General features: G+C 40.5%; 1 protein-coding gene across 2 annotated transcripts; it reads left to right on the top strand.

The window, feature by feature from the left end:
- Nucleotides 1–75,600: 75,600 nt before the first annotated feature.
- LOC149323616 (excitatory amino acid transporter 3-like) lies at nt 75,601–134,025 on the top strand. Of its 2 annotated transcripts, XM_089490122.1 has the most exons (12): nt 75,601–75,999; nt 101,437–101,577; nt 115,386–115,478; nt 116,673–116,787; nt 117,997–118,039; nt 119,421–119,528; nt 120,000–120,184; nt 123,442–123,549; nt 124,723–124,845; nt 125,059–125,253; nt 127,136–127,270; nt 131,088–134,025. In XM_089490122.1, exons 1-12 carry the CDS (start codon nt 75,891–75,893, stop codon nt 131,332–131,334), a joined length of 1,602 nt encoding a protein of 533 aa, XP_089346248.1. In that variant the 5' UTR covers nt 75,601–75,890; the 3' UTR covers nt 131,335–134,025. The 2 variants fall into 2 exon arrangements, with proteins under 2 accessions (XP_089346248.1, XP_089346240.1); XM_089490114.1 differs by lacking the exon at nt 127,136–127,270 and having other exon boundaries at nt 75,831–75,999.
- The last annotated feature ends 595 nt before the right edge of the window (nt 134,026–134,620 follow it).

Raw genomic sequence — 134,620 nt, 5'->3', positions numbered from 1 at the left:
CAATATCTCACATTTTCTCTGGGGTTTCCAAACCATTCTGTGGCTGAGGTAATGCTTGTTGCTCTGGGTATGTACAATCATTGTCAGTGAAGTGTATATTGATGGCCTCCTCACCATCCAGCTGTTCTAGAGTTTGGCAATTGTGAGCCTCCACATGCACTTAGATTCCGACAGTCCCTAACCTAAAGCTGTTCTGATGGGAGGTGTAAACAAAGAAGCAAAAATACAAAACCCCATTCAGAGGCCACAGAATATTGATAAGGTTGTGATGATAACAACTACTCAGGAAAATGTTTTATTAAAGACAGTTGCAAAGCTGGCCCCGCCACTAGGTAAACTGCTCTTTCAGTACCCCAGGGTGTTGAGAATAGCAATGCTGTGTGTGAGTGTGTCATGTGCCATGCATTCATGGCTAGCCTGCTGCCCTTAGGTGTGATAGGGATGCTGTCTTGTCAGCAGTTCTGTCTGGTCAGCTTTTGTACATGGAATGGAGACCTGGATTACACACCCTGTCTTTTGCCTAAACTAGCAAAATGTCTTGGGCCACCCCAGCTTAGGGACTCAACAGACCACCCCTTTTCGTGCCAGAGTGGGGTCACAGCGGCTCCAATCCAGTCTTTCCAGGATGTGAAAAGGGGCCACAAAAAGCGGCTGGAAAGGACACCATAACCACGATGCCGTGGCTTGGTGGCACTCCTTTGGCGCTGCGTTGTATGGACAAAGCGCCGGAGGAGCACCATGGTACCATTCACTGTGCAGAGCAGTATCACGGCACCCTGGGGGCAGTGTCGGGGCGTGCATCATATGGACACGATGCCCCAACTCCACCCCTATCCCCCAGCTGGCCTTTCAGGCTGGTCTAAACATCCCCTTAGTGACATTTACTGCTGGGCAAACATGCTTTGAGGCCTAAATACCGTAAAGGCAGCAGACCCCCCCTGTCTTATCTTGCAAACTAAGCAGGGTCAGCTCTGGTTAGTATTTGGATGGCAGACCACCAGTGAATACTAAGTGTTGTGGGCAATATTTCAGAGGAAGGAACTGCAAAATCTCTGAGTATTCCTTCCCTAACAAAACCTTATGAAATTCCTGGGGATTTCATAAGTCAGCAGGTAATTTTAAGGCACATGAACACAAACAAACATGCTTTGAACTGTGCTTTGGTATATGGTCCAGGAGGACCATATACCATTAGCCTTCATTGCTGCAAGGGTCCTCATTATAACGCCTCATCATGTGTTCATTCCATTGCCTTCTTAATTAAAATGACTGCCCCAGCAGATTAGAGATGGGCAACTGTGCCCCTTATATGCTGTTGTGGGGGCCCTCATCCTTGGCTATGCTGCCTTGGGAGGGTCAAGGATACCCACTCCTGGTGTACAGAGAGAGTGCCACCGTCAAAATATCTTTACAGGACAGAGGTTGGGTATGAGCCGCTTGATATCTGAAAGGCAGGTTCACAGGGCACAAGGCAGGCTGGGCAACCATTTAGTGACTGGATGGAAGAGCCCTGGCTTAGAGAAATTCCCAGAATTCCATAGCATGGAGCCATGGCAGTTAAAGCGGTATCAAACCAGATTATAGCTGGAGTATGGCTGCAGCCTTAGGACAGCTGTGCCTGCATGGGTTGAGCAGTCCAAGCCCCAAAAAGAAACTGCAGGTAGGAAAGAGCTATAGCATCCAGCTAACTTGCAAAATCATCACAAGGGAAATCACTTCACACCAGTGAAGATTTTGTCGGTTTAGTTATTACTATGTAGAAAAAAGGAAGCATTTGTTTTTCTGAATCCACCAGATCTGCTACCAAGCCTTTGGGCAATACTTCGACAGTGAATACAGTGGAGCCCACAATGTTTAAATACACACACAAACACAAACACACACTGGTCAATATCTTCAAGGTCCAAAGCACCCTGCAGAAACAATCCAGTTTGAGAGCTCTTTAAAAGCCCTGGCTCAGTGCTAGGGAATCCTGGGGACTGTAGTTGCTGGTGGCACTAGTGCTCCCAGGCTCAGGGTCTCACAGTCTGAAGAATTCCCTAGCCTTGAGCCAGGGCAGTTCAAGCAGTCCCAAACTGGATGGTTTCTGTAGTCTTTGCATGTCTTTTTGTGCACTTACGACCATCGTTCAAACTGGACCTGCAACTTCATTGCCATACACAAAGGATCTGTAATTTGTATTGACATCGTCACAGTGGCATATATATCTCTGTGCCTGGCTGAACACGCCACCAAATGCATCTGAGGAAGTAGAGCGAAGTTTAGGAAAGCTCCTGCTGCCAACTTCTTTCTTTCAGTGAGTCTCAAAGGTGCCACAAGATCTCTCTCTACATACTGCTTCTAGAGACTAACACGGCTAGGTCTTTGAACTGTACAGTATCTTCACTGTATATATTCATATGTAATAGACCAAATGCATCTGAGGAAGTAGAGCTAAGTCTAGGAAAGCTCCTGCTGCCAACTTTTTTTTTGTCTAGTGAATCTCAAAGGTGCCACGAGATCTCTCATTATTATTATTATTATTATTATATCTGATTGTATCTGAGAAAGTAGATCTAAGCCTAGCAAAGCCCCTGCTGCCAACTTAGTGACTCTCGAAGGGGCTGCAAGATCTCTCTCTACAGACTGAGATCTTTGAATCCCAATGCTTCCAAAGGGACCCACAACAAACTCCCAACTCCTAGAATACCACAGCAAAGAGCCACAAAAGGAGTTAAAGCGGTGCCAAACCGGGTTCTTTCCCCAGTGTGGATGCAGCAACCCAAAAGGCAGCTGAAGCGTGGCTTGGACTTACCTGCAGAGGAGGTCAGTGGAAGGGATGTCTTTCCCTGGGAGAAGGCTGAGGAGGCGACCCCAGAGTGGGGCTGGGGTCCCATGTCGTCCTCCCCAGAGAGAGAAGAGAGAGTGCCCCAGAGTCCTGTGCCTCCTCCTCCTCCTCCTCCTCCTCTGCTGGCCTCGGGTCCTTTGCTCTGGAGCTGAGCCCAAAGGGACGCCTCCTTGCTGGCTTGCTGGCTTGCCTTCCTCCCCCAGAGACCCACAGCAGCCTCTCCCCTCCTTCTCCTTCCCGCCTGCAAAGTCCCTACTACACTCAGCAGTGGCTGCAGGAGGAAGGAAGGAAGGAAGGAAGCAGCATCCACTTACCAGGTAACCAGCCAGGGCTTTCCACAACAAAACCTCCAGGTTCACAGAGAGAGACAGAGAGAGAGAGAGAGAGACACCCGCCCTCTGCCCCCCTTTCCCGCCCCTTTCTCTCTCTCTCTCTCTCTCTCTCAGAAAGGGCTGCTGAAGGGGACTCTTTTCCAAACCTCTCTCTTCCTATTAAGGGAGGTTCTCCCTTTGGAGAAGGGATGGGTAGAGGGGACCTTTGTGGTGGTGGTTGTGGTGGTTGTTGGGTGCCTTGGGTTTCCTTGGCAAGGTTTTTGTCAGGATAAGGGGGTGGGTGTGGGGCTTTCCCTTGAGGCTGAGAGAGTGTGACTTGCCCCAGAGGTTTGCATGGCCAAGTTGGGACCAGTCGAGCCTGGTCTCCAAACTGGACCTGCCACTTCTTCCTTGCTGTACGCAAAGGAGTCAAACAAGGAAATAAATAAATAAAGCTTTTCTTTGTATCCCGCTTTTCTGTCGCACGGCAATCAAAGCGGCTTACATGTTAAAACAGCACCAATATATAGGACATGATGCATATACAATACAGTGTCTGACACACACACACACACACGCACACCCTTAAAAAAGAATTAAACATTATCTGTGGCTGGACATCCTCACACACCAAGGGCCCATCTGGAGAATTCAAAGACCTAGCCGTGTCAGTCTGTGGAATCAATACAGAGAGAGATCTTGCAGCACCTTTGAGACTTGAGAAAGAAGTTGGCAGCAGGAGCTTTCCTAAAGTCTACTTCCTCATATGCATTTGGTCATATATAAAATTAAAGATACAATTCAAAGACATAGCAGTGTTAGTCTGTAGACATAGCAGTGTTAGTCTTCTACAGACTAACACTGCTATGTCTTTGAATTGTATCTTTAATTTTATATATGACCAAATGCATCTGAGAGAGATCTTGCTACACCTTTGAGACTCCCTGAAAGAAAGAACTTGGCAGCAGGAGCTTTCCTAGGCTTCTGTCTACTTCCTCAGCATCTGTCTACTTCCACCAAATGCATCCGAGGAAGTAGGCTTATAGGTCTTGGTCTCAAACATCATAGTCCAAAGCTCAAACCATGGCTCTCTAGAGGGGACCTTGCTCAGGGGTTGCCCCCCCACACACACATTTTTAACTTTTACTATTTCCTAGACACCCCTCTCTTGCACCAACTTCGCCCCAAATTTTGTCTCATAGGGATTGTGAGGAATTTATTGAGGTTGTCCCTGTGAGCTGAAAGGCTCCCTCCTCTCTCTGTTCCCTTCACCTGAAGAAGATGGCCGCCTCGGGCTGCATCCACACTGCAGGGATAATGCTGGTTGAGAATGTTTTAACTGGCCTAGCTCAGGGCTACCAAATTAATTCTGGGAAGTTAAGTCAAGATTTATCACTGACGACTCTGCTGTGACTTCTACAGTTGTTTAAGTGCACAAAATTCCACAGTGCAGATCTTTAGTAAAAATTGTGCTTGACATATTGTTTTTCCAGGTACACAGCTACCAAAAAGCACAGGAGCCTTCAGGTTTGGAGGTGGAGAGGGGGTTAACTATCCTATGGGAAATATGTGAACATAGAACATTGCAGAAATTGGTGGTGTGCAGTGTTTCACACGGAAGTGTGAAATCTGAAAACCTGCTTTAAAGAAAGAAAGAAAGTTGTTATCTTAATTTCTCTTAAATTGCAACTGTTGCGGGGTGAAGGAATTTTGAGACAAAAGATGTACACCATGAATTCTGTATCATTAAGGAAAACATACTGAAATGGGTGGGAAGAATATAGTCATTATATCACTTTAGCCACGATGCATCTGACGAAGTGCGCTTGAGTCTGCAAAATGACATCCAAATAAAACATGCTGGTCTTCAAGACGCCAGAAGATTCTTTGTCCATCAAAATCCCCTGTAATTCAACAAAAATTCTTCACGGTACTTTGTGTGCAAACGCTGAACTGTACCACATTCAGTCAAATGGATTAACTGCTTTCGCTCAAAAAATATTGTTATGTGAGAAGATGGCAAAGTGCTGCTGTTGGCAGATGATATTTATTTTCATTGTCCAACCAAAGTGCAGTCTTTATTCATCAATTTGACATTCTGTTAATAAGTTTGTCAGTTCATAATACAAGTCCAGTAATGATTAAGCTATCAGAAATCTGGCACAACACATAATCCTTACCTCAGAAGCAAATACTTTTTTTGATCTACATCTTTCAGAATAAACCATGACTGGACTCATTGTATCATGGCAATGTGTTGCATTTCATGGCACAACCCCCAGATGATCTTTGCCACCATTTTCAAGCCTGGACATTTGCAAAACATAACGTAATACCCCCTTGCAGACAATGTATAAGAATAAAAATTGGTGCCATGTTCAGGATGATATTCTGCATTTGAGGGATGAACCTCAGTTCAGTCCCACTTTAGTTTTCAGACAAAGAAAACAGGATTCAGTACAGGTTTGAGCAGGTGTCTGCAATGTGTGCAGTGGAGGGAGCCATACCTTCGTTCAGAAATGATGGGTAGCAACAGCATTCAAAACATCTCTGGGTACCTGGGAGTCAGTATTTTAATTCTAACTTCCCAAACCCCTTAATGTGGTACCTTTGGTAGGTCTGTCCAATGCCAGAAGCAGAAGTCCCCTAACTACAGTGGAATGAGTATAGGTGAGAGAATGGAGATGTAGCACACAGAAGGGAAAACAAAAGAAAGAAGAAGAGAGTAAGAACAGAATAGATGGATGGCTGCCTGTGAGAGAAGGAGGAAAAAGAAAGAAGGGAGGAGGGTTCAGTGAAGGCCAAAGAGGGTACCAATGATCTGAGAGAGAAGAAACACTACATTGGCTCCACACACACCAGTCTTCCTTCCTTTCCTTTCCTGCCACTCCATCTCCATGCCCTCTTGCATTTTGTAGACAAAAATTGGGGCCACATATGGCCAAGCAGCATCAGAGTGTAGTCAGGATATCAAATGTTATCTATTTGGGAGAGCATACAAGCTAAAAGAAACTGCAGCATTTTTCTTTTTCAAGACTCTACTGGGAAATGCGGAATTGTGTCCCCTCATCTCCTCTCTCCCACCATTGGATTACAGTTTGAGTGCAAACTACTTTAGCATTTTGAACTCAATATGCAACCGTTAAAGTAATCTGAGAACAAAGGAGGAAAGGAGGAGGAGGAGAGAAAAACTGGGACATTTTAAAGGTAGCTGGAAAATAGGATGACAGAGGAGTGACTGGCACTGTCTCTTCCCAATAGGGATAACTGAAGGGTATGCATCCCATCCTGAGCGAGAAACATTTACTTCTGTCAAGGAACAGCCAACTGCACCATAAAAACAAGCTGGCATGATGCAAAGGTACAGAAAGCTCATTTGTATATCTGCACAGATAGCTGGGGTTGCTGGAAGACAAAAAATGGAGAGGGAGAGAACTCCATTCTTCTGCTGGCTAAGGAAAAGGAAGAGAAGGGAGAACTGAAGACAAACATTGCAATAATGCTGGTGCTTATAGTGATAATATTTTTTTAAAAGTGGTATTAGAGCAGGGGTGGGCAAGTGCACACCACAGGCTTCATGTGGCTCCCAGAGGGCCATTTTTGTAGCTCCTAAGAGCTCCCAGGTGTCAATTGTTGTTGTTTTTTAAGTTTTGCTTTTTAATGCCTGAAAATGGTTTCTGGGAGTGTGGAGGGCATTCCCCTCAGCTCTAGAGCCCCACTGGAACCTGAGGTCAAAACAAAAATTTGCAATTTTTTAAAATTTATTTATTTATTTTATTGGGCTCAGCATGCCTGAAAATGTCTTCTAGATGTACAGATGTCCCCTACAGGGCATATTATGACAACAAAGCTGTTACAGGAAGAAGAAATGAATATGAAATGCAAAAGGATGAGAGGTTTTAAAAATAAGCTAACAAGGGGGAAAGAATACAGGTTAAGTATGACAGGAGAAGAAGAGGGTGTATAAGAGCAGGAGCACAAAACAAAGAAGCATGTGACTGGGTGATAGAAAATAAAAAACCTTCTCAGCCTAGTCATGGATTTTATTTTGTTTAAAATAAGGAAGCCACGTCATTATACCTTAAGAGCCAGTGACTGTTCTTAGCTTCAGGAAAGCTGAAAGGGAATTCCCTGCTACAGGAAAACACTGTGACAAATAATTTATTCCCAAAACTGATTGCATATTAATAAATAATTATGTCAGTAATTGCAAACTGGTAATGCCAGGCTCCACTTCCATCTACCACCATGTTATGACTGGTGGGCCTCATTCATTTTTCATCTTTCACAAGAAGTTCCTGGACCTGAAAAACTCAGAATGCTTGTTAACAAGGGTTGTTAACAATCCCTATCAAATGTTGCCTCCAATTCCTGCTCAGTTATATTGGCTCAAAGGACATCTCATACCTTCTTTCAAGAATTTAGGTCCACAGCCTTTCTATATTAGACCAAAGGCCTTTTTGGTCTAGCATCCTGATGCCAATGGGAAGCCCAATGGTGATTGCATGTGATTGTTTCCTATTCCGACTCGGAGCTTTGAGGAGGAAACAGAATAGTGTTTTTTTAAGCATTTATGTGCAATACGTTTATGTACACTGAACAAAGCCAATGTAAGTAGCTCAAGGGTGTATCTGCTCTACACAGTTATTTGGGATTCATACCACTTTAACTGTCACTTTAACTTCTGTAGCTGCTTCCCATGGAATCCTGAGATAGGTACTTTGGGACTGCAAGCCTCTGCTAGAGATGTCTAGAAAGAATTCTACGTACTTCATCTAACTACAAATCCCAGGATTCTGCAGAATGCAGCCATGACAGTTAAGTGGTATAAAACTGGTAAAACTGTATAGCGCAGATACATATGGACTGGACCCTTGGGGTTGTTCCTACAACTTCTGGTGTCAGTTTAAGACAGAATGCTTAGAACTACACAAATGAAAGCATCGTCACCTGCCATTCCGAGGGTGGAGTTCAGCACTTTCAATTGCCTTTTTTAAAGTTTGAAATAAATTCTAGAATGGATTCACTGTCCCACTGAAAACTATTTGCACGTGTTCATATATTTTGCAAATCTTCTTGCAAAATGGAAATTATATATTCAAAGTACATGTTCTCTATATAGTGATGTACTACTATTAATGTATAAATATTGCCAAAAACTCAGCTCATGTTAACAGAGTTAGTGTTGGCATTTTCTGGTACTACAGAAGATTTTAAGTGACAGAAAATGTCTGGTACAAAGCAGAAGGCTAATGATATACCCTTGCTAAATGAATCCAAACTTCAGCTTCATTTCTATCATTTATCACCCCTGATTTGTCAAATCCATAATGTGACAGAAACAATTCTAACAGTAGTGGTAAATTTCAAGGCAAATGAGATTGGTAAGTGATAAAATTTCATCTTCATTCGTATCACTTATTTTACTATTATCTGGGTATAAATGTCAATAATTGTTTCTGACAGTTACTGATATTTTGCAAAAACCACAAGAGCTAGCCATAAATAACTCAGCTTTCATCCTTCATTCATTCATTCATTCATTCATTCATTCATTCACTTATATCCCACCTTTTTCCTTGTACATAATCCAAGATGGCAAGGTTATAAGCAATTAAAAACAGGGTACAGCTAAAAATGATTTGTACAAAAGTTTTTAAAAATTAAACAACAGTTTGGTTAAAAACACAAAGTTAAAACAAGATAGAACATAGCACAAACCCATTAAAAGCTCTATCTGTTCTATTTGGTTTATGAATTATAAACCAAAGGTTACCTAAATAAAACGATCTTTTCTGGCTGGCAGAAGGTCATGGGAGATGGAGATTAACTGAACCTCCCATGGGACTGCATCTGCACTGCAGAAATAATGCAGTTTGGCACTGCTTTAAATGCCATGGTTCGATGCTATGGAATTCAGAGATTTGCAGTTCGCTGTGGCACCAGAGCTCTCTGAGAAGGCAATATATTTCATAAAACTACAAATCCCAGAATTCCAGAGCACTGAACCATGGCAGTTAAAGTGGTGTCAGACTGCATTATTTCTGCAGTGGAGCTGTAGTTCTGGGAGCAGCCACAAAGAAGATCTGTGTCCTCATCAAACATGTGAGATAGAAAAGAGCCAGAACCAAGAAAGAAATATTCACTTTTCAAGTACTTTCGTGCACTTTTAGTACTGAATGTATGCTGTGTTTTAACAGCTCTTTCTTGAAGGATGTACACTACAAAGCATTCTGTACACTACAAAATTATATTATAACAGTTTTTTCCATAATAAATGTCAATATTAACCAGGTTCTGAGACTTACCACACCACCGTTCAGGAGATTAGAAGGCTTCATGTAGGGGGAAAAGCCATTAGTAACTGAAAGTAAAATCAATAGACTCTAGTCGAATCTATTCTTTTATATTCTATGTCAATTGAAAAGAAACCAGGAAATAAAATTTAGTCTTATCAGCAGACTCTTTTAAATTTTAATAGCTCCAGAAAAGGAGGAATAGTGGCATGTGGGAGGAATTAATTGTTCTCCCCAACTCAGATACTCATTTCCAGAAAGGAAATAGGTAGTTGTTTTAATATCCTGACACCAGACAAACATTTTTTGACAACTAGAGTCCTAAGAAATAAACTCCATCTATTATGTTTTATGATATGAAAGGCCTCTAAATGGCTGACTTTGTATCTTAGATATTTGCATTTAAAATGTCTTGAGTTTTTAAAAGTGGACAAAGCATGTTTGGCTCTGTTTTTATCTACAGAGTAGTATGATGGCCATCACCTTCAGGATTCAATGCCTTTATTGTGCCAGTTGACCAACAAAAGAATAACGCATACTTAGAAGGAGTGACACTGGCATTGTAATTGTTCATTTGCCAACAGCACATAAAAAAACAAGTATACATGGCAAACTCCAGGAACTTACAAGCATATATCAAGCACCTGTAATTTGCATAGTGCTTTACAGGCTAGCAATTGCCCCCACAACTGCAACAGCACCATGAAATACTTCATTTTTATCCCAATTTACACAGTTGGGATACTGAGGCTGAGAGACCAAGGCCATACTTGAAGTAGAAACTGAATTCTAGTCTCATACCATATTTACTGGGCCATTTTGGCCTCAAGGAAGAACCTACCTGACAATCACCATTTTAAGTGTTTTTGAAGAAATGAATCAATCAGTCAATCAGGAACCAATATGAATGCATGCTTCAGAAAATACACTGATGCTGTAATTTTTGCATTTGCTTTTACTAAAGCATCAGCAAGATCTTTTGGCTTGGTACCTCAGTACTTGAGAGAGCACCTCTCTCCCTTTTCCTGGATTTCAATGGCTTCCAGAACACATTATAAACCATCCTGGGCACAAAATGCTGTTTAAAAACACTGAAATTCTGGACCATGCCAACAACTATCAGGTCAGAATGGACAGGGAAGCAATTGAAATCCACAAACACTTGGACACCTTTAACAAGAAAGAAGAAACCCTTAAAGTAAATAAAGTTTGGCTACCAGTCCTGAAGAACACCAAAACCAGGACTCAGCAAATGCAAATGAGAAACCACTCAGGGTCAGAGGCTTTTCCAGCAGACAATGATCACCAATTAGCAGATACTAATTTTTATTATTATTATTATTATTATTATTAACCTTTATTTATGAAGCGCTGTAAATTTACACAGCGCTGTACATGCAATCTTTTTAGTTAGACGGTTCCCTGCCCTCGGGCTTACAATCTAAAAAGACATGACACAGAAGGAGAAGAGAGTGGTGGAGGGAAAGGGTAAGAGGTCCAGCAGTTCCTCTCTACCTCCAAGGCCTGGACCAAGGCAGAGAGAGGTGAAGGAATCTTTCAAAGAATCAACCCCAGGTGCTTGAGGGAGGGAGGGCTTGGCTTCATAACGGATGGTTAATCATTTTCCAGGGGAAATACCTACTCTCAAGTAGGATAATGCATATACAGTACATAGCAATACAGGAAATGGTTTGATAAACAGGCACCAAAAGAACATCAAATAGTAAGCGACAATTATGCAATGCCTGGGAAGGCTTCTCTGAACAGGATGGTTTTCAACTCCGTTTTGAAGCTGGTTAAAGAAGTGATGGCTCTTGCTCACGGGGGAAGAAGGTTCCAGGAGTGAGGGGCAGCAAGTGAAAAGGGGCGAATCCAGGATGGGGCAGAGGAAATCCTGGGCTGAGACAGTAGACCTTGACTACCAGAACGGAGGGCCCTGGTGGGAAGGTGAGGAGAAAGAAGGTCTGATAAGTAAGGAGGGGCCAGTCCATGGAGGGCTTTAAATGTCGACAGCAGGAGCTTATACTGAATGCGGAAAGGGAGGGGGAGCCAGTGAAGGGATGCCAACACAGGAGAGATGTGGTCAGAGCGGTGGGTGGAAGTGATAATGCGTGCAGCTGAACGCTGAACAGAGATTAAAGGACGGAGGTGAGAAAGAGGAAGCCCAGCCAGGAGGACGTTACAGTAATCAAATCGTGAGATCACTAGGGCATGGACCAGGATCTTGGCAGAAGAGGCGGAGAGATAAGGTCGGATTTTGGCAATATTGTATAAAAAGAATCTACAAGCCTTGGCTGTGGTCTGGATCTGAGGGATACATGACAGAGAAGAGTCAAAGATAAAACCAAGACTGCTGGCTTGCTGGACTGGTTGAATAGAAATGTTGTCCACAGAGACAGAAAAGGAGTGTTGAAGGGTGGGCTTAGGAGGAAAGACAAGAAGCTCCGTCTTGGACATGTTGAGCTTCAATCGCCGATGGCGCATCCACTGCGAGACAGCTGTGAGGCAAGATGAGACTTGCTGTTCAAGCCTTGGAGAAAGGTCAGGGGCGGAAAGATACAACTGGGTGTCATCGGCATACATATGGTAGGAAAAGCCAAGAGAGCTAATGAGTTTTCCTAAGGACAGTGTGTAGAGAGAAAATAGAAGGGGACCCAGAACAGAGCCCTGGGGAGCTCCAACAGATAAGGGAACAGGAGAAGAAGTCTGGCCCCCTGCAACTAATCCTCTTTTGCATATCTTCCCACACTGAGGCCCTGCCATCAGCAACAGAACAATACACAGATTAACATGGGAATCACTCCTCCTCACCCAGGTTCACACAGTATATGTATATGTGTGCGCGCACACACACACACACACACACACATTCTCTTCCAGGTCAGCATTCTCTGAAGATGCCAGCCACAGATGCTGGCGAAACATCAGGAATAAACTCTTTTAGAACATGGCCACATAGCCCAAAAAAACCACAAAAAACTAAGAATAAATAATGTTTGTGGTGGGGACAACATACATCTCTGGGGAAGGAGAAGGAGGAGCACCTGGGGTTGATTCTTTGAAAGATTCCTTCACCTCTCTCTGACTGACAGTTCTTCCTCACCAGGGAGAAAAGTGGGAAGCTGGCCGTACCCCTATCCACCCCAGTGAAGAAGTATTGAGAGTCCTTCCTAGCTGGGGAGAAGTTTCTCCCTTTACACCCAATCACCTTGGGAGGAACAGCCAAGCAGCCAATTGATCAATGACCAAGAACCTTCTTGCCCAGTGCCAGCCTTTGCTCCAAAGCTGGCATAGGTGAGAGGCTTCTTATGCAAAGGGAACGGAGACTGAAATTGGTCCTTTTGAATTTGCAGTAGAACAGTAGAGCTAATATCAAGAAATATGCATTGGGGGCATTAGGGTTGTCACCCAAGAAGAAAGGAGGCAGTAGCCCCCAAAAAATACTACTGATTTAGATTAAACCACAGACTGGGCACTTGGACAGAATTCAATATATACTTTGTCGTATTCTATATGATAGTTGGCATCTCTAGAGATCAGAATACATGAGTGCATGAGTACTTGCAAGTACATGAAATCTAATGTTGATAATAACTAAACAAGTTGCAGTAATAAAATCTATTTGCAATCCACAGACCCCCAAATAAGGTTTTCTAATAAGGAATGTAGGACCTGATGAAGTTGTAAATGACTTTTCTAGTCAAAAGCCTGGGAAAAGGATTTCCTTCTCACAAAATGAACTGAGCTTAAGCTAAAGTGGGTGAGATCACATTAGTGAATGAGATTATAAGTCAAAAACAGTAAACTTCAATATTTTATACATATTAAATAAACAGACAGTCTCAACAGACCAGCCATTAAGGCTGGCATCAGGGTGGAATGAGGGCATGGTGTCCACAAGACAAATGCCCCAACTTCACCCCCATGCCAGCCTGACACTGCATGCCCCACCACACGGTAGGTGGCATCATGGCACTCCTCTGGAGCTGTGTCCAGATGACACAGCACCAAAGGAGCGCAGAAAAGCTACAGCACAGGTGGCTATGGTGCTCTTTCCATGACGCAGAAAGGAGTCACTTTTTGCAGCTCCTTTTTGCTCCGTGGAAAGGCCAGATCAGGGCTGCGGCATGTAGTTGCCGTGATCTGGCACTAAAAAGGGCGGCCTGTTCAGCTCCAGTGTTATTACTAACATTTTGCTAGCATATTTTGATATTAATAACTGAATAAATATGACAAAGCAGCACAATAATTTGTTATCAAGCTTAGGTACAATTGAATATGAGCTTGACTTTTATTTTGTTTCCATAGCATTACATTTACCAGCTTGATGTTTCACTCCCAGTTCTGGGTTTTTTGCCACACTACTGTTTTGCTCCATCATTTATTAATTTATCAAGTTTACATGGCATCATGGCAAAGATAAAAAGCATTAAGTTAATGAAGTATGTATGGAAGCACTCACAGAAGGTTCCAGTCTTATTTCAGCTACATACATCTTTGATTAGTGCAGGCACAATGTTCCCAATCTGTAATTTTTCTTAAGAGAGAGTGTAAACATTTTCTCACTCACTTATTAAAGATGTAAGGACAAGATGGTAAAATGAGCATCAAAACTAACTGTGATAAGAATTCAATACACATGAAAGCAAGACCCATTTAACTTGATGGGTCGTACTTCTAGGTAGACCTTATATGATTGCAATGTATGTGTACATGTACTAAATTGAACATGTATCTGGATAGTCTAAGTACTGTACTGATGCATTGAAGTTAACATGAGGTAAAAGATCCAAATCTAGATGAAGTAACAGATTCATTCTTAAATCCCATTGATTTCAAAGAGATTTCATTTAGTCACAACTATCACTAGTAGTTTCAAAAGAACATAAATGTGACTACTTTTCTATGGATTCCGGCCATAATGCTACCCAGCACATTGCTTAATACAGGACCCCACCCCCACCCCCCAATGGATGCCAAAATCTGTGGATGCCCTTTGAATACGATGGCATAGTAAAATGGTGTCCCTTATAGGAAATTACAAAATTGATGTTTGCTTTTTGGAGTTTATATATTTAAAAATATTTTCAAGCTGTGGATGCTTGAATCCATGTATAAATAATCCATGAATATGGAGGGATGACTGTATATGGATGTTCCAGTAATGAAGTAGGTAAAATGTCACTGTGAGTATTGCAAAATGTTGTGATTTTATGCAGCAGCTATTGTACTTTATATATCTCTTTAAAACTGTCAACAATGATGGACAATTTATTATATTTCCTTCATATGCTGGCTGGCCCAATAAATTATATTGTCTCTGTTGACCATACTTTCATTGTTACCATATGTTCAGAGAAGTTCCATACAGCCACATCCTGAAGAGATAACCATTACAAAGAATGCAGAATGGATGACATATACAAAAACTCTCCTCTTTTGGCTTTTTTTAGGGGAGGGTACGGTTTAATAAAATAAATAAAGGCACCATGGTACAGCCAACTAGAAAATTTGGGAACTGTAAGCCACATCCGTTTGAGGTTGTATCAGTTTATATGTTAAATGTAAAGATTCAATAATATCAATAATGAGAGTAAATTACTCTTGCAATATGCAATATTGTCATCTCTTTACCAGAGAACCAAATGACATGTTATGGTAAATTAAGATATCACTGCAAAAAGTTACTTTTGGAGCTGCAGCTCCCACAATGCCACATCCAGCATGAGCAGCAACATATATTTGTGTGTAATGTTTAAATTGCAGGTATGGTAGCCCACATTCGAGACCAAAACTGTGGAACTGTGGGGTGAATGAAGATCTAGTCATTTTTACCAAAAATTGTGGTTCTGGGGGAGAAAGAAAGACACTTGAACCTTTGATTTGCCTTAGGAGGAAGACACTTTTCTTGTGTGAGGGAGGGAGGGGAAGGCAGAATAGAGTACATAGAATAGAGTAAAACATGGTACATATCATTTCCAGGGAAGATAGCTGGATGAAGGATTACTTATTTTCTGGTGCTTTTTTAGGATTATCAGGTGAGTGATAACCAAGAATGCTTTCCTCCAAATTCCCCTGCAACAACAGCTGTATCTGTTTCTGGAGAAGATAGAATTGGACATGGTTCTGAAGTATTTAGTTACATCAAGGCTGGTTTTCTACTACATGTAGGGTTACTGTGGACATTGTGGGAAGCTACCTGCACAGAGCTATTAAATTGCCTGTGTCTGCTATGGTTTCAAAAGCCTTGTGCTCTTAGTCTTGGCCCACAGATATTTTGATCCCAGGACTCCTTACTAACAGCCAAGTAGGGTCAGGCTTATGGGAGTTCGAAGGCCAAACATCTGGGAATGAGACATTGGCTTGAGCAGAAAGCTACTGTCTGGGATGTCACTTTTATTGACATTAAAGCACATTTTATCTGAAAGCTGTTACTGTCCATAACTAACTTAGGGCTTTATCACATGGGGGATTTAACCAGTGATTAACTCGTGAAAATCGAGGAATCACAATTAAGATTTTCACATGATGTCACCATTAAAGTGCCATTATTCCAGGAATAAACTGGCAATAAACAGCAACAAATCATTCACGGGGATATTCTGTGAATGATTTGTTGCTGTTTATTGCCTGGTTATTCCTGGGATATAAATGATATTGAAGAGGCACTACAATCATTCTGACTGGGGGTGGGGGGGTGGTGGCAGTGTCATACAGAATTAGGGTTGCCATATCCCGCCGGGGGGCGGGACTTTCCCGGTTTGGGGCGGGTCTGCACAGTCCTGCCCCGGTTTGGCCCCGCCCCCGGGATTCCCCCCCCGCGATGGACGCCAGGCAGGGAAAGGAGCCTCGCCTCAGCGAGGCTCGTTCGCTGCTTGGCCTCCTCCGCTGGGGACGGAGGCGGCCTGACAGGGGAAAAGGGCTTCGCCTCAGCGAGGCCCTTATCCCCTGCCTTGGCGCCTCCTCCGCCGGCCAGGAAGGCGGCCTGACGGAGGAAAAGGGCTTCGCCTCGGCGAGGCCCTTTTCCCCTGCCTTGGCGCCTCCTCCGCCGGCCAGGGAGGCGGCCAGGCAGGGGAAAAGGGCTTCGCCTCGGCGAGGCCCTTTTCCCCTGCCTTGGCGCCTCCTCCGCCGGCCAGGGAGGCGGCCTGACAGGGGAAAAGGGCTTCGCCTCGGCGAGGCCCTTTTCCCCTGCCTTGGCGCCTCCTCCGCCGGCCAGGGAGGCGGCCTGACGGAGGAAAAGGGTCTCACCTCGGCGAAGCCCTTTTCCCCTGCCTTGCCCCCTCCTCTGCCCTCCTCTCCTCCTCCTCTTCTTCCTCTTCTTCCTCCTCTTCTTCCTCCTCCTCTTCTTCTTATTCTCCTCCTCCTCTTCTTTTTCCTCCTCTCCTCTCCTCCTCCCCCCTTCTTCATCTTCTTCCTCCTCCTCTTCTTCTTCCTCTCCTCCTCCTCCTCCTCTTCTTCTTCCTCCTCTCCTCCTCCTCCCCCTTCTTCTTCATCTTCTTCTTCTTACTCTCCTCCTCCTCCTCCTCTTCTTCCTCCTCCTCTTCTTCTCCTCTCCTCCTCCTCCTCCCCTTCTTCTTCATCTTCTCCCTCCTCTTCTTCTCCACCTCTTCTTCTCCACCTCATCCTTCCCCTGTTCCTCCCCTTTTTCTTCCTCTCTACTTCCTCTTCTTCCTCCTCCTCCTTTTCCCCTCTTCCTCCTCCTCTTCTTCCTCCTCTTCCTCCTCCTCTGCTTCTTCCACTCTTCCTCCTCTTCTGGTTTTTGGCCAGAAAGGGAAGCACATTTCTGCCATCTGTCTAGGAATAATGCCAAATGTCCTCCATTTTGATCATGACATGCATTTATATGAAAATTTTTTCAAAAATAATCAATTTTTTGCGTGCCCTCCATTTTAAAAAACGTGTCCTACATTTGATCATTTTGTCCTACATTTGTCCTACATTTGTCCCGATTTGGAGGTCCTGACTTATGGCAACCCTATACAGAATCCCAGAGGACCATGCTGCAACCTTAGGAAAGCCAGATTAGCCCCAGGACATATGATTTCCCATCTCTGCTATACATAAAATATTCAGAGTTAAAAAGGACTTACCCCCCAGATAAAGGAACATAAGGTTGTAGCTGGGTGTTCATTCTGTTAAGAATTATAATTAGTAATTATTGCTGTTGTTGCAGTTTAAACTTGAAATATAACTTGGCTTTTTGTTTGGTATATTACAGTTCTTAGACTTGAAAACAGTATTGCAGCTTTCTAGTCATCAGTGCTCATTTAGGAATCAAGGAACATAATTCTCTATAAATCCACATATACTTTAGATATAAGAAGGGAAACAATTTGCTTTCCTTAAACCAAGATTTCCAGATATTAATACCAATTTCTTGTGTAAGCCTAAGCCTCTGTAGCTTGAGATAGAACACCAGATAAGTACAATACTGAAACTCACTTTTCTTGTTTCTTAGCACCAAACTTTATTGAAATCAACCTAGTGGCATGCATGCTATGTGAGTGTTCCTTATTCTTTTCTCTCTCTTTTGCTATATTTGGTATGTGGGAACAGAGAGTGTGTGGACACAATCATTTCCCACTGTTAATTGTGCATAAATATATCTGTTGTAGTGTGCCTTCAAATGGCTTCCAGCTTATGGCAACACTAAGGCAAATCTTATCACATAGCTTTCTTGTAAAGATTTGTTCAGAGGTGCCTTCCTCTGAGGCTGAAAGTGTGACTGTCCCAGGTTCACCCAATGGGTTTCTGTGGCTGAGTGGGGATTCCAACCCTGGTTTCCAGAGTCAGTCCAACACTCAAACCACAACACCACGCTGGCTATCATAAATATATACAGAAAAATATTTTATCAAGTAAAGTGGAAAATACAGTATCAGAAACAAATGCAAATAAAAACCACTTTTTATTCAAAAGGAGATAAAATTATCCAAAACAATAGTACCCAAAACTTGGTAACGGAGGAGTGTAACAATATTATGCTTTTAAAAGAAAGGTTGAGGCACACCTTGCATTGTTAATTTGAAAGCAACATTCCCTAAACCTCTCATGTTTCATTGAATCCAATTAAAACAGTTTCTATTTGAGGTAATAATTTAGAAGGCTTCTGTGATTCATTGGTGGTCTCCAGACTCATTCTTTGGCTATCACTGTTGTAATAATTGATAATTACAGCACCTACCATGAAACAGAGCATTAATTAATTCAGCTGAAGGTAGATGCAATGAGGCATGCAGGAAGACCTTGCATGGTGGGAGAAAGGCACCTCTGGAGAGTTCCAGAGATAACTAATTTATAAGCTTTAAATCATGCCTGCAGATGCTTTCTGCTGATAGGCCGCTCTCTAGTTATTATTTTGCTTTCTGTTGTTCTGAACAATACAAACATACAGGACAAGAATGTATGTTTATCATCACACTGATTCTCTCCTACTTCTGTTTGTTTTTTCTCTCTTCTAGCTACATGAAGCTTTAGCTAGTTAGGTAGCAGGAAGCTACTAAATTAGGATTAACAAATTTACCCCCCACCCCTTGTAGTTTTTCAGCTTGAACTGGAGAGTCCAGCTTCCCTGGCTGATGAACATTGCTATCTTTTCTTTCAAATGTGCTAAGTCTTCTAGCTGCCTGCAGTGCGAAAGCTATCTGCGTTAACTAATACCTCAGGGTATGCTGGTATAGTTCTTAGCAATAATTATTAGTTGACTGGTGTCAGAGAATAAAATAAATACTTTATATTGCAAAAAAAAAATAGCAAGCTTTTGTGTTACACACCCCACTCGAAACAGTATAATGCCTTTGGCCATTTGTTTAGTTGAAGTACAGTATATCCACTTTTTGTTAAAGCAATAACTAGTTTATGATAGCAAATTTCTTGCCACATTGGGTCATGTTGTTGCATAAGGATTTAATGTGATTAGAAATAATGATCCATGATGGCTGATATTAGAAGCTTCACATGTGCAGGCTAATGATATCTGCAGTCATCCCATAAAGATCTTAACATGCATTGTAGCCGATAAGAGCTACTGTAGCTTAAGACGACCTTCACACCTTATATTTTAAGATGTTTCCATTAAATATTTTATGATGAAATAAGTTGTGTTGTTGTTGTTGTTTTTAAAAAAGGAAACTATAACAGTATATTTAACATGTGTCTTAGATTAATGTAGCTTTTGTTCCTTTGATCAACTTTATTTCCATGCTATACTGTACTAAATCTGGAATATACTGAGTAAGACTAAAGAGGTGAATTTCTACCATCCTCATAATTTATACAATTTTTTGGACATCTTCCAAAAAGTGCTTGGAACAGTGTTTCATGGATGTGGGATGTGTTACATTATTGCAAGCCAAATACAGTGTACTTCCATTAAGCATCAATACATGATTAAAGGAAATTAATGATATTAAATCAATCATAAAATGAAATAATAATGTTTCCTACCCAAGATAGGAAAACTGGGATTAGTGTGTTTGTTGTTGTGTGCCTTCAAATCGCTTCCGACTTATGGTGATCCTAAGGCAAAGCTATCATGGGGCTTTCTAGGTACAGTAAGATGGGGTTGCTATTGCAATCCTGAGACTGAGAGAATGTCACTTGCCCAGTGGGTGTCCAAAGCTGAGCAGAAATTTGAACCCTCGTCTCCAAAGTCCTAGTCCAAAGCTCAAATCACTACAACACATTGACTCCTAATGGGATTAGTGTGCATTGACTGGCAAAAAGAGAAAGCAACCTTCATCTGCATTGTGAGAAAACATGGTATTTTAACCTCTTTGTTTATATTTCTTACTTTGAGTGGTCTCTAAATGAAGTATAATGTAATGGAATACAATAGAGGCCTCACTTTGCTGCTCTGTATTTGGCCTCAAACAATCCTGGCTACTGTAGTTACACTTGCTATGGAAAGGAGGCTTCAAATTTGACAGTTTGGATAGGAGAAGAAGGTACCCTTGTTTGGATTGGTTGAGGAAATCAACAAATATGAGTGGGATGTAGAAGTTCAGAGGTTCTGGCCAGATGATTCCACCCCGCCCTGCCCAAAAAAATCCAGAGAGGACTGGTGAGAGTTTATTTGGTGGGTTGGAAAATAGCTTGTGGCTAAAAGAGAGAATGCCCAGAGGTGGCCAAAGGGAGAGACCACTGAGGGAACCCTTCTGGAAACTCTGGCCTCCCAGAGGTGGTGGCAGAGGGGACCACAACAACTACAAGGTTCCTGTTCTGGGGGGGGGGGGGAGTGGGATCTTAATCAAATAAATGGATAAATACATTTTGGTGAAACCTTAAGTAGGTAGCAGAGTCCAGCACCTGAAATCTGTACACAAAGGTCTGGCCAGAAAGAGCTTCAACTAGAGTTCTCAAATCTGAATCATTCCAGAAAACAGGGACAGAGGAAGACCACAGCACGCCATCTGTTATTGGTTTTGAGGGTTTGGCTGGGCTGAATTCTTAGTAAAATCCAGCCCAAGGGAAAAGCTATTAATTTATTAGCTGGATAATGCTTCTTACTTAGTTACTTTATTTCTTTTTCTTTATAACGAAGCATAATTGACATAAATATGTTTAAGCAATCTCAGTGCGTGATTTCATTAAAAGGTGTCACTTTTATTTTTATTATTTCCAAATAATTCTCATAATAAAAACCTTAGTTTTGTTCATGTTGCCTCTAGTATGTGTGTGTGCCATGCTATAGAAATCAGGCTTGTAAGGTCTGTAAGGCTGAGGTTTTATTCATCTATTAGCAGCAGCTTAAGGTTTTAGAGTTGACAGAGACTTGTTGCAATGTGTTGCAGGTATCCAAGTCTCAATATTTTAAAAAAGAGCATAGGTGAGAAACCTACAGTGTTTCATCTACAAGTGGTGATAGGTATGGAAGTCCACACTGATACCTTGTATGTGTATGGGTAATAGTTGGATAATCTCTCTCAAATGTTTTTGTCACAAAATCTAAGAGACTACATGAAGCAATACCTGGATCTGGGAGGTACCAAAAGTGGTGGTTCCAAATTTTGCAGTACTTTTGAGACTTTCAGTAGGACCTTTCTGAGCAGATCCATCTCTTCCTAGACTGTTACTAGAGGAGCCATCCTTGTCCTCTACCTCAGGCCTTGTCTGCACAGGCAGAAAAACTCCATTCCCACCCTGACAAAAGTAATATCTGTTTGCACAATGTATAGCAACTTATGGGGAAATACTGTGAGTCTCTCCTGTTAACCTGACTTTGCTCTGGAGCTAGCAACGTTGTGGGAAGCCCCAGTGTTTTCCCAAAACCCCAGGATTAGTGTGAGACTTTGTGGTGGTCAAATGGCTGGACTGGAGCCAAATTGGGCCAGCCCATTGTCCTCACATCAGATGTTGCACCATCCCCCTTCCCCATGCTGAACAGCACAGGGAAAGGGAATGAAGCCATGGCCATCACTTTGGAACATGCAGCAGTTCTGTGGACAGGCCACCCACCACACACCTGCTTCATCTGAGTATGGGCTTGACTAATGAGAAAAATTGGTGGAGGGGCCTCCAGTTAAATGGCAGGGAGTCCATGAAGATTTTTTTTTCTCTTTCAGGTTTTGTTGTTGTTGTTTGCGGGGGACGAATTTTAGTCAGTCTGTTCAGCATGCCTCCAAGGGCCCTGGGGAAGATATCTGGCCCCTGGATCCATGACAGTTGCACACCCCTACTTTAAAACATAGAATAGCTCAGAGTGCATTGGGTCAAGCTCAACATTATCCACTCAAAGCATGAACTCTCTCTCTCTCTTCCTTCACACATAGAAGTTGTTTATGAAATATAAATGAATTTTATGTTTATAATTGGGTCCCAGCTTCAAGATTTTCACTATGTACATATATACAAATACAGTTATTCCAAAATAAAAATAAATAAATAAATTCTAAAATCCAAAACACTTCTGGTCCCAAGCATTTTAGATAAGGGAGACAATCTGTGTGTGTGTGTGTGTGCGTGCGCATTTGCATGCACATGTTTGTATCTGTAACCAGTATTGGGTAATTTCATTCAAGACCTTGTGGACACAACAACCTTTCTCCAACCTAATGCCCTTCAATTTTTATGTCCAGCATTATTCAAACGCTCCAGACCCTCCAGATGTTGCTGGACTGTACTTCCCAGAATTTCTCATCACTGGCTCTAATGTTGGGATTGGCAATCCAAAAAAATCTGGAGGGGAAAGTGATTCATCACCTGTAATGTAATGTAATTAAAGAGACTGTGGACCCGAACAGACAGGCCAAAATAAAGTTGTTTCGGGTCACTTTGGAGGTATGCTGTTTAAATGACACACACATCTTAAGAGGCCAGAGGCTGCACCAAAGCCGCGCTCTAGTCCTTAGGAATGGAGCGTGGATTTGATGTGGCTTCCGGCCTCTTAGGAACACATACATCATTTAAACAGCATACCTCCCAAGTGACCCATAACAGCTTTATTCTGGCCTGTCTGTTCAGGCCCTTAGGGAATTGGGTTAGCCTGGAGAGGAGATGGTTAAGAGGTGATATGATACCCCTGTTTAAGTATTTGAAGGGGTGTCACACTGAGGATGGAACAAGCTTGTTTTCTGCTGCTCCAGAGAATTGGACACAAAACAATGGATGCAAGCTACAGGAAGAGAGTTTCCACCTAAATATTACCAAGAACCTCCCGACAGTAAGAGCTGTTAGACAGTGGAAATCACTCCCTCAGAGTGTGGTGGAGTCTCCTTCTTTGGAAGTTTTTTAAACGGAGGCTGGATGGCCGTCTGTCGGAGGTGCTTTGATTGTGAGTTCCTGCATGGCAGGGGGTTGGACTGGATGGCCCTTGTGGTCTCTTCCAACTCTATGATTCTATGATTAAATAAAATAAAATAAATACATGTGAACACAGAATACAAACAAGCATGCTGCTATATTAGGCTCATCCATACTGTCCATGGACCAGTAAGATTGGATCACTGACCTTATAGCTTTTTTAGCACATAGGTACATAATGAAAACATTTTTTCCCTGTTAATCATGCTGAAATTTTCAGACACAAAATGTTTATATGTACTGTAATATAGTAAGTTTTCTGCTACAAAATAAATAGAATCATAGAAAATATGGATCTACTTTACTGAAATATTATTGCAGAATCCTTTGAAGTGCAGATAGACTTTAAAAAGGGGAAATATGTAAGGTAACAGGAACTGCCTGATTCTAACTTCATGACCAAGGTTCAAGACCAAAATGCAGAATAACCTGCAAGACACTAGAATCTGCTTTTCAGTTAACAATTTGTGTTAATGACTTCCTCCCCCATCGACATCAGGGCTTATTTATACCTAGCAAATGACATTTTTATTTGTCATTGTACAAACAAATGTGAGTTTTACAAGAGGAATAAAAACTCATGACAGATAAGAAGGTTTCAATCTACAGGGACTGTTGAATCCATTGTAGTAAAGTTGATTCTACAACAAATAGACTAACATGCATTTTAAAAAAGAAAAATATCTTGTTCTAGGGTTACTGAAATTTTGGAAGAGATATAAAAATAATTTACCTCAAACTTGGTTTCCACTGATCTTGCTGTTATACATTATGTCACCTTCAATTTGATCTAATAGAAATGATATAGATTATTCATTTCAGGATAGCAGATACATTCATTCCAAGATATCATAACCAAATCAAATGAAAAAAATATTTTATTGTATAATGCTTAACTGCATAATTGTTTGCATGTCTATTAAGAAACAAGACATTTTGAGACTTCCCTAAGTTTATGAGCCCTGGTGGCGCAGTAGTTAAATGCCTGTACTGCAGCCATTCACTCAAAACCACAAGGTTGCGAGTTCAAGACCAGCAAAAGGGCCCAAGCTCGACTCAGGCTTGCATCCTTCCGAGGTCGCTAAAATGAGTACCCAGACTGTTGGGGGCAAATTAGCTTACTTGCTAATTAGCTTACTTGCTGTTCACCGCTATGATCTTTGGAATAGCAGTATATAAATAAAACAAATTATTATTATTATTATTATTATTATTATTTATGAGAGTGGTATAGTGGTCTGAGTGCTGGGCTATGACTCTGGAGACCCACTCTGAATAAATATTGCTAAGAAAATTTCATGATAGGCTTGCCTTAGGGTTGCCATAATTCAGAAACAACTTGGAGGCACACAACAACAACAACAACAAACGTATCGAATTTCAGCTTTATAGTACAATCTAATTCTCTGTGACCCACCAATCACAGATTTAAAGATTTAGATAGAGGAATGTGCTGTTCAACTCTTTTATGAGGGATACACTTTTATGCGAATTAAGAAACTGGAAATTGACATCTAATGAAAATATTCTGAAAGGATCAAAATAGGTTAAAGGATATCTCTCTACAGTTTCACATGGTAGCAGCATTACATCCTACTAAAAATCATGCTCACACACATGCATGTGCATGTATACACATACACACACACACATATTTGTGGTCATAAGAAAATAAAGTTAATGTGGAGAAGAAGCGAGATCTAAACAGATGTCTAATAGAATTATTTATGCATATACAAAATACAAAAAAGAACATTCTCAACAATTTACCTCAATTAAAGTTTAAATCTAAAAATTTAAGACACTGTATTAGACTAAGAAAAATTACAAGTCTTATAACATTTCCTGGGAAAGACAGGTAAATAACATCCAGCTAGTAACTGAATATAGAATTACCGCACTAGGAGAAATAACTTATAGGTTTATTAAAAACTGTCACTTGGATCCAGACTTACAGTCAGCCTAGTCAAATCAGTGAGGTTGAGCTAGTCATGACTGATTTGCCCCACTGGTGATCCCAACCATGATGATCAACAAATGCCATGCTTTAGTGCAGGGTGTGAGTAAACTGAGGCTCTGGTTCTGATATCATTCAGTCTTAAACCAGCCTTTCTCAAGCTTTTTTTTCCTTTTCAGGTCTTATTATATCTTTGTTGTGTGCATTCAAGTCATTTCCAATTTATGGTGACCCTATGGTGAACCTATCATAGGGTTTTTGTGCAAAGATTTGTTCAGAGGAGGTTTGCCATCAGCTTCCCCTGAGGCTGAGAGCATGTGACTTGCCCAGGTCACCCAGTGGGTTTTATAGCTGAGCAGGGAATCAAACCCTGGTCTCCAGAGTCACAGTCCAACACTCAAACCACTAAGCCATGCTGGCTCTCCCTTTTTATATCTACAGATCAAGAAAAACTGTATGTCTTTTTTTTTCAGTCACAATCTCTTGCAGAGCTCTTAGCAACGTCTAGTTTACCCTTGGGGTCCAGGGAACTCTGGTTGAGAGAAACTGCCTTTAAGAGGGATATACTTTTGTGTGAATTATGAAGCTGGTTTAGAAAGTCTGTTACATGGTACAGTGGATCCTTGTTATACGCTGGGGTTTGGTTCCAAGATCCCCCGTGTATAACAAAATCCGTGTATGCTCAAGTCCCATTGAGTATAGTGACATAGCAAAATGGTGTCCCTAATAAAAAATGGAACATCAAGGTAAATTTATACTTTTTTGGAACATTTTCAAACCGTGTATGCTTGAATCCGTGTATAAAAAATCCGTGTATAAGAAGGGCCGACTGTATATTCTTTAACAAATTGTCATGGTTGTACTAAGTCACAGTGAGGAAAAATAATAACAGTCATTTTGGAAAAATGTCAGACAAGACAAAAAATATATACAGGACCACAGTTTATTTTTATATGTTTGTGGTAACAATTTAATCCTTTCAAGCTTTTTCTGATACATTCCTAAATGTTGAAAGGGGGAAGGGGAAGAAATGTAATCTCTTGGGTCCGCACTAGCAAGTTTCTAGTGCCCTCTATGGGAGAATCTTGAAAGTTGATTCTTTCACAAGTCAGAAGAATTGTAGGTAGCTTTGGTGTTGATCTAAGGCAACAAGGAATGCCTTTACTTGGGTCAGTTAAAATGACACCAAGCAGTGAGCAAGATTTTGAATTCTCCAAATTTAAGTGAAACCTCATCTAAAGGGTTCAAAGGCTTGCACACTTCTTGGTAGCTTTTTAATTCTTGGCAAAGAGTATAATCCTACTGTGGCTATGGAATAGTATCACAAATCAGATTTATCATCATTTTAGGATGGAGAAGCCCCGTTAATGGACATTTGTATCTTCTGCATCTTCTATCATGCATCTTCACGTGCAAGTTAGCTTTCTGGCTTATGGCAACCCTAAGGCAAACTTATCATGGGTTTTTCTTGGAGATATTTGATTGGAGGAGGTTTTCCCTTGCCTTCCTCTCATTTGACTTGCCAAGAAGACCCAGTGGATTTGAACCCTACTCTCCATCACTTAAACTACTATATCATGGTACCTGTCAGTAAGAGTATAAGCATATTTAAATACCTACAGGTATGTCATATTCAGGATAAAGAAAGCTTGTTTTCTGCTACTCCAGAGACCAGAATACAAACCAATGGATTTAAATTACAAGAATAGAGATGCCAGCTAAACATTAGGGAGGGAAATTATTTGACAGTAGAATAGATTTCTTCAGAGGGTAGTGGTTCTTCCGAGATTTTTAAACAGAGGTTGAGTGGGATTTAGTTTTGTATTACTTCCTGGCAGGAAGTTGAAGTACATGGCCCTTGTAGTCCCTTTCAACTGTGATTCTTCTAAGCTTGAAGTTAGCTGCTTCACAGTACATTCCTATATATATCTACTCAAAGGTGAACTCCACTGATTTAATTAGATTTACTCCCAGCTAAGTAAGCATATATAGAATTGTACCCTGACTGCCTTGGAATAGTGGATATTATTATTATTATTATTATTATTATTATTATTATTAGGGTGTTTTGAATTTCAACTCCCCAAATATCTGGCATCAGCCCATGCTGCCTGGGCCATCTAGGAGTCAACGTTTCCAACATCTGGCAAACCTGAGAATTACTGTGGCCAGTGGTGTCACTAGAGTTGGTGTCACCCCTGCAATTGGCCTCCTCCCATACAGAATCCTTAGTAATGTTTTTTGTACTAATTTACTCATAAATCATAATTTCCATATATTTCTGAATGCAATGGTAATAGTTGTGACATAAAGAATTAGCAAAATTAAAATTTAACTTTTAAATTATATCATATGCACAGAATAAATGTGTTTACATATACGTAGTTCCATGTGGTTAAAATGAAAATCTGGTAAAATGTAAGGTTTTTAAAGAAAATTTAATTTTTTTAAAAAAATAAATAATAAATTTTGAAATTTTATTTTTAAAAAACCTGGGGCCTCTTTTCTCCTCCCACTGAGCCTCACTCCACTTACACCATCTCTTCAGCATTTTAAAGAGATACAGAAGAATGCCACAGCTTGTTTCTGCCAAAATCCATATGTTTGAGGAGCAGTGGTGTCACCCCCTTTTAGGGAGTCATTTGGCATGGTCCACACCCCTAATGACTCCACTTACTGTGACCTTAGATCAGTAATGAGAATAGATTTACCAGGGCCTGTAATCGTAAGAACCAGGAACTCACCAGGTAGTGTTGCCTTCCTGTGTATTTAAATAGGTTTCCTTTCCACCATCCTAAGGTATATGATCAGTGTGCCATTCACCTGGTAGGGGGTGAGATGCAGGAAAGGGAGCAGTTGACTAAATTAGCACCTGCTTCCCCACCTTTCATCTCCCATTCATTGATTTCAGAGATGGTATAACTGGAGGAATATAGACAACCTCAAAAGGAAGGAAGAAGAGGAGGAGGCTGCCACCTGCCTTTTTCCCAGTTTGAGGATCAAAGTGACTAACAAAATAGTTTTTTGTGGGTTTTTCGGGCTATGTGGCCATGTTCTAGAAGAGTTTCTTCCTGACGTTTCGCTAGCATCTGTGGCTGGCATCTTCAGCTGCCAGTCACAAATGCTGGCAAAATGTCAGGACGAAACTCTTCTAGAACATGGCCACATAGCCCGAAAAACCCACAAAAAAACTATGGATGCCGGCCATGAAAGCCTTTGACTTCACATTGACTAACAAAAGTTAAAACAGATGCAGATTTAAAAAATTCATTGTACAAAAGTTAAAAATATAATTAAAGTACCATTAAAATTAATAGCGGTTAAAGCACACCTTAACAACAAATATACTTGTCCTTTCACATTTGCAGCTTTGACTTTTGTGGATTTGATTAATATGCTCTCTCCCTAGAAATCTCTAGGTCTTCCAGAGAAATTCTGCTGGAAGTTGATCATAGAGTTACATAGGAGGACTGAAAGATTCCTAGAGAAAACACTTCTTTAGGCATTTGTAGTTCCTGCAACATGGTTATGGTTGGCAGATGCTGATCACAAGAGTTCTGTTGGAGGATGTAGAAATTCCTAGAGGGGTGTTCTGTCAGGTTAAAAAAGTACTGTTTATTTATTTGCATTTTTTTTTCGTGGGGATCCTGTGCCCTAAACCACAGTGAATGTGTAGAGAGAAGTGTACTGTCCAAACAGTACAACACAGAGCAACCAGCCTTCAAAAGCCTGATGAAACAAAAAAGGTCTTTACCTGACGATTACAGGATAACAAGGAGGTTGTCAGTCTAAGGAAAGGAGTTCCAGGGCCTGGGAGCACCCATGCTCCCACCATTTGGCAGGATAGGTGGCAGGGTGGTGGGACAAAGAGATGGGCCTCTGCAGAATATTTCAAGAAATGGGTGGCTAGTACATTTACTACTACTACTATTATTATTATTATTATTATTATTATTATTATTATTATTGCTACTCTCTAATTCCCTGTCAGTCAGCATACCCAGTGAACATGTCAGCTGGATGATTCTGGGAGGTATAGTGGGAGGAAAGGTAATATTTCCCAGCTGTGCTACTATGTGCAGAAGCACAAAAAGTGACATCAAAGTGACCACTGCTACCACCTCCTTCATTATTATTGTTCCCTTTCTTTTCCACAAGGGAATAATCATAGGATACATCTATGGTCCAAAACACACTGCAAAAATAATCCAGTTTGAGACCACTTTAACTTCCCTGGTTCAATGCTAGGCAATTCTGGGAACTGTAGTTTTGTAAGACATTTAGCCTTCTCTGTCAGAGAGCTTTGGTACCACAATCAACTAGAGTCCCCAAGGTTCCCAAGTACTGAGACAGGGCAATTAAAGCAGTCTCAAATTGGATTGTTTCTGTAGTGTGTTTTGGACTTATATCTACCTTGACATCCTGTTTCCTACTATTATCAGCCAAATAATAATAAATAATAAATTATTTATTTATATTCCGCTTTTTCCTTGCGGAATCAAAGTGAATTACAAAAGAAAGGTATCAAATACAAAAAAATATAGCCTCTCAATTGGAAATCCATATAACAAGATATAAGGGCAACAGCCTACATCACTATTGTTCCCCAGCAATTGATACACTGCCCTGATTCTGGAAGTAGCAGGTAACCAATATGGCATGTCTTATCCTCTGTCATTTTAAAATGAATTTAAGAAATTTTACCTTGCTTTTCAAATAAATTTTCAAAAACAACTAATTTAAAAAAATTAAATTACACTATAAACACACTAGGCTTATACATTAAACCTGTTTCCACTTAACAGTCACTCCAAGTGGGTCACAGCGGGTATCACACTGACACTGCCTAGCTTCAGTTTCTTTTGTCTAGCTGACAGATTATTGTTTAATCATGGTAATATTACCTAATTGTTATTCCTAATTGTTTTTGTTATTATTAAATAGATATTTTATTTAGAAACCACAAAAAAACTATTACATGTCTTCAGCTTCCATTTCATTCACAACATGGAAAACGATGAAAACATTAAATTTATCAGGATTTATGCAATTAAAATAAATGTAGTGTAGTTGATATAATCACGTTAGAAGCATAAATAGCAGATGGCAAATCCTGATGACCTACCAGGCTTTCTTAGTGATGTAATTATTAACAATTTGCAAGTGTTATCCACATGACTGAAGAACGGCATTATACATATATTAATAGTATTATACATTGAAAAGATGAATTTTCTTTTAGTCTAAGTAGAAACAAAAACTGAATATATATTTTGAGATAACACATATGCAATACTTCAGTAAGAAGCATCTATACATGTGAATTGAACCAGACATAATAATGGTAATTGTTTTGTATGCTGGTTTAGAGAATCCTCTATTGTAAAATGTAGTAGAAGATATGCTGCTACTGCTCCCAGTCACTCTCTCCATATATATATGTAGTGTGTGTGCATGTATGCTTGTGTGTGTGTGTGTGTGTGTGTGTGTGTGTACGCACGCACACACACACACACACACACACACACACACACACCAGCAGAACACACTGGAGACATCAATAGACCTCTCCACCACTAAACTGGAGAAAACAGTAGAACTGTGATCAGGATGTGAATGGCAGAACTTTTTGTAAATGGAAGTGTTTGTGCCAATATATTAGTGTTTGATCACTGGAGTATTTAATTCACTAATATTAAAATAAGAAGGATTTTGGAAACATTGATTGATAGATTTTGCTAGATCATTAAATTTACAGTCATTTGAAATAGCTAGAAATGGCTGGCAACTAATTAAAGTAATGAGAACCATTAATCAGTATTTAGTTGGTTTGACATTTAGCAATGAAAATAAATTTCAAACTTGTTAATGAAAATTTTAATGATTATTTCCCCCAAGTTCTGATGAATGGCACTGGGGGGAAGCCCAAACAAATAATGTTATTTCGATCAGTTAAAAAAAAATCCTTGTAGTGTTCTTTATCATGCTTCCATTAGGTATTTATTATTGTGATAATTTCTATTCTTTAAACTGTCACTCAGTACATTATGTATTATTAACATGTTTGATTTTCTTTCTATGCTGGAAATACTGTGTGTTTGCTGTGCCTGGCCCAACACTGTACTGTCACATTGCTATGCTGTTTGGGTCCTGCAAGGGTAGCAATCCCATCTTTGTTTGGGGCCATTGTCCTAGAAAGAAATTGGATTTTCTATAGATTTTACATTTTATGAATTCTAAGTAACATATTATTTCCTAATGCATTACTTCCAAGCTCCAAAAAGACCATATTTATGCCCTATTCTGTACCCATTCAAGCCACAGTCATGCGCTTGGTTTGATTTCCATGGGATTCTTGCCATGTAAAAAAACCTCTCTCACATACACAGCATGTCAATGGGCACCCCACCTAATAATAATAATAATAATAATAATAATAATAATAATAATAATGTATTTATTGACATCCCACCTTTTCCCTTTTGGGGATTGAGGCAGCTAACAACAGAGGTTAATACAATACACAATAATCAACCCCCCAAATTCCCCCAACCCTCACCCTCCCTCCCTGAATAAAATTACCACAATAAAACTATATATAAATATAAATCACAGTAACAAGTTAAAATCAATTAACACATGGCAACAGTGTTGAGATTTAAGCAGAGAATCAGACTTGTTCTAATTTGGACTAAGGTCAGTCTGGGAAGGCCCGCTGGAAAAGATTTGTTTTTAGCACCTTTTTGAAAGCCTCAAGGGAGGTTATTTGGTGAGTCTTTTCCGGCATGTCATTCCAGATTTTTGGAGCAGCAACAGAGAAGATACCACAGCAGAGCATAGGAGACAGCATGAATGTAACACATATCCCGAGAATATAAACCCCACCAAGGATGACCACAGCTTAAGTAGGAAACCATATAGCACTGTGCTGTATATTTCTGATTTTATAACCTCAGTGTTCAAAATGGATTCTAAGTAAGGGAAAACTATGGAAAACAGCATTGTAGAAATCTAACCAGATTGTTAATACATCCTTACATTAATACACACTACTTACCCTAGGGATCCAGATACAAGTACCCAAAACCAAACTCTTCTCTAACAATTGGAGTGCCAGTACAGAGCACTCTTAAGTAAAGAAAAAGCTCAGCTATTTTACAAAATACAGTATAACAATTCCAAGTAGCTTCCATGTCTCTCCTCCAACCCATTTTGCTTAGAGTTTTGAACGTTTTTCATTTTTTAAAAAATTAATTCATTTATGTGACTTGTTATAAAGCCATCCATAAACATAATTTGTTGCCATGAATGTTGCCAACAATATTTTTGAAGCAATTTGTTCCATTGTGAAGTCGAAGGCTTTCATGACTGGCATCCATAGTTTTTTGTGGGTTTTTCAGGCTGTGTGGCTATTTTCTTGAAGAGTTTATTCCTGACATTTCACCAGCATCTATGGCAGGCATCTTCAGAAAAACTCTTCGAGAACAAAGCCACACAGCCCAAAAAGCCCACAAAAACTATAATTTGTTCCATTATTCATTAAATTTTGTTACTATTGAGAGGAATGTTACATTTGATTAAAAAACCAGCATGGAACTTGGAAAATTCTGGTGAAAGCGCTTCTTAAAATGCCCTTTAAATATAACTTAAAAAGTAAATATAGATAGTTATTCGTTACACTGAGCTGACAGGCCCCAACAGCCACCTTGCTATGTTCAAATAATCTCTTCCAAACTGTTATTTTACTTTTGCAATGTAACTTTGTTACACATCGTATTAACCTCTTCCCCCAAAGTGACTCATTACAGGTGATTATATGACTTGCAACTCATTACACCACTTAGAAAATTTCAGATCTAAGTGGTAAATAAATATTTGTAAAAGAGTAAACGAACAATTCCATTACTTTCAAGCTGTATGATTGCCACATGTTAGTGCTGTATCTCATCTGACCTGTATGTCTTGCTGTAGCACTCTTATTGCTGTGAAAAACATTCATCCACTCACTTAGGTAACAGATCTACTAGCAAAGGCCAGGCATACCACACCAGCCATTGCCATGCCAACCAAACACTCATGAGCATTTTTGTCTTATAGGAACAGAACAATCTGTCTCTGACAGGAAACTCCAAAACAAAAGGTAAGTACACACTCTCCATCACTGCTGTGTTTTACCTACACTGGGTCACTGGCCATAGTTGAACATTTGGATGACATCATTCCTTCTTTTTCATGCTCCCAGAACACTGGACATGCATCCAGTTTGAAAAATGATGCGCTTCAACTGATCCCTCCCATTCACTCTCTACTTTCCACAGGTCATTCGCCCACTCTTCATTCCACATCCTGTTCTATGACAGCCAGGAGGAACAAAGTCCAGGCACTGTTCCAGGCACTGCTTCTGCCATGGAAATACTTCTAGCACGACAATCTTCCCAAATGGAGTGTGTGCCACGAGGAACACCACATCACAGTCCTGCTAACCTCCTAAATGTCAGAGGCAAAGCAGCCCTGTGGAGATGACTGGCTGGGATGTGATCTTTTTTCAGATCTTCTCCATCCAGGGTAGTGATCCAAGGAAGCTTTAAGTGTGCTACTTGTGTTTGTTGTTCTTGCCCAGGACCACTGCTAAGAAACTCTCACCCTTACTCTGGCATGATCTGGTTTCAGCTCTCCTCAGCATGGGAGCTTGATGGATTGGGGAGGAGGGCTAGTGGTCTCGCCTCTCTCTGCTCACACAAGCAGCCAGTATCTTAGGTGAGGGCACACACTTTTCAAAATGTGCCAGGAGAAGGGGTGAGCAGGGGGATGACAAAGTACTCCTGTTGGGATGCTACCTGGCAGGGACAATAAGAGAGGGAAGTGCATCAGTCATATGGGTTGTAGGGAGAACAAAAAGAGTTGTTTGGCCCCTGCAGTGCTCCTCTTAATTGTCTCAGTTGTATGAGACGGATGCGAGGACTCTGCTCTTTTAATTGTACTGACACATATACTGCCTTTGGATTTGGGAGTTCCTGCATGTAAAATATGCATGTCTAGGGATTCTCTAGTGTTCCTGGCGTCAGTGATGAGGTTCTGAGGCTGGGGATGTGGGGATTGCTGGCTGGGAACTGTTACAGTCAGAAGGCATGTCTTAGTTTCATAAAATCATAGGGGCCAAGGATGCAAAAGTGTGCCACAAATTCAATACTTGTCAAGGGTCAGGTTATAGCAAGATTCACAGGGAAACATGACAGGGGTGTCAGCACCATGGATAGCTCTAAGTAAGCCAGGAAGTGGAAGCCAGCCATTTGTAAATTGTTCCATCCAGCTCCAGATTATGCCTTAAACAGAAAGGTGACCCACCTAATCCTGATTGGTCCTGCCTCTGTACTGCTGGTTTTGTCTCTTAAAGTGAGCTCACCTATTTTAACAGCTTCAAACTGCAACAGGGGTGGCTGGGACAGATGTTAGCAGAGTCCTCTGAGTGACAGGGTGCTAATGCGCAAGGAAACAAGGGGCTAATCCCTGGGTGTTTCCTGAAGAACTGTGGCCTGGTTTGGTGAGCACTTTGTGAAATCCACCCGAATGATTTGTCTCCCCAGACTGGTAATGCTGCAGATGCCTCCCCTGAGGACAAGAATTCAGGATGTTGGTATCTGATGGCTAATGCTCTGCCTAGGTTGCCATTTCTTTTTTCTCTTCCTCTTGTATGTGTGTTGTGGTAATAAAACAGTAGTTATGAGGAGCATAAGGGGATTCTGGGCCATGGCCTTAGAAACATCTAGGGATCTGCAGTCATTGATATGCATGCAACTGGAATTGATAAGACAAATGTACTGTGTCGATATGTATTTTTGGATAACTTTGTTGGCATTTTGGCCTTCAGTCTTGTGTGTGTGGTGGTGCTGAAGGCATCCTGTTCACCATGCCTTCGTTGGCTCCTTCCGCACATGTAGCAGGTGGCCATGATTGCCAACACAGTCCCTGAATGGTGGGCTATGCCAACTTTTCAAAGGATGGTGAGGCTGGGGGAGTATTCATAAATTGTTTCTATATTTTCTTGTTTATGTTTTCCTATTCCCATTCCAGGCTTTGTATATGATGCAATCAGCGTCTATTCCACTAGGCTAGTAGCAATGTATTCATTGCTCTATTCAACTGTTAAAGCAGGAGTGAGGAAGGTGTGAGTACCTTTTTTGCCCCCTGAAGGTCCGCAAAGGCCCTAGATCCCCCACAATTAAAAAAAAAATGAGCAAGTTTTTGCTCCCACACAGCAAAACAAAAAGGTAAAAAACACCATAAAACATGGTGCTTTTGCTCCAGCCCTTCCCTCCAACTGGCAAATAATAAAAGCCAAAATATATCTGCTGAAAAGCAGTTGAAAATGAAAACAAAAGTGACTTATCATGTCACATTTGCCGGTGTGGCTCCAGGGGGACATGGGGGTGAGAAAAAATAGCATCTCTGTATTAAATGCAGAAAAAATACATTGTATATTTTCTCTGCTGCAGAACTACAGTGCTGAACCACAAATATGGACTGCTGCCACACTGCAGAATTAATGTAATTTGACACTGCTTTAACTGCCATGGCTTCATCCTATGGAATCATGATATTTGTAGTTTGTAGAGCTGTCCAACAGAGAGGGCAAAATATCTCCAAAAAAAGTACAGAACTCAGAATTCCATAGCATTGAGCCATGGCAGTTAAAGCTGTGTCAAACTGCATTAATTCTGCAGTGTAGATGCATCCCTAGTTATACGTTTTGTTTGTTTAATAGGTAAGGGGGGAGAGGGAGAGAGGGAGAGATTTTTTTTTATATTTCCTTGCAACATTAGCATTTATATGAGAATCAGACCATTTATTTATGCATTTTTGAAGTTTTTCATCATATTTTACATTAATAACCACTATATTAATATTGATTATGAAGAAATAGGAAGTTAAGGTTGCTTTCTATGGTCCAGCAATTCTGCACTTGCTGATGAAGTTATTAATGCAAAACTGATGTTCTGATATTGCCTCACTTGACACGGCCACTTAAATGCACAGTGTACTAAAGTGTTTACTCTCAGAAAAGTGATTCCAGCTTTGTCAGGGCAGGGCAACATGTGGCTCTTCAGATGCTGTTGAACTGTAATTCCCAATCCATAATAAATGTGGCAGCTACAGTTGATGGGAACTGTACTCCAATAGCATCTGAAGAGCCACATGCTGCCCTCCACATTATCTTTTACGCAGTGACTCTATATGCACTGGGGGGGTTTCTACTATTAATGAAGCAAAATTATCCACGGAACCCACTGTAAGAGAATGAAACCAGTAAGAACTTCTATTACACTTGCCCTGGACAAAGCTTTAAGATGTGATTGACAACACTGCCTTAATAATAATAATAATTATTATTATTATTATTATTATTATTATTATTATTATTATTATCCTGCCTCACCCTATGGCCTTTTCCTCTGTTCAATACCATACATCTGCAGTTCTCACAAGGAAATTAGACTACACACAGCATCACTCTTAGGTTTCTGACTGTCTTCACTGTATGGTGTTCTAAACTATACCTCTTCAGAGAATGTTATGGTTAACAATGTATTCTGCAAGTTTGCTTGATAAAATGCTCTAGATGGATTAGAAGTAATGTCTTGGGAGCCGATAGCAAAGGAGAATTAGTTATATAAAGTTAGAAAATTAGTGACACATGTACACAATTTCAGAAATGCTAGAAATATCCTACCTCAGGTCTCCACTATTCAACATGACTAAAATATTCAACATGGCTAAAATATTCAACATGACTAAAATATTCTTTATGGGAGAAAAATTCTGAATTTAATGACACTTTGCTACTATTCTTGAATAATAGATTAAAAGTACTGATTACAGAATTAGAGTAACATCACAGTTGATTTTGCAGAGCATAATCCCCAGTTTTATTAATTTACCACAAGATGTCGCCAGTACCAAATAAAAGAAATCAAAAAATGTGTAAGAGCAAATATATTACACAACAGGTTGGTTATTGGAAAATGTGCTAGTCAATGACATTTTCATCTCAGAAAGCACAACCTCAAATTAAATAAAGGGAATGAAGTTCGCTTACTTATTTAATTTTTTATCCCATTTTTCTCCTATGAATAAAGCAAGCAAAAACAAAAGTTTAGAACATATTTTTTAAAAACAACACACAAATAAAAGAAAATACAACGCCTGGCACTTGTATATGATAAAGTTCCACTCTGCTGGAAATGTAACAATGCTCAGTGTTTAAAGGGTTAAACATGTCTTATAGAGCACAGCAGTGAGAAAGTTTCAGTGATCTAAACTCTCATATTTTTTGCACCTATCCTAACATCTCTTAGAATCCCAAACCTACAAAACTGTGATACTTTTTTGGGCCCAACCAAAATGCACTAAATACATGTTGCAAGCTGTATTTATATATTTTGTGCATTTTGGTTGGTCCCCAGAAAGTTATCACTGTTTCGTGGATTTTGGATATTGTTCTACCTTGCGACATGGCCAATACGGCTATCCCTGGATATGTTCTATTAGAATGATATTCTTAGGAATCACTCCATTTCTTTTCTCTGGCTCCTTTTTGCTCTTTTGCCACTCCAAATGTAAAACTAATTTAGGCCTTGTCTGCACAGGCCAAAAAGGTCATTCCCTCTCCCCCATTCTAGCATCGCCCCCCAACCCTGGTTCTGGTGCAGGCAGTCCAGACAATGTCTGGCATATTCCACATCAGAGCCGTGGTTTAGCAGCCTTAATATGCATTTTTTTTAAACTTACCTGTTTCTCTGGAGCTTCCCAGAAGATGCAGAGCCTTCCATTTCCACACTGCGGTGGCTGTCTTCCTGTTGCTGCCCAGTGTGTCTGCCACCTCTGCAGGTCACTCATTCTGTATTTAGAACAAGGTGCCCAGCCTTGTGCTTGCTGCCAGGCACCTTGTTCTGAAGTCAGAAGCGACCAACCATTTGTTGTGGCAAATGCACCAGGCAGCTTGTGGGAGGCCAGTGCAGACATGCTGCTGTGGCATGGAAATGGAGGCAGACCAGGACAATTGTGGGACCAGGATACTCTGGGTTGCCCCAAGAGTATCCTGGCCAGTGCAGAGAAGGCCTGTTTTTGTAGCTAATGGAGCTGAAATTTTATTACCTATCTTTTGTTGACTTTTGTCTCTGGTCCCCACATACGAAAGAACGGAGTGGCCTCTGCCTGCATTGAGTGTCCACCCAAACAACTGAACTACAACAGAAACAACATCTGATATAAAATGTAGACCTGTGACTCTAACATCATTACTTTTCTTCTCCTGTATGGTTTTTAAATATCTTTTGCCTGATTAAGAAGCCAATGGAGCTTTGAAAGCTTGCATGATGCATTTTGTGCATTTTCATTGGCCAAATAAGGTATTATTCTTCTGTGGATTTTGGATTTTGTGGTTTCTGCTGCATGGACTACATGGCTACCCCTGAATATATTTCCTGTCCTAGCTTAGTTTAGCCTAGGACCTTTAGGGAGTTTTCCTATCTATAATGGGGTTTCTAGAATAACAGTTGCATGTATTTCCAAAGGCAATGGTGTTGATGCTCATTAAGCATAGTAGGTAGTCACTGCACATGTACACTCTCTGGCCTGAAACAGACAGGCCAAAAGTGCCACCTTCAGACTGATGTGGGGGTGAGGCATTCAGACAATAGATACCCTTGGATCAGGCTGAAGCTGTGCCATGGCCATATAAGGCGGCCCAAACCTATCCACAAAAGGAGCACAAAAAAGAGCTCCTTGCCAGTAGTCAGTTGCAGACTGTGGCAGCAGCCAGCCTCAGGACTACAGGATCTGATTGTCAAGATCCTGCACCCTTTGGGGCGCGCTCGCAGTTGGGGCAGCCAGAGGCAGCTCCAAGCCACCTGTCTGCTTGAGGTCTCTGTCACACTCAAGTTAAGCCATCTGCAGCTGAGTTCTCACCATATAAGTTAGACCATGTATTATGGTAAATTTAAATTCGGGTGGGGGAGGGAGAAACCCTCACAATACAAAAATGCAGATGTAAATTTGTGTAAATTATCTTGTGGATGTAGGTATGTCTTCCAAAATAGTTCTGAGCATTTTCCAATGAGTCATGTCATCTCATTACACATCAAAAGTACAACAGCCTCAGTTTAGACATTTTACCTATCAGTAGGCTTGGTTTGCTCATTTATTTGTCTTTTTCAGCTGCATACTGAGTATTAACAGCATATTAAACAGAGGTAGGCAACCCCCGGCCCGCGGGCTGGATCCGGCCCGCCAAGGCCTTGGGTCCGGCCCCAGCCTGGTCCTGCCGCCGATTGCCACCAGCGCGGGGCAATCGGCGGCAGGACCTCACGCGTGGAGCCTTTGGCCTCTCACGCAAGGGGCCATGTGGCGGGCCTGTAAGAGGCCCACTGCGGTCACCGGAGCCCTCCAGGAGGGCTCCAGGGGTTGCAGCAGGCCTGTAGGAGGCCTGCTGCGGTCGCCGGAGCCCTCCAGCAGGGCTCCGGCAGCCGCCCTTCACTTCGGCTGAAGGGAAAAGCCGAAGAGAAGGGCCTGGAATGGGTGCCCAAGCCCTTCCCTTCGGCCTCCCCTTCGGCTGAAAGGGCCCCTCCAGCAGGGCTCCAGCAGCCTCCCTTCACTTCAGCTGAAGCGAAAAGCCGAAGAGAAGGGCCTGGAATGGGTGCCCAAGCCCTTCCCTTCGGCCTCCCCTTCGGCTGAAAGGGCCCCTCCAGCAGGGCTCCGGCAGCCGCCCTTCACTTCGGCTGAAGGGAAAAGCCGAAGAGAAGGGCCTGGAATGGGTGCCCAAGCCCTTCCCTTCGGCCTCCCCTTCGGCTGAAAGGGCCCCTCCAGCAGGGCTCCGGCAGCCGCCCTTCACTTCAGCTGAAGCGAAAAGCCGAAGGGAAGGGCCTGGGACGGGCGCCCAAGCCCCCTGGATGGTGGAAGCTCCGCCCCCAGCATGCAGCTCCGCCCCTGGAGGATGGAAGCTCCACCCCTGGCACGCGGCCCCGCCCCCGGAGGGTGGAAGCTCCCCCCCCCGGCTTCAGCCCCCCGGTTGTCTGAGGGACAGCAACTTGGCCCCCGGCTCAAAAAGGTTGCCTACCCCTGATATTAAAGAACATAAAACTTGAGTATAAATAAATGGTAGGCTAAATTAGTATAATGCTTTAATAGAGATATTAACTCATATTAATAGAGCATTGAGAACATTTGAGACAGATGATAGGCTTATTAGCTATGTCAGTGAACATAGGACCCCTACACTTTCCTCAAGATACCAAGATGCCTTTTGGAGAGAAATATTAATGCAGAATGGTGGACAGACCAATAACTCCATGGTGAACTGAAAGTGACAAATAATATACTTGCAACAAGACAAGCATGAAGTCAAGGAAGGGTTTCACTGTTCCTATTGCTAATGTAATAAAAACTGTTATCTAATCTTTTATGGAAAGGGGGCTTAGCATAGAAAGGAGAGGAAGGAATAGGAATTATTTTGTTCTGCTTGGTATTGCGCATGTGATAAAGTGAAAAATATTAATTAGAAAACTACCAAAAATTCTGTTGCTTTTCTACATTGTATTATTTAATCTAAAGTATCAAGAACATGCCCAGAGGTTCCAGAGGCAAACCTTGCATGCCTATATTCGGTTAATGCTATTTTGCTTATGTACAGACTTCTAGTTTGTTTGATTTTCCACGCCCACACTCTTCTTACATCACCTGCAGGCATTTCCCACTTTCTCCTCTTCACCATTACATCATATTTGCCTATGAACAAATTTTAGTAAGAACATTTTATATGTTTCACAAAGACTAAGCTTGTTTCTTTCTCTGCTAGTCTTTGGGTGGGCAGGCATGGATTGGTTCTTGTTTCTATCTGCTTTGCTAATTTGATCACTCTGCTCATGTAGTCCATTACTATCTCTTACATTTCCCAACAGAGAGTGGTGGTGTCCTTCTTGTTGAGGTCTCTCTCTTTGAACAAGTCTATCCTGTTAGAAAGAACACCTCTATTGTTTTTCCCTCCTTGTTGTATATCCCCTCTGACTTTATCCATTGTTTATTCTGGACATGCTGAAGCTTTTTATTTGGAGCATATGGCTAATTTTCTTATTACAGCAGGCCCTCCACATTTGCAGTTTTGACTTTTGAATATCTGATTATTTGCAGATTTGATTACTGGTAATATGTTCTCTCTAGGAATCTCTAGGTCCTCCAATGCAACTCTGCCAGAGGTTGACCATAGAGTTGCACTGGAGAACCTACAGGTTCTTAGAGAAAACATTTCTCTAAGCATTTGCAGGTCCTCCCGCATGATTGTCTAGTCAACCTCCAGCAGGTGTTGGCCATAGGGTTGCACTGGATGACCTGAGGACTCCTAGATACAATCTCTTTGGTAAAAAGAACAGTATATATTTTTATTTGTGTTTTTTCCACATTCGTAGAGCTCCTTCACCCCTAACCACAGTGAATGTGAAGAGACCACTGTACATTGATACTGGGATTTTTAAAATTTATTCTTTATTTTTATTTCAGAGATACAACCCATTTTGAGAATTCCAAATGGGATTGAAAACTGGAATATTAAGGCTACATGCTCAGACTTGCTTCTGAGTAGACATGCACAGGAGTATCAAAGTCATTAAACAAAAGATTAACATTCCCAGTGTCATTATGGCACATTGTTTTGCTTTATGGTTTGGATCCTCTTTTCTGAAAAACAAGCACCTGTCAGTTCTGCCTTTACATAAATAGTAGACAGTTCTAAAAAATAAACACAAAGGCCAGGATTCAGTTGTAATCAGTTGCAGAGAAAGTTGTATATAGCGCAGTCAATCATAAAGCTGTTATGACAGCATTCTTTGTAAGAGATCTTATGTTCTCATTAAAATGTAATGATAAATTCAGAAAGATATTCAGCATGTTTAGCCGGGAAAAGAGAAGACTTGAGAGGTGATATGACAGCTATATTTAACTATCTGAAGGGTTGTCACATAGATGATGTCATGAAGGTCGCAGGTTTACTTACTAATTTTTTTACCTGTTTTATTGTTTGTATTTACAGTGCTGTGCAAATCTACAGCGCTATATAAATAAAACATAATAATAATAATAATAATAATAATAATAATAGAACCTGAAACAATGGATTCAAATTGCAAGAAAATAAATTCTGAGTAAATATTAGAAAGACTTTCCTTGCAGTAAGAGCTGCTTGACAGTGGAATAGCCTACCTTAAAAATATCCAATTAATCCTTCACTGGACATTTGAAAACAAATATTAGATCCCCTCCTCTCAGGTGCATTTTAACAGTGGATTTCTGTATGGCAAGGGGCTGGACTATATGGCCCCTATGGCCTCTTCCAATTCTGTGCTTCACTGTCTAAAACCACAAGCAAGTCATGAGGATCTGTGTTTCTTTTTAAACTTACAAAGGTGGGAGAACACAAAACCTAAAACAAATTAGGTGTTTATATTCTTTTTTTACCACTATGTATATTTGGGCCACTACTTTGCTTCCTCCCAAGTACTGCATTAGTGGCCATTTTAGTCCAGGTGTAGATTATTCAGGTGCTTAATAGCTGTCCATGATTTAAGGTAGTGTCAAACATTATGGGAATGAAATTACATGGTTAAGCAATCATTTACATTTAATACTGTCATGATCAGGTAATATTTCACACGCTTTCTGTACTCATCAGAGGACTGTCACAAGTAAAGAGATTTCTGTTATCATCCATCTCACTCTGTTTACACTAGTCTGTGCCAATATCCATAGCTCTATGAAAGAGTAATGGGAAGCAAAATTTGCAGGCAAACATTATCGGTCCCTATTTGTGTCTACTTGACAGTGGACTCACATTGATAGGAGGCCAGTTGGAAACAACAAATTTGCATCTCTTCTCCTTTCTAGAGATGTTGGCCACAATCCAGAACAGAATTAGGCATATTTAAACCCACTGAGATCAGTGAACATAAACGTGCGTAACTCTCCATTAGCCTGGGGCTGTTAGCTATTCCACTAAATGTGGAATAAAATGTCATTTCATAAAGTACTATCTCAGGTCAGCTGAGAAAAACATCAAGAGAAAAATTACAGACATATCCAATTAACTATCTCTCTCCCTCAGCAGCCCCAGTGTGCAATGCATTTCTTAGAAGCTCTTTTCCCCCCATGTATTAGCCATTGGAGCAGTCTTCAAATTACTTAATTCTAAAGATACATACAATATAACTATTGCAAAATGTTAATGCTGATAGGAAAAACGGCAGCCTGCAGGCAATTATAAATGAACCTTGTTAATATGTTGCAGTGACAGCAAGAAAGGCATTCAACTGTGAAAACTGTTTGCTTTGACACAGGTTATAAAGGTCACACATTTTAGGAAGGAGTGGAAAAGTGGCTCCCGAGCACGCTTTAAAACTTAGTCTCCCAAGTTTCTAATTAACAAAGGTGCCATCATTTTACAAAGAACTTATCACAATTTAGCCAGAGTTTTCAAATGATTCCAACTCTTTCTCCAAGACATTTGGCTTTTGCTACTCCCATGATTTGGCTGACACAATTAAGAAAGCAGATAGGAAGAAAATACAGTTGTCCCTCTGTTTTTTGTGGCAGATCCCTTTCAGAACACACCCCCCATGCAAAAATGGAAACTCGCATATATTCAAGCCCCATAGGCTTGAATGGGGTGTGTGCCATGGGGGCACGCCCCATTAAAAATAACAGAGGTTGCCTCTGTGGATATTCAAGACCACAGGCCTCAAGTCCATGAAAAAGGAGGGGTAACTGTAAATTCATTTGAGATGTGACGCTGGAGAAGCATGCCATGGATTCTGTGGAGACTCAAAAAGATAAACAAATGGATCTTAGAACAGATCAAGTTGGATATAGCCCTGAATGCCAAGATTACCAAACTGCAACTGTTGTACTTTGGTCACATCGTGAGAAGGCACAACTCATTGAAAAAACAACAATGCTAGGAAAGATGGACATACAAAGAGAAGAAGGCTGCATGCTAGATGGATGGACCCCATTAAGGAGGTCATGGGTATGAATTTATAGAAACTAAACAGAGCAGTGGAGGACAGGGAGTCTTGGAGATGTCTCATCCACAAGGTCACCGTGGGTTGAGATTTACAGCTGTCTAAAACAATGAAGTGCAGCTAAGAGATAATATATTTTATTTAAAATAAAAAATAAATAGTTTTGGCTTCCAGAACCATTCCTGGAAATAGCCCAACCTCAAAGTGCCATAAAGGCAAGCCAAGATTCACATTTATGCCTTTCATTTATTGCTTGTTAGTTCAGTTTACTATATCCTGCTTTCCACCAAGCAGAAGTCAAGACAGCTAATAGTAAAACATAAAGTAAAATAAATAAATAAATCCAGTCTCTAACAGGTTTAAGAAAAAACTACTGCAAAGCAAATGAGCTAGGCCAAAATATACATGTCAGACAGAAAGAACATGTTGGGACGTTAAGGGACTATTTGAAGTCTGTTTGTCAGACAGATTGTTAAAAGCCAACCATCTTGCAGCAAATAACAATGTGCAAGCTATATGGCCCACCTCTACCAGGAAGCAGAATGAGGGAAACTACCTTAGGCAGCAGATTTGGGATATTTTAAGAAGTCAGCAAGTGATTAGTTGTTGTTTACGTTATTATAATTGTATTTTTATTGCCAGAATTGGAAAGAATTACTTATTATGGATTTGTTTCTTCACCCATCAAAAGAACTTGGCTGCTTCTAGATACTATGTACCTTGACCTGGGGAGTGTCATTTACTCTTCTACATCAGACAGCATAATGTATTGTGACTGCTGTGGAGTTATGGAAGGAGGAGAGAAAAACAGAAATCAATTAAGGAAGCACAAAGCCAAATGAGAAATAATCATGCTTCATAAAATGCAGGCATAAGGAATAAACACTGATGTGGATATAATTGCTATGTCTGCACTACTTGTTGTTTCCAAAGTTGTCTCTCCAGTGATCCCAGCAATAGCCAGGAGCAGCACGCCCATCTTCTGGCTATGCATCTTTCCTCTACATTTGCTTTATTGAGGGGTAGTCAACAACTATTTGCTATGTTCATTATGACCCAATGACTATTGTTATCTACAAATTTACTATCATCATCAACTAGCTAGCGGGACCATTTACTCATAAGCAGATCTATCCAAAGTCTGAGGAGCAGTCTCTTACAGATACCATGCCTTGATGCTTCAAGCCTCGTTATCTGCTTGCAAGGAATCACCCTGGCATTGCTGTGTGGTGGAAAGTAAGCACTCTATGGTGCCCACTTATAAACAGATTCAAAGACAAAGAAGGGCTTTTTTTAGAGTACTGAACAGAAGAAACAGACATTTTAAAATGTGTTTTAACACAAATATTAATAGTATCCCTCCATTGCTTAAACTACTATTCTGAATGCATAGGGCCATTGATATGAACAAGAAATCAGCATTCTTTTCATCACAAGATCAAAAGAACTGTCATCATCCTACATCTCTAGCCAGTTACATATTAGTGTTGTGGAAGCATAATTGTATTTCATACCAATAGGACTGGACTGAGGAACCTTTGGCTTTCAAAATGCCTTGCTCTACATCTTCTACATTCCCTTTCCATTGTGCTGTGTAGGGGAAGATGAATATTGCAATCAAAAAACATCTGGAAGGGCAAATGTTCCCCAACCCATCTTATAGGGATTGCTTGCTGTATTCAGCTCTCTGGTTTTATACTGATTGCCATTTTTAAAAGCTATTTTATTTAAGAATTAGCTCCTATAAGCAATGGGAATTGCTCTCAAACCCCATGCTTTTCTCTTATTCATGTCATGAAAATGTTTTATAAGCACTAAACATCCTCTTTCTAATTAGGTTGCTTTCATGTCTGAGGTCATTCACTACTGATGCAGAACAACATAATCTGGTCAAGTACTCTTACTTCCTCTAAAAGACAGTAACTCTGACTAACATTACCTGCTTGCTACAGGAAAACTGTTCCTCTGATTAGTGCCACTCAACATCCTATTTTATCTCTTTGCAGTGTTTGGAACAGGAGCTTTTCTGTGATGTATCCTGCCATTCCTTGAACTTTCCACCAGTTCTATAGTTCTCTGATAACAGCCTGGCTTGCTTGGGGCAAAAGTCAGCAGTTGACTTTACTACTCCTTAAATCAGGAGTGGACATAAGGCAGGTCAGGATTTGTTTGTAGATCATTGGTCAAAGACCATTGTCAGTGGAAGAGTACCTGAATTGCATGCAAAAGATCCCAGATTCAGTTGTTGATAACAGGAGAGGTTTATAAGATGATAATCTCATTTGCAGTTTAACCAAAGGTTAACCAAAGGTTCAGCTAAAGCACTCCTGAAAGATTACCATCCAACCTCTGGATGGCCATTTTTCAGGGGTACTGGCTCCTGAATAATTTACTGTTCTGCCTCAGAGAGCATAATAACTTATCACTGTTGTGAAGTTATAGCCACAATAGGAAAGTAGATTTTCTGGGGGTTTTTAGCACATCTTAATTACACTGTCTCCATCACCACAGTGTCATTCAGCTAGCGCCCAAAGGCCTTTTTATTCAGGTGGGCTTTGGGCTATTGACAAAGATAGCTCACAAAATATATATTGTTGCCAGGAAAATCCATTTCCTCACCCCCAGCTTCAGATGCTCAGGAAGAAACAGGGGTGGGGTCAGCGATGATGGCATCATCCCAGCCAATGAAAACTCCCTAGCTCCACTACAACAGTCATTAGATCTGTTGTCAGTAAAGTATGCTGTACCTGAGGTTTGCGTGAATTGTGTCTTCATTCCATGCTGTAGCAATAAGGAAACAGAAGTTGTTTACAGGGCACTGTTGTGCTCATTCAGTTCTGAATTCTGTGCCAGAAGAAGAGGAGTACTACATCTTGCCAGTCATATTTTCAAAGGTCAGCTTGACATGACCCCAGGGGTCTAAAGTCCACTTATTCTTTGAAATTAGCCCCAATCGCAGCAGGATCATACAGTGCCTCCTGTTCATTCTTTACCCTGCTGTGCTCTAATGAAAGGCCACTTATCAACAGTCTCTGTGGCAGCAGGGAACAGCAGCTACCAGGCTGCACATTACCATGTAAGTGGGCTTCCCAGTGGCTTTCAGAACTGGCATTAGTAAAACAGCTGATGCTGTTGCCTGGCTTCTAATTCAGGGAGCAGAGCAGAGAAGGCAGAAGCAAAGGTAATTAGGAGCCTACCTTAACAGTTCCCATTTTGAGCAGAAAGAAATGATCTCTTGCAGCTCAAAAGCAACAACAGTTACAACCTTACCATTAGTATGCAAAGCGATCTTGTAACACCTTTGGGACTACAAGAACCCTCTGCATGCTGATATTCCAGACTAACATGGCTATGTCTCTCAACCTACCATCAGGCAGAGTGAGGCAGTTGCCTCAGACAGCAAATTTGGGGCATATAATAAGGCAGCAAATAATTATTTGTTACTATAGTTAGTAGTTGGATAGGAGACTGCCAATGAATACAGTTCCTTTAGGATATACTTCAAAGGAAGGAACTGGTAAAACAATCTCTGAGTCTTCCTTGCCTAAGAAACCCCTATGATGTTCATGGGGTTGCCATAAGTTTACAGGCAATTTGAAGGCACACGCAAACACATTATTGTAGTTTATTTCCAGGGAAATGGGAAGGGGTTATTTCAGGATTTTCTGCCTCAGGTGTCAAAATAACTTGGTTGGTAAACCATCGCTTTGAGGGAGTGGCAAAATCAGGTAGCCTAATTCTTTGGGATGTCACTGATGTTACAGCAAATGTTTGCTGTAAAAGTGGTGGGAAAGCATCTTTCAACACATGTCAGGATAGCAAGGGTGCCATAGGGAATCAAGGAAAACAGGAAGGGCACTGCCATTCCATTCTAACATGACATTGTGCCTTCATCTTCTTTTTCGTCATAGCCACCTTTAGTCAATTTCCCTTCCTATCCCCAGCATGCATTGATATTTCCTATTACTGCTAATGCAAAATGCATGCAAAAACTGCCTCTGCTATATATTCTTATTAAAAGTGTAACAAGAAGACATGCTTGGCTTCAGTAATTTACATCTGCACACAATAGGAATTGTAGAGCAATAGAAAGCATTCATTAGACAACTTAATCACAGTGCTGATGTTCACCCTGCAAGTTACTAATGGTTGTGTTAAAAATTCTAGCACATACATTTCTAGACTTTTATACTAATGCTGCCTGTTCTTTCTAGTCCATTGGATGGACAATACAGAAATTCATTATATGCAATTAACATTTCTATTGTCTTAATGGCATTGCTTTAATTCATAATAAACCAAGGCAAGATGTGCATAAACTGAACATTTCAGTGATGTAAAAATTTAAATCTTGAAACAAAAGGTTCACTCTCCCCTGACAGTAATATGTCTAATGTGTCCCAATGAAATCAATTGCATAAAATGTGACGTTACTATGTGTTTTTTCCCTTTATATTATTTTACCAATAGGATGAATAATTGTTTAACCCTACAGTTTTGCTTCCCAAATCAAAGAAATTTACAGTAGCTATAAAGCCAAGATACAATATAGAAACAAATTACTTGACATCCTGTCAGTGACATATATGGAGTAAATGAAAGTAACTGAAAGTTCTCCAGTGTATGGACCTTTTTTGGTTATTATGGAAGAAAAAAATATCATGTCTCCCTTATACAATAACCAAAGCCCCAGCAATATTAATCTTCCTGAGTCCCCTACCCTGCTCCATTAGTAGACAATGGCGAATGAGAGGCAGGAGAGAAGTGTCTAGCTATGTCCCTATAATAAGATGCAAAATGGGACCTGTGGGTCATGTGAGATCCTCCAGAGCTCCTGGAAAATGACATCAAAAGGGGGAAAAAGAGGAGTCCAACAATTATCTCCCAATTAGTCTGACATCAATACCAGGAAAAAATTCTAGTGCAGATCATTACACAAAGAGTCAGTGCACATTTAGAAGGGAATACAATAATCACAAAAAGTCAGCATGGGTTTCAGAAAAACAAGTCATGTCAGACTAATCTGAACTCTTTTGATAAAATTACTAGTTTGATAGATGAAGGGAACACTGTGGATATCGCATATCTTGATTTCAGTATGGCCTTTGACAAGTTCCCCCATGACGTTCTTGCAAAGAAGCTAGTAAAATGTGGGTTAGACAATGCAATTGTTAGGTGGATTCGCCGAACCCAAAGAGCACTCAGCAATGGCCCTTCTTCATTCTGGAGAGAGGTGACCAGTAAGGTGCCACAGAGTTCTGTCCTGGCCCCAGTGCTATTCAAACATCATTATCAATGACTTAGATGAAAGAATAGAAGGCATGCTTATCAAATTTGCAAGTGACACCAAATTAGGAGGAATAGCTAATACCCCAGAGGAAAGGATCAAAATTCAAAATGACCTTAATAGATTAAAAAGCTGGGGCAAAATTAACATAATGAATTCCAACAGGGAGAAATGTAAAGTACTACACTTGGGGGGAAAACATGAAATGCACATATATAGGATGGAGTACACCTGGCTTAACGAGACAATTAGCCTTATCACACTAGATGAATCCTGCTCAGAAACAGGATTTTCAGGAGGCGATTTTCAAGAACTGTTCAGAACAGTTCCTGAAAATTGACCTCTGTGGGACAGATGGGGAACAAAACCGGGGCATCAGCGGCATTCTGACTTGCAGTAAAATAGATGATATCCCTGTTCCGTTCTCTTCCCACCCCCTTCCGTTCCACACCGGACCCATTGCCCTTGGCCCATGCAATGAGGTCCAATGATTCTATGATCATTGGTCCAAAACACACTGCAGGAATAATCTAGTTTGAAACCGCTTTAACTATCCTGGCTCAGTGGTAGGGAATCCTGGGAATTGTAATTTATTGTGGCACCAGAGCCATCTGACAAAGAAGGTTAAACATCTCACAGAACTACATTTCCCAGAATTCCCTACCACTGAGCCAGGGCAGTTAAAGCAGTCTCAAACTGGATTATTTCTGCAGTGTGTTTTAGACCATTGTTGTGTATCTGTTAGAGCTACATAGCCAGATACATCTCCAGTGCCCTCTAATTTCCATTGGCCACTAAATAATGGTGGCGGGGAGTTCAGGTGAGTCCTTTAGGAGGAGAGAGGGAAGAAATATTATAGTTGCGCCAGGACAGATCTTTATGATATGTCTTGTGATGCAGGATCTTGACCATTGTCTCACCTGGGGATGTAAGGAATACTTAGAACTTTCCCCAGCCTCAACAAAGATCAAAGCATCCTATTAAGATAAGAACATATTTCAGGACTTGCTTTGCAAAATCAATATTTACACGAGAAATTTGTTTATTGTCTCTAAACATTTTTATACAGAATATAGTGTCTTGTGAATAAAATAGAATGTTTTCTTCACAAAAGGCAGTGTTTTTCCACACCACAACGTTTTTTAAGCAAACAAATTTTTGATTTAAAAAGACTCAAAATGCAAAAAGAAAACAATTGAAAATGTAAAAAAAAAATCTCATAACCTCATCCAGCAGGGGAAAAACTTCTGTGATTATTCACTCTTGCACATGAAAATAAAACACGTGCAGATTTCCATTCCGGCTCTCAGGTATCATGCATGCAGTTCTTCTAGTTTTCCTGTTTATTTTTATCTTTAATAAAACATTTGATAAATTAATCAACACAATGGGCATTTCTATCCATTTGGCTTGCTTTTTTATCTTCTTGCAAGTGCAGAGTGACCACTCAATTCAAACAGAACAAACGGGTTTTGAGCTTCCGCAGATTCCTGTAGACACCATGAGGAAGAGGAGCAACAATAAAAATAGTTGACTCTCCTACTGAGCTTAGTGGAGGGAAGCTTTACCTAGATAAGGAAAGGTTTAGATAAGTATGAACAAAGCAGTTTTAATCTGAAGAGGAAATGTACCATGTCACTGAGTGATGTTGTGGACAGGTGAGCCTTTGAATTGGATTACCTGGATCAGACCCTGTTTTTGATTGTAAGCCAAGCAAAGCAAAGGGAATCCACAGCCAGCAATGAACAGAGGGAGGAAAGGTCCTAAGCAGAATTCAATTATGGTTCTTGATCTGAATCCTTGCCTGATATTCTAGTGCTAGAGTAATAAAAAAGCAACATTTGTAAGCTGTCTTCAAGACCAACAACGAGTTTATAAATTTAGAGAGCTGCCTCGTTTGTTATCTTTCATGAACAAAATGGGCTCCTATCAAAATAAAGGTTTTACTCTCATTTATCTTGATTTATTATTGTAAGAGAAGTAAAACTTTAATTATTATATTCTCCCATATGAGAATGAGGAGTAAAAAACATAATCAGTATTATGCACTTTCTCCATAGGATTGAGAAGAACATTATTAGCACAGAGCAACAGAGAATATATAGTTAGAAGAAGGCTTTGGAGGCAAAATAAGCAATTATATCTACCATATTGAGTTGCAACCAACAATTAAGAATTCATGGTGAAATAGCAAAGAGACATGATGTAGTATTATGTTGAACATCAAAAGAAAGTCTTGAAGTGAGCTGAATATCAGCAGCATAAAAATGATACTGAAGACAGTAAAAACAATAAGACTGCCTAGAGACACCATATGAAGAGAAGAACAGCAAAGGGCCCAGAACAGAATCCTATGGATCCTGGCTGAAAGGGGAAAGAAGATGAAGCACAACCTGCAGCTATTAAATGACCAGCCTAAGACAAAATCAGTAAACGTTGCATCACAAAGTGTAGCAACAGAAGAACATGATCACCTGTGGTCAATGGCTGCAGAAACATCAACAAGAATAAGAACTAAACATAGGCCCTTTGAACTGATGAGAGAAAGATCATCTGTGATCTTGATTTCTGAAGAATGCAAAAAAAGAAATCCAGATAGAAAAGGATGCAGTACAGAGATACAAGAAAGAAAGTCAAAGCAATGTATATAAAGTGCATATTCCAAGACTCTTGAAAGGCAACAACCAAACAGGGAGATAATTAGAAATGGAAGATGTACCACTTAAAAAATGAAGGGTTTTTAAGAACTGGAGAAACAGTGTCATGTTTAAATAAGGAGAGGAGGAAGATCGGTGTGGCTGCAGTTGGACCAGGAGCAAGAGAACAGGTATCATTATCAGGACTAGGATCAAGAGAGTAAGCAGAAGGATCTGAAGATAACAGCAGTTTGGCGAGGCAATCTAACAACAGACAAAAAGTAGAAAAATATGGCAGGGAAGAGTGAACATTGGGCATGAGTTAAATGGGAGGAGGAGAAAGCCCTGGGTTGGATAGAGAGACAGGGAAGGGGGGACATGTAGTTGAGCTGAATGCAGGTGACCTACCTACAGCTGATTACTTGGACATGTCCCATAGATTGGCTGATATGAAAAGCCCAGCCACAGATATTTAACAAACCTGTGGAACATGCAACCCCATTTGAGCATTAGCTGGTTTGGAAACCATTGGACCTTATGTCCCCTCAGCCTTACATTGCCTACCCATTGTTTGCACAAGGAAGATATGAGTTATGAATGTATCTGATCTGAACTGTGATATTTGCATTAAACGTGTGGCCAACCTATTCAATACATAATACAGTTCCAGTGATACGGACATGACAAGTAGAAGAATTTGAAGACATCAACATTTGGGATAGGTAATCTCACAACAGACAGAAAATAGAAAAAGGAGCAAAGATAAACATTTGAAAAGCTAGGAATGAACAAAGTTCAGAAACAGCAAGATCATAATAGTTTCAACTTTAGAATTTAAAAAGTAGCAAAGTCATTGGCGGATAATGAAGGGGGAAGGGGTGGCAGGACAGGCTTTAAAAGTGGATTAAAGGTTACTGCAGGTGTCACACATTAGTATGCATCAATAGTACATAATATTTCTGTTTGAAATAGCACAAGAGAAGGAAGAAAAGATTAATTCCTATGAATGTAGTCTACCCACTTCCTAGTTTTCCTCCACAGGACTTCAGCTGCATGAAGTGCAGGAACTAAGATACCAGATAAAAGACGTAAGCCAGGGCTCAGGTTTGTTGACAATGGAGCAAAATTATCAAGAGCTGAAGACAAAGTTATGTAAAGGAACAGCTAACTCCAAAGAACCTGCAGTTGTTAGAAGAGAGAGAAGGAGAAAAGGCCAATACTTGTGGAGAAAAAACCTCAGTATTAACAGAATGACAATTCTGCAAGAGCAGAGAAGTGAGCATCAAGCAAGCACATTATCAACAAGGACAAAAGAGACAAGCTTATGATAAGACTAAGGAAACTCAGTAAATTAAAATCTACAGACAGAACCATTTTAAGTAAAAAAAAAATGACCAAGGTAATGTGTAGGTGAATCAGAGTAAAGCTTAAGCCTGAAAGATAACACTAAAGGAAGAATATGTAACACAGCAAAATCCAGGGAGTCACCCATAAAGCCATCCATAAGATTAGGATTATCCTCTGAAAGAAAGAGAGTGAACCATGAACCAAAATTGGTAATAAAATTTGAAAGTGGGCCAGGTAGCTGATAAATAACCTGAATACAGAGGTGTAGAGGAGTAAAGAGTTTCACTGCGTGAGCCGGAAAGTAAAGGAACAATGTGCTGGAGGAGAGGAAAAGAGCTAAAACTAGCAGGCACTAGAAATTAAAAAATAATAGAACCACTCCATTCCACCCACACCTTTAGAATGATTTGCAAGAAAAAGAAAGGCCTCCAAAGGAAAGGGCAGCTGAAATAGCAGCACCATGGGCCCAAAGCCAGGTTTCATTAAGAGCAAGAAGCTGAAAAGATCTGGAAAGAAATAAATCCTGAAGAGTAACAGTCTTAGGAGCAACTGAGTGACAGTTCCCTAGGAACAGGAAAAAGGAAATTGACAAGAAGGGAGACAGCAAAATTGGTATTAAATTATAAGAAAGAACAAGAGGCAGCCACAGCATAAAAAAGAAAAGAATATTAAGAAAGAAATAAGGAAAAAATAACCAGAAAGGCATCAAAGAAGTTATAAGGAGGAGGATGAAGACATTCAGATTGGACATTGTTGTTGTTGTTGTTGTTATTGTTATGTACCTTCAAGTCATATCAGACCAAAAGTGACCCTAAGATTTCCCTATTATGGGGTTTTAGTCACATACTTCAAACAGAAAACATGGTTTCACATCAGCAAATTGATCTAAACCACAATTATTGAATTTACAATAACCTATATAAAAATATTTCCTTGTAGACAACAGACAGTCCTTCAGCAGAAAATGTTCTGGAGGGTGCTAAAGCCATTCTTGTTTTGCTTTATACATGTTCTATATGCTTCATCGAACAAGTGTCTTTCCAACATTTTTAACCTCGGGGGATTATCAAACCATCCAGCAGTTATGAGTAAATAATCTTGTTATACTAAATCTTGTTTGCAAAGAATCCCATCTGTATGGCAAGCTCTTTTAATGATCTTCTCTAAGAGGATTTTGCAATTTATCTATTCCTGACTGGATCCTAATTAAGTGCTAAATATTATACGTATTCCCTCTTCACTGATATTTCATTGAAATTGTATACTATTCATCATATATAATTGGATTTTTTTGCTGTAACTGTATACTATTTTGGACTTCAGATTGCCAACTAACTTGATTTAGAACATAGAAATGAAATTTAAACTCAAAGCAGCCTTCTGCTAATCTATTCTCTCATATGGTATGAAGAAACTTTAATCATGGCTATTTCTTGAAGAGACCTACAAGAAACTGGACATGATAAAACAAGTTTTGTTACTTCACAGTGAGCCTATATACTCATTTTTTTTTTCAAATTGTACCTCCAGATTTATTCAGGACAATCTGCTAACAGCCATTCCTAGCCCTGAGTGAAGCCAAACACTTAATCCCAAATACAATTCTATAATCTTATTTTAAAGCTGCCTTTACCCCCACCCCCACCAGATGAACCTTCAAGGAGCAAATAACAAATTGATATATGAATGAAACACGTAAACATTTTCTTCACTCATCCCTTCATGTGAGCAACAGTTAAACTGGTAATTGACTTATTAACTTCAGTATAGTTCAAAGAAAATATCACACTAAAAAGAAAAAAGAAACTTTTTTAATAAACTCATATATGTGTATGTGTATATGTGTGTGTATATATGCAGGTATGTATTTTTATATGTGTGTACGTACGTATAATAATAATGGTAATTCTTAAAATAAGTAAAGATATAGAGTAGTATGAAGTCAAAGGAACAGGAACCAAGAAGAAGAAAGAAGAAACATATAGAAAACAGACATGGAAGGACGACAAAGAAGAAACAGAAGAAACAATAAGATGTTAATAATAATGATATTGTATAATTTTATTGTAATTATTATTTTTATATAAACTGTTCAATAACGATAAATTTAAAAAAAAATAACTTCAGTATAGTTTTCCATTTTGTCTGAACTACCAAGTACAGTTCCCAGCTTCAGAGTAAGATGGAATCCCAAACCACCATTGGTAGTTGATAACATATGGGTGTTAATTGTGTAGCCCACTAGATGTTGTCGAATAACTTTCAGCAATCCTTGCCAGCATAGTGAGGGTTGCTGAGAGTTCCAGTTCAATAATATCTGGGGCTTTTTCAAACTACACAGTTATAGAGTTTTGATTCCACTTTAATTGCCATATCAACATTCTAAGGTATGCTGGAGTTTGCAACTGAAGGAGGTATTCTCAGACAGAGAATTCTAGTGCTTCACCAAAGGTTTCACAGGATGTTGTTGTGGCAGTTAAAGTGGCATCATAGTGATAAAATTGTCTGGCATGGACTACTGTACAGTGCTATGAAGAGTAGCACAGTTCCCACCACTGATTTAAGATCTTGATGTGTTCCAAAGTAGGTAGCCACACTTTCCTGGATGGAAACTACAGTCAATTTTTTGAGATTTCAGTGAGTTTTGAGTAAGAGCAGTGGAGCTACATACAGTAGGTTTGTTCCTATATTGGTTTATTAAATCAAAGGTAAGATGGTGTGAAATGAGTCACTATGTTGCTAGATAATGAATACACCTGTCATGTGGCAAACAAAAGGGAGAGCAGGAGGACAGAACCATTAAAAAGCCAAGAGTACGCTTTAAGTTTAGTTGCATGAAATAGCATTCTATCTTATATGAATGAGCCTATATTTCCCAAGAAGCCATACTATTTGCCATAGAAACCCTGATCCATAACAATGTGCATTTGGGGACAGACATTACTCCTCAGAGGCATTTCTTTAACTGCCTTCAATTTAACTGCCAAACCAGCTGCCTTGTGTACATGCAGTGGAGAAGACTCTCATCAACACCTTTGCCTCAGACAGCAAAATGTCTTAGGCTAATCCTGCCTCAAGCCAAGACTCTCCAAGGTTTATGGCCACAATTTAAAAGATAGTTGAGTGCTCCTACATTGATTTATTCCAGATGATTTAGGATGCACTACTTTATAATATTGACTGGGACTAAGTTCTGTGAAAGTCAATGAGACTTACCTTTGCATAGATATGTATAGGGCTGCCTTCTTTTGGATAATTGGCAGTATCTTTTTAAAGTTTTTCTTCCTGCTTTTTAAGAGGAGGAAATATCAGTTATCCTGACACCTGTTATATTTAAAATTATTCCTTTCCTATGAACTTTTCAGATAGTGCTCTGTTTGAACTATTTTCAGTAAAACAACTACTAGCCAAATTTATTCAGAGCAGATTTGTCCTACTTTATTTGTCCTACTATACATAAAGACCATTGCTTCACCATACTCTTTCCCGCAAAGAACAAAATATTACCTTATATTCACATCAATAAGATGTCGGTATTGAAAATATTCTGGAAAATTATTTGCTCATTTAAGGCTCTTAGAATTACCACACAGGGACGGGATAAGACGGGATCGTTCTCTCATCCTTATCCTGGCTTTGACTGTGATCCTGCAAAAGGCTTTCAGATCGCAGAACTATTGCCCTGTCACTGAAGCAGCATTGCATCAATGTGAATTCCCATTAATGCAAAATGCCAGGCAGTGCCACTTCAATGACTGGACAATGATAGGATCTGTGCAATGTCATGTGAAAGTCTTTCACATGATCACGATCAATCGCGCTTTCTGGGTGGGATAATGTCTGGATAAACACAATGTCGTATGAAAATCTTCTCACGATCACGCTATGAGAATGGGAAAAGGATGGGACAAGGACATTTCATCTCCTATCTGATAATCTCCACTGCATCACAACCCAAATGACATCAGAGTACTGTAAGTCATTTTTAAAAACTTAGGCATTCTTTTGTTTCAGTGTTTTGCCTTGGTCCAGTCCAGATTCATAATAAAGCCAGGATTTGCAATGTTGAAGTACTGAGACTTCTTTAAAATTAGCAGTTATAATGATGTTATCTGCCAGTCCCCTCAGTCTGCCTTGTCCATTTAAGCTTAGCTGGAAATCTCACACTAGCAGTGCTGGGGAGATATTCTTCCAAAAATAATATATTGATGTGAACTGTTTCTATTTCACCGTGAAGTATTTTGGAGTGGCTGAGTTTTGAATGGACCATTAAGAGCCATTAGCTTTGCAAAAGATGAAAACTACAAGAATGTGATAAGAAGATTCTGTTCTTTACATTAAAGATATGTCAGGGGAAAAAATAGTCCCCTAATCAGTTAAACAAAATAAGTCTAGAGAGCATCCCAAATGGCAAGCTTTGAACAATGTGACATATTAATTTCGTCACTTTTTCATCTTACTATTATTCCTCCTTTCTTCCACTGAGGTCAAAGTGACATGCATTTTACATTTTTAGAGACATATTAATTATTTACAATGATGATAATAATAATTACAGTATTTTAAAACTTTTATGTCTTGTATCTTTTAAGTCAGGCTGGACAACTGCAACTTCTTGTACCTTTTAAATCAAGAGTGGGCAACTGTTGCAGCTCCATGGGCCACTTGTATGTCCTGTGAATTTTTGGGCTACTGCACAGTAAAAAAAGGAAAACATCCAAATGGTTAGAAGTCACTTTGCAACCTACATAAAAGGTAAATTGTTGAACCCTAAGGAAATAATCCCATTCATTCTGCTTTTCACCCACTTCTTTCTTCAGAACAACATACAGTTTGAGGGGTTTGTAGTAAGGATGGAAACAAAAGAGGTAGATCCCATCCTTCCAGGCCTCCCTATGTCTTCTAGGAGCAGCAGTTCACCTTCCTTTTTGGCTAGAAAAAGGTTGGTCTGGGAATTCTGGAACAAAAACATAATGGAGGGATGTGTGCATGTGTGTGTGTGCCTTCAAGTCACCTGTTGATTTATGGTGAGCCCATGAACTTCATAAGGTTTTCTTAGGCAAGGAATACTTTTGCTAGTTCCTTCCTTTGAAATATATCCTACAGCACTTGATATTCCTTGGTGGTCTGCCATCCAAGTACTAACCAGGCTGGCCCTACTTAGCTTCCATGATCAGATGAAATCTGGTGCTTCTAAGATATTTAGGCCCTTTCAGTAAATATCCCTAATACTCAAGAAGATCGTGTGTGTGTGTGTTCGTTCACATTGTAGATAATTCAATGGTTTCTCTCTGGTTTGAACCAACCTAGGGAAATGGATAGCAGGGTGAAAGGATTACGCTTCTACTCCTCTGTTGCATTCCCTCACCCTTGAAAAACAAACACACTGCAGTCTCTTTTAAGTGAAGAAAATGCTGACATGAGCCAGGCCTAGTCCAGCCATCTATAAAAGTTGTGTGGAAGTTTCATGAAAAATATCAGGTTACATTCAGGCTTCAACTATACTTAGCGAATCTTCCTCAACCTTCCAACCTCTAGATGTGATTGCGCACCATCATTCCCTGGCAATATGGGCCAACATGGTGAGAATAATGGGGGTTGTAGTCCATCACATTTGGAAGATGCTGAGTCAGCAAACATTGAAGCAGATCCACTGATATATATGGTTAGTCTGCAAACCCTATCATTACCAAGGAACATGGTCAATATGCTCTTAAGATATGATCAAATTCACTATATTTTGCTCTTTTCCAACAGATGCCTCTCACATATCTCTCTTTCTCCTGAAAACAGAAGCATACTATAATAACCTGAACCTTTTCTCTTACAGCCTTGATGCAAAATTAATTTTCAAGAAATAACCGCCCTTAGGATGCTTGTAAACATTTCCTCCAGTGGCAAGTGAAGAGGATACAGCCTAATATTTTGACATCTAGGTAATTTCCCAAAGGGTGGAGGGAGGATTTCAGTTTATTTTTTCTAATCCTACCTGATCCATTTTCTGAAGCTAACTTCACTGTGAAGCAATCCCTGACAATAAACAGAATTACACTGCACAGAGCTTTGAGAAGGCTGTATTACATGGTTCAGAAACTCTACTGCCAAGTTGCATGCTGACATTCTCTACACATGAATCATAACCCTTCACAGGCTCCTTCTATCTTTGTTGTCAAAAGTCCCATTCCACAGGTATTGTCTGAAACTAATTGCATGACCACCAGACCACTCATTCCCCATTCATTTTGGCTTCTGGATTTTGAGAAGCATTTCAGAAATGTGTCCTCCTGGAATTCTTCAGGGGGGGACTGTATGCTGAATTAAAAATATATTTTTGTATACAGAGCTGAAAATATGGCCTTGTACCAAATCAACATGACATCAGTGGACATCTGCATTTTCATTGCAACACACACACACACCTCCCCCCCCCTTTTTTTTTTTTGCAATTTTTTTCCATTCTCCTATTCCTCAGTACTTGCCTACCTAAAGCTAAAAAAATGCATTTTTGGAGTCATTCTTTTCTATACATCTTCCACATTAATGTGTCCAAGATGGTTCACAAGATTAAAAAAAAGCAATACAAAACCTATTCCTTAACTGAAATGCTATGTTCCTTTATGTTTACCCAACCTAGTCCTACTCAGGCAAGTTCACAAGTATGGCTAAGAATGTCTTTCAGTCTGGAATGCATCACTTATGACTTCTGGTACCATGCCATAGAAACCACTGCAGTAGTTAGATTTTAACAAACAAATACATATTCAAGCCACTGCATATTTTATATTCCTGTTACCATGCAAGCAATGTTAAAATTGATACAAGCATCACTATGTGAGAATGGCATCATATTTGTAAGTGCATAAAGGGGAAGTTTCTTTCTTTCTTTCTTTCTTTCTTTCTTTCTTTCTAATATTTATATATCACCTCCCAGCACACCAGGGCTCCTGAGGCAATGTACATTAGATGAAAACATTTAAACGGACAGAAGTTTTTTAAAAATCAAGCCATTAAAATATTCTTTTTTAAAAAAATCTTAAAACAGTTTTAAAATAGTACTTAAACATAATTTTAAAGCAAGCAAGCAAAAGAGCAGTTTCAGACATCACTGACCATGGATCAACACAGTTTTAGCTGCCCTCTATAAATTCAAAACAGATGGACCCAACCTAATGTCTCCTAGCAGGGAGTTCCACAATCAGGGTACTGCTACAGAGAAAGCCTTGTTCTATCTGCACACCAACCTAACTTCACAAGGTATTGGGACATGCAAGACATCCACATCTGCTATGAATCTCATATTTGGGGAAGGATCATATGAGGGGTCTTTCAGATACCCTGGCCCCCAAGCCATTTAAGGTCTTTGTATATCAAAACCACCAACTTCAATTGAGCTTGGAAGCAAATTGGAAGTCAGTGCAGTTTTTGTTAGACCTTTGTTATGTTTTCTAAAATGTATGCCTGCCACCAGTCCAGCTGTTGCATTTTGCACTACCTGCAACTTCTGTACATTTTTCAAGGGTAGCCTGATATCGAACACATTACAGTAGTCTAACCAAAAGATAAGTAAGGCATGAACTACTATGGCCAGATCTGACTTCTCCAAAAAGGTGCAACTGGGAAACTTTAATATTGCTACAAGACTGAGATATATTCTAATAACATCCCAAAGAATGGGAAAGTGTGTTATCTACAGATTTCATGGTTATAATAGAGGCTGGTCTATGATCATAAGGTCTGAGTCCCAAGCCACAGGTTGAGAACAGAAGGTGGCATATTGGGTATCATGTTACACATTTAGAAGGAAATGGTGCTATTTCTCCATATGGAAATTCCAAAGTCAAGAAGAAAAAATATGGATGTGAATCAAACTTCACAAGTGCAGGCATAGAACAGGATGAACCAGTAACACACCTCACTAAGCACTTACCAGAGAAACCACAGTCATTGTGACATAAAATACACCACAAGCAGGTAACAGCAGTCAAAAACATATGAGGAAACATCACAACACAACCAATGCAAGAATTAGAATCTCCTAAGGTTTAATAATATAACATTCTCCTGATTAAATTTGCCAGCTGACCTGTACAATTTCCACTGAAGATATGTAGAAATGGGATGTGATTTTACAAACATGTATAGAAACAGGTATGTCTGTTAACTCCATATTCTGACAGCAAGATTGCTGAGCTAATCTGTTCCTGGTCTTTCCAGACAATGACTTTGGTCTTTCCTATAGCTTTGTCATAAAATACCCTGGTGCTGCATAAATACTGAGGATTTGCTTCAGTCCCATTACATCAGAAGAACAAATGGGCACTGCAAAAGTACTGGGAACCTCTGAACTGATACAACACAAGATTCAGACACAGGGTGTTTCTGCATAGAGAAGACCCTATAAAGAAAGCAGGAATACCTGTGGCCAGATACTCATGCAAATACCTGTGAAATTGACAAACAAATCACTTCATCAGCTCTTATTATTGTTAATCACCATCAAGTCTACTTCAGCTTTTGCTGACTTTATGAATGAGCTATGTCCAAGTAACCCTGTTATCAACAGCCCTGCTCAGGTCTTGTAAACTCAAGGCTGTGGCTTCTTTGATTCAGTCGATCTGTCTGTATTCATCACCAACACATTTAACTGGCCCAACAACTGCCTTGGTGTTTCGTTTTCAACAAGATCTTGATTTGTTTCCAGATCAGCTGCTTCCTAAAATTATTCTTGCGACTCATGTGTACTAGGGTCTGGAATATTCTGGAGTTATTTTGCAATCCAGAATTGTTTCCCATTTTAACTCCTGAGCATTTCCATGCACATGTCTTTGAAATGTGCTCATCACTATACACAGAAATACTCATCCAAATCATCAATTCATGTTTATGGGAAATGCAGTCTTTTATAAAACATTGTGTCATTTGCTGTCATGATAATTTACTGGAAAAGCAGTATGTTTCATTAGAAGCACTCTGTTTCATTCATTAAAATCCTTCAGACTCATGTGAATAAACAGAGTTTTCCAAATGCATCTCTATTACTTGGAAGAACAGCAAAGAGCTCCTTGCCTGCAGGAATCGTTAATTGTACAATTATTCAAACAATTACATGTGGAAGCTAACTATTGATTTATAATGGAAGTACTCAAGACAATAGCTAATTAATGAAATTCATCCTCATGTTATTGATTTCATGTTCATAATTACGGGGCATTAAACAAATTGCATAAGAATTCCACAAAGAAAAGAGAAGTTCGTACCAAGTTGTCACAATTAAGCTTGTACAAACAAAATGCAACTGCACTGCCTTCTAAATAAACAAGGATGGCATAACTCAATTTTATTTACTTTCCAGTTTCCCCAAAGTCAAGCAATCAGTAGAATCAAGATCAAATATTCTACAAATTTCTTGAAGCTTCTGAAGTAGAATATTGGTATGTCTTTTTAGAGCCTCACAAAATATTTATAAGCACATAAAAGAATATCCAGTTGTTCATGTCAGGGCCACTACCGAGTCAGATGTTACTGTAATGATGCTCATAAAACAAAATTGGAAAAGGAACCTTGTTCAAAGTCTGAGAAGGATTTGTAACTGGATCTGTTATATTCATAAGTAGACCTACTTTTCTGTTTCACACTCTGAATATTGTAATGTGACCAACAAATTCTAAGCCCTCTTAATTATTGTCTTTCTTGTAGTTTTTCCCAACAGCCTCCCATTCCTTAATGTACAAACAGTGTGATTGCAGTCTCCCTCCTTCTGTTCTTCGTAAATGATGCACCACTGCTATAATCACCATCACCACCCTAACTTTCCTCCTCTTACATTCACTTGCTTTCCTCTGATGTTGAAACATATGAGTCTGGGGCTATATGGCTATCAAAAGGTTTAGCAGTAGTAATAGTACAGAGTCACAAGCACTTGCACACATCATCTCCTCTGTGATAATGCTTTAGGCACTTATCTAAGATGGTCTAGTGGTAAGGCTGGTTCCACTGATGAAGTAGACTGAATCTGTGAAAGCTTATGCTAGAAATGTATTTCTCTCAGTCTCAAAGGTGTTACAAGATCCCTTTGTCCATTGGTTATACTCATTGAGCCCCATTTAGTTACCTATGGAATGGAATAAATGTAGTAGTCTGTAAATGGTTCATATGCCCAGTTGGTATGACCTTTCAGTCAAGTAACTGAGGCCATGTTACTTTTGCCAACATGAATTTGGTTTCAAGAAATACTAAGCTATGGTGTTTTTACATCTGATCTCTATGCCTGGCTGAATAGGGATCAATCAATGCAATGAAAAAATGAAGCTGACTGCACAATACACAGCCTCCAAACTTGAGTCTAATAGCAAGGCACTTGAAGTCTACTTCACTTATTTTCTGTTCTCAGCCCTCTTCCTAAAAATAGTCTTATTCTCAGAAGTTATCAGCTAGTGTCTTATACATGAAAAAGAACATAATAAATAGCAGGCCCACTTTCTACACTTACTAATAAAACTATCTCAGTATTGTGTATATTATCATTTCTTCCAATCACCATGTTGTTCCTGTAGTTTTCTTTACAGTTTTGTATCCTCTATTGTATGAAAATCTCACACTGTCAAATAGAAACCTGAAAAATGAAAACAAACCATCCCCCCCCCCCCCCAATTATTATACAACTAGACCTTGCAATTGTAGGAAAATGTAAGATCATCAGTCTGTTTGGTACATTTTCTACTACAAAAATGGTGTCTCCATTAGTGTAGTAGGAAATAGGTCTATATACCCTAAACGCATCAGATTCCATCTGATCTTACAAGCTGAGCAGTTTCAGCTCTGGTTAGTATTAGGGTAGGAGACGACCAACAAATATGAGGTGCTGTAGGCTATATTATAGAGGAAGGAACTGGCAAAGCAACCTCTGAGTATTCCTTGCCTAAGAATGTCCTATGACATGCATTGGGTTGCCATAAATCAACAGGTGACTTGAAGGTGTCAATGCGTGCACATGCATGCATGCACACGCACAGAGCAATGTATCCAGGCTACAAAATTATAGCAGTTTAACACAACATTAACAGCCAGGTTATGTCCTACAGAAACCTAAGATTTGTACTTTGGTGAGGTGCCTGTGACCAGAATAAAGCATTAGCACTCTTTGGCAGAGAATTCTGAGTACTCCTGACCAAACTACCAATCCCAGGTTTCCACAGGGCAGAACCATAGCAAAGTATCATCAAACTGCTCTAATTGCATCATCCAGATAAATCTTGACTAGCAATGACTTTCCAGGATTTCAGATGAAGGTTTTTCCCAAGTCCAACCAGGAGATTACAGGATGAACTGGGAGTTTCTACATACAAAATATGTCTCCTGCCAACTTTCTCTGACACTTCCTGCTTTTCCATTTCATTCTTTATTTTATGATGTCTATCTTAATTGAATATCTGCATACCCTTGCTCCTAGTTCACTCTCATAATTGTGATCATGCAAATATTGTGACTTCATATGTCAAGTCTATGCTAATCTTTTCCACCTCCTCACACCCAACCTACTTTTTCAGAACATCTTGTGTGATAAAGAGACCTTGATATCTTGCATATTTTGGTGACCTTTGCTTTCATTTTTCTTTTATTAGACCTTTTATCATTTCTATGATCTATCACAGAGGATTGCTCTAATCTATCCTCAGATGAACTGTCCTATTTTATTATCCTCCCAATGAGAGAGGAGAAAAGAGGTGAAAGAACTGTGGCAGGTTAGTGAACTCATTGGCTTGCTCAAGCTGCTCTTACTGTGCTTTTCTATTGACATGATACTTTCCTCCAAGTGGAGGCAGCTAAGAATGTTTCCAGGTAGCAGCTTAATGTGTGATTCAGCCCAGTCGCATAGAATGGCTCCACATCTGTGCTAGGCACTACCAGACCAAAATATGATGGCTTATAGAGGGGCATAAATTCTATTTTCATCATCTAATCATCTAAGTTTATTGTGAAAGTATATTCTGAAAATGGGACGACAAAATAGAAATAATGGGGTTTGGCTTCTGATGTCCAAAACACACTGCAGAAATAATCCAGTCTGAGACCACTAAGAACCCTGGCTTGGTGCTAGGGAATCCTGGGTACAGTAGTTTATTGTGGAACCAGGGCTCTCAGACAGAAAAGGTTAAATATCTCACAAAACTACAGTTACCATTATTCCCTGGCATTGAGCCAGCAGTTAAAGTGGTCTCAAACTGGGTTATTTCTGCAATGAGTTTTGGGCCTGAGTATACCTTTCAGAATAAACCAATTCAACTAACGTTCTGCTTAGAGTACAGCTGTTCTTCAAATTTTGCTTATCTTTGAAGTTTGCAGTGCCATTCTCAGCTCCCAAACTATATCAAAAAGTATAAGTAAACATTCATATTTTAACAACAGACTTTAGGAGCATGTGCTTTGAGAGAAAATAAGTTCAAATCTGTATGTTTTATGATGAAAATAAGTTAAAATGCATATGTATGTATGATTTTCTTTCTACAGTTTTTTTCAAAGCACAGTCTTTTAAACGAACACCTGCAAAAGTGAAACAAACTGGAAATAAACTGATCTACCCATACAAAAAGACTGTTGACTAGATAACAGCAACTAGAAATGTTAAGGCAGAGGGAACACAAAAAATGAAGGGAAACACTTTCTCCTGCATTTCCCCGCAAAATCAGAAGCGCATCTCTAACAACACTCTTCTCTGCTGTCTATAGAAAGTCTACAAAAGATGATTCTGGAACAATAATATCCAATTACATCTCTCAAATTAAGTTGTTTCCAGCCATTATTCTATTGTTCGAAACTGTGAACAATACTAAGGGTGCTAATAATCTTAAATACTAAGAGTGCAAAGTGCAACTGTGGTCATGGGCCAGCTAAGCCACCATTAGGCCAGTTGAATCGAAACTGAATCCAGGGGCCTATTCCCACTTACCAGAAACTCCGTTTCCTGAACCGATTCCTGAGACTGGTTCTGAAAAAACGTAGTTCCCACTATGTTTGTGCCAGTTTCAGGAATTGGTTCAGGAATCGGCAAGTGGTGCCCGGCCTGTCTCTGGCCTCTCCTGGCCCCAAAATCCCTGGCCCAGCCTCCTTACCAGACTCTTTGGCTGCTAACTGGGTTCCCTGTGCCTTTTTAAAAATTTCTTGTGAGCGGGAAGGCTGGAAGGAGGTCTCAAAGAAGCCGGAGGAAAGCCAGGAAGGAGGTTACAAGGCTTCTCTGCGACCTCTTTCTGGCCTGTCCGGCCATGATAAATTTGTAAAAGGGCACAGGGAACCTGGTCAGTGGCCAAAGAAACCAGTAAGAAGGCTGGGCTGGGGAGTTTGGATCCAGGAGAGGCCGGGCCATGCCAGCTGCCCCCCCCCCCCCCGCCGGGGCCAGGCTGCCAGTAGGAATCAGGGCAGATTCGAATCTGAATCAAATACGCCTGGTTCCCACTTGGGCTTAATCGAGTCATTTCTAAATAAATCAATTCAGCCCAGAAAACATCCCATTTTCCCAGTGTCTTTTTGACCTGGGCAAATGGGCAAAAATGGTCAAAAAGCATAGCCCCCCCCCCCCTTTCTGAATCAATTTCTAAAATCGGATTCAGTGGAAACCATGCCCGTTTATCCCTGATCCTGATCTCAATTTAAATCCTCTCTCTCTCTCTCTCTCTCTGATCTAGTACAATAAAATTCAAAATCCACAGAACAGTGATACCTTTGTTGGTTTTATAGATTCTTTGATTTATGTGCTCAAGCCTTTTGTTTCCTTTCAGCCTCTAAAGGTCACTTCCCCCTTCTTCCCAAAGTTAGTGCTTTGTCTCCCTTTGTCTGGGAAGGGAGCAACCATAAGCCTCCCACCTCATGATGGACACTAGTCAATTTCCACAAATGACAACCAGTCTTAGGGGCTCTTCTACTGAAATTTAAGTAACCCTGTTTTGTCTGTCTCCTTTCCTATCACAATAAATGTAATTTTTTTAACCTTACAAGATCAAGACCTGAGTATCTTCTCCTGTTTCTACCACAAGCTGATATTGTACTGTGCTTGATACAGATACAGTACCAAATGTTTCTAGAAGACCTACCCTCACCCTGGCTTAATTTCATGTTGGCATTGTAGCTATATGTCTCTGGACTGAAGGAGGTTTGGATCTGGCATAATGTAGCTCATCTCCATGCCCTCTCAGCCCTCTCTTTGGCTCTGCTGGCAGACCTTGGCCAGAAGAACAGTTTGACCAAAAGGCAACTCTGTCAGCAGATCTTGTGATTAGATGCCAGGCAAGGATTCTGATGGCAGATAATGATTTCTGCTGGCAGAATAGACTTGTGCCCACTCCTATCCCCCCTCCCCCCAAAAAAGCTGGTGCGTCTTTGAGATGGAATTGCATTATCTCAAAATACTGCTTACGTCAAACCTACAAAGGCATCACTGTTTTACGTTCTTCTTTTTTCAGAGTAAGATCGTGTCAAATCATCCTTCACACTTGGGAAAATGAGAGAAAGATTTCTATCCAAAAAAATGTACAAGTGCATAAACAGCAAAACCCTTGAATTAGATTCATCACCACCTCCACACCTCATCTTAATTCATCCAGTGATGTCAAGAGCTAGCCTCTGTGCCATGTATCATCTGGGGGGAAATGCACAAGGTACAGCTCAATTCAGGCAAACTGTTCTGAACAATATCTTCTGGGAAAGGTAAAAATAATTGTCATTAACCTGGCAAAGTTATAAACAGGAGCTTGGAGAAGAACCACCTCAGCTATTTAGAGACTCCAACTGAATTTCCTACATATAAGAATATAAATATTTCCACTGCATTCTGAGTGAAAAACGAACACATTTCCATTTACCACCTGCCTAACTACTACCACATACTGGAAATATGCCAGAAATTTAAAGATTCCCTTACAGGAGTTCACAGAGAAAATGGCAAAAGCCTGATGAGGTAAAATAGATGAGATCCCCAGGATATGAAGGAATTCCAGTGTAATGAGTTTGGGACAACTTCTCCAAAACCTCAACTTTGGCATTTTAAAAAAAGGCCATCATAAGACAGTGAGGTAAATTTCATATTTACAAAATTAACTAAATCTGTGAGATTACATAATCATAGAATTCAGTTTTCATTATGAAAGATTTTGGACTCTTCCACACTACACAATTATAACACTATGATGCCACTTTAATTGCCATAGTTCCATCCTGTGGAATCCTAGGATTTGCAGTTTAGGGATAGATACTTAAAATTCTCAGCAAGAGATCTGAGGAACTACAAACCACAGGATTCCATAAAATGTTACCATGGCAGTTTAAGTGCAATATTAAGTGGATAAATGTAAATAAACATAATAAAATAAAACAATAAATCTGTTTTGTCATTCTTTACAGTCACAGCTAATCAGGATTAGGGTAGATACTCTATCAGCCTGGTTACTTTAAGTGACAAGGTATAAAAAAGTGTACTTGGGGATCACTTTTTCTGTAGTTTTCTGTAGGTGTCACCTTACGTTCAGTCATTTTACCAAGACCAGCTAGAGCATTGCTTGCATACATCAAAATGTTTTATGTACCTATGTAGTAATTTGTCTTAATGCTAAGAAAACAGAGAACACTTTCAGCAACCTTCAGTGTTGTTCTGTTGTTTTTAAGTTGCAATTGCTTCCTCATAAAAAGTGAGATATATTCCTAGAATTGAAATTACCCTGTAATTTGGAATGACATTCTTAGGGCTTGGCTTTGTGATTCATTGAGCACTTCCACCTTAAATACTGTTCTAAACAATACAGAGGAAGCACAAATCCATCCAGTTTCATGAATGATAAGGTATCATCATGTGTCAAATTGCTTTAGTTCCACCAGATTACCTTGTGCCCAAACCACCATTTCAACTGATTGCATAAATTGCTTGTCTGGCTCTGATTCAAAAATCCATGGGTTTCCAAATGGCATGCACCATATCTTGTGCAAACTGTGTAGTGTAAGGTGATAGGAAGGAAGGAAAGCATCCTTTTGAGTTCAAGATCTTTTACAAGCACAAACTATTCAGCAGAGACAAGGGACAGTAGCAGAAGATTTTTGAATGCCTGTACAGCACTTTCTGAATAGTACCAGTAACTCTCTCAACAAGGCAAAGCCAAACTAAAAGGGAATATAAACAATGCTAGGAAAGCCTTCCTCCACCATATATTTGGTGCAAAACAAACTGGATAAAAGAGTCTTGGACTGCCTTCAACAAACAAGGCGAATGTCAGTATCATTCACTCAGCAGTATCAAGGGCTATAATGCCTTTTGTTCACAGGTCAAGCTGCACAGCACTAACTGGTGATAATCAGATGATAAGCTTATCATTTGGATAACCTTGCTGGCAGAATATTAATCTCCTTCCTGGTTTTGTGATTTTCTTTGATAATTTTGCATATACAACTAATTCCAATACATATTTCCTTCAGAATTTTGCAAGGGTGCCTTTGGAGGGAAATGTTGAGTTGGAAGTAGATTCTGATATAAATGACCAGATCAAAAGGGTTGGTTTTTTTTTACAAAAACAATGAAATAAAACAGTATCTTTGTTTTGCTGACCAAGTATATTCAACAGGAACATGATATAGATAGTTGCAATCGCTTCCAGAATAGAAGCATTTAGCATAACTTTCCATTACTGTGTCCATTCTTTAAATAACTTCAACAGCTTTTTAGAGTGATCCATCAACTTGTGGTCCCTTTACTTCTTTTTCATTTTATTGGGAAATTTTTAATCTATAGTTGTATTTGATTACTCTTACATAAACTGCCAAGTTTAATTTTTATCCAGGATTAGAGCCAACATTTTTCAACTCACAATGCTAAAACCCTCTTTTTAAACTTTAAAAAAAAATTAGTTTGTGATTCAAAAGTTTAACCATCTGGACATTTTGTCTATATTTTCATGATCATTATTTTGTTAATGTCACCTCCTTTTCTCTTTTTCTAATATAACCAATTTTTTTTCAATTTTTGGAAAATTAATATGGATTAAAGTCAGTTATTAATCCAAACTAAAGGAGACACATTGTTCCGTATACAGTCAGCCCTACTTATCCATGGATTTGTTATCCACAGATTCAAGCATCCAAGGCTTGAAAATATTCCATAAAAGTATAAATTCCAAAAAACAAACCTTGATTTTGCCATGTGATATAAGGGACACCATTTTGCTCTGCCATTATATTGAATGGGACTTGAGCATCCACTGATTTATTCATGGGGGATCCTGGAACCAAACCCCAGCGGATAACAAGGTCCCACTGTATTAATATTTATCAGGTTCCCATTGATTAAACCAGTATACTCCAATTGGGACTAACAGCTGCATCCAGACAAAGAAGCCAGACCCATGCTCTGAGTTAAGTGGGATTCCTCCTCTTGAAGCTACATGTAGGACCCCAGGGTTTCCAAACCCACACATGCTCAAACACAGCAGATGTCTGGTAAGCATCTTGCAAAGTTTGCCATCATTTCCAATCCAGGGGGTGAGGAAACTGGTCCCTGCAGATGCTCAAAAGCCCCCCACACACACATTTCCAATCATCCAGCAGCCGCAGGGCATCCCTCCTTTCAATTTAACATGTGCCCATATTGCATTTTACCTTTGATACCTGCCACAGGAAAGGGCCAGACTATCTTGGAACCCTTTCCTGACAATGGCCGTTCATCTGACATGCAGGCCTATATACAAACCTGGTTGAGATCTCACAAAACCTCATGAAATTTGAAGTCCCACAAGACTTCATATGTGATCTGGTGAGAAATTTGCACCATGCTTAATCTCATGCATAGCCATTATGAGACTTAATTCCAGGCCTATCTTGAGCAGCTATGGTGCCAGCCCCTATGAGTTTGAGACAACATACCCCCTCAAACAGAGGTAAGTCTTGGATTTGGGCCATTGTTTCCTCCAAAGCATTTAGGCCTTCAGAGTTCCTTAGGTTATCCCATTTGACTGTAATAGAATTTAGCAGACTACTGATTAATAACCTTCATAGTTAGCCTATATGAAGCCTACAGTATATACTCAACTATAAGCTGACCATGTGTAAATTGAGGGCAGGTTTTGTGGCCAAAATTATGGATTTTGATATGCCCATGGATAAGTCAAGGAAAAAACTTGGGGGCATGTAACAAAGGATCTAATGGATAAAGCAAAGGAAAAACATGCCAAAGAATTTACAGAATTCCAGCAGGCATCATTGTTTATGCTCATGCTAAGGACCTTATCACAAACAAACAAAACAAACAGCTTCATTTATATACCACTTCATACTGAAATGGAGGAAAAATGCCCAAATCCCATAGATAAACGAGTTTTAGATCCTGGGAAAATCCCACAAAAGCGAGATTGTTTTCAGACATGTCAAACTAATTGAGCATGCAGAAAGTGGGCAAAATCGGCCACTTTTTACTTTCAGGAAAATCCTGAAAGTAAAAAGTGGCCGACTTTGCTCACTTTCTGCACGGGTTAATGCTCAATTAGCCCGACGCTGTCTGAAAACAATCCTGCTTTTGTGGGATTTTCCCAGATTTAAATCCCGTTTATCCATGGGATTGGGGCACTTCCCTACCATGCGATATGGTCTTAAGGCTGGGTGGATATACAGTATATAAAGTATATTTTGGAATCAGGAAGAAAATAACATCATCAGTGTAGAGAAACTTTTATTAGAATAAATTAAATGTTTGTAAGAGCCAGCGTGATATAGTTGTTTGAGCAATGGACAATGACTGTAGAGAGCATGGTTCAAATCCCTGCTAAGCCATGAAACCTGCTGGGTGACTTTGGGCAAGTTACACTCTCAGCCTCAGAGGATGGCAATGAAAACCCCCTCTGAAGAAACTTGCCAAGAAACCCCTGTGATAGGGTCACCTTAGGGTTGCCATAAATCTGAAATGACTTGAAGAAACACAGCAACAAAAGATTTAAGAAAGCAGAGATGGTGTCTGTTACTAGTTGCTTGTGTGACACACACATATGGAAAGAGAGAGAAAGAGATTGGGCATGGTGTAGTAGAAGTCTTGGGAAGGGTGGAAGTCAAGCATGACAGTATCAATCTATAGCTGGGGTAAGAATCATGCAGCCTTCCAGATGTTGTTAGACTATGTCTCCCAGCAGCCCTGGCCAGCATCACCAATGGCAAGGAATGCTGGAAATTGCAGTCCATCAATATCAGGAAGACATCATGATTGCTATTCTTGGTCTATTTGTAAAGAAGCAACACTTCAGAAAAGACAAAGGAGAAACACACTAGTGACTGTAATTCTCTGGCCCAGTGGCTCCATCACTTCTGCAAGTATGGATACACAACAGAAGGCCAATCTGAACTATCAGGCCTCACGGAGTATAATACATTATCTGATGCAACAATGATACTCAATCTTTAGTCTTCCAGATATTTGGGACGTCAACTCCCAGAAGCCCCAGCCAACATGACCAATAACTGGAAGATCTGAGAGTTGCAGTTCTAGAACATCTGGAACACAAGGAACATTAGTGCAAAAAAGGAGTCTGTATGGTGTGAAATGGGAGGAGATTGATTTGGGAGGGGGGTGACACCATGAGATACCGCACTGGGTGACACCAACCCTAGGGTTGACTGCAAAGAAGATTGGGAGTTTATCCCGTGAATATCCTGGAAAAATCATGTAATTATGTGTAATGATTTCAAACGGTATTGCACCAAACCCGCCATTAAAGTGGTCACAAAGAAGCATTAATGCACATCTTTTTACTTTCAGAATTTCAGCGACAAGGCATTTCCGATATCACTTTACTTGCACAATTGTTTCCCTCATTCTCACAAACATGGGTGGTCCCCTCAGTGGACTTTATTACATGGAGGAAAACTGGAAGTTTAAACGGGGTTTATCTTGACAAAATTGCGCAATTTGCCAGTTTAGACAGCTTTTAAAAAGCTGTCAAGACAGATCTCTTCCAGCAGGCCTTTCCTGAATAAAAGTGTCTGGCCACAGAATGATTGCCCCTCACATCATGTATTAGCCCACCGCTCTGTCCTCGTTATATTTTTTATATCATGTTATTAATTGATATTTTAATCTCAAATTTTAATTGTATCATGTTTAATCCTGTTTTAAGGGGGGGGGAATTTGGGACATAATGTTGAATGTGAATATTTTAATGTGTTGTGAGCCGCTTTGATTGCCTCGTCACAGAAAAGTGAGATAAAAATAAGTTTTATATTATTATTATTATTATTATTATTATTATTATAAATCAAAGTTGAAATTTTTCAGAAACAGCACAATAAAAGAGCCATTATCCTACAAATAACCAAGAAACACTGTATATATTCATGTGTAAATCTAGAAATTTTAGTCAAAAAATTGACCCCAAAAACCCAAGTCGATTTATCCATGGGTCAATATGAGTATTGTACTCTAACTCTTACCAAAAAAAGGAACCAGCTTTTGATGAAAGGCAAGAGCTTAATCTGTCCTGGAAGCACTGATTCCCTTCTATTCTCTCAAACAAACAGCTTCGTTTCTATACATACCGCTTCATACTGAACTCACAGTGTCTACAGTGGAGCCTCGGGTTACGAAAATAATCCGTTCCGCGGCCGCTTTCGTAACCCGAACGGCTTTCGCAAGCCGAATCCCCATAGCCGCTAATGGGGAAAAGCCGCGATTTGGTGTAAAATCGCGGCGAAAAGCACCAAAAGTTTTTTCGGGACCCGAAAAAACGTTCGTAACCCGGATCAATAATTTCCAATTGGATTTTTTCGGGTCCCGAAAAATTCGTAACCCGGGTATTTCGTATCCCGAGGTTCCACTGTAAGTGGTTTACAAAGTGTAAGCTAACTGCCCCCCAACAAGCTGGCTACTCATTTTAGCGACCTTGGGAGGATACAAGCCTGAGTCAAGCTTGAGCCCCTTTGCTGATCTTATGGTTTTGAGTGGCTGCAGTATAGGCATTTAACCACTGCACCACCAGGGCTCCTCTCATCCATCCAGCCTTTAGGATGAGCACAAACAGTGATGTCTGCTTGAATTTTGTAAGCTGTTTGGCATTGTTTCCCTTTGCTTCATCCTTTACATCCTTTGTTACATGCCCCTCAGTTTTACCCTTGACTTATCCACGGGTCATAACAAAAGCTGTAATTTTGGCCCCCAAAAATCTGTCCTTGACTTATACATGAAGTTGACTTATAGTTGAGCATACACCCATCGCTCCATATTTGTGGATTTGATTATTCATGGATTTGATTAATATGTTCTCTCTAGGAATATCTAGGTCCTCCAGTGCAACTCTATGGTCAACTTCAACTAAAAGTTGCACTGAAAGACCTAGAGATTCATAGGGGAGAGGATACTCTACTAGGCCTTTGTACCTCCTCCAGCGCAGTCCTATGGCCAGTCTCTGTCGGATGTCGACCATAGAGTTGCGCTGGAAGACCTAGAGATTCGTAGAGAGGTGTTCTCTCAGGTAAAAACAGGGTGTTTTTGTTATTTGTGGTTTTTCCACATTCATTGGGGTCTTGTGCCCCTGACCCTAGTGAATAGAGATTAAAAAGATTGTATGTACAGCGCTGTGTAAATTTACAGCGCTTCATAAATAAAGGTTAATAATCATAATAATATGGTAAATGGCAAGAAAGCATTTTAAGGGATTTTCCCGTGAACGATTTGTTGCCGTTTGTTGCGTGGTTATTCACGGGTTGTTGGCACTTTCATCGCTTTTTGACGTGACGTCGTCTTGCGAAAAGCTTTTACCGCAACTGCGTGACATTCGTGGAACACTCCTGGGACGCCGGCCACGCAATTGAAACAATGTGTGAGAAAAAATACACCTTAATGGTGAAGGGCCACTTTTTGCGGGATAATAATGCCTGTTTGTGCTTCCACTTGGTCCCTGTGTGATGACCCCTTCCTCTCTCCCTTCCCCCTGAGGGAAAAAGGGCGGGAGCATTCTCCTCCTCCTCCTCTTCCTCCTCCCTGTCTGGAGAGAGCAGCCCAGCCCTCCTCTGTCTGAGCAGCCTCCCCAAAGAAGCAGGTGCCCAGGAAGGCAGAGGAGGAGGAGGAGGAGGACCCAGGAGCATCCCCTGCTGCAGGCAGAGCCCAGGGGAGGAGGGCACGCAGGAGAAGCAAGGAGGAGGGCAGGGAGCCTGGCAGAGAGAGGGCGATTGCTGCTGCTGCTGGTGGTGCTGCTGCAGCGCAAGGGAGGCCAGCAGCCCCGCGAGGGAAGCAACCCTGCAGCTCGAGCCCAGAGCCGGCTGCTGCTGCCGTTGAAGCCCCTGCCTGCCTGCCTGCCTGCCTGCCTGCCTGCCTGCCCTGCATCCTTCCTCTTCTTCTGGGGAGAGGCCCGGGAGGCAGCCATGGGGAAGGAGCCCCAAGCCAGCCCCAAGAAGCCCGGCTGCTGCGGCTGCGGGAGCTTCCTCCGGAACAACTGGCTGCTGCTCAGCACCATCCTGGCCGTGGTCCTCGGTGAGTCCTCCAGGATCCCTCCGGACCTCTCTCCAGAGGGATCCCCCCCTTCCCCTGCATGCCCTCCCTTCGGAAGCAGGGCCTTCCAGTCCCTGGGATTTGGTCCTTCCCTATAACTGGGAGGGGAGCAGGATAACCAGGCGTCCTCCTTTCCCAGGACGCGTCCTCCATCCCAGCCTTCTCCCCAGGAGACATTCCTCCAGTGCCTCCCTTTGGAGCAGCATCGCCAAGAAGAAGGGGCTTCCATTGCTTTTGCTTTGGTCTTTTCCTTTATGATCAGCCTGAGAAAGGAAAGGCAGGGATGGGGGCGTCCTCCTTTTCCAGGACAGGTCTTACATCCCAGAGCAATTCCCAACTGTCCTCCATTTTGAGCATCACTAAGAAGCAGCAGGGATTTAAAGTGTTTAGAGCTTTTTATTTCCTCATGTCCTCCATTTGTCTCAAATGTCCTCCATTCTGAACCTTACTAAGAAGCAGGGATTTATATTTATGTGAGCGCTTTTAGCTGTTTGTTTGGGCACGTCCTACATTTTTTCTCTCAGATGTCCTCCATCCAGCAGTGCCTGCTCCTCCTTTGCAGTAAGGACCTTTGCTCCCCCCTGGATGAGAGGAAGGGAACCCCTGTCTGATCTCAGAAGCTAAGCAAGGTCAGCCCTGGTTAGTGCTTGGATGAGAGACTGCCACGGAATAGCAGGTGCTGGAGGCTATATGTCAGAGGAAGGGACTGGCAAGGAATTCTGAGGATCCCTCTCCTGAGAAAACCTTATCTTATGCCATTCATAGGGCTGCCCTGAGTAGACAGGCGACTTGAAGGCACACACTGTATCTCTCACACTTGCTTCTCTCTCTGGCCCTTTTGTTTGAACTGGGTGTCTTCTGAGGCAGATTAGAATTTGTCCTCATCTTTCCTTTCACAGTTGATGTGCATCTCTTTGAAGATTTGTGTGTGGGTACATACACAACCACATAGGGATACGTTCCCTCAGGTAGGTTAGCAATGAGGATAATATTGGAAGCATCCTTACTTTCAACATGAAATTTATTTTCTTTAAGTCCTGGAGGACTGGAGTCTTCTTAGGCTGCATCCACAGTGCGGAAGTACTGGAATTCTGGGAATTGTAGTTTGTTGTGGCCCCAGAATTCCATAGCATTGACCGGTTAAAGTTGTGTCAAACCAGATTACCTCTGCACTGTGGATGCAGCCGAAGACTGCTGTTCTGTATTCCTTGACTCCCACTCTCCGCTGGAGTAAGATCCATTGAAGTCAGTGTGGGCTTATTTTTGTCTAGGCATGTACAAGCACTACATTGTGAAGGACTTTTCTCCCAGAGCCCTTCGGCAATATAGCTGCCATGCCAGAATGATAAGCAAACAAATGATAAACTGTTCCAGGAGGTCAAAAGGATGGGCATGATATATGGAATGTGTTGTTGCAGACGGACGATGAAGATTCACCAGCCGTGTTGCAACGATGGAGATAATTGGAAATGAACAAATCGTTCAGCCTAGTGCTTACATTCTCATGGTGATGACCTACTGCCACTGAAGAGCTGGTTGAATGTTTGAGCATCTATGAATGCTCTTACTATTAAGGAAAGTATAGTGTCTAGATCAAAGGAAGTAATAGTGCCACTTCATTCTTCTTTGGTCAGGCCTCACCTGGAATACTGCATTCAGTTCTGGGCACACAATTCAAAAAGGACATGGACAAGCTGGAGAGTGTCCAGAGGAGGGCAACCGAAATGGTGAAGGGTCTGGAAACCATGCCTTATGAGGAAAGACTTAGGGAGCTGGGTATATTTAGCCTGGAGAAGAAAAGGATATAATAGCCATGTTTAAGTATTTGAAGGGGTGTCATATTGAGGAGGGTTTTCTGCTGCTCCAGAGAACAGGAGCTTGTTTTCTGCTGCTCCAGAGAACAGGAGGACCAGGAGCAATGGCGGGTTACAGACCGCCCATTTGGGGCGGTCTGTACCTGCCCCTTTCCCTGGTGTATCGGGGCCTCAGCTGCCAGAACGGCAGCTGCTGAGGCCCTGATCCGCCGCTTTTCAGGCTGCGGGGAAGCTGCAAAACGCCGCTTCCCCGCAGCCTGAAAAGGGGTGTCCTTGGGGCTTGGCCCCTTTCTCCCTTGCTTCGCTGGGCGCAGCCGTCTGAAAGCTGCGCCCAGCGATGCAAAGCGGCGCCGCAAACCAGGAAGGAGCTCCCCGTATAGAGGCAGCGTGGCCACGACGTCCTCATGGTGGCGGCCGTCTGGAACGGCCGCCGTCATTTTTTACGCGCAGAGCGCGTATTAGAGTTAGCGAGGTGCGGAAGCACCGCACCTCCCTAACCCTAGTACGCGCTCTGCGCGTACTTTAATGGCAGTGTATAAACCGCCAAAGAATGCAAACTGCAGGAAAAGAGATTCCACCTAAATGTTAGGAGGAACTTCCTGATAGTAAGAGCTGTTTGACAGTGGAACACACTCCCTCGGAGAGTGGTGGAGTCTCCTTCCTTGGAGGTTTTTAAACAGAGGCTGAATGGCCGTCTTCCAGGGATGCTTTGATTGTGGGTTGGACTGGATGGCCTTGTGGTCTCTTCCAACTCTATGATGCTATAAATTTTATCACACAGGAAAAACTGGGGGGGGGGGTGTTAAACAGAGAAAATCATGTGAAAATAGCGCAATCGTAATTAACATTTTCACACACATCATGATTAAAGAGCCATTATCCTGGGAATAAATGGGCAATAAACAGGCAATAAACAATGATTTTCCCATGAATGATTTGTATTTTCCCATGATTTATTTGTTGCTGTTTATTGCCTGTATATTCCCAGGATAACGGTGCTTTAATCATGACGTCGTTTGAAAATGTTAATTGTGATTGCATGATTTTCGTGTGATTTTTATGCTATTTTCACTGTTTAAACCCCCTGATTTCCCCATGTAATAAAGTCCTATGAAAGGATAGTGCCTGATTCTAAGCATATTTACTTAGCTTCCTTTATAATATGTTTAAGGGGAGCACAGATCACTTTGCATAGTCTCTCTGCAGACTATTAATCTCAGACCAGGGACCAGTCTAATTGGATGTCCAGCCCCTTGATCCTAACCATCTTGGAAGGAAATCTTAACAATTTTAATGTAGTTTGCTTCTAAGATAAAGATGTGTAGGACCATAACTGAGGAGACATTGATGACTGCACATATCCCAATGTTGCACCAGAGCCTGATCTGTAACATTTACTTAGTAATAAGTTTCTCTGAACAGGGCCTGCCCTACCATTTGGCAGCATGAGGCAACCCACCTTGTGCCAGTAGATGCTGTGGAGATGGCAGCAGCAACAGCTCTCTAGTTGTTCCTCCTGAACTACTCCAGCGTCATCATACATGGGGGAAAGGGATAGGGTTTTTTAGAATTTTAACTGTATCTTGTTTTATTTTTGTAATCTGCTTGGATTCCAAGTGATTAAGCGGAATATAAATTATTATTATTATTATTATTATTATTATTATTATTATTCAGCCATTTTCCTTTGTTGAAGGACATAGATATCTGTGCCACTGGTCTTATAACCTCGGCACCAGCCTGCTTCCTTCAGGTGTGAGGGAAGACAATGTACCCGTGTTGTAAAAACCATCAACCAGTTGAGTCCATTCCTCTGTGGAAAGGGAGATGGTGTACCATCCTGTCACTTACCTTATGCATCTGGCAATCCTTTACCTCAGGTCCTGTTCAGGGCTGTTCCTGTTAACTCAGTGGAGTTAAGACAGTAAGAGCCTGAGCAGGTATACTCAGTAGATACCTCTGTGTTCAGTGGAGCTTTCTCCTAAGTACGAACAGAATTGCAGCAAAATTTTGGTTTACCACCATGAAAGTTGACACACACACACCCAAACTCTTTTCTTTCCAATTTTCCCAAGCAACTCTAGCGTGGTTATTTTACATATCATTATTTACTAGAGACTGACACTTCTTACTGAGCATAAGCAGTCTCCTCACTCCAGCATAAATTGCCTGACTATAAAAAATAAAAATAAAATAAAAAGCATCCTTGGTGGTTGTTTCCAGCCAGGATTTCCTAAATAATTCATTCCTATGATCTCATTTACTTGACTGCACTCAGTGACTGTTAGAAGTGTAAATCATGTTTATCCAACCAATATTATTCTCATGCAATATTAATCTCTTCCTAAATGCCAGGAATTCACAAATATATCTTAGTGTTTGAAGGCAAATTAAAAGATGCCACCTGGTTTTTCTCATTTTTTTCACAGCATTAATCATGTCTTTCACTATTCTAAATTTCAATCGTTATAATATAAAAGGACAAATAGCCATGTTGCTATTTTGCGTAAAGAATTACATGTTTAAAATGGGCATGTAAATTCTATCAAGATTAATGGGATTTACAGACATGTGTTGCTTTAAAATAGGGGACTTAATTCATAATCTGCTTCTTTAAAATAAGGTTGCAATCCTATACTGATATCTTTCTGGGACTAACCCCATTAAACTCAGCAGAGCTCAATTTAATAGGACTTACTTTTGAGTAAACCAGTTTACCATTCTCCTGATCCAGGGAATAAGGCCCATTGCACAACACAATTTTTTGTAAGCCTACATACAGTTTCCCCCATATATGGTCCTGACTTACCTAGAAATGTGTAGGATCATGGGAATGGGTCTCAAGTATATTTATTTGTCAGTAAGTCCCAATATGTTGAATGTAGCCTACTCCTTAGTTTTGTAGTCTTATTAAATGTACATCACACATTTATTTAGAAATAGATTGCATCCTGTTCAGTGGGTTATATTCCCATGAAAATATGTACAGGAATTTCACTACAGTAGATATCACACTACAGTATTATCCAAACTGAATGATATTTAATGGCTATAACCATTTTATTTTTTAATACCATGACCAGTGGTGGCTGGAGATGAGGGGTGTTGTAGCTGGGTAGGCCGCAACATTGAGAAAAGCTATTCTGGCATATTTTTTTTAATTCCACTGATTTCTGCTGGAAGTGTGAGCTGAACAGAGGCACCATGCTGCTGTTTCCCCTTCAGAACACAAATGATCAGCTGAAGTTCACCTTTTTTAAAAAAAAATGTGCAATATATAGTCATAAATCCAGTTGTTAATACTAACTAGAGTAGACCCGCTGAATAATTAGATTTACACAAGTGTTGCATTACTATTTGGTGATTAATTCCTCTACTCTAGTTAAAACTGGCAGTAGGGTCTAGGACATAATATGTAATTTAGATCACACAAATTCATTATAGGATAAACTTTCATGGATGGAGTGCTTAAGTGCACTGATAAGTGATATAGAAAAGTATTTGCTATTGCCGTATGTAGAAGACCAGGGGACGCGAACAGCAAGACCGCGAATTGGGATGGACGACTGTACAATATTCTTCTAAAACATATTTGTATATTTATTTTGATAAAATCCTTGATATGAATTATAGCCAATATGAATGATGACAATTGTGTTAGGGGTGGTGGTGGTGGTGATGATGATGATGATGATATTGCAAGACACTCATTAGTTCATGTTAGTCCACACCATCTGGACTAATGGCGGGTTACAGACCGCCATTTGGGACGTCCTTAGGACGTCCCAGTTTAAAAAAGGGGCGTCTCTTCTAGACGCCCCTACTCCTGTTACGGACTCTGTCCGTAACAAATGGCGGCGGCCATTCCACACGGCCGCTGCCATTTTGACGTCTTGGACGCCTAGCGTCCAGATGTGTCGCGGCGGAAGTGATGCCGCGAAAGCGCGCCTTGCGCTTAGCAGTGCCACTTCCAGGGCCCAGGAAGGAGCGCGATTTCCATGTTCCTTCCTCGCAGCGTCCGGGAGTCCCGCAGTTTAGAAGCTGCGGCTCCCAGACGCTGCAAGCTACGGCAGAGCCAGACCGCTGCTTTTCGGCGGTCTATAACCCACCAATGTGATTTGGAACATCATTCCTTAAGCATCACTTGAACTCACAGAACACAGTGTAGAAATTAGCAGAAATCCACAAGATTGCTCTGTAAAACAGTTGAGCAGAATTTGTGATTTGGAGAACTACATTTTCCCCAAGGACATAAACTCTTATGCACTCATTTATTGTGCAGGAGGATTTTTCTGTTCTTTACAGAACAAAGTTTCACACATGACAGAGATGGAAGAAGAGAACTATATGCTTTGATTAATTCCTGAAAGAGCAAATCATCTATATAAAATTGTACATGTAGTGCTGGTGAATATAAGAAGTAGAGCCTAAACTCATAGAAGGGACTTGTAGAAGTCCTTTGGTGTTTTTTCTTCTTTATTTACTGGAGTAAATAAACTGGAGTTCTTTTCTTCCAGAGTCTCTCATTTGTAAGAACAAGATCAGATTCATAAGGGTACTCACACATGCAAAAACGTGTTTTCTGGGAACAGATCTCCTTGAGAATGGCCTGAAATGTGTTTTCTGAATTTTATTTGTGTTTTTATTCCCCCTTACCTTACAACCCCTTTCTCCACTGAACAGGATAGATCTAATTAGGACTTTTTTAAAAAGCAACATGATAAAGCAACATGATAAAGCAACATGATGCCTATTCGCTTCCGAGCTCAATACAAGGTGTTGGTTTTGACCTATAAAGCCCTAAATGGCTTGGGCCCAGGGTACTTGGAGGACCGCCTCTCCCCACATAATCCACCCCGCACACTCAGAACATCTGGGACTAAATTGTTGGAGGTCCCTAGGTCTAATCTTACTCGGACCTCACAGAGGGCCTTTACCACTGCTGCCCCTTTACTTTGGAATAAGCTCCCTGCAGAGCTTCGCTCCGCCGCCTCATTAGATGTTTTTAAAAAACAGCTGAAAACATATCTATTCCGGCTGGCCTTCCCACCTTAAATTGTTTGTCTGTCTTTCCTGCCCCCTTTTTTCTTTCTGACCCTGGATTGATGAACGTTTTGTATTTTTCTTCTGCCCCTGATATATGTATTTTTTATTTTATCGTTTCCTGGTCCTGTCTTTGTAATAATGGTTTTAATTGCTTATTGAATTTTTAACCTGTTTGTAATGTTTTTATAACTTTGTAAGCCGCCCTGATCATTTCTTGGAAGGGCGGGGTAGAAATAAAATTTATTATTTATTTATTATTATTATTATAAATAATAGTGATGTGTGCATTTCTGACTTATGGCCACCCTAAGACAAACCCATCAAGTCAGTTTCCTGGGGCTGAGAATGTGTGACTTGCCCAAGGTCACCCAGTGGGTTTTCATGGCTGAACAGGAATTTCAGCCCTGGTTTCCAGAGTCGTAGTCCAACACTACACCACCCATGCCTAATTTGTTCATATTCTGATTTTCAAAATGGTAGGTATTTTGCACATAGTAGAAACTAACTTCTAATTTTCACTTTTAAAAGATCCATACATTTTAAAATGTGATGTCAAGAAATTCTGGGAAAATTTGCAACTTGTATGTGTACCTACAGTAATGGCTTTGAGTATATGCTTTTTGCTAGATAATATTTCTTAATTTCTGTGTCTTTCAGAAAATATAAGAGAATTAGAATGTATGGACATAAACTAATCTGAATTTAACAAAGACCTTTGGCAGTTCTTCGCCTAATGTATTAAGGTTGAACATTCTGTAACCTACTGTGCTAAAATAGCTTTTACAAATAGTGTTATATTAAGATCAATATATATATAGTGTTATACTTCAGTACTTTGGAACATTGTTAACAAGAATCATTTTGTGCTAGGTGTATTTTTAGTATTTGGAATGATCAAGGTTGTCATATTTCAAAGCAACCAGTTGAATTGTTATGTCATTTAAAGGTCATATCCTCACTTTGTATACAGTTTAGGTTTCGGTAACAGATAACAAAAACTTTTGAATAGCAGTGCTTTCGTAGTGAAAATGTATCTATACATTTTCTTTAAGGACTAAGAAAACATGGAGTCTTCTTGATTATATCAATATAATCTCAAATATTAGGAAAATGCTATTTGGTATTATTGAATAGCAAATTATGCACAGGCTGACAGAGTAGTCTATGCATGTCTATTCAGAAATAAATTTCAGGAATTCATTGAGGCTTATAGGTGTGCATAAGATTGCAACCTGAAACACAACCAATTTTTGCTGGACTGAGATCAGTATTTTCATTAATATTAGCAGTGTTTCATTAATTATATTTGTTCAAGGATACCTAGCTACTTGTTTCCATTATTTTTCATTATAAAAAAGCACTGAAAACTACTGCTTCTGGTGAGATTTAATTTTTTTCTAACGCAGATATGAGCAAGGAGTGGTGTAGTATCATAACCATGTTTCAGCTTCTCCTTCCTGTGTCCTAGCTGAATATTTCACTATTAGTGGCCGAGTTTCACTTTGTTCACATTGGACAAACTCTGATGTTCTGGTCAGTGGAGTGGAGGAAAAGAAGCAAAGATCTGCTCTGGCAGTTACCCTCCATTAATTTTTAAGTTAAGTCCATTGGTCAAGGAATGGTGTCATTGACTGGAATGAAATTTAAAGCAGGCTTTTGTCTCAGGTATATTTAATCTATGTGAGTTCTCTCTTTGAAAACTGAACAGTGGTATAATGGTCAGGATGTGGTGCAAATTATTATGGGAACAACATCACACCTAATCAGTAATAGTACAAATAGGGGGAAAGAATTCCCATGTAGTATTGTTCTCATCTCTGTGATACTTTTGATTAAAGAATATCATGGGGAAAGGCATGGATGTACATCTGGCCCTCCACATTTGAGGCTTTGACTTTTGTGGATTTTATTATTAGTGAATTTGATTGATATATTCTCTCTAGGATCCTAGGTCTCCCAGCATGAAAACACTTCTCTAGGCATTTGTAGGTTCCCCAGCATGATTACATTGTTAACCTCTGCTGAATGTTGGCCATAGAGTTGCACTGGAGGATGTAGAGATTCCTAGAGAAGTTTTCTCTCCAGTAAAAAAAGAGGGTTTTTGGTGTGGTTTTTTTAACTTTCACAGGGGTCCTGTGCCCCTAATCCCAACAAATGTGGAGAGCCCACTGTATTTTGAACTATAAAAGGGTTACCGTTCAAAATGTTTGTCATGTTTTGTTTTTTTAAAACTTAAAACTGCACAGAACATCTGTGGTGGGGGGATCATACCCAGTGGCATCCTTAGTGTTGGTGTCACCTGGTGCGGTCACTCATGGAGGGGGGCAGACTTCTGGGGGTCAGGACTTCTGAGGGACTTCCGGGGATCACAGGAGCACACGTGTGTGGCAGGAGATGCCCCTTGCAGCCAGAGATGCTCCCACATGGCCCCAGAGAGGGCAGAGGAGCAGCCGCACAGTCCCGGGAAGGGCCGGGGACCGACTCTTCTGGGGTGTCACCCAGTGTGGTCCGCATCCCCCCCCAGTGACGTTACTGATCATACCTCCTGGCTGTACCCCTTCTATGGACACATAGATTAACTGCATGCACCTCTGCCTGCCATAAATGTGGTACAAAGGTTAAGGAACTGTACTTTATTGACAGGTATAGCGCTTCTCCCTGCACAGAGAAATCCAATTGTCACAGGATTTCACCTTTCATTGGAGGGCTCCTAATAGATAGCCAGTGCACAGAGTGTGAATGCTATGTGGCCAGCGAACACAATCCTGCTGTCATCCATGTCCGAATGTATGGGTGGTCATGTGAACCTCCCAGTAAGCATTCTGTCCAGTAGGTATCTATGACTCTCAGCTACTCTCTGTGCAGCACTATAAATTGCAACTGCTCTGATATGACAAGATGGATGTTTTCCAAGCAAGAAAATACAGAGGATTAAGTAATGAGAAGATGCAAAATATGGAGAACCAGCATGGTGTACTGGTTTGAGCATTAGACATGATTCTGGAGACTAGGGTTCGAATCCACACTTGGCTGTAGAAACCCATTGGGTGATGAGTCACACTCTCTCCACCTCAGAGAAAGGCAAAGGAAACCCCTTCTGAACAAATCTTACTAAGAAAGTCTGTGATAAGTTTCTTTTTGTTGCTGTTGTGTACCTTTAAGTCATTTCCAACCCTAAGGCGAACCTTGGCAGGATTTATTCAGAGGGGGTTTTCCATTGCCTTTCCCTGAAGTTGAGAGAATGTGACTTGTCCAAGGTCACCAAGTGAAGTCACCATAAGTCAGAAATGATTTACAAGGCACACAACAACAACAACAAGAAAAGATGCAAAATCCCCTAAATATAACTGCTTCCTTGTGGAAGGATGTCTGCCAGCTGTACATTTGTTTTACTATGAAGTGATAATCTGGAAAAAGACTGAAGGAATAGCTGGAATGATATTGAAACTGGGATACAGGAGGGAATAACCCTCTATGTTTATTATACAGGAGTGTGATATTTTTAAAAAAACAAAAGAATAACAATAGGGAGGAAAGTGTTTTGGTGAGTGAACAATGGCAAAGGTAAACATACATACAACAAAAAGTTAAATTCTTTGGCATTGCAGTTACTTGTCAGCCCATTTTTTCTTGTCAGAACAAATCTGAAAGAAACTAGGAAGTTCAGCCATCAACTTTAAAATTATTGTTTTATTTATTCAAATCTTTATATAGCATAAGGCTTTAAAAATAGGGCCTTAAACTGAATTATTTAGGTGTCTGTGTTTCTCTGTAGCCAAAATTAGAGGGAATTTAGCTTCCTAATTTATGCCTGGGGAGTGGGGGAGCAGAATCTTCCTCCTTGTGTGTATGTTGAACATAAGCAAAAACATACATTATGGAAAGTTTTCTGGATTAAGAATTAATAATTTAAAAATTCAAATCCACAGAAAATTTCCACCCAGACTCTGGGCAATTCAATTCTCCAGCCAAATTGAGTTCTATTTTGAAATGAAGAAACACTGATAACATGTATCCGTTATCCACTGAAGCTAGTTATTAACCAGAGCAGGAAGTCTTTATGCCATTATTCCCAGATCTGCTCTCTGAATAAATGTTATGTCTCTGATGATCGCTATATGAACCGCCCTTACAGACAGGAGCACGAGCACAGGGCAGACCTCCAGCTCCAGAGACACAGGCACAGGGTTTATTTGTTCTGGAATCCAGAGAGGACTGGAGTATAATTCATAGAGTTGCTGTCTTTATGCACATTTCATCTTAAAATTCCTTATTTTGTATTCTCTGCAATGGCCAATATATTCTATCTAAACAGTCAATAATGTGAATGGCAGCCATTAGGTTAGGAGGAATGAAAACCTGTTTTGTCTTCCTCTGCTGCATACCTTCCTCTTAACAACCTTTGCATTGCATCCACATGTGAATGGAAGAATATAACTGCCTTCCTCCCTCTTCATCCAAACCTGCCAATAGGCAGGTTAAAAACAGTGAAACAAAATGAGAATTTCCCTCCTTACCGTTATGCTGCTTTTTGGAGGATTATTTCTCCTTTCTTCTAAAGATGTTTCCCTTACCTTTACTGTGATGTTTTATGCACACTATTGACTCATCCTTCTCAGGTCACCCTATTTTCTTTCTATTGTCACTAATTGATGCAGAAATGCATGTAAAATGCAGCATAGGTGTTATTTTTCTCCAGGCTGAGTGCTTATAAAACATTGGGAGTGGGGAATATAAAACTAATTAAAAGTGTTACTCATCTAGAAATGAGTTTATAGAAAAACTTGTTACTATATGGCCAAATATATTTATAACAAACATTTTGAATGACTGCCTAATAAGTCTGCAGTAGAACCAATGTTCAAATGTATTTGTTTCCTTTTGATATATTTAGAAATACATATTTATTAAATTGAAAATTACAAGCCAGACATCCTGACTAAAGTATGATAGTCGGAAATGTAATGAGAGTTTTCTGTTTCTTCCTGTTGTGATACTGAACAAGAGAGATTGCCTGGTATGCCATCACAGAACTGCATCTTTGTTAGTCCAAGACAGTTGGCAGATGGTTTCATTTGACAGCTTCACACTTTAGGCTGAAAGCTCAATAAGCCTCCAAAAGCAGGATATGTATCTATAAAACAAAAGCAAAAGAATAATTGAAACACAACTCATTTTCCTTCTTTTATGTGTATGTAACATTTCTTTATATTTTGTTTTGAAATCAAGATTCATTTCTACAAGAGATAAAAATGTTGCTGGCTTTTCCATTTCTAACAATCTAGAATCTTATGTCTATACATGAACAATTAATGCCTTTGAAGGTGCATACACTCAGGATAGGATATGGGGAGAGAGAGAGGGGGGTGTCTGTGTGTGTGTGTGTGTGTGTGTGTGTGTGTGTGTGTAAAATAGAAAACATATTTGGGGGGAAAATAAAAATTACAAATATAAATATAAATTAGTTGTAAAAAATAACAGCCTGTGCACAGATTTTCCATCATAAAAGCAGATGTGTTTCCCTACATCTGTTTTCATTCCCTTCTTCTGAAGTGTTCACTTTTAAACTTTATGCAGAGACCTATTATCTTAGATGTTGTAAAACATCCCATACAGTGGCAGTACTATAATAATAACAGCAACCATAATGTAACAGAAACCACAGCTCTTCCAGCAAAGCAGTTGTTGACAGGGAAAATATAACACTGGGCCCCATGCAGAGGGCCATTTAACCAAGGTCCAAAACACACTGCAGAAATAATCCGGTTTGAGAATGGGAACTGTAGTTTTGTGAGACATTTAGCCTTGTCTGTCAGAAAGCTCTAGTGCCATAATAAACTACAATTTCCAGAATTCCCTAGCACTGAGCCAGTTAAAGCTATTTCAAACTGGATGATTTCTGCAGTGTGTCTTGGACCACAGTCATAAAATCTATTTGGTCATATGTATGTATTCACGAACACTTGGTGCAGTAGTCTAGTGGAGCCAGGGAGCACAGCTTCAGAGTGCCATGGCTTTTTGGTTAGTGATTAATAGAGGCAATGATATAATCCACCACACACTTTAGACTCCCTTAATGTTTCTGAGTTTAGCTGCAATCCTGGAGGGAAAATAGATTTATTGTTGTGAGCCACATCTGTAGTCATCCAAACTGTTTTCAGAAGACTGGGACTTAAATGGGCAGTGAAGCCCCACAATGTTTACCAAACACCTCCTCCTGTTGCGGGTGAAAACTAAAAAGCCATATTTCCCCGTGGTGGTAGAATTCAAAGACATAGCCATGTTAGTGTGGAAAATCAGTATGCAAAAGGATCTTGTAGCACATTTGGGATGTAACTGGAAGAATGAAGCTGGCAGCATGGGCTTTTGTAGCCTTGAGTCTACAAAAGCTTGTGCTACCAGCTTATTTCTTCTAGTCTCAAAGGTGCTACAAGATCCCTTTACCTATCTCTCCATGAGAGCGAGCCTGAGTTATAAATCTTCAGGGGAGGGCTTTCTCTCACCACCTTCACAGGGGCGACTGGTGAGCACATGGGAGCAACCACTGGGAAGACTCTCTCCCATGTCCTTGCCAGTTGCCCCATGAATTCCCTCCATGGGAGGATTCAGTTCAGTTCCTCTTCCTGCCATTATTCTGCCAGTCAGTTAAGGCTTTTTGATTTATACAGCTCTTGCATTGCTTTTAATCATATGTCTGAATGATATTTAAGTGGTGTGCTTTATTTTTATTTTGTATGTTTTCAGTTATGTTTTAAAATGCAATTACTATGCAAATAAAGCTTATTTGATTAAGGAACTCTATTTCTGGAATGCACCAAACAGAAATTGAAAGAAATGGGCAGAGAGAAATTCTAAAGGAAAAAGCGTGCTTCAGGCAATATTAAAAAACTGCAAACTGAACCCCACATTGGTTAGATTGTTGTTTGTAATTGAAAAATAATTAGAATAACTATTGTTTAATATAATTGTAAGCAGTCTTGTATTCTATATAGGGTTGCCATAACCCGGCGGCCCCCGTGCCATTCACGGTTTCGGGGGGCCGGTCACGGTCCGGTTTGGGCCCCCACCCGTGCCTTGTTCCCGGTTTGGGGGGTCCGCTCCGGCCATTGCCGCTGCCGCTAATGCGGCTGCTGCGGCGCCGACCCACCTCCTCCTCCGGCTCCACCTTCCTCCTCTTCCTCGACGGGCCGGCGGCAGAAGCGCCGCTGCCACTGCGCCCCCACTGGAAGGGCTTACGCGCTGCCCAGGCCTCAGTAGGGGCTAGTGGCAGCGCGCGCGCCTTCCCCATTCCCTCCGCACACGCGTGCCTGCCCCACTTCACTTCCTCCCGTGCCAGCCATCCTAAGGAGGAGGAGGGGGGAGAGGAGGAGGTGAAGGAGGAGGAGGAGGAAGGAGCCAGAGGAAGGGTGCCTGAAGGCCAGGACAGAATTGGGCCACAGAAGGAGGAGGAGGAGGAGGAGGAAGAGGAAAGCTGAGTCAGTGGCCATTAGGTCTGCCTTGGTATTTTGGGGGTTTTTTAATTATTTTTTAAAATATAAAATACTTATTTTATTTAATTTTTTTAATTTTTATTATTCCTATTTATTTTTTATTTTATTAATTTTTATTATTGCTTGTTTTATTTTATTTTATTAATTTTTATTATTGCTTGTTTTTATTTTATTTCATTAATTTTTATTATTGCTTGTTTTTTATTTTATTACATTAATTTTTATTATCAAATATATACACCCCTGCCTTGTTTTTTATTTATTTTTTCATTATTTTTTATTATTAAATATATGGAAGTGCATTTTTTGTGTATTTATGGTGCTTTGAATGCTAACAAGTCTGCCTTTCTTGGCCAATTATAGTGGTGATGATGATGGTGGTGGTGGTGGTGATATTGATATCAACAAGCCTCTGAAGCACGGCCAATGTAACTTGCTGTGATTTTTACAAACTCATGCGCAGTGAAGAAAAACCACAGTCCCTTGCCCAAGTACACACTTCTGAGAAGTACAGTTGAACCCGAGGGCAAGTCCATTTCTGCCATCTGTCTAAGAATAATGCCAAAATGTCCTCCATTTTGATCATGCCTAAAAAACATGCATTTATATTAAGATTTTTTAAAAAAACCTCAATTTTTTCGCATGTCCTCCATTCTTTTAAAAAGTGTCCTACATTTGAAAATGTTGTCCTACATTTGTCCTACATTTGTCCCGGTTTAGAGGTCCTCACTTATGGCAACCCTAATTCTATACTAGGAAGAAGGCAGGATATAAATCATCATCATCATCATCTTCATTTCTGAAATGTGTTGCTCTCTATGTGATGTATGATTGCAATGGTGGCCAGGATATGTATGTTTGATCTCAATTGTGAGATGTGAAATTATACATAATAGAGGGCTGAAGATCAACACAGCCTTCTAAGAGGCACCCTCCCAACAGAAACTACCGGTACTTAGAAACTTCAGTCTCTAAAAAGTAGGGAAAACCTTTCATTTATCTCCCCGAAACAACCGCATTATCAGTATGAATAAACACACACAACTGCGAAAATAATCACCTACAATTCTAAACAAAGAACTAGAATAAAATTGCGAAATTCTATATCCTCTCTGCACACTTTCACAAGAAGTCAGTAGCATGGGGTAGATCAACAGCAATCAAATAATATGCAAAGACAGTCACGGGAGTCTATATTGATACAGTTAAGAAGTGGGCTTACGTACTTCTCCACATTATTTGCATAATAAACTGGTCCTCTGTATTCACCCATATTTATTAAATTAAGTGTTGATTGTGCTTAAGTGTGTAGAACCATATATTGAAAATGATAATTGATAACCCACAGCTCCTCAGACTACTTTTTTAGTTGCAACAGCATTTTGGGATTATGAAGTGCAACAACGGGTGTTGATTTTTATTTTTATTTTTTAAATCTGTTTCAAGCAGAGGAATTCTGCCCAGTGTTGCCAATTTCTGGGATTTCCCCTGGAAATTGGGAATTTTAAAGTCCCGTCTGTCCGTTTGCCCATCTGAAGTAAAAGAACTTAAACTACATCCCCCAGCCAGCCAGGCCATGCATGAGGCCAGACCAAGACCAATCTATCCAATCTATCACACTCAGCAGCCTTAGTCAGTCGCTGCTCGCCTCTTCCTGATTGGCCAAAATTGCTCTTCCATCCAATTCTGCCCTACTTTATTCTGCTCCAACAGATGCATTTGGATATAGTAATAATAATATCGTATTTTCCGGCGTATAAGATGACCGGGCGTATAAGACGACCCCCAACTTTTTAAATGAAAATATAAAGTTTAGCATATACTCACTGTATAAGGCTACCCTCCTCCTGAGTAGTGCAGCAGCTGGCCGTGCACGCGCGTGCTGGCTTCAAGGGGCCTCCAGAGGCCCCTTGGAAGCCGGCGCGCACGCTCTCAGGGCTGCCGGCTTCCCGGGCCTCCAGAGGCCTGAGAAGCCGGCGGCCCCAGAGCACGTGCACCTGGCCGCGGGGCTGCCGGGCTCAACCTGGCATACAAGACAACCCCCGACTTTTGATCCAATTTTATTGGGTCAAAATGTCATCTTATACGCTGGAAAATATGGTAATATTTTTGTAGAGTAATCTTGTAGTCCCTTTGAGACTCCCTGCAAGAAAGGAGTTGGCAGAATGAACTTTCTTAAACTTAAGTCCACTTCCTAGGGTGTACTTGATAATAATAATAATAATAATAATAATAATAGAGCTCTTGTTGCCCCTTAGAGACTCACTGCAAGAAAGGAGCTGGCAGAATGAGTTTTCCTATAGTGGAGCCCTGGTGGCGCAGTGGTTAAATGCCTGTACTGCAGCCATTCACTCAAAACCACAAGGTTGCGAGTTCAAGACCAGCAAAAGGGCCCAAGCTCGACTCAGGCTTGCATCCTTCCGAGGTCGCTAAAATGAGTACCCAGACTGTTGGGGGCAAATTAGCTTACTTGCTAATTAGCTTACTTGCTGTTCACCGCTATGATCTTTGGAATAGCGGTATATAAATAAAAAAAATATTATTATTATTAATTATTATTATTATTATTATTATTATTATACCTGAGTTTTCCACTTCCTCAGATGCATTTGGAAATAATAATAATAATAATAATAATAATAATAATAATAGAAGAGAGATCTTGTAGCACCTTTGAGACCACTGAAAGAAAGAAGTTGGCAGCATGAACTTTCCTAGACTTAAGGATTCTTCCTCAGATGCATGGGAATTGTAGTTTATTGTGACACCAGAGATCACAAAACTACAATTCCCAGAATTCCCGAACACTGGAGCCAGGGCAGTTAAAGCAATCCCAAACTGGATTATTTCTGCAGTATGGATTGGACCTTTAGCATTTTTAATAACTAAGGTCCAAAACGCACTGCAGAAATAATGCAGTTCAAGACTGCTTTAACTGCCCTGGCTCAGTGTTAGGGAATTCTGGGAATTGTAGTTTGTTGTGGCACGAGAGCACTTCCCGATAGAGAAGGCTGTGATACCAACCCCAGATTTTCTACTGATTAACAGCACTTCTATTTTGTCTGGATTGAGCCTCATCTTATTCACTCTCATCCAGTCCTTCACTGCATGATTCAGCACCTTCGCTTGGCATCCGGTGTAAAGGACAGATAGATCTCGGTATCATCAGCATACTGAAGACACCCAACTCTAAAATTCTGGGTGATTTCTCCCAGTGATTTTGTGTAGATACTAAAAAGTATAGGGGACAGGATGACCCCTGTGAAAATGTTGCCCTTGGCATGGGATTTCCAATTCCCATCAGTCCTAGCCACCATAGCTATGACAAGGGATGATGGGAGCTGTAGACCAGCAACATATTGAGGGTGACATGTTCCCCATGCCAGCACTAAACCTATGGAATTACTACCAAATTATGTATGTATTGGCCCCCTGACATGAACACTTAGGGTGTTTTAATCTATTTTATAACAAGGTAATGTTATTCTCTGCTTATAATACTATCCATTTAAGAGTGAATTGAAATGAATCTCAGTTAATACCTGCATCACTAAACTTCTCCTTATTTTACAGGATATGACATCCTTGTGCAAGATAGACCTAGGCTGCAGTGCTATACCCAGAGAAAATTATTGAACTTAGAGGAATATACCTTTGAACAGGCATACACAGGATTGCAGTGTTAATTCTGAGTTATGCAATTCAGTATTTTTATATTTCTGATTCACTCTACCACTCTTTTTGAGAAATCTCTATTAATTCCAGGAAATAATCATCCCATAATCCTTCAAACCTGAAAATTATGCAATCCAATGCTAACACTTCATGGCACATTGCAAAACAAGTTTCTTGCTTCCTTTTCTGTTGTTCCTTTTAAAAGTCATAAACAGCCTAAGATTGCTTAATCTAAACCAGTTATTTGATAGAGTTTCTCAGCAGTTCGTTTTTGTCATACATTTCTCATCAATGTTATCTCCACACTTCACATTGGCTAAAGTTATTCCAGGACCAAATCAAGACATTTTGCTGCTAAGCTGAAAGATAAGATGGTGATCTTACCCTCCTACAAGACACAATCTAATCTTATGTACAAAAGCTGACTCCACAGGCTGTCAAATCTTATTTCACCAGAGTGACTTTTTTTAGTAGAAGCTATATATTTTCTCACCAAGTTCCTATTCATTCATTTATTCATAAGGCCATGTGGAACACATAGTCCTGTTCTCCCCAACACCTTGTCATCATTCTCTGCCCTCCAGATTGTGTTTTTTAAAGCAGCTGCCTCAATCAGTCTTAGGAGAGGGCTGGTCTTGAGTTATTCTTACTTAGGAGTTTATCACATTACAAATAAAAGTGACCTACCTCTCCTGGGTTAGATGCCAATGCCACCGCCTAACTACATCCCACCTAAAGCCTGGCTCCTAGCCGCACTCAGCTGGTTGATTTGCAAAGTCAGGAGCTTCCCATTTTTGGAAAGCAGCAGGCTAAGAGCGGCTGGGAGCTGGGTTTAGGTGGGATGCAGTCGGCTGGCGGCATTGGTAGCATTTTTCATGTGATAATTCCTGGCTGCATCCCGCAATTGACTCTAACCCAGAAGAGGTAAGTCACTTTTATTTGTAATGAGCTATGAAACTTGACATATACCTCTTGAGAGAGAAGACTCACAAAGACCTATCCTTTTACTGGATAGCTCTTTAGCTAGTTCCCTCCCTAAACTCTTTAAACTAGTTCTTTGGAGAAATGGATTTATGATTATACATATTCAGTTAGAGCTTGGGATAAAGAATGTTAAGTTGAGGTAAATAGATAATGAGAAGAACAGACCCTGACGACTGCCATCAGAATAGCTATAAAAAGCCAGGCCAGAAAAAAGAGGGGATCTGCCAAGGACAACCAACCAAACATGCCAGAATGGATGATCAGTTGATATCAGATCTGTAGAAGAGCTATAATTATAAACTAAAGGGCAACACAACATAGTAACAGTTGAGGCAAAACCTGTCTCAGTTGCAACTGTCATTACTGACTTTAAAGAATTTTGGAAACTAACTTGAGGAAGATAACCTGATTGCCTCCCCAAACTATAGATTTCTGGAGAGAGGGATTATGCTTCAACAAAATATGCTAGTATGCAGGACCACATTCATATTTTACACTTTCAGTTATCCTGGTGGAAACTAGGGTTAATTGCTCAAGACCTCTTCTAACAAAAACTAGCCTGTATTAAATAAATGAATTATGTATGCATGATGTCATTATATTCAGAATCTAAATTAAAAGTCTAGAACTCAGGGCTTGACATTATCTGAATATTTTCCCTCATAAAATACAGACTGAATTTGATTAAAAAGTATATAATGAAACAAAACCATTTAAAACCAAAATACACTGCAGTATAATGGAAAAGCACTTAATTGAGTCCATTCTTTTCCACAGCTTTCAAATAATTAAAAAGATTGAAGAAAATATATTGCTTGGAACACAGTGATGATATAATGAAAATTTCTGAGATAAAAATCATGGGGTCATTTTGTCCTTGAGGATTTTTATAAGAGCATTATAACATTTCCTAACATTTGTAACAACTGCTGCAGAGAATATGAGAATATTCAATAGGAATAAAGCCTACATATTCAATAGGAATAAAGCTCCCTTAACGAGCTGACACAGCTGGTTGCTGAGCTGATGTTGGAGGCGCCCAGGCTTCTTGTCCTGGGTGACTTCAACATCTCCCTCACGGCAAGCTCTGTTCCATCTGGTGCGGCTCGGGAATTCATGGAGACCATGGCGGCCATGGGCCTGTCCCAGCTGATACAGGGTCCCACGCATTGCGCGGGTAATACTCTCGATTTGGTCTTCTGCTCGGAGGCGGAAAATCCGTGGGTGGAAATAGCTGATATTTCCCCCTTGTCATGGACGGATCATTTCCTGGTAGAGGTGATAATCAAGGCTTCTACCCAGATCCCCCCCGGGGGTGGTGGACCGATTAGGATGGTCCACCCTCGAAGGCTGATGGAACCTGAGAGGTTCCAAGAAGCCTTAGAGGGGCTCACGGTTGGAAATGACGGCGACTCTGTTGATGCCCTTACCGGTATCTGGAATACTGGTCTCTCTGGGGCTATACACAGAATCACTCCCAAGCGCCCTCTCAGGCCCGCTTCCAAGCGCAAGCCCTGGTACACGGAAGATCTCCGGGCGAGGAAGCGGGCTCTGCGACGGCTAGAGTACCATTGGCGGAAACACCTTCGCTTAAGCGACAAGACTCTCCTAGACCGACTGTTAGAGGACTATGGAGAGGCAATACGAGCAACAAAGAATTCGTTCTATGGTGCTCGTATTGCGTCCGCGGAGTCGCGTCCAGCAGAGTTGTTCAGGGTGGTCAGGGAGCTAACTCAGCTCCCTCCCGCCCTGAACCAGATCCTTGAACCCTCTAAGGCCTGCTGCGACTTGTTTAACGACTTTTTCGTGGATAAAACTTCTCGTATAAGCGAAGGTCTGAACGCCGACATTATGGCAGAACCTAGGGTAGAAGCGTCCAGAGCCTCCGTGGACTATATTATACTGGATCAGTTTGAGTCGGTGAGTACCGAGGATGTGGACAAGATCCTCGGAAGTGTTCGGAAAACAACCTGCTCTCTTGATCCCTGTCCCTCATGGTTAGCGGCCCAGGGGGGACCGGCGGTGACACTCTTGTTACGCCGGATAATTAATACATCCTTCAGGGATGGGCGATTTCCATCGGATCTTAAATTGGCCATAGTAAGACCGATCCTAAAAAAGCCCTCCCTTGACCCCCTGGTTCATGATAATTATCGGCCGGTGTCGCTGCTACCATTTTTGGGGAAGGTGATTGAGAGGGCGGTTGCGATCCAGCTTCAGGCGGTCTTGGATGAAACGGATTATCTGGACCCATTTCAAACTGGCTTCCGGGCGGGTCACGGGGTTGAGACGGCCATGGTCGCCTTGGTCGATGATCTCCGTCTGGGCATTGACAGGGGGAGCGTGTCCCTGTTGGTGCTCTTGGACATCTCAGCGGCTTTCGATACCATAGACCATGGTATCCTTCTGGGGCGCCTGGCTGAGGTGGGAATCGGGGGCACTGCGCTCCAGTGGTTCCGCTCCTACCTCTCTGGGAGGTCCCAGATGGTGCAGCTGGGGGACGTGTGCTCCAGCGAGCGGGCCCTTAAAACTGGGGTCCCTCAAGGAGCCATTTTGTCCCCCATGCTATTTAACATTTACATGAAACCGCTGGGAGAGATCATCCGGAGATATGGGGCGCGGGGTTATCAGTACGCTGATGACACCCAAATCATTTTCTCTATGTCTCCGACTGATGCAGTGACCAGGGATGGCGTCTCTCCTCTCGTGGCCTGTCTGGAGTCAGTAATGGGCTGGATGAGGGAAAACCGACTCAAGCTTAATCCAGAAAAAACGGAGGTACTAGTGATAGGTTCCCCTGGACCAGGAATGACGGTGGTTCCACCTGTCCTGAATGGGGTCACGCTCCCCGTGAAGGACTCCGTGCGCAGTCTGGGGGTGCTTCTTGACTCTTCCCTTCACCTGACTGCTCAGGTGAATGCGACGGTCAAGAGTACCTGTTATCAGCTTCGGCTGATTCGCCAGCTGCGCCCATACCTGGCTCAGAGGGACCTTGAAACTGTTGTACACGCTCTGGTAACTTCGAGACTGGATTTCTGTAACGTACTCTACATGGGGCAACCCTTATACCAAACTCGGAAGCTGCAACTGGTGCAGAACATGGCAGCGCGACTGGTCACTGGTGCTCCCAGGACCAGCCATATAACACCCGTGCTTAAAGATCTCCATTGGCTGCCCATTCGCTTCCGAGCGCAATATAAGGCGTTGGTTATTACCTATAAAGCCCTAAATGGCTTGGGCCCAGGATTCCTGAAGGACCGCCTCTCCCCGTACATTCCGCCTCGCACCCTCAGAACATCTGGGCAGCAACTCCTGAAGGTGCCTGGGGCTAGGTTGGCTGCTACTGCCAGAAGATCCTTTTCCACAGCTGCCCCAGCCCTCTGGAACATGTTGCCCACGGAGCTCCGCTCATCTACCACCCTGGCCCAATTTAGGAAGGGCTTAAAAACCTTCCTATTTAATCAGGCATTCCCCGACTAAACATCCTGTGGGCCTCCCTCCTCTCTCGTGGCCGTGAGGTTGGGCTTAGGGTTTTTTTATTGTTTTTAAGGATTGTTATTATTGTTATTGTATGTTTTTAATCTTGTATCTTGTTTGCGCTTCGGTGCATTGTGTTAGCCGCCCTGATCACTCGGAAGGGCGGGGTACAAATAAAAATTTTATTTATTTATTTATTATTACAGGAGTACTATTTTAACACCAGATCATTGACTCTCTGAGTCCCATACTAAACTGGAAACTCCATTCACCATATTGACAAAAAAATAATAAATAGCAATGCTGAATTTACCAGGAAAGCCAACATGTTGTAGTGGTTTGAGCTTTGGGCTAGGACCCAGAAGATTAGGGCTTTAATTCCCGCTTGGCCATGGAAACTCACCTTGGGCAAGGTGAAGGCAAACTCCCTCTGAACAAATCTGGCACAAAACAAAACAAAAATTCTGTGATAGATTCACCTTTGGGTCACCATAAGTCAGAAACAATGTAAAGGCATACAACAACAGCAAAATGCTGAATTAGAAAAGTAGATCTAGGAAGCTGTAAAATGATTGTGGCAGCTGTGAATGAATCACTCTCTTGCTTTCTGTGAAAAATATAACCTATGCTGTGTATCTTTTAGCTACAGTTTAATATGTTCCGTTATCCCCAATCGCTTGGCCTTTAAAGCTTGAACTAAAATCTAGAGTGGTTTCACTCTAAATCAGATCTAACAGTCACCACTTGAAGTTGGCTTATACACTTGTACTGTAAGAGGTTTTCATGTGAAAATATGTTTATTCATAGAGACTGCTCATTTTGCATAGGAAAGTATGTCACATGCCTGATGTATATACAGTCGGCCCTCGATATCCGCGGACTTGCCATCTGTGGATTCAAAGCATCCAGGGACAGGAAGCCCGCATTGTCCCCAATGGTGGCACATGCACATGGCAACGTGGCTATTAGAGACAACCCCCATTGTCCCATGGTAGCATGTGCACATGGCTGCACTGCCTTTAAGTTCCATTATCCCCAATGGCTTGACCATATGCACATGCCACCATGGGACAAAGGGAACTGTCTCTAATGGAGGCACAGCCACGTACATATGCCGCCATTAGGGACAACATGGGCTTGAGCATCCACAGATTTTGGTATCTGCGGGGGGGGGGGGGGTTCAGAATGGATCCCCTGCAGATACCTAGGGCCAGCTGTAGTTTGTTGAGTATTCAATGAAATAAATATATTTCTATAGTCCTTATCATTTTGCTTCTGAATGTATTACTTCTTTGTTGTGTTTTTTTCCAGAAACTACAATGCAAAACACACTGCAGAAATAATCCAGTTTGAGACCGCTTTAACTGCCTTGGCACAGTTCTATAGAATTCTGGGAACTATAGTTCTGTGAGACGTTTAGCCTTGTCTGTCAGGGAGCTCTGGTGACACAATAAGCTACAATTCCCAGGATTCCCTAGCACTGAGCCAGGGCAGTTAAAGCATTCTCAAACTGGATTATTTCTGCAGTGTTTTGGACCTCAGTGAAATTTATTTACCATATCATAAGCCCATATGTATTTTCTGTTCCTCTAATGGATTTTCCTTTCTTAATGTTTTCCCTGGGATTATGTAGATATGAGCAGGAATATGCTAGACAATTTAGACAGTAGTGGGCAAAACATGTTGTCTAGATCTTGTTAGGTTACATCTCCCATGAGCCCTAGCCAACATGGCCAATGATGAAGAGTGCATTTCTGTAACGTCTGCCCTTCAGCAACATTTGGAAGGCTGTATGATTCCCATGCCTGGTTTAGACTTATCAGCACTGTGCATATATCCTTAGCAAATTACTTTGAACATGCCCCAAGTGAAGGCATGAACATTTGCTGTAATGTTCCTGCAAATTATATTCAAACAGCTTGGATCAGCTCTACATATATCTGTTTGTGAATGGGATAAGCAGAAGATGACTTTCTTATTTGCACTTTTCTGCACCAGACCACAAAGTCCCCCCACCTCAAATAAATACTCCCTCCAGACTTGAGGGACTCTGTTGACTAGAGTGGGGTATGGTGTAGAAGTCTGAGAAGAGAAGAGAAGAGACAGATTGTGGGAGGCACATTCTGCCCTGTTTCCAATTTTCCCAAAACCTCTCATCTCCCATTCAAACTCCAACGAAGCAGCCTACTCCAAAAAATGATCCCAATGGCAGTATCCAGATTGGCGCAAAGCATCGGCCTGGATACGTACTAGGGTTGCCTCAGGGCATCCTTTAAAGACGCCCTGCAACCCTAGGACGTACTCTGTACATCAAAATGGTGGCGCCCTGTCTACATGGGTGGCGCCATTTTGACGTGACGGACGCGCCACATCCAAACGGTGTGGCACAGGCGTCAAGTCATGGCGCTGCTGTAGGGCGCTTGTGGTGCCCTTTCAGCAGCGCTGAAAGGAGCTCAGTTTCAGAGCTCCTTCCACTGCGCATATCGCTAGCACGGCCTTTAAACAGCCGCGCCAGCGTTACAGAGAGAAAGGTGCTGAGTGGCCCCTTTCTCCCTTTTCCCACTGCTGTCAGGGTGCCCTTGGGGCATGAAGCCCCAAGGACACCCCTTTCCAGGCCGCGGGGAAGCGGCATTTTGCCGCTTACCTGAGGCCTGGAAAAGTGGCAGATCGGGGCCTCTGGGGCTGCCGCTGTGGCAGCTCAGGCCCTGATCCGTTGAGGAAAGGGGCGGGTGCAGGCCGCCCCAAAGGGGTGGTCTGTATCCCGCCTAAGTCTTGACTGGGGGAGTTCTGAAGGCAGCTGAGGATAGGAGGAGGGGGGAAATAATATTCCTCCTGCCTATTTTTGTGAGTAGTATCTGAATCCAAGTTTTGCTTCCTTATGTTCTGTCATGTTAAACATAGTTTTTGTGTTTAAATTCCCTTCTTCCTTTTAGGAATTGGACTGGGACTTGCCGTCCGGGAATATGGTAAACTCTCCAATCTGGACAAATTTTACTTCGCATTTCCAGGAGAAGTTCTGATGAGAATGCTCAAGCTCATTATATTACCCTTAATTATATCAAGCATGATAACAGGTAAGACAAAACATTAAAATGGCATGCTAATCTTCAATTTTTTCTTATTTCGTATTCTTATTTTATGTATTTTTATTTCTGACAATAAATCCAGGTGATTAAAAATTGATATAAACATTTAAATTTATCTCTCATGTGGCATTAATTCATTAAAGTAGAATGTTTGTGGTTGATTCAACAACTTGTGGGAGAAAACTTTGGTTTCATAGGGGTAAAGCAGACGGGCCAAATGAAGCAATTTGTGTCACTCTGGCCACGATTGCTCTGGGACAGTTGTGACCAGATGCCACTGTCCTAAAGCCACCTGCTATTGTGGCCTCAAATGGCTCACCAGCAGGGGCAGATGTAGGTGTATGCCACAGTGGGACACAGCCTGTACTTGCCGATGGCTTAGAGTGTTTGGTTTTTGAATTATAGCCTACCTCATGATACACAAGAGAATATGCTGTTATCACTAATCACTGAACAATAATAGATAGCTAGGGGATTCCTGTGCTACAGGAAATGGAACTTTTGTAGAGCTGGAATCTAATCCAATCTGTGAATTAGGTCTACGGGCTGAAAGCTTCCCTTCCCATTTTACATTATACTAAAAGCAATACTTTTCTTCTTTCTTTTTAAAAAATATTGTTCCAGTTGAATAATTCCGTCATCACAATGCCATTATTTTCCCCTCCCCTTTTGAAAACTAGCCTATATCATCTTTTGTTGGGCAGGATACTAGGGTCCAAATCACTGCTAGTTTATGCATCAAAAGCAACAGGAGTTGGCTCATGCTGGACCTTCATTTTTTAAAAAAATAATGATGTTATGTATCAGTTATAGAGAAATGACAGTAGACAAAAGCCTTCTCTGTAATTATGCTCTTTCTTATTGAATACAAAATACAATGTTGGTTAAATAATGAAATTGCAGTTGAATGTACATGAAGAGTTAGAAAAATTGTTTTCTCCTTCCTCGGTGCACAGTTCATTAAGAATTCGTTTATGTCTTCTAATAAAAGAAACAGTAGCCATAAAAAATGGAAAATAAATGATAGATACTAGTATTGAATTATTGTTTCTTTCCTTCACTGTTCCTGAGCCTTTCATTTAATTGCCTTTACTTCAGAGAGTAAATTTCAAGAAGCTTCTTCTGTTTACAACTGATCTCATTTTATTGTGTAGCAGCTTCAAAACTAAATGGCCCTCATGATAAACCTGATTCCAAATATATTATAAGGCTGTGCCAAATGTTCACAAGAATATTTGGGGTGCAATGTGAGTGGAAGGAAATCGTACACACCTCCATATATTTTAGAAGTTGCATATCTATCCTTGATCTGCAGCTTGTGCTAATGATTTTAGATTAAATGTTTCTTCATGTGGCTGTTTTAGTCCAATCATCTATTGCAAGAAACACGATATGTCAGATAGTCAATTGAATTTTTTGCTTCCATTTTGTAGACCCAGTATAACATTCTTCGGTACCAACTGAGAATTATAACTAAAGCTTATTCAAGTGAGTCCTCACACTAAATTGTTGCTTAGCCATTACTTGGAGGTGTTCATGCCCTCTGACTTTTCCCAAACTGGAAAAGTTAATAGTATTTATTTTATCTTATTTATTTTAAGGGATTTATATCCCACCTTTCTCCCACAATGGGATTGTAAAGAAGGAAAGTGTAAGTGGAAATTTAGCATAACTAACACAAAGCCAACAGATTTTGCAAGTGCAGGGTACAGCTCAAAAATGATAGATAAAGAGAGACTATTAGATGGCACACCGGGGAAAGAATTATATTAGGGCCAAAACAGATGTGATTTTAGGCTGCATCTACACTGCAGAAATACTCCAGTTTGACACTGTTTTAAGTGCCATGACTCAGTGCCATGGAATTCTGGGATTTGTAGTTTTGTGAGACATTTAGTCTTCTCTGTCAGAGCGCTCTGGTGCCAGAACAAACTATAGTTCCTAAAATTCTATAACATTCAGCCATAAAGTCATGTCAAACTGGATTATTTCTGCAGTGGAGATGCAGCCTTTGTGTATAAGCAATTAGGATGTTCAGATTTTTTTAAACATAAAATCATTTGCCTTGGGAAACATGTGAATAAGATAATGATTGTAGCACAGCAGTGGACAACACAACAACACAGAGCGTGCAGGCTGAGGTTGTCTTTAAACCTCCCCCACCGACCCCAGCAGCACTAAAAACTGTGCCAAAATTCAGTGACAAATAGCACCACCAGCTTTCAGCGAAAAGTGAGGGGGAAACATTCATAGCAATCATTTTTCTTGCTTTAAAAGACTTGAAACAGTTTGCTAATGATTTTGGCAGGAAACAAGGGAAGAAACAAATGTAGAAAAAGCAAACTGTGTTTCCAAGTTGCTGCTGAAATCCATGCATGTGAACAGTACAAGACTTTACAAACAGAAGGGTGTGTGGCTCATGGGCACGTTTTGGAGGGGCCTACCTGTTGTGGCAGCATCTGCCTGCTGTGCTCCTCACAAAAATCTTCACCCTTTTGACAAAACCTCTACATCCCCCGAGAAGGTATTAGGGAACTCTGAAGAAACGACGAGGCACCCTGTAGACTAGAGGAAATAGCTGTATTTCTAGCTAATACCTCACATTAGCTCTCTAAAAATAGTTGGATATCATTATATAAATTAATATGAACTGTCATGCCTAAATCAAAGGAGCATCTTAACCACTGCTTGAAGACAGCTATTAAAACAGAACAGCCTTCTACATGTCAACAGCTATTAAACTGTATATGGTGAGTAAAATGCAGAGACCCTTCTAGGAAATTTTTCTTCTTAGAAACCCCTTCTGTCTACTAAGTTGGGATTCAGTCCATAAACACTCTGAAGGTGAGGGACACATGGCCTGCATATGAGCTGCATCAGTTTTTCAGACCTTTGTGTTCCTCTCCTCCATGAAAATAATTTTTAATTATAATATGGAGAATCATGTATTTCATTGAAACTAAAGCACATGCCCTTGCCCCCTTGTAGTTTCTATTGGTCTTTAAAAGCTGAAAGCAATAAATAAAATGGCATAGTAAAATAATGTTCCTTATGTAAAATGACAAAAGCAAGGTTTGTTTGTTTTTTGGAATGTATAGTTTTTAAAAAATTTAAGCTGTGGATGGTTGAATCCGTGGATAAAGAATGTGTGAATATGAATGGCCAACTGTAATCAAACCATTCACAGATATGGACCCCAGCCCACAGTAGTCCACTGCAGTCTAAGTTTTCCAAGATCAAGATTTTAGACAAGCTTCAATGGCACAACAAAAAAAAAATATCTTTCTGGTACCTAGAAGCCATAAGTCATCATATCTTACTTTTGTGGGTAGGTCTTCACAATTGTTCCTTTAAAAACCCATTAGATTCACTATTTTTGTGTGTGTTTAAGCACTGGGCTTCAACTTAGTGCATTTTAGTGCATTTTTTGGAGGATGCTGTTCGCTTATTTTGTATATTTGTAGGGATATTAATTTAGTTAAACTTTTAAAAGTTTCACATATTAGGATAGGTTGATTTAAATAAGAGCAATTTTAATCAGCAATTCAAATTACCACTTGAGCAAAATCCATATTTTAAAACATTGATTTTTAGCCTTATCTGTTGTGCATATAAAACATTAATATTGGAAGAGAAAAATAAACAAGCAATTCTGCCTGTTTTTAGAATCTCTTTTCTGGAAACCTGAGTCCCTCAGCTTTGTTCTACTTTCTGGAGCAGCAGAAAACAAGCTTGTTCCATCTTCACTGCGGCACCCCATCAGATGTCTGAAAATGGCTATCACATCATGTCTAAATCTTCTCTTCTCCAAGTTACCCAACCCAATAAACTGCTCCTCATAGGACTCAGTTTTCAGACCATTTACCATCTTGGTCACCCTATTCTGAACACCTAGCAGTTTTTCAATATCCTTTAACTGTGGTGTCCAGAACTGGAGACAGTACTCCAAGTAAGGTTTTACCAAAACAGAATAAAGTGGCAATACAGTCGGCCCTTCTTATACACTGATTTTTATATACGGATTCAAGCATCCATGGTTTGAAAATGTTCAAAAATAGTATAAATTTCAAATATCAAACCTTGATTTTCCATTTTTTATAAGGGACACCATTTTACTATGTCATTATATTTAATGGGACTTGAGTATCCACGGATTTTGTTATCCACAAGGGATCTTGGAACCAAACTCCAACGTATAACAAGGCTCCACTGTATTACGTTCTTTGGTATAAACTGTTGCTGGTTGGAGTTGCTTTTATTCTGTTTTATTTATTTGCTGCCACATCAGACTGCTGATTCATGTTCAGCTTTTGGTTTATTATGGTCCCTAAATCCCTTTCACTCACACTACTGTCAAGTCACCTACCAACCATCTGACAGTTGTGTACCTGATTTTTCCTGCCTGTTGACACCATCTGTGCAGCCAGTTGTTCACCTCTAGGGCTCATTCCCACTTACATTTAAATCGGTTTGGGATTCGCCTTTGTTCCTTGTTGTTAAATCAATTCCAAAAGGTCCATCGTTCCCACTATGAAAGCGGATCTTTTCATTATCCCCTTGTAATCGCTTCTTTTTGGGCACAGTTGTCATTTCCACTAATTTGCGCTACTTCAAAACGCATGTCAATCATCTGTGCATCATCAGTGATGTAAACGGCAGCCCAGGCAGTGTATATATACACACTTGTCCCTCCATATTTGCTAGGGTTAGGGGCACAAGACCCCTGTGAATATAGAAAAAACACAAAAAACAAAAACATGTTTTTACCTGAGATCTCTAAGTCCTCCAGTGCAACTCTGTGGTCAACATCCAACTGACATTTACCATAGAATTGCACTGGAGAAGCTACAAATGCCTAGTAGATTATTCTCTCTAGGAATCTCTACGTCTTTTAGTGCAACTTCTGGTTAAAGTTGACCATAGAGTTGCACTGGAGGACCTAGATATTCCTAGAGAGAACATATTAATCAAATCCATGAATAATCAAATCCGCAAATATGGAGGGATGAGTGTGTGTGTGTATGTGTGTGTGTGTGTGTGTGTGTATCTGTACCTGGCCACACGTTGATAAAAATAGTTGCAAAATCAATTAATGAAATCTCTCTATCAATTTTATTTTTAAAAAAAAAATCATGCGCCCGTAGGTCACATCACAAGCACAAAGGCAGTGCTGGGGTTGGGGGAATGGTGGATCTACCAAAAACTGAGGAGGGATGGTAAATATCCCTCTGGCATTAGTCCCTCCCCTCCAAAATGATGTGATGCAGATCTGTCTTTCCCACTTGTTGAATATGCTCTGGAATCAATTATTTCCAAAAGAACCGCTAGGAAACTAGTGTCTGGGAAAACCAATTTTTTTCCATTTGCCTCGCTTTATCACAACAGAAATTGATCAAAGTAGGATCAGAACCAGTTTCAAAAGGGGACAACAGTCATATAACCCAATCAGCTTTAAATCACAGTGGGAACGTGCCCCTAGTATTCCTTCTCTTCCTGGGCTACAAAGTTGAAACAGGAGAGAGTGATGCAATAACAGACTATGCCTCAAGGTGATTCACCTACCTATCCAGAGCCTGACATTCAGTTGCAATGTGCTGAGAGATGTGTATTTCAGTATCATTTGTTGCTACCTGAAACACAAAGGGAAGGTTATTTTTGGTGTCATAATGAGTCTTGGCAGATTCTCTCTTATGTCTTGAACCCTCTACCAAAACATCCTATCAGGTCTGCATGCCACTGCCTCTCTCCCTCCAGTAGAGAATCACCTGCCACCAAATACCTCCTTCTTTCCTAGAATGAGGGGGGGAATCTTCCATCCATAGAGATTTCAAAGCTTTGTCTGTGCTTTCTGAGGCCCTGACTGCTGTCATGTCTCTGCCCTATACAAATGCCATGTTTAGAATTGATTGGGCAGCTTCAAAGAAACAGCATGGTGCCTCTCCATGGTTTCTGTTCATCTTTTTCAGACAGACAGTGTGGTGCCAAGCAGTGGGATCAAATGATCCAGTGACAGGATTGAGCGATCCACTGACAGATCAAATGATCCAGTAAGGAGATCTGTTTGGTTGAGGGAAAGCCAAAAAGAGGACATGTGTGTGGAGAGTTGGCAGAAATATGTCAGGAGTGCTGTGTTACAGAGACAGATGTACTGTAATTCCTGTGGTAAAAAGATGTAGTAAGGAAGGGGATTATCAAGTGACTGTGAAAAGGCCCAGTTTGAATACCTTAGAAAGAGGTGGTGCAAAGTTTTAAAAAGAAGCATATACAGTTTGACACCTGAGGTAAACATTGGTGCTCAAGTGGTAGAGTAGGCGGCTCACAAAGAGGAATCCAGAGAAAAACTTCCCAGCGTGACTAAAGAAGTGGTCAGACCTAAAATCAAGAGGAAAAGGTGATTTCTGCGGTAAAAGAAATCAGCACAGTAAGCTATAAGTATAGTAATGTCAGTAGGTGAAGGGCAATTGTTGTGTTTCAGAGATATGTTACTGTTGTTGTGTGTCAAGTCATTTCTGGCTCGTGATGACTCTGATGCAAACCTATCACAGGGCTTTCTTGGCAGGTTTCTTCCGATGGGGTTTGTCATTGCTATCCTTTGAGGCTGAGAGAGTGTGACCCGCCTAAGGTCACCCGGTGAGTTTCCATGGCCAAGTCAGGATTCATGTTTGTCGGACTGTATATATTTGTATTGTTTGTATTAAAATTTAATAAAAAAAAAAAAGGATTCAAAACCTGGTTTCCTGAATCCTAGTCCAACACTTAATCAGTGCACTATGTGGCACACTTCATGTTACTAAAAAATGAAATGACATAAGAATATATACAGTAAGCATAGGAAAGAACTGAATGTTGACTAGTATTTTTTAAAAGTCAAGATGCTAGATTGCATTGCTTTTCATTGAGACCTGCTGAGGACTCAGTAGAACAGTGACTTCTGAAGGAGGGGCATATGAAGGAGACACCAGGCAGACTTGGTTTCAGGGCAGACAATGATGGTTCAGAAAAACTGTAAAGGGTGGCGATGGTGGATTTGAAAGTATAAAAGGAAAAGTGTGTGTCTGAGGGAACTGAGGCAGGAGAGGCAGGGTTGTCAATTGACAGCGAACAGTTGGATGAGTCAGAGGACTAGATAGACAATTGGAAGCGTCTGTGTACTGGGTCTATGAATTGATTGAAGGAAAATGACATAATTCAGTTTGAATATTGTTATGTTTGGAACCAATAACTAGAACTTACTGAAATTATTGCTGTTCCACAGGATATAATTCTCTTGTTAATTTGTTAATTCTGACTGGCTTCCTTAATCCTGAATCAAGAGTGAGTCACATTTACCATAAAGAACACAAGGCTAACATACACACTAATTCACAATGAGATCATCTTAGGCCCGGTCACCCCAAATCTAGGGAGGAATTTTAGAACGGGGACTTTGGACTAGTGGCAGATATCTAAAGCTAGAAACTGCAGAGTCAACCTGGATAGGCCAATGTCACAGGCCGTAGCTATTTGTACTTTGTACTTTTGCGTTTTGACTGTGGACAGAGAACAAGATGGAAGTAAAGGTCCCCCTTTCAGAATCACTTTCTCTTTCAGGCTAGAACCCAGCTTATACCTACATACCCAGGAGTAAACTCTATTTAACTCATTGGTACTACCTTTTGAGTAGACATGTATAGAATTGGACTGTTGATTGACTCTTTAAAAAGAAAATGACTTTATATCAAATCTGGGAAGATGTCTGGACATGTTTAGAGATTATTGGTTTTAGGAAACAGTTCCTTTCATAGAAGAAAGGTTTTCTTGCATTACGTAATTCTGTCATTGCAGTTAGCCTATATTGTCATTACTGCCTATAATAGTAATTAGCATTTTGAAAGTGGTTTGGGGTTTTTTTTTTTTTAGCATACAAAGCACTTTTCACTAGATTAGCAAAGTCAACCTTGCAGCATCCCTAACTCTTGGACGGTATAACTATTGCCATTTTTCACATGGGATGAGGGTATGATAGTGAACGTAAGTGCAGTTGAGTAATTTGAGATGTCTCAAGTAGCGTCCCAAACATTATGCAATACCCATTTTGGGGTAAGTGATACCTGTTGAATAGCTGCATCACCTGCTGCTATTAAATACACAGAATGCTTGTGAAGAGAAAACATAATAAAGAAAAGGGGTCATGGAGGTGCACAGAGGTGCATGGAGTATGCAAAGAATCTTTGAAGTTTATCAGACGGGGAAAAATTGGAAGTTTAAAATGGTAAGAAACCGTTATTAACTCACAATTGTGCAAATGGTTTTCACACGCAAATCGAGATCAATCTGCACTTGCACACAAATGTGCTAATGGTTTTCTCATGATGGGACCAAATGTGCCTCCATCCCTATAATATTAAATGTGCATGCATCCTGAAAAAACAATCAAATGTGCAAATGATTTTCACATGTAGACTGCAATAAATCTCTCTGTGTGTATCCCTGCCTTCCCTCAGTAGCTGTTTCTTTAAGAGCTCTGGCTTGGAGGGAAGTCTGAAGTGATCCCCAAACTGATCACTGTAAGGGATTTTGGACTTCAGCTCCCAGAAGCATCAGCCATGTTGGCCAATAGCCTAGGATTCTGGGAGCTGAAGTCCAAAATCCCTTAAAGGGGTCAGTTTGAGGGTCGTTGCGGCTGAAGCAGGACACACAGAGAGAGAGAGAGAGAGAAGAGAGAGAGAGAGAGAGAAGCATGCCGGGAGACAAGCATTCTGAGGCAAGCATTCATTCACTCTCTTTCTCTCTCTGCACTTGCATCAGTTGTTTATATTAAGAGCTCTGGCTACAGTTGCAATTCACATGCATAACTCTCCCAGAATTTTACAGGTATTGCAAAAAGAGCAATTAACTTAACAAATTCCAGTATACCTGGGGCTGAAGCAGATAGGCCAAAAGGAGTGCTCCGTCCCCGGTCGTCTGAGGACTGTGGTGACCAGACAACCCAGTCTTAAAGTGGGCCACCACCACGATCCCAAATGAGCCACCAGCAGGAGAGGATTTTTACCGCTCCTTTTGCTGGCAGCTTCAGGCCACCTTAAACAGCCTTGAAGCAGCTTCCAGCCACATTGGGGACATGCAACATCTAAATGCCACACCCCTGAAGCAGCCGGAACCCACTCTATTTGGTCCATGTGTTTCAGGCCTTGGTGGTACTTTCAGCGGGTCTTCTCTCTTAAGACAGCATCTGTCCATATAACTACGTAGCTCTTGCCTAATAGTCCCTCTCATGTACAGTCTAACCACTCTCAGCAAGTACAAACCGTCCACTCCAGATTAAACAATTTTAAAAAGTTAAAAACATTACACATTAAATTTTGTCTCCTGGAATATTCCTACTTACTTTCTGTTCTAAATGGAACTGGTTAGACCCTGTTACTTGACTTCACTTATTGATCCTCCTTGTTTGGTTCGTTTGACTGTCTGTTAAGACTAAGGACTATTTTGGCTCTGCTTTCTGAATACTAGCTTTGGAGAACACTTACATACTATGGCGCGTTACAGAGCACCAAAAAGCGGCGCTCTGCCTGTGCCGTCATTAGCTGCGCCAAGAAGCCCCAACGGCCAAACCGCGAGGCTTCCAGGCACAGCTAAAAAGAAGCACCAAAATGGCACTTCTTCTTGCGTCGCGGAAATGACGTGATGAGGTGCCAATGGCGCACTTGATGCATCATTTTCACGATGCTACGTGCGGATGCTAAGCGTCTGGCACGTAAAAATGGCCGCGCCCATGTGTATAGGGCGTGGCCATTTTTACGCTGCCATCACGTGTTAGGGGTGAGGCCGGTATGGACACTAGGTCCTCGGCCAACCCCTAGCACATGACGGGGGCGCCGCAAAGGCCCGTGCGGAACAGGCCTTTGTCTGATAGCTATGTATTTTTTCTCTGACTACACTGCATGCTCTTTTTGTCAGTATAGAGGACGTGATACAGAGAACTGGCATGTTTGTTCCCTGTGATGAGATAATCTTTTTGATCTGTGATTATTTGATTTGTCATTAGATAAACATTTTGAATGGTTAATCCACATATATAGACAAATCTCACTGATTCAGTGAGCTAGTTTAACATTAGTTAAAACTATTCAGCCTTAGACAACTGGCATTAATGGACGAGACCACACTTAGCATGTCAGATGCATCACGTTGGTTGTGTTACTGCTGGCATGTCCACAATCCATAACCACAATACAATAAGATACTTGTTTGTTCCAAACCATGCACTGAAGTGATCATTTGCATAAGCAATTAGTGTGCATCCTGTTGCAGGAAAACTCATTTTAATGTTTGATAGTGCTGGGTTAAGTAATAACCACTGTCTTAACGTGGCAGAGGAAGAGAGAGTGGTGCTTAAAGTCAGATCTTTTGTCCCTACAGTCAATATCTCATGCAAGCACGACAACAACCCACCCTTTGCCCTGGGATCTGGCCAAGTATGCAGTATCAGATCAGTCCCTGTAGGGAGATGATTTATAGCTTGATCATCAAATATAGTTATGTTGGCAGAGGCAGTTAAACAGGCCAGGCTTTTGCTGGTCCTGTTTAATGACCAATTTATTGTGCAGACTAAAATGAAACGGAGGAAGAAATGGATCTTGTCAGTTTTCCTCTAATAGCTGGGTGACTTGTTCAAGCTTTGATGGAAGCTCTGAGAAAGAGTGGAGAGATGCAGCCAGTTCACAGTCAATGATGATTTTCAGATTTTATCGCTGGTTAATTTCTGAAAAGAGACATTTTTAACTACAAGACTCCCTTAATGACTTTTAAAATGAAAGTTATACCCCCCCCCCCCTTGAAGATTTGAAACTGAAATTGTGAACAATTAAAACCTTATTGTGGAGCTTCACTTTAGTCAGTAAAGGTTCAGACTGCAGCTTGGATTCAGTGAGCTCTTTCAAAAGGCTACACATGTATAGCTTTGTATTGAATGATGACTGCAACCTTACCAGTAGTGCAAGAGGAAACCATTAACTCACTGTGCTAAAAGCCCCTTTCTGGCTTCATGAGGCTGGTGCAGCTTGGGAAATGGGAAATGGCAGGATTCTCTCTGGCTCCTTTGTATAATAACTCTGGCCTCATTGTTAACATGAAAGAAACTGGAGAATGGCATTAATGCGAATTTTAAGCACTCACTTTTTACTCTGCAGTTTTTGGAAAAAAACTGATTTCTTTACATTTGTGTCAGGACTGGGGTGGAATTGGGGTCAGTGGGCTAACTGGAGGGTGGCATTAGTCTGGCAAGCTTGGTGTGTGTCACCTTTTTTTAATGGGCAGGACATACAGTACTAACCAAAGACTAGCTGGACTTCTGAAATGGAGGTATACTGTATTTAGTATATTTTTACATGCAGTCATCCCTCTGTATTTACAGGAGGTGGGGCACCCAAATGTGTGTACATTCCCTCCCTCCGTCCCTCATTCATTCACTCACTCGCTCATATGGGTGTGGGGAAGGAAAAGGGAAGGGGTAGCCTGATCTAACATTAGCTCCAATACGCCATGGGGAATAAAACTGCCCATCTACACTGCAATTGCCGACAGTGAAGTGCTGTACCCTGGTTGTTACCTTCCTTTCCATCCAAGCCCAGCCATGAGATCAATGTTGATAGGTAGATTGGGTTACCCCCTCACCGTTGCTTGTCTTCAGAACAACTTTGCCAGTGGGGCTCAGCTGGGAAGGGAGCGTCAGCCACCAGGATGAAGCACTCCATTGCTGGCCATCACAGTAAAGATGGTCAGCTTCTGTCCTGTGTATGTATGTGTGTATGTGTGCATCAGGAGACATTAAAAACACATTTTAAAAAATAAATCAACAGCTAGTCAGAGATACAAAAGAGAAACTTAGACTTCCCTCTCTTACTCATGATCACTCACTGTGTGACACGATTACAAACTGTAATCCTGCAAACTGGCAAGATTGACAGGTAAACAATAAGGCTATGGGTTGATAGGTTATGACATGCTGGGAAGGAAAGAAAGTCTTTCTCTCTTGTACCAATTTGAATTTGGACATGGGAAATGTGTGGCAGTCAGTACAATTTGAGTCTGGTTTATTTGGGACCTGTCAACTGTAGTACATGTGCTGGTAACCTCACGACTCAATTTCTGTAATGCATTCTACATGGGGCTACCCTTGTACTTAGTCCAGAAACTTCAATTGGTCCAAAATATGGCAGCCAGATTGGTCACATAACACTTATACTGAAATCTCTTCACTGGCTGCCTATTAGTTTCTGGGCACTGTACAGTACTGTTATAAGGGAATTTTAACTGTTGTGTTGGTGGGAGGGACAACAATATTTTATATTGTTGTATTTTATGTATATTGTATGCTGCCTCAAACCTGACGGAGAGGCAGGATATAAATATTATTATTATTATTATTATTATGGCACTATCAGTGTCACTGTGGGGTCATGTTAGATCAAAAATATTTGAGATGAAGCTGAATTTTTTTCATCAATATAGACAACCCATGGACTCATAGCCAGTACAGTATTCAAGAAAATAAATACAACAGCACTTCCTTCACATTGGTTGTCCACAGAATGAAGCCAGTTAGGAATACTCTGTTGCATTATCAATACCAGAAAGGTGCCCCCTCCCCCTGAATCCCTTTTAGGACTGAAAATACAAACAACATGTCCACATTTCAGCAGCTGATGTAGTAACATGTTAGAGGTTCTAGTGGAAATTACTGACATGTTAATTAGGGAATAATTTAAGCAACATTGTCACCACCTCTTTCTCTTTGTGCTTATAAAAAATTGCCTTTGATGAACCAATGCAATATTTGCTGACTGGCAGCATATTTTTAAATTAAATCATTACCCCCTGAGAGGCAAAACCTACAATCATTAATTCCAGTAAGTCATGCCCCAAAGTTAATATCATAACTATTTCTTTTAAAACATAGGTTTTATTCAATTGGGTAAAGACACACATTAACATTCATCTCATAACACAAATTACCTATGTCACGCAGGTGTTTTAAAAAGCATCCATTTCCATAAAGATGGCCCGGCCAGTCTCTAGCAGTGAAAACAAAATTAAATCTCATGGTAATTTAAAAGACTAACAAATTGACTATGGCATATGATTTTGTGGACTTATTTTTAAGATGATACAATATTCTGTGTTATTTTTAAAGAGTATTTGTCTTTCCCCATGCAAGTTGAAAGGGTGGTGCATACCATATGGAGTAGAATGTCACAAATGTTACGGCAGAGTTGGATGGATGGTCCTTGTAGTCTCTTCCAACTCTATGATTCCATGAAATAAACACACAAACACACCAGAAGATAGAATGATGACTATTAGGCAGAGATAAAAAAAGTAATTATCCCCCAACTAGCATGAACAGGAGCCAAGATCTACTTTTGGCTATGATAACATAATGGGATCTCTGTCTTTGCATCAATGTACCTTTTATTATACATTATGAGGGCAAGCTGTGGGTAAGGAGCATCACCTTCAGTCTCAGCTTTATACATTTCTAAATGTGTTATTAGAATGGAGAACTAGGTGGCCCTTTAGTCTGATTCAGCAAGATAGTTCTTAAGAAGGTGGAGGATGCTGTAGTTAAATCAATACCACAATTATAACAATTGTTGTTGTGTGCTTTCAAGTAATTTCTATTTCACGAGTTGTAGTCCAGTGCTCAAACCACTACACCACGCGGTCTCCCAACTATAACAATACACTACATTTATTTATACATATCTATGCACTAAAAATTGTGTCTGTCTCTTCCCCTCCCTCAATCTTCCCAGGTGTTGCTGCTTTGGACTCCAGTGTTTCTGGAAAGATTGGCTTGCGGGCAGTTGTATACTACTTTTTCACAACAGCCCTTGCTGTAATCCTAGGTAATATGAGGTTTTATTATCATTAAATCGCTTTGCACTGTAGAATTATGGGTATTTTAATTGGTTGGGAAACCATCAATAATTACTTATTTCTTACCATGTCTAGACTCCTAAACAGTAAAAACAAAATTACATATACCCTGGGTGGTGATGTAAACACTTACAGACATTCTTGATGGACCAGGATGCTTTTTGTAACATGTTATGTTCCCCATGTGCCAATTCACAGGCATACAGAACTCTCCTTGAAAGAATAAGATTTCACCAAGGGATTGCTTGCATATTACAGAACTAATAATACCTGCTTCTCCTCCTATTAACATTAAGGAGAGCTTATTGTGTTATGTAGAAATTTTGTTCTTTTTCACTGACATTACTGTGTATGATCTACAGCAGTAAACATATTTTGTTATTCATTTCCAAATAAGTATAAAATAATAATAGAACTCTGAATGGGAAACAATAAGTTCTCAAGAGACTATAGATGACTAAAGGGTGAAACAGACCACTCCAAAGGAGCGGCTTCTGGTCATCCCTTTGAGCGCTGGATTGGGGCCGCTGCAACCACACGCCCTGGCCCCAATCTGGCATTTTCCCAATACAAAAAGAAGCAGCAGAAAGTTGCTCGTTTTTGCACCAGGAAAGGGGCACCTTGGCCACTGGGGTGGCATATTTTCCGGGTTTCTGAGACACAGCTTGCATAAACTCTGCACCACAGAAATGTCATGAAGCCACTGCACATTCAGTCAGCCGTGCACCTTCCCGGTGGTATGGGAGGATGCTGCTATCTGAACGCGATGCCCCCACGCTGCCAGGAAGCCAGCTCTTTTTGCCAATCTGTACTGGCCCTAAGATAGTTTAACAGGCTATTGCTGGTTTCTGCTCACCAACCACAAAGTACAAAATGACTTGTGGACCTTTCTGTCATCCCACAGGTCAGACTCAGCTGCTTTTATGTGATGACTTTGTATCATGTAATAATTAATTGAGTTTTTGGAAAAGCCAAGCCTTTATATTAAGAAAGATACAATCAGAGCACATAAACATTGCTGTTTTGGCATATAGCTCTTATAATACAACTTTTGGGAACTGTAGAAACTTTTCCAAGCTGTAGGCATAATTTTGGCTTTCCTTTTTTTAAAATGCTTTTTGCAAGTTTTCCACTTTTTCAAAATGGATTTTTCTCAATTACAGGGATTGTATTGGTTGTGACTATCAAGCCAGGAGTGTCCCAGAAAGCTGATGAAATTGACAGAATGGGCAGCACACCTGAAGTGTCTACAGTGGATGCCATGTTAGACTTAATAAGGTGAGCATTTGAAATAATGGGTGAAATCCATAGTTAAGGATTCATTTCCCAACCCACTCCCATCAACTTATCCACTAAGATTTAGGATGCCCTTTTGAATTTGTGTTGGAAGGAAGAGTGCATGCCTAAAATTTGAGCAGAGGTAATTTCTTCATCCTGAACTGCTGCTCACCATGGAACAGAATATTGCCTTTCTGGCTGCTATATTATTTTATTCATTCGTTTGTTTCATTTCGTTTATGTGCTGCCTTTCTCTCAGAAAGGGTCCCAAAGTAGTTCACAGGAATGCTGTTTTCAGGAACTTTGGGTGGGTTTGTAATTGGTTGACTGTTTGAACCCAAAGAGTGCTCAAAATGGCTCATCTTCATCCTGGAGAGAAGTGATTAGCAGGGTGCCCTGAGTTCTGTCCTAGGCCCAATGCTATTCTATATCTTTATCAGTGACTTGGATAAAGGAATAGAGGCTGTATTACCAAATTTGCAGATGACACCAAATTAGTATTGGTAGGTAATATAGCAGAGGACAGGATGAGAACTCAAAAAAGAACCTCATCAGATTAGAAAGCTGGACCAAAACTATCAAAATTAATTTCAGCAGGGAGATATGTATGGTACCAATGTACTGATCTAGGATGGGTGACACTTGGCTTGACAATGGTATATATGCAGAAGGGAGTCTTACCAGACCACAAGCTGAACATGAATCAGCAGGATGATGCAGCAGCTAGAAAAACCAGTGCAATTCTAGGTTGCATCAGTAGGAGTATATAAAGATCAAGGGAAGTAATAGTGTCACTCTATTTTGCTTTGGTCAGACCTCATTTGGAATATTGTGTCCAGTTCTGGGCTCCACAGTTCAAGTGAGATACTGACAAACTGAATGTGTCCAGGGAAGGATGACCAAAATGGTGGAATGTCTGGAAACCATGCCCGATTAGGAGCAGCTTAGGGAGCTGAGTATGTTTAGCTTGTGGAAGAAAAGGCTAAGAGGTGACATGATAGTCATGTTTAAATATGTGAAGGGATGTCATATTGAGGATGGAGCAAATTTGTTTTCTGCTGCTCCAGAGACTATAACGTAGAACAATGGATTCAAGCTACAAGAAAGGAGATTCCACCTAAACATTAGGAATAAGTTTTTATGTTGGCCAATTGCTTCTTGAATATGTTTTGCATTATAACACTGGGATACCTTTAAATCCTTTTATAGGAATATGTTCCCGGAAAACCTTGTACAAGCCTGTTTTCAACAGGTAAGTTCAATTTAGATATTTTTGAATAAGCACTTGGTACTTTTCCCCCCAAATGTCCCCTAAAACAGTATTATGTGTTGCTTAAATTGTAAATACCAGACAGTATTTTTCACAAGGGTGCCATAGATATAGCTTTCTTGATCAAAAATAACATCTAATGATAACAAGCAAAAATTCCCTTTTTGTTGTTTGTTTGTTTGTTTGTTTGTTTTGGGTTTTTGTTCTGTTTTGTTTTATGGAGTAGAAACATAGGAAGAGACAAGAGTTCAAACACTCATTAATATGTGATGTGATAAGTTCCCTGGAATGTTCTGTTGAGTTTCAGGTTGGTTTTTTTCCCCCCAGGATAAATTTATTTATTTATTTATTTGGTCAGTTCATTTCTTCTGATCAGACCTATCCACAAATCCAAGGTTTTATGTAGGAATCCTTACTTTGAACTAGTCATCCTCAATTTCACTGGTCCTTTTCTTAGCAGAAGCATGCATCTTGTGCCCCTTCATATATTTTTGGACTGCAAATCCAATCATTTCCTTCCCATGGCAATGCTGGCTAGGGCTTAGTCAGAGTTGCCATTCAGCAACATCAGCAAAATGTGTAGGGCCACAAGTTGCCGATCTGAGTCTATGCCCTCTGTTTTCAGCCTGTACAGGTGAGTTCAAATAGGACCTAGATTTGGTTTGGTTTTAGCTGAGTCCCATATGCGTCTCAAGGGGATATACATGGTTTAGCTTCCTTTAGTTTCCCACCACAGTCTTTTCCTCTCCTTATATCTCTTTGTTTAAGAAGCAAGGTGCCTAGTTCATCCAAAATTTATAAGAAACCACTTTTGCAATTATCTACTGAAGCACATGGGCTCTTCCAACAAGGAGAGGGAAGAAATCCTAACTGCACTGCAAAATATAACCTGAGACTGATATATGTGTGTGAGGGTGTGTGTGGAGATCTCCAACTAGTATGAGGTGCAATTTAGATATTTTTTTCAGAAGTCTCTAATGCCTATTCTCCTTTGGCTTGATTATAGTTTCAGATTCCCTGACAGTGATTTTCTCACAGAAACTAACTTCCAGTCTGTTGATAGATGACAGATTGTCTTGACAGTGTAACAGTCTGATGCATCCAGAAAGAAAACGTGTTTCATTACTGAAGAAAACTAATGTTTGTGCTTATATAACAATTTATGGTGATTTTCTACTATTTGCAAAAGTTTGTACTGTATTAAGCATGGATTTCCTAGTTCTTGTTACTTTTGTATAACCTTTCATAGTATGCAAATGTTTATTAGCACCGATTAATTGTTTTATATGCTATGGTTTAAAACGTAGCTTCTTTTTTCGGCCCCTATGCATCACCATGAAATCTATGTGTGCTTAACTTTCAGTACAAGACGAAACGTGAAGAAATAACAATCACAGATGAAGGAGACAAAAATGGCACTGTCCCTACAGGAGAGCCATTCACCACTATAATGACAACAGTGACTTCACAGGTGTGGTTACTGCTGTTTATTGTATGACATTGCATTGTTTTGCTGCTGAAATTATATCGTTAGAATTGGTCTAGTCTAATTATATTTGTAATTGTATATACCTGTTATAATAGTTTATGTAAAGCAAAAGTGATCAACAGGACCATATTGTTCAAGGCAGAAACCTGTCAAATCCTTTTAAGGTCATTTCTGCTCTATTCTCATGAAATGGAGCCATTAAGTACTATAAAATTAGCACTTATCCCAATTGTAGCTGAACAAATTAATCAGCTAACAAAGTGCAAATAGATGTAAGTGCTATAGTTCTGCAGGGTCGCCATGGGTCGAGATCAATTCAAGGGTGGATAACAACCAGAACAACAAAAGTTCCCCAAACAAGAATAAAGTTGCCTGCGTTTCAGATCAACCAAATGCATTTCTGCTAGTTAGTAACCAATTGGTAACTTTTTTCTTTCCACTCTCAATCTTCAGAACAAAACTAAAGAATACAAAATAGTGGGCATGTATTCCGATGGTATTAATGTGCTTGGCTTGATAGTCTTTTGCCTTGTCTTCGGAATTGTTATCGGGAAAATGGGAGAAAAGGGACAAGTGCTGGTGGACTTTTTCAATGCACTGAATGATGCCACAATGTATATAGTTCAGATAATAATGTGGTAAGTAGAACAATAACTTTTAATTAGCTCCCTGAGGTCTTATGTTCACTTCAGAATATTTTAATGGATACATGAGATTTACAGAAAACTTAAAATACAATTATCAATAGACTTTAGCCAGTGTTTTTTCAAATGTGAGGTATTTACATGTGAAGTTTTCTCTCCTCCTCTTCAAAGAAAGCCCTTTAAAAGTTGTTAAAATGTGGTATGGCTGGGAAACAGTGTTTGATATTCACGTTTGAATCTACGTAAATTATGTTATGAATCTGTTTGCCTGTAAATGGTCTGAAATATTGTGGACCATATTAACATTCTTCTTATATTTTCTTTGTGTTGTAATATTTTCTTTTTCAGTGTACTTAGAATCATACAAAATAATCATACTGAGTTAAACTATGGCAGTAGTTCCCAACTGTGGGTCAGGACCCCTTTGGGGGTCGAATGACCCTTTCAAGGGGGTTGCCTAAGACCATTGGAAAACACCTATTTAATTACAGTTATGAAGTAGCAATGAAAATAATTTCATGGATTTGGGTCACCACAACTTGAGAAACTGTATTAAGGGGTCACGGCATTAGGAAGGTTGGGAACCACTGAACTATGGTATCATTTCTGTATTCACAATTGATATGCTTTTAACTTCACCAATAAAAACAACCTACTTTATTGGGCATCAGCTGCATGCTGAGAAAGAGGTCCATTTTACTAGCAATTAGAGCACAAGTAAATAATGTTTCTGTCAATTTTTATGGGGGGGGGCAAAAAAAGATTATTTAGCCAAGTTAAGTTACTTAGAGGTGCATCTACACTGTAGAAATAATGCAATTTGACACCACTTTTAAGTGCTGTAGGCCCATCCTAGCCCATCCTATGGAATCCTGGGATTTGTAGTTTTACAGGGTCTTTAGCCTTCTCTGCCAAAGAATGCTGGGGCCTCACAAAACTACATTTCCCAGGATTCTATAGGATGGAGTCATTAAAGTGGCCTCAAACTGCATTATATCTACAATGTGGATGCACCCTTAATTAAGTATACTTAACTAGCTAGCTGGTACAGAATGTTTCCCTTTGTTTTAAATGGCTTTTAATTTTATAGTTTAATCATGTTGGCTGGAATGCTGTTTGGGAGTTATAGGGGTGGAACAGACAAGCAGGAAAAAACAGCTTGAACCTGCATTTTCCAGAAGTGGGTCAGCCCTCCGCTGTCCTCACCAGCCACTCCCAAGGCAACCCAAATGCACACAGCCCAACTGCATGGCACGGCATGAAGCTGCACTGCTGAGTTATTTTTTCTTCTTCTCCCCACCATGCATGTGCACTGTCACACAAACATACCACTGGTGACTGCCTGCTGCCTAGATGTAAACCCATTGGATAGCCGCCCCTTTGATCAGTCACACAGTCGCACCTGTTATCCTCCACCAGTATAGCGTCACACTTCCACTTTTTTGCATTGCCATCCCAACTGTTTGGGTACACCAGCTCTGTCCTTTTGTAATGCTCACTTGCATCGGGGTGTATATAGCTTTAGGATTAGAGTTAGGATGGATCACTCCTTCAGAACTGCTCTCGCATCAGGGCATTTATATGCAGCTGCGAAGGTGCACATTTTCTGGACTAAGTTGGAATATCCTAGATTCTTTTTGCTATAGTTTTTAGCCCCGGAGCGTGGCTTCAATCCAGTTTCCACCAACTTCGGAGGCATACATCATCTAAACGCCCCATCTTCAAAGCAGGTGGATACCACTATTTGGTGCATATGTTTCACCCCATAAATGCGTAACCTGGAGTTATGCGTTTATAACTATCTGGTATTCATGATCCCTAGATAGTCTAGGGATCATATAAGGACCATTAAAGTACCCAATCCCCACTTATCAGGAAACAGCAACTGGAATTGTTCAAAGTGTGTTCCCCTGTTGCTAAGCAAACAGCTGACTTGTGTTTCCACATATCCCTTCATGTGAGCGACTCTGGCACAAGGAGGAATTTTAACAGGGATCCCACTTCTGCCTGTCATAATGGAGATCTCTCATGTGAAGGGAAGGTAACATCAGTCAGTAGCTTCTTGAGAGACAAGGGAACAGGCCCCTATAGATTGCAGTGGGTGGTTCCCAGAAAGTTCAAGGGAGGGCGGATGGGGATCGGATTCACTGTGTAGCAACATAACTATGGGGTTTGCACATACATAAATCCCAAACAGGATTCCAGCCATGTTAACAAGAATCTTTGGTATGGTTTTATGCTATACATGATCATTCAGATTACAGGTTGGTTTAAGTCATTTTTAAATCTTAGTATGGAACAAAGCAACTTTTAAATGGTTTATATGCTTGTAGAAGTAAATAAGTTCTGGAGATTCCTTTCTATTCTTTGAGACATACACAAGGAAAGTTATGCAAATAGTTTAAAATATTTTTGTAGTAAAGCCTATTAAATGACATTAAGTATGAAATCTCATGCCCAGTATCCTATTATATCCTGCCTTTACTTCAAAAATGCCACTGAGGCCCTTTACAGACTGGCCTGAAAGTCCAGCCTGGGGGCAAAGTCAGAGCACAGTGACCTCATGACACACACCCAACTCCGCCTTCCCCCAGGGCACCCTGATGCTGTGTGCTGCTCCAGAAGGTGTATGGCATCATGGTGCGCCTCTGGCACTGCATCCAAATGATGCAGTGCTGAAGGAGCACCATATAGCTGTGCTGCCATACATATGACACCCTTTCGCTTATTGTGGTTCCTTTTTGCACTCTCAAAAGGCCAGATCAGGGCTACGGCATGAGTTTGCCATGGCCCTGATCCGGCTAGGAAAGGGGGGCTGAAGGCCATCTGTTGAGCCCCTAAGATGGCAATACAAGTTGAGTATCCCTTATCTGAATATCCAGAATCCAAAATGGGTAGCTGAGATAGTGACACCTCTGCTTTCTGCTAGTTCAGTGTACACAAACTTTGTTTCATGCACAAAATTATTTTAAAATATTGTATAAAATTACCTTCAGGTTTTGTCTATAAGGTGTAGATTAAAAATGACTGACTTTCATGTCTAGACTTGAGTCCCATTTCCACGATATCTAATTAAATATATGTAAATGTTCCAAATTTTGAAAAAAAATCTGAAATCCCAAACACGTCTGGTCCCAAGCATTTCAGATAAGAGATATTCAGCCTGTATATGTCAACATGATTTTATCTTTGAGTAAAAATATTACTCGGCAAATTATCATGGAATAATCCTGATGTTTTGTGCATTCCAGGTATATGCCAATGGGTATTTTATTTTTGATTGCTGGAAAGATAATAGAAGTTGAAGACTGGGAAATTTTTCGCAAATTGGGTCTTTATATGGCCACTGTGCTAAGTGGGTATGTCATTCATTGAACAACAATTACATGTATAGATTTAATGTATAGATTTATATATCTGATTTTTAAATGACATATCAATTTTTTCTGTACCTGTCTAGGGAAGGGAATTTAATTTTCCAGATATTATGCTTCACAGGCAGTAAAAATATACTAAAATTTGTAATGCACCATTTTAAATTCTGTCATCTGTTGCCAAGAAATATACAAGACAAAATCCTATACATTTAGTACTCTTTTCTTTCTCTCCATTTTCAGCTAATAATGAGACATAAATAGTGTCCAGCATTAGTTAGGAGGTTAATGGTGTCATGAGCTAGAATTACAAACTTATAACTGTTCATATGCATATTTAAGATCATATCACCATTGTCAGTGAGCTGCAGTGTGACGAGCAAAAGCAGGGACCCCTCTGGAGTTCTGTCACAACTTCCTTTTGCACTGTGGCTTCATATAATGGACCTGATTGTCAGCACCACTAAACTCTTTTGCTTGGTATGGCTGCCTAGCTTTTAAAATGGGTTTTAGAGGGTTGGATCTGGAGACAGAGTGCAGCTATAGCAGTGATGGTGAACCTTTTAGAGGCCGAGTGCCCAAAGTGCAACCCAAGACCCACTTATTTATTGCAAAGTGCTGTGTCCCTCTGGCTTTCTAGTAATAAACTCTGGCAAACTCTGTTCTGGGGCGATGGCACATGTGCCCACAGAGAGGACTCTGAGTGCCACCTCTGGCACGCGTGCCATAGGTTCACCATCACTGAGCTATAGCATTGTAATTATGGGTACCATGCAGAAATATTTACTATGGGAAGTGGGAAGGTTTTCCTTTCATGGGACTTATCTATTCCACTTTGCCCTCCCACAAAACAGTTTTTTCTGCAGGAAAAACAGAAGCACAGAGATCTTGTTTGAGTTACTTGCCTTTGAAATATGTAATTAAGACCTAAGGCCATCTAATGAATTGAATGGCTAATGTGAGATTTAAACTCTCTGCTGGTATGCTACACAGCCATACTTATGATCTGTCATCAGAGATAGTGCTGAAAGTCAAACAGGAATGCTCTACTAATTCTAGGATAGTTTTCTAAAGTACTTATCTCACTGTTGTTAGATTTGTAGAAGCCTGTTCTTTAAGACTTGATTGCTAGGTAATATCTGATACTTTTTCCCCTAGGCTTGCAATCCATTCTGTTGTAATTCTTCCACTAATATACTTAATCATAGTCCGGAAAAATCCATATAAGTTTGCCATGGGGATGGCTCAAGCACTTTTGACAGCACTCATGATTTCTTCAAGGTAAGGCTTATACAGTTGCTTCTTTTCTAAATGTTTTCTGTATTCTGCCATTTGATAGATAAAATTCACATCTTGATTTCCATTGGGTGTAGTTCCATCACAGCCTTAGTTCTTCTTACACAGGTTGCAAAATTAATAGGCACTTAGTTGGTGTGTTATTAATATGTTTCTCAAAGTATTTTCTTTATTTTTCTCCCAATGTATGTGATACAGCTCGGCCACTTTACCTGTCACCTTTCGCTGTGCAGAAGAAAAAAACCATGTTGACAAGAGAATTACTCGATTTGTTTTACCAGTTGGAGCTACAATCAACATGGATGGTACCGCACTATATGAAGCAGTGGCTGCTGTTTTCATTGCACAGCTGAATGACTTAGAACTAGATATTGGCCAGATTGTGACCATTAGGTAAGATTTGTGCTTTGCCATTCTTTTCAGTTAGGTGGTGGTAATTGTTGTTGTCCTTATGAGCCCTTTTTATCATTCATAGTGCTTAATACACACAAATGTGAGCCAACTGTAAAATTCCCCAGTCTTGCTGAGAATAAAATTACTTACAGAGGACAGCAGTATCTGCAGTTCTATTGAATCGGTAAATCAATGATGTAGGTGAATAAGGACTGAAGTATCTGAAATATGTATACAGATCCTTTGGATTTTAGTAGCCTTGAAAAAGCAATTGGCTCTAATTCCTTATTTCAGTTGAAAGTTTCATTGAATAGCTGCTCCTCTAGTCTACTTGACTACTAAAGCAGCTGGACTTGCCATATTTGGGCACCATGCCACCTTTGATAACCAAGTTCCAAGATGCTTACATTGCAAAGTGGTCAACTTTACAGGTTGTGCCTCATAAGGAAGAGATGAAAGAGGTGGAGAGGAGGGATGCTGGGTGAGAGGTGCTGTTTTCAGTACTGCAGTCAAGAAGAAATGGTTGCTCTTGTAACAATTACTGTTATTTCAAACCAGACAACAGCCTCACCTTAATCTCTTTCCTGCGTCTTAGCAGCTTTGCCCAGCAAGCAGCTATCAGCAATGTAATCAGCCATGGTATCCCCAATAGACACTACTGTCCTGATATAATTCCTTTTTTCAAGCCTCCTGTGATATAGTCCTATCACAGAAAGGCCAACAAGCATAATGATTTTAAATTGATGGAATTTCTTACATTTGGAAATTGGATAATTGTTCAATTCCTTCCACACTTCTAATTTAAGGAAGCCACATATAGTGAGCCCACATATGGCGCGGGTGCACTGTACTTGGACTGGATTACCCCATTCATTCCTTCTTCTAAAGTCCAAAATACGCTGCAGAAATAATCCAGTTCGAGATGGCTTTAACTGTCCTGGCTCAGAGCAGTTGCACTGTCTGAGGACAGTTGTTCCAGGTTTGTTGTTCACACTATGGAGCCACATCTATGCACATATCTGAGAGTTTGGCTGCTTGCACATGTCAGCGCTTTAAAAAAAGATGGAGGCAATGATGCAAATATATTGGAAGCACATTCAAGGCATTCAGAGGTTTATCCCAGTTTATCCTGGGTCTATTCACATTGTTCACACAGCTGAGAATACAAAACTTTTAGGAAAACTCAGGGTAAAACCCGACATCAATTATCCCTGGTTAAGTGGGGTTTTTGGCAGCCTGCTTAATCTTAACTGGATGCAATTGAAATGCATATGAACAACAAAGATTCAAGCCACAGTCTACATGCATTATTTTCACCATCTGAATAATCCATAAATGTCTCACAAAACTACAGTACCCAGAATTCCATAGCACTGAGCCATGGCAGTTAAAGTGGTATCAAACTGCATTATTTCTGCAGTGTGGCTGTAGCCTCTGTTTGTATTATCTACTACTGTTTTACTTAGTTGTGTTATAATGTTTAATTTGTTTCAAGCTACCCTGAACTCTGTTCCTAAAGCAGAGAGAAATCTGCTGTAAAACTGATGAATAAATACCATCTCTTCTTATAGTGTTCCTCCACTGCTGCTTTCACATTTCCTTATCATTTGCAAAAAGCATTTTTGTTCTAGCTAGTAAATTGCTATCCAGTGCACTGTGTCTTTCCCCCCTTTATATTATTGTTGTTGTTGTTATTATTATTATTAGGCTGGGATCATATTCTAAATTTATGATTTATAGTTTGCAAACATTGAGCAAGTGGGGTTCCCTTTGAAATAAAGAAATTGTAACTTTCAGAAATTTCAAAAAGTATTTTACTGACAGCACAAATTCAAACAAAGCAGAGAGATGTCTAATGCCCTTTTGTTGTTTTGGGATGCAGTGTAACAGCAACTGCAGCTAGCATTGGAGCGGCAGGAGTGCCCCAGGCTGGACTAGTTACTATGGTGATTGTACTGAGTGCGGTTGGACTTCCTGCCGAAGATGTTACCCTCATCATAGCAGTGGATTGGCTTCTGTAAGTTTCTCCTGTTGAACCTGTCTCTCAATTTTGCAGCATGCCAATCTTTGGAGTTTATCACATGGGAGGAATTTCTCTTAATTTTGAATGAAAAGAAAGTGGGGCCAGAACACATTCACTTAAAGTCAGTAGTTTAGCAAAATTACATGAATGCTCATTGCATTCGAACTGGCTTCCCATTGCCCAAAAATAGCATGCCATTGCCCGAATTTGTGTGTGGTAGTCTATCACACAATAACATGAAACCTCATGATTGCGCTCAGACTGACTTCCCATTGCCCAAATTTGCGTGTAGTGGGTTATCACACAATAACGTGAAACCCCATGATTGCATTCAGATTGCCATTAGATTATACTTCCAGTTTCCCTTGTCTGATAAACTCCATTGTCATAAAACATATGAACTTGATAGGGATTTCCACAAGATTTGGGGCAGCAGGTTGGGAAAAGTCACCTGAAAATGCATAGAAATGCCTGCCAGATACTTAGTGGGAGTGTTGCTGCATTTTCAGAGGCCATCACCTTATTTAGGAGTGTAGCCACACTGCAGAATTAAAGCACATTGACCCCACTTCAACTGCCATGATTTTTCCTACAGAATCCTGGGATTTGTAGTTTGCTGAGGTACCAGAGCACTCAGGCCAAGCTGAATAGCTGACCAAAGTACAGGATTCTGTAGGATGTCATGGCAGTTAAAGAGATTTCAAACTCTTTAATCCTTCAGCGTGACTAAACCATAGTTCCTTTTTTCCAATCAGAAAGTAATCAGATGCTCCTTTTTTGAAAAGAAACTCATCACGGCTTAAAAAGGTAGAGATGGGTCCTGAAAATGTCCCAGATGCAGCAAAATTGCTAATGTCATTGCACTTGGGGAAAACGTTTTCCTATTTTCAGTTGGGGAAAGAAATCACACACACACACACACACACACACACACACACACCATTTAGGGGTGGGAGAAATAGAGGAGCAGTGCCCAGCCATGGCAATTGTCCACTCCTTTATTAGACCAGTAGTGAGAGCAAGTCTACTGCACATTTAAATTGTATCAAGCACACAGCATACAGTCTACATCCCTGAAGAAAAATATTCATTAGTTCACTATATGTTATTTTTAGAATTAAGAGGGAAATAAATAGGAAAATATAGGTTCTGATATTTAACTAAGGCCCTTCATATGTCATAGTAATTGTATGATATCACATGAACCGCTCATAGTTTTTTGCATCAGGTCAGAATAGTGTCAATGAGGACAAAGCATTTGGAACTGTCTGTGTTTCATCCCTCACAGGTTTAAAATCTGCATTTGGATCTGCTTTAAAACTAAATGAATTTAAGCCTCCTGTATGAAAATGGCATAAGGAATTACTCCCCTGTCCAATGGTGTTTGTTTGGGTGTTGTTGTTTTTAAACATATTGAAGCTATGGGATCAGGATGATTTGGATCAAGAAAGGAGACAAGAGCAGGAGTAAAGGAGAGAACACAGGGAATGGAGGACAAGAAGTAGAAAAGGATTTCCTCTCCTTGGAAATGGCTGTCAGGCATCTGAGGTTTATGCTGAAAACATTTATCCATGGTTTGGGGATGCATAACTCTTGGATTAATTTGCATTAGTTTAGAAGATCATAAAATTCAACTTTCATTGTTGCATAATTTGGCTTTGCACAGAACATAGATGTCACTGCATTGGATTTAAGAGCAGATGGGTGATGAGCCTCTACATGATCATGAGATTGTGTATTTGTCACATCCTTTCTTCCACCCAGTGTCCTCTTTCTATTGATCTCTGCAGGAAAAACCTGTGGACATCCAGTTGGCAGCACAATTAAGAAATGATGATTAAAGCATGCATTGTGACTTAGAAAATTCAGGCCAACTGGAAAGGCTGGGTTTTAAAAGCAAATTCTGGCAGCAATTCCTGAAGTCAAATAGTAGCTCCTATATAATGACCAGATCGAAATGGCTCAAGGGGAGGAATCCTTTCAGCAGGATTGATGGAATTATCCTGCTTTTCCTCTCTTTTCTTGTCTGCTGTGTGTAGCAATAACGTCTAAACCGGCAGAGAGTATGTAAACTGTGATTCTACGAATGTGTTGTGCACATGCAAAATCCCATAATTAAACACAGAAATCAACATCCTGAAAATTCCATGTATCATTTTATGACTATTTCTGGCCTGTAAGGATAGTGTATGATAAAATTTTAGATAGCAGAGAGAAGGCTGAGGGGTTTATGGGTTATTCAGCATTGAATGGGGACTTTATCACCTTGCATAGCTCCTTTATTAATTATATTTTTTATATTTCAAGTCTATCTAATGTATCTTTTCCTGATACTGAATTTGGTAGGGCTTGGCAAAAACACTGAATTTTGCAACAGCAACACTAATCTATGTGCTGGGAAAGATACCTTATGAGAATGGCACTGTAACTATCTGGTCTCCACACTAGGAATGGTTTGTAGAGAATCACTTACTCCAAGGCCAAATTCTCCATCCATATAAACAGATTTTGACAGAACTACAGTACTATATTCCTCTGATAAGAGCCAGTGTGGTGTCTTGATTTGAGCAGTGAACTAAAGCTTAGAAGACCAGGATTTGAATTCCTGCTCAGACATGGAAACCCATTGGGTGTTCCACATTGGGTGTTCCACAACATCTTACCAATTAAAATGTATTAATTGGGTGTTATTCATGTTCAGAAGGGCAATGCCCCTCAAATGAACTTTAGGGAATAGATGACATTTTGCAATGTTCTTAGGTCCCTTTTGCTCACTTAAAGCCCAGGAGAGGCTTTTTTTTTCCTTCCTGTTTTTCAAAAGGCCTGTCCTCAACCTAAAATGGCCAAAGGGGACCCAAAAACATGACAAAAATGCCCCGGGTCCCTTGAGGGTATTTGGGGAGCTAAAAAAACATTTGATCTGGGGGGACTAGGGGGGTCCATGTCGTGCACAGGCCACACATTGCCCATTTATGCCTTGAATTACCTTCTTTTGGGAAAAGGCCCCTCCTGGAACTAAAATACAGTCAGACCATGATATCCATGGGAGATCCATTTTGGACCCTCCCCGATACCAAAAAATGTGGGACGAGGCATGCTGTCCACAGATGCTTAAATCCACTGATGGCAAGCTCGCAGATAATAAGGCTCCACTGTAGTTCGTTGTAGTTCAAGGGCAAAATTTTCCCCTTATTCTTTAGGGGCATTCGGGGCAATTTAAAAAAATATGGGCTGCGAGCTACAAAATAGCCTTGATAGTCAGCATGTGGACTGCAAGCTGCACCTTCTCCACCCATCCTTTGGAAGTGGAATTGTGGAGAAGATATTTAAAATTGAACTGGAGCAGATGGACATCAGCTATGAAGTCAATATAGTGAATTAATCTATGATCAAAATCTCACAGATGAAATGTTTCCCCAAAACAGTTTAATTTGTATCACTTTTCCAATCAGTGTTCTGTAGATATGTAAGGCTATAACTTCCACCATCCCAACAAGAATGGTCATTAGATATTTTTAAGTATGGCATGTATTTTACTTCTCTTCATCTATGGGGGAAAATTGTGTGTGTGTGTGTGTGTGTGTGTGTGTGTGTGTGTGTGTAGAATGAGAACTTTCACAACTTTAAAAAAAAATAAAAGTGCTACCTCTTGAATGCAGCCACTCTGACCCAAGACAGTTGTCCATTCTCTCTTAAAATTTAATTCTGGAAATTAAACACATTTTCCCAGTATGGATGAATCTGCAATAGTATTTCTGGCTTTGAATCCAGTCACAGCTTCCCTAACTGCCCCAAAATGTTTATTCCATAGGGATCGATTCAGAACAATGGTGAATGTTCTTGGCGACGCCTTTGGAACTGGAGTTGTGGAGAAGCTCTCCAAAAATGAACTGGAGCAGATGGCCATCAGCTCTGAAGTCAATATAGCGAATCCTTTTGCCTTGGAAACAACAATGCTTGACAGTGAGGAAACAGAGACCAAGAAATCCTATGTCAATGGAGCTTTTGCCATAGATAAATCTGACACCATATCATTCACTCAGACATCACAATTCTGAAGATGATTGACTGACAGGGCACCCACACTGGATCAAAGGACACTGGAGGTCCCTTGCTGAACCATGTTCTGGGTCCCTCACACTTCTGACCCCACATGCTGTGCTTTCTCTTTTGGCTATATTCAAGATGGCACACAAAAGGAAGACACACATTCTCGGTCTCACAGCCCTGCCCACCCATCTCTTCAGCTGCAACAACACAAAGAGCACAGTCATTTTGCTCCTGTTGTGCAGGCTACCAGTGTTTTATATTTCTCCACAACTGGGAACATGGTCTCTCTTCCTCCCCAATCACTTGATGCAGGAGTAGCCAACATGTTCAAAGCTGTGGAGATTTCTGTAGGAACCTCAGAACAGAAATATGGCCATATCCTCAACATAGATAGGCTCCCAGACAACACAGAATTTGGGGACCCAACAGAGGTGAAACCCTACACCATACTAGGCTGAGATTACCCAGCTTCCTCTACATCAGCCTACTCTGAAGGACATCATCATATATTAAATTATTTAGCAAGCCTAAGAGGCTAAGTATGCTCCTTCTGTGATATGGAAAACCTAGATTTTTCCTCAGCTCTGAAATCTTTTGGGGAAAAGATAGTTGTGGGCAGATTAATGAAAAAGATAAGTTGTAAAAAATGTATTTTTAAATAATTTATATCATATTCCTGAGGATTCAAGATGTCTGCTTGCTTTGAGTATGCTCATAAGTTAGGACAACGACATGAAAGATGTGATGTTTTCTAGAGCATAATTCAGTGTTTTCCATTCAAATGTTCTGTGCTCCCACTTTTCTTATTTGAACAACATCTTGGACAGTTCTGTATACATTTACTGTGTGCCAGGCAAGTTCATGACTAATTAAATAGGAAAAGGAGATGACAAAGGTCCTGCAATAAATGTTAATTTTTTAAAAATGTATATGTACTTTTAAAAGCCAATAATTATGGAAACTGGAAATAAGTATATAAGAGATTTCATTATTATATTTTTTCTTTCCTATGATCAGTTATATCAAGGACAAAGCAAGACATCAAATACTAAGCCAATCCCAATAACTTTGCTGCAGCTTTGAAATACTTATAATTTAGCTTTCCTCATATATCAGTCCTCATCTGGAAGTATCCAGAAATAACTTGAAATCTGCTAATACTTATCAACTCAAGCAAGAACAAATAAGAGATTTGAAGCCACTGTTTGCAAGGCATATACATCCATTTCCACAACAGGCTTTCCCCACCATTTTGTAGTGGCAACAATGGAAAGCCTCAGACAAAGAAACAGAGTTCATGGTCAAAGAGGCCTCAGCTTATCCACCAGACCCTGTCTATCTCCCTGTTACTATATGTGTTCATAGTATAGTGATAACATATTATCACATTGGTCACCATGTGAGTTTGTCTTCTTCATCAAACACTCCATAATATTCAGCATTTTATCTGATACTTACATAGTGTTTGATTCTCCCATGACAAAAAGCATTGCAAACTATAACCTTGTTTTACCTCCCACAGTATTTGTTATCTATCCAACTTGTAATACAAACTAAAATTCAGAGAACATCTTTTTTGTAAATAAGCTCCTGTTAGATTGAAAATTTGCACTTAAGTACTATCAAAACACAAACATTTCTGTAGCATTAGACAAACCCAATCTTACACTTTTGTATTCAATATGTAAACCAGGATATGTGCCAAAGAGAACTAAAGAAAATGCAGATAACAGAAGTTTTGATAAATTGCACCTTAATTTGAAACAGAGACATAATACTGTATGTACTTAAATACTATGAGTTATAAATGTAGTGTGCATATAAAATGCAAATGTTGATATGTTTATACATAATGAAGGTGTGTACAGTGTAAATCAGTCCTTTACCTTGGGTACAATTATTTTTTAAAAGAACATTTGTACAGCTTTGCTATTGCCAGAGAAGAAAAATGTCCAAAATCAACAATGTTTGCTTTTTTCTTTGCAGTTCAGTTATTTTTGTAGACTGTCCTTTCATCGCTGTTTGTATTTTCCCATTTTCATCACAATACATTGTTCTGGCCATCTTGTCTTCAGTTTACCCTTGCTTTATATCTGTGTGTAGATCTGTACCAGAGAGCAGACTCAACACATTCTGCTCATCTGTTTCAGTTGTGAAACTAAGAAAGAGGAGTGGTTGGCAAAGCTTCAATCCAGAGTAGTACTGTAAAATGTTACAGAGCTGCTCCAGAGTAAATGATTTGCTACCGTGACTAACTTCTAACAACTAAACACAATCTCTTATTAAACCAATTTTATTATAACGACCTCGCATTACAGCAAATGCTGATATCTAAAGAAACAGTGATAGACTGACCAGTCCTGAGGCTAATGCCACGAATCTGAAAGTGAACTGCTTTGAATAGGAGAGGCTCAGAATTACTTTTGAAAATCTGCTTTGGCTGTAGCAAACCCAAGCAATCAACTATAAAGCTAACAAGTGCTAGGTGTACAAGAAGAAGCAACAATCTTGTAGTGTCCATTTTACAATCTAACTGGGTTGATTGTTTTAAGTGTACATATGTTTATGTGAACTGCTGGGGGGAGGTTCCTTTGGGGATCAAAAGGCAACATAAAAGTGAAATAAATAATACTGCTATATCTGTTATTCTTCTAGATTTCTCATGGTTATGCCCATGTGGAATAAATCGTGTACAGCATCATGAACTGTGATCAACGTTTATTTTCATTCTTCCTACTAACAGGTACTACAAAAGTACATGTAATGGGTCACTCATCTCCACTGGCTCTGTTCTAAAGAAGCATGCAACAAACCCTTGTACCTGATAGAGCTGTTTATATTATTTCCCCCAACAGCGGCTCCCCTGGAGTGTACTGGAAATGGCTCCCTTTGTGGAGCAGAATGGCTACCACTGAGAGAGCAGAAAGTTCTGTTGCTTGAGGATAAGCACATGCAGGTGCAGGAAGGGGTTTGCTAAAGCAAAAATATTCATTTCCATAAGTAACTAGAAAAACATTTTCAGATCATTGATTAATGCCAGGTCCTTGGCCAGGAATCAAATACATGAGATCTAATCCTGAGTCTTCAGAGGAACGGACGCAAAACTAAGAGTGCAATTATCATTAATCTCCATTGGATATAAATTTATATATGAATATTTCAAGTTCTTTATATCAAAATAGCAATATTATATTCATAGGTTATGAACAAAAGCACAGTGAGTGGATCCAGGAAAATATCAGTGTAACTATAGTTTGGCATTTAGTTATCCCCTCAATAATTAAAATGTTTTAA

This window comes from Sceloporus occidentalis, unplaced genomic scaffold (assembly GCF_023333645.1).
Source record: "Sceloporus occidentalis isolate IW3139 unplaced genomic scaffold, rSceOcc1.0.p SCAF_1, whole genome shotgun sequence".
In the NCBI taxonomy this organism is placed as follows: domain Eukaryota; kingdom Metazoa; phylum Chordata; class Lepidosauria; order Squamata; family Phrynosomatidae; genus Sceloporus; species Sceloporus occidentalis.
The sequence above is the reverse complement of the archived record's forward strand: the minus strand, read 5'-3'. Positions and strand labels throughout refer to the sequence as shown.

Excerpts from the sequence above, each read along its gene's own strand:
- LOC149323616 (XM_089490122.1), top strand. The coding sequence starts at position 75,891 with ATGGGGAAGGAGCCCCAAGCCAGCCCCAAGAAGCCCGGCTGCTGCGGC. Across the intron at positions 76,000-101,436 it reads CATCCTGGCCGTGGTCCTCG|GAATTGGACTGGGACTTGCC; the intron begins GTGAGTCCTCCA and ends TCTTCCTTTTAG. Across the intron at positions 119,529-119,999 it reads TGACAACAGTGACTTCACAG|AACAAAACTAAAGAATACAA; the intron begins GTGTGGTTACTG and ends CTCAATCTTCAG.